Source organism: Podarcis bocagei (assembly GCF_964188305.1).
Source record: "Podarcis bocagei genome assembly, chromosome: W".
Taxonomy (NCBI): Eukaryota; Metazoa; Chordata; class Lepidosauria; order Squamata; family Lacertidae; genus Podarcis; species Podarcis bocagei.
The window spans coordinates 81,147,572-81,276,096 of NC_138131.1; the positions used below are offsets into that span (position 1 = coordinate 81,147,572).

General features: G+C 48.4%; 2 protein-coding genes and 1 pseudogene across 3 annotated transcripts in view; 2 read left to right on the forward strand and 1 right to left on the reverse strand.

The window, feature by feature from the left end:
* Positions 1-53,585: 53,585 nt before the first annotated feature.
* LOC308578152 (PHD finger protein 1-like) lies at positions 53,586-110,206 on the reverse strand (the record flags this gene model as incomplete). The annotated part of the gene is made up of 12 exons (XM_081178413.1): positions 53,586-53,643; positions 54,662-54,726; positions 100,145-100,232; positions 105,815-105,883; positions 105,979-106,074; positions 106,184-106,332; positions 106,421-106,506; positions 106,605-106,700; positions 107,115-107,221; positions 109,015-109,046; positions 109,148-109,257; positions 110,017-110,206. 12 exons carry the CDS (start codon positions 110,204-110,206, stop codon positions 53,586-53,588), a joined length of 1,146 nt encoding a protein of 381 aa, XP_081034539.1.
* A 548-nt stretch (positions 110,207-110,754) lies between these two features.
* LOC308578259 (carboxy-terminal kinesin 2-like) lies at positions 110,755-118,974 on the forward strand. The gene is made up of 17 exons (XM_081178505.1): positions 110,755-110,799; positions 110,921-111,058; positions 111,214-111,328; positions 111,409-111,474; positions 112,609-112,650; positions 112,754-112,970; positions 113,062-113,260; positions 114,079-114,225; positions 114,305-114,436; positions 115,088-115,204; positions 115,654-115,827; positions 116,235-116,402; positions 117,574-117,712; positions 117,891-118,030; positions 118,359-118,432; positions 118,624-118,699; positions 118,879-118,974. The coding sequence occupies exons 1-17, from the start codon at positions 110,782-110,784 to the stop codon at positions 118,918-118,920; spliced, it is 2,004 nt and encodes a 667-aa protein (XP_081034631.1). The 5' UTR covers positions 110,755-110,781; the 3' UTR covers positions 118,921-118,974.
* Positions 118,975-127,263: 8,289 nt separating this feature from the next.
* Positions 127,264-128,525, forward strand: part of LOC308578000 (zinc finger and BTB domain-containing protein 9 pseudogene) — a 1,617-nt pseudogene continuing 355 nt past the window's right edge. Inside the window, exon 1 of the transcript in view lies at positions 127,264-128,525. This exon is cut by the window's right edge and continues 355 nt beyond it. The product of the transcript in view is annotated as a zinc finger and BTB domain-containing protein 9 pseudogene (transcript).

The window sequence follows — 128,525 nt, forward strand, 5'->3', positions numbered from 1 at the left end:
TGAGGGAGGGTGGCACTCTGCGCATGCTCAGGCACTCACTCGTTTATGATGGCTTGAACATGAGAGGTAAGCGGAACAGCCGTGCACAAAGGCAGCATACCTCTAACGTAAGAACATAAAAAGAGCCTGCTGGATCAGGCCAATGGCCCAACTATTCAAGCATCCTGTTCTCACAGAAGCTGAGCAGATGTGTGTGGAAAACCCATAAAAATAAAATATCAGGGAAGGGCAATCTGTGGCCATACAGATGGTCTCTGCCAGCATGGCTAATGGTCAGGGATGGTGGGCATTGCAGTATATGTTTTAATGTACATATTGTCTCATCCCAAGGATAAGATCAAGGGAAGTAATAGTGCCACTGTATTCTGCTCTGGTCAGACCTCACCTGGAGTACTGTGTCCAGTTCTGGGCACCACAATTCAAGAAGGACACTGACAAACTGGAACGTGTCCAGAGGAGGGCAACCAAAATGGTCAAAGGCCTGGAAACGATGCCTTATGAGGAACGGTTAAGGGAGCTGGGCATGTTTAGCCTGGAGAAGAGGAGGTTAAGGGGTGATATGATAGCCATGTTCAAATATATAAAAGGATGTCACATAGAGGAGGGAGAAAGGTTGTTTTCTGCTGCTCCAGAGAAGCGGACACGGAGCAATGGATCCAAACTACAAGAAAGAAGATTCCACCTAAACATTAGGAAGAACTTCCTGACAGTAAGAGCTGTTCGGCAGTGGAATTTGCTGCCAAGGAGTGTGGTGGAGTCTCCTTCTTTGGAGGTCTTTAAGCAGAGGCTTGACAACCATATGTCAGGAGTGCTCTGATGGTGTTTCCTGCTTGGCAGGGGGTTGGACTCGATGGCCCTTGTGGTCTCTTCCAACTCTATGATTCTATGATTCTATGATTCTATGATTCTATAACCATTTTGTAGCCTTTCAAGAGGAAAGGAGAACAAGGATCAACTCTGTCCCAGAAACAATCTGATGGGATGCCCATGTGTTGAAGGCATGCTGTCTCTTATTGTGATATATACAGTGTGGAATTATAGTCCTGTAAGGAATCTGCTAGAATGCTGAGGGTTTTTTTTCATGTGGATTTGGAATTTGATAGTACAGTGGTACATTGGTTCTCGAATGTAATCCGTTCCGGAAGTCCATTCGACTTCCGAAACACATACATTTAATTGACCAGCTGTGCAACCCTGAGCAGTTTTACTCACTGAGTAGCCCCACTGAGTTCAGCAAGATTGACCCTCTTGTAAGTGCCTGTAAAAATGCACCCCACATTTTCTTTAAACAAGTGTCAGGCTTAGAGAGAAAAAGGTAAAGGTAAAGGTAAAGGGACCCCTGACCTTTAGGTCCAGTCGTGGCCGACTCTGGGGTTGCGACGCTCATCTCGCTTTATTGGCCGAGGGAGGCAGCGTACAGCTTCCAGGTCATGTGGCCAGCATGACTAAGCCGCTTCTGGCGAACCAGAGCAGCAGAACTATTACTTTAGCAAATAATAATTGCTGTTGTGCAAGAAACTGATTTCTGCAGTTATTGCTATACCATCCAATTGTAATCGTGACTGATAGCTTTTCAAATAAAGTTTCTCAAGACAAAAGCAAGAATGTCATGTTTAAATGCATATTGTATTTTTTAAACATAGTTATAGTAAGTTGGGAACCCAAATAAAGCAGAAGCACGAGGGCCAACTTGTGTTTTTGGCAATCTAGTAAGGTAAAGTCAGGGAAGTGATTATGGCAGTCCTAAAAAGAGGTTTAAATGACACACATGACAACACTTTTATGCTAGGTAAGTTGCACATTGTGGTGTTATGTTGATCAAAAGAAATACTGCATGTAAAACACATTTCAAGTAGCATCTCATCATATTTCGTAACACTAAGAACTCCAAAGAAGAGAATAAAGTTAAAACATATGGCTTTTTCTTTTCATTTGTTGAGTGTGTGTGTGTGTGTGTGTGTGTGTGTGTGTGTATTTGTGACAAGCATAATATGCTAAACTCTCATGAGTTTATTTTCGTAAGCTCATCTGATTGTGTTCCCCATATTGCTCACATGCAGGGCTCCAAACCCAGAAATAGCCCTAAAACGTCATATAGACGTCACAAAAAGGAGTGAAAAAAGGAGTGAACATGCGGTCCGCCAAGCTGCACAGAGGTCCGGAACTAAACCCTTACGCAAAACGAGGATTGCCTGTACCATACTCTGGACTTCTAAGCCAGTGGTTCCCAAACTTTCTGGGGCTGCTGCCCGCTTGGTTCCATAGACTCATCCCCAGTGCCTCCTACAGTCCCACTCTATAAAAAGCATTACAGGGGAACCTTGGTTGTTGAATACTTCGGAAGCCGAACAATTCAGAACCTGAACGCCGACAACCCGGAAGCGAATGCTTCCATTTTTGAATGCACCTCGGAAGTCGAACGGAACTCCATTTTTAAAAAAGAATTTGCCGATCGGCAATTGATCCTTGGTTGTCAAATGTTTCGGAAGTCGAACGGTCTTCCGGAACGGATTATGTTCGACAACCGAGGTTCCACTGTACAGTCGTATCTTGGAAGTCGAACGGAGTCCGTTCCAGAAGTCCATTTGACTTCTGAAACGTTTGGAAACCAAAGTGCGGCTTCTGATTGACCTCAGGAAGCTCCTGCAGCCAATCAGAAGCCGTGGAAGCCCCACTGGACGTTCGGCTTCCAAAAGAACGTTTGACTCCTGTCAGGGAACTGCCATCAGTTTCCGAGGGAGAGAGCAAGCTCCAAAGGGATCCCAGAGAGCGTCCCGGGAGTGGGAGAGGCAGCCCATCTTCTGGGGAAGGGAATCAGCGTAGCTCCAGTGGAGAAGGGGGGCAGATGGGGGAATCGGCGAGGCGGTCCCATGACTCCTTGCCGGGGACCAGCGGGGAGAGGAAGAGTCCTCCGCTGCCTACGCCCTCCTTGCGCAGAAGGCTTCCGCGCAGGGAGAGTAGGAGGAGACTGGGTGTCAAAGAGTTTCTTTGCTGGAAGAAGTTTAAGAAACGCCCACTGACAGATTCTGCCAGCGATTGAGACAGCCACGGGTGAGTGGCTGCTCGGACAGGAAAGGTTCACTCAGGCAACCCAGCCAGGTGTTGGGACAAGCTTACGCACGAGCAACCCCTAGAACCATTACAGCAATCCGTCAGTCCCTGATGTTGCTTGTGCGCAGCCCCGGAGAGGCAGCAAGATGAGCCAAACAGAGCCGGCCAGAGGGACAGAGCAAGAAGCCCTGGTGCGAGGTCTGGCCGAGAGGAACCGAGACCTGGAGGCGCATGTAGCTACCCTGACGGCGCGGCTGGAGGAGAGACGGGTTCAGGATGCACAGGTCAGAGCCACCCCGATAGGAAGGAAGGTTCAGGGGCTGGTACACAAGTTTGGTGGAAAGCCCCAAGACTACAATGCCTTCCGAACGGAAATTCAGTACGCTTTGGAATTGCAGAAAAATGACTTTGATGTTGGCGGGGAGAGGGTGGCTTACATTGTGGGACATCTGCAGGATGGGGCGCGTGAATGGATCAGGCCCCTAATGGCGACGCAGAATGATGCATTGAAAGATCTTAAGAAATTCTACCAAGGGATGGACGCGATGTTCTCCGGCGAGGTGGACCAAAGCGTGACGAGACGGGAGCTGATGGGGTGCAAGCAGGGAAGCCTGTCCGTCAGAAACTACTGGTCGCGTTTCGCGATGTTAGTCCACAAGCTCGGGTGGGATCTGGACTCTGAACCAATGCAAATGTTGTTTGAAGCGGGTTTGTCCCCCAAAGTGAAAGACGAGTTGTCCCGAGTGCCCCGCCCGTGGTCGATGGATGAACTCACAAAGACTGTGCTTGCGATCGGTGTACGCCAGGAAACGTGGGCTCAAGAGAAGCGGGAGATAAGGGCGGAATGTTTCCATGACAACCGCATTCCAGAGATGCCGAGTGAGCCTTCCCAGGCGGCGGAGCTGATGGAAATTGAGGGAGCGTGCGTGTGTGAAGTTTCAAACGCTGGTGAAGGGCGGAAAAGGGAGGGGAAGGAGTGGAAAACTACCAAGAAGTGTTTCCTCTGTCTGCGACTGGGACATTTTGCAAAGGTCTGCCCTCAATGAAAGGCCTGGCAAGGCATGATGGGGGCTGCAGACCACGACGAGAAGGGGGAGGGGGGCAGGTGCAGGGAAACGACAACGCCTGGCTGCCAACCAGCAGGGGCAGCAGCCAGGCCAGCAACCAATAGAAGTGCCCCAGCCTGACCCCCCCCCCCAAGGCAGCTATAGCCATAGAGGTGGTGCTAGAACTCCCAAACGGGCACCCCGTCAAAGTGAAGGGACTGCTAGATTCTGGCAGCTCGTGTGATTTCTTCAGCAGAGACTTTGCTCTGGAGCACCAACTCCACCTGTTGTCACTAGATTTTCCCTTGCAGGTGACCACCATCGATGGCAGGGAACTCCTGGGAGGGGAAGTGACACACCAGACACCGCCAATGAGAATGAGGGTCTCCAGGCACACGGAAACCATTGCCTTTCACGTGGCCACGCTGGCAGGACCCCCAATAATACTGGGAATGAGCTGGCTGGCAATGCATGACCCAGTGGTGTCATGGCATCAGCGGTTGGTCACCTTTGGGTCAGCTTACTGCTTAGAGCAGTGTCTGGGAGGGAAGGAACCAAGAATGACTGTGGCCAGGGTGGCTGGGTTGGCCCTGGGGCAAAAAGGGGAGGTGCCACCACAATATGCTGATTTGAAGGAGGTCTTCAGCGAGAGGGAGGCAGATAAGCTGCCCCCCCACAGGCCCTTTGACTGCCAAATCAACCTGCTTCCAGGGGCTCAGTTACCAGTGGGTAAACTGTATGCCATGTCCGACTGGGAGATGCAGGAGCTGCGGCAGTTTATTGACAAGAACCTGAAGAGAGGTTTCATAAGGGAATCTAAGGCGATGGGGGGCAATCCAGTGTTCTTTGTGGACAAAAAGGAGACTAATCAGCACAGATTAGTTGTGGATTACCGGGCCCTAAACCTGGTATCAGAACCCGTGACTTTCCCAATGCCCAGGATTGACGATATTTTGACACGTGTGAGGCAGGGGAAGATTTTTATCAAGCTGGACCTCAGGGGAGCCTACAATCTGATTAGGATAAGGGAGGGGGACGAATGGAAAACGACCATGTTCACCCCCCTGGGGGCTTTTGAGTACTTAGTCATGCCATTTGGATTACAATCGGGCTCTGCCTGCTTTCAAGCCTTCATGCATCATGTGTTGGGGCCCCTGCTGTACAAGAATTGCATAGCCTTTTTGGACGACGTCTTAATCTATTCGGACAATGAAAAGCAACACGTCAGAGACATCAGGGAGGTGCTACAGAGATTGAAGAAGCATCAGTTGTGGGTCAAGCTGGAAAAATGCCAATTCCACGCCCGGGAGGTCGAGTTCCTGGGGTACAGGCTGTCAGACAAAGGACTAGCCATGGATCCGGGCAAGGTGAAGGCAGTGCTGGAATGGAAAGCCCCCCAAAACAGAAAGGACGTGCAAAGGTTCCTAGGCTTCAGCAACTTCTACAGGAAGTTCATAAAGAACTTCGCTCACTTGACGGCGCCCATAACGGATTGTCTTAGTAGCAAAAAGAAGTTCGCGTGGACAGAGGGTGCGCAGCAATCCTTTGAAAAACTGAAGAGGGCGTTCGCCTCGGAAGAGCAGCTCCTGCACGTGGATCCGGAGAATCCCATGAGACTGGAGACGGATGTGTCCGACCGCGCCATTGGAGCGGTCCTTTTGCAGCCCGGGGCCAAGCAGAACTGGAGGCCGTGTGCCTTTTTCTCTAGGAAGCTGAGCAAGTCAGAGCAAAACTACACAGTGTATGACTGAGAACTGCTTGCGATCTATGCGGCATTTCGGCAATGGAAACATCTGTTGATAGGGGCGCGGCACAAGTTCCAGGTCCGAACTGACCACAAGAACTTGGAATACTGGTGGACCGCGCGAGTGCTCAATCAGAGACAGATCAGGTGGTCCCAGGAGTTCGCCAAGTTTTCCTTCGAGATCCGATACATGCCGGGAGAGGAAAACGTAAGGGCAGACACTCTCTCCCGGAAACCGGAGTACATGGAAGGAGAGGGGCCACCAGAGACCAGGCACGTATTACCCGAGGACCGGTGGGTGTAGGGGGGGGCGTTGGTTGGCAAACGAGAACTGGCAGGGCTCACCAGAGACGATGAGTTTGCTCAGACAAAAATTAGGGAGCTCAGGGACGGAAAGGAAGTCCATGGAGGGTTTGAGGAAAAGGAAGGGCTACTGTACTATAAGGGGGCGCTGTATGTACCGGGGGAGACTTTGAGGGGGAAGGTACTCAAGCAACTCCATGACAACCCAACAGCTGGGCACTTTGGACAGCACAAGACCATGCTACTTGTCACCAGGCAGTTCTGGTGGCCAAAGGTGAGGGAAGACGTACGAGAATATGTACGAGGGTGCGACCGATGCCAGAGGGCTAAGGGGGAAAGGGCCACCCCCGCGGGGTTACTGCAACCCTTACCCACACCGGGAAGGCCCTGGGAGGTGGTGTCCATTGATTTTATGACAGATCTGCCCAAGTCAAGGGGAAAGACAGCGGTCATGGTAGTAGTCGATCTACTGACTAAAATGTGCCATTTCGTAGCTTGCTCACATGCAGCAACGGCAGAGGAGACCGCCAGGCTGTTTGTGGATCACATTTTCAGACTGCATGGGGCTCCCTTGAGGGTAATCTCGGATTACGGGAAACAATTTACTTCCCGGTTCTTGCGGAAACTCATGAGCTTGCTACAGGTTGAGGTGAGCTTCTCGACGGCGAGGCACCCAGAAACCAACGGACAAGCCGAAAGAGCGAACGGCATACTCCAGCAATACCTACGCTGCTATGTCAGTGAGAGACTGAACAATTGGGTAGTGAAATTAGCTTTGGCTGAATTTGCGTACAATAACGCTGAACACGTGTCCACGGGAATGAGCCCTTTCATGGTGTCACCCCAGGGCATTCCCGGGGGAGGAAGGATGGAGTGTACCTGCGGCTGAGCAATTTGTGGAGGAAATGGAGGCCTTACACCACCAGCAACTAAGGCTGAACTTGGAGCGGGCCAAGGAAGTTTACAAGAGGCAGGCGGACAGGCACCATCAGGAGGGGGAGGCCATACGGGTGGGAGACCGGGTGTGGTTGTCATACCAAGGGTTGCCCCTAAAGGGAGGGTGCAAGAAGTTGCAGCCGAGGCGGCTGGGGCCTTTTGAGGTAATACAGCAGGTGAACCCAGTGGCATTTAAACTCAAGTTGCCTGACAGCATGAAGATACATCCGGTGTTCCATAGGTCCCTACTTTCACCTTACAGGAAGGGGCGGGAATTCCCGGGACGGGAGGGAGGGGTTACCACCCACCCGCGGGTAGAGGAGAGGGAACACTGTAACGAAGCCACGGAAATAATCGATTCAAGGTGGCGAGGTCGCCAGGTAGAGTACTCGGTAGCCTGGGAGGGGGAACCTAGGTCGGAAAACACTTGGGTCCCTGCTGAATCAATCACTGACGGGTATCTGGTGGAAGAATTCCACAGTTTGTTCCCGGATAAGCCCAAACCATTAGTGAGATTCTGGGAGGAGGAATTTGGACCCATGGATGACGAAGGGGATTTTGTGGGTTTTCCTGCCTCCGAAGAGGAGGGAGAGGAGGTGTCCAAGGGAGAAGAATCAGACTGGGAGGTTCAACCAGCGGGAAGAGATCCGAGCGGATGGGAGGCTGGTTTTGAATCCTCAGAAGATGATGCCAGCTCTTTCAGGGGATTCCCCGCATCGTCGGCCGAGGAGAGGGAGGAGGTTGTGCCGGAAAATCGCGCCCGGGGTGGGAGGGGTCCTGAGGAGGAGGTGGATGTCAGGGAACTGCCATCAGGGTCCGAGGGAGAGAGCAAGCTCCAAAGGGATCCCAGAGAGCGTCCCGGGAGTGGGAGAGGCAGCCCATCTTCTGGGGAAGGGAATCAGCGTAGCTCCAGTGGAGAAGGGGGGCAGATGGGGGAATCGGCGAGGCGGTCCCATGACTCCTTGCCGGGGACCAGCAGGGAGAGGAAGAGTCCTCCGCTGCCTACGCCCTCCTTGCGCAGAAGGCTTCCGCGCAGGGAGAGTAGGAGGAGATTGGGCGTCAAAGAGCTTCTTTGCTGGAAGAAGTTTAAGAAACGCCCACTGACAGATTCTGCCAGCGATTGAGACAGCCACGGGTGAGTGGCTGCTCGGACAGGAAAGGTTCACTCAGGCAACCCAGCCAGGTGTTGGGACAAGCTTACGCACGAGCAACCCCTAGAACCATTACAACTCCCAAGGCATTCGGGAGCAGAGGTACAACGGTATCCAGAATAGTGGTTTGCATGACCAACTAAGGAAGATAATAACGCAATAAAATTCAAAACAGCAACGATCAATTGCACATTTATTCCAAATCCAGTTAAAACTATTTAGTTCAATTAAATCAGTAAAATCGATGAGCTTGATCGAGTGATACCAGTTTTTCAAATTCTGATAGTTATACCCCCAATGCCCCTCTTGCCTCCTAGCACCCTCTGGTTAATCCCACAGCCTGTGCCCACTCTGGGAACCCCTGTTCTAAGCAGTGAAAAATTATGGGGCGACAATACAGAAAGAAAGTGCTTTTTTAAAAAGCCAGTCCTTTTAAAAAAAAATAATGTTTAGGGGTACTCTCATTTTCCTAGGCATATTGAAATACTGCCCCGCAATGAGGCCAAACGTAGATTCACAAGATGTTTAGGGGTATGCGTATGCCCCTCGCGTCCCCTCAGGGAAAAAAAGCACTGGGTAGGACAATACGCAGGCCACATCTGGGTGATCTTTCCTCCTGACGGAGTTCAAGCCACCTTAATCCCTCACTCCTCCCCTTTGGGACTTTATTCCTTGATTACACAAATGCAGAGTTCCCCGTTACTCTCCAAATTCACACTGCTATGCCGTTGTGATGGTGACACACCTTGGCTGTATAAATTTCTTTCCCTAAGCAACCTCTATAAATAATATGATTGCTTGCATTTGCATTGTGAGAGAGAGATAAAGTTCAGCCTTTCTCCAGCAAGGAAATGAAACAACTTACCTGTTTCTCCTAGGTGCACTGAGAAGTCTTCTCCAAGGGAGAAGAATCATTACCTGGATGTCCCTGCTGAGCATCTATGCCGAAAAGGTAACCAGAGCATCTTGATTTGTTTGGGCCTCTTACAAAAGCAGGGTTTGTGAAATGAAGCAACTGACTGGTCCATGGAGTGTCTATTTACCAGGAACTGGTAAGCCTGGCAGACCGGAATCCTAGGATAGTTAGGAAGCAGAAGCTCATTCCAGGCACAGCCCCTGGAGGGAACTTTTCAGGTCACAGAATAACAGTTCAGTGAATTCTCCAGAGTGTTTCTCTCCAGTTTTATACAAATGAACGGTGAGGGATGGATGGGAATGGCAAGAAAAGCAGGTAAGGGCAGTGGTGAGTTTATGCTCTCGGGCCCTTTTGGCAGGCCCTATTCATTCACCTTAATAAACCTGACTATGTCTGAAAATACAATGGATTTAAAAGCTGAATTAATATATCACATAGGTTATCTTTTTTCCTATTACAGTACTTTCCGCTTCTACTGAAAGAAATACAGAGATAGAGATAGAGATAGAAAGATAGATAGATAGGAGAGAGAGAGAGAGAGAGAGAGAGAGAGAGAGAGAGAGAGAGAGAGAGAGAGAGAGAGAGAGAGAGAGAGAGATTTTTCTGGGGGGACGCGGGGGGATGCATACCCCTAAACATTTTGTGAATCTAAGTTTGGCCTCATTGAGGGGCCGTGTTTAAATATGAGTAAGAAAATGAGAGTACCCCTAAACATTGAATAGATAGATAGATAGATAGATAGATAGATAGATAGATAGATAGACAGATAGTCTCCAGAACCAGACCTGAACACCCTTCAGAAACTGGGTTTTGCCCCTCAAGCCCTTCTGAGCCTGGGGTTGGGCCAGGCAAAAGCCATGGTCAGGCAAAGAATCTTAGACACCGAGAGACAACAGGACTGCGCAAGGTGCCCCGACTATAAAATTTGAGAAATCGAGAGATATATAGCTGCACCGGCAGCATATCTCTTCTTTCTCGTATCTAAAAATGCAAGAAGAGCCTTTACACTCGCCAGAAGCTCGGCTCTGCCCTCACAGGTCCTGGAAGGAGCCTTTAAGAAGTCCCATATGCTCAGAGTCTTTGCACCTGTCCATTGGGAGAGATAGGAAGCCCAGAGCACTTGTTCTTTAGATGTCTCTTTTATGAAGAGGCACGTAGTAAGACCATTGATCCCCTGCTGGTGAGGCTCGCCAACCTCCCGGAAAAGCAAAAACTTGACCTTTTCCTGTTAGGCAAAGATCAGAAGACGACCTGGATGGTCGCCAGATTCTGTCTACAGATCTGTAGGCACAGACCATCTCCCAACTCAAACTAGTTTGTTATGAAAATCCCCAAACTCGGTTCCATGGGTGACTCTGGGTAGATAGATAGATAGATAGATAGATAGATAGATAGATAGATAGATAGAACATGGACATGGGTACCTAAAGGAAGTCAGTGTGAGCAAGTGAAATGTTGAGGACTAGTAACTTGTGGCAGAGGCAGATCTAGGGCAGTGCAGCCAGTTCTGCCAAACTGGGCATCAAGCCAAGGGGGGCACTGCAGGGTGTCGCAACTATGATGTAGGGAATTGAGCAGAGCAGGTGGTGAGGCAGGGAGCTGCTGGATTTTGACCTTGCGCAGAGCGCCACTGAAATCTGAAAGATCAAAGTTCCCCCCACCTCACTTGTGGGCTGATTTGCAAAGCTACAATAGGCCCCACTGCATTTCCAGGACAGTGGCCTTTTTTTAACCTATAACCACAATAATCAAGAATTATTGTTCCAGTTGCTAGAACTGAGCTGAGGGGGTCTCCTTGTACCTCTTTCCTAAAGCAAAGACATGAAGGATCTCGCTCCATGAGAACCTACCCGGACCCTGAAATAAACATCAGAGGCCCTTCTTTGTGTGTCTCCCCCACGAGAGGGCCAAAGGGTGGCAACACAAGAACGGGCCTTATCTGCAGTGGCTCCCTGTTTGTGGAATGCTTGCCTGGCACCTTCATCATACAGCTTTAGGCACCAGGCCAAAAAGGGAAATAGATTCAGGAGCAGTTGACACGAATAAGGAGTACCCAGTTCCCTTTTTCTCTCTAAGCCTGACATTGTTTAAAGAAAATGTGGGGTGCATTTTACAGGCACTTACAAGAGTGATCTTGCTGAACTCAGTGGGGCTACTCAGTGAGTAAAACTGCTCAGGGTTGCACAGCTGCTCAATTAAATTTATGTGTTTTAGCTGATTGACCACTTAATTTCTTAAATTTGGCAAAAACTTGCCCCTGGGTAAAAAGTATTCTGAAAGATGCTTAAGCTTTCCTTTTTCTTGGGTACACAGGTGTACACCTGTAAACAGGTGCCCTATTGTGTTAGAGCATGTGCAAGACAGGAGCATGGTCTTGTGTGACCCACATTGTTCCCCATTGGGACCTTCAATGTGAACAGAAGAAGTTGCCTCCTATCCGGAGAGGACACTTGAAGGCACAGTGGAACCTTGGGTCTCAAATGGCTCAGTTGACGAACAAATCGGAACCCGAACGCCGCAAACCCAGAAGTTAAATGCTTTGGTTTGCAAACTTTTTTCGAAAGCCGAATGCCCGATGTGGCTGTCGGCTATTGTTTCCAGGGCGCCGGCGCCAATTGGAAGCCGCACCTTGGTTTTAGAACGTTTCGGAAGTCGAATGGACTTCCGGAACGGATTACATTCGAGAACCAATGTACCACTGTACTATCAAATTCCAAATCCACATGGAAAAAAACCCTCAGCATTCTAGCAGATTCCTTACAGGACTATAATTCCACACTGTATATATCACAATAAGAGACAGCATGCCTTCAACACATGGCTACAAAATGGTTATCCTTGGGATGAGACAATATGTACATTAAAACATATACTGCAATGCCCACCATCCCTGACCATTAGCCATGCTGGCTGAGACCATCTGTATGGCCACAGATTGCCCGTCCCTGATATTTTATTTTTATGGGTTTTCCACACACATCTGCTCAGCTTCTGTGAGAACAGGATGCTTGAATAGTTGGGCCATTGGCCTGATCCAGCCGGCTCTTTTTATGTTCTTACGTTAGAGGTATGCTGCCTTTGTGCACGGCTGTTCCGCTTACCTCTCATGTTCAAGCCATCATAAACGAGTGAGTGCCTGAGCATGCGCAGAGTGCCACCCTCCCTCAGTGGTGAAATAAATAATCACTACTTTTACTTGAAGCCCTGATAGCCATCGCACCCAGCAGCTCTGGTATGTTTCGTGCACACAATAGAGCACCCTTGATGGATCAAGACCGATGAGACAATGCCACGTTGTGTTTCTGTTCCGTAGAAGTTGCTTCAACTTTCGTGCATGCAATTTCTGCTTTTGATGGAGACCTTGGCATTATGATAAGAGAAACAGGAAGAGCACTTACGGCGCCCAAACAAAAGTGAAAGCAGAACAAGTTTGGACAAAACAGCACAGCAGTGTGTCAAAGTTCCCTGGAGTCCCAATTGCACATTTCCTCCCCTGCCAGGTAGATTTCGGCAGTTCATAGTCTATGTTTTATGTGGATCTGCCCACATATAATTAATGGAAAGGTCCATCTCCTGTTCCCATTGCCGATTGATATAAGAGGTGTGCTCAGTTTGTTTTTAGGGCGTCCTTCTTTTTGCAGGGAATGGGGTGTAGTATTTTTTGGTATTAATTCCTATACTATTTTCATCATCATCATCATCATCATCATCATCATCATCATTTATAACTTATACCCCGTCCATCTGGCTGGGTTTCCCCAGCCACTCTGGGAGGCTTCCAACAAAATATTAAAAATACAATAAAACATCAAACATTAAAAACTTCCCTAAACAGGGCTGCCTTCAGGTATCTTCTAAAAGTATAAGTTATATATCATTCATAATTCCACTTCATATCATTTTCATATAATTTAATTGTGATATTATGTTTTCAATACAGTGGTACCTTGCTTCTCGAACTTAATCCGTTCCGGAAGTCCATTCGCACTCAAGCGGAAGCCGCGTCGGACGTTTGGCTTCCGAAAAACTGGAACACTCACTTCTGGATTTGCGGCGTTTGGGAGCCAAGTCGTTTGACTACCAAGGTACAACTGTAAGTCTGATTGAATTTGGTGGTGCTTACTCTCAGGCAAGTGGGTTTAGAATTGCAGCCTAAAGCAACTTTGGAGGCTGGCTGTGTCCACACTATGAACTTAGGACTTGCCTGCACCAGAGCAGAATTTGCAGTCTAGAGTAGATTTGCATCACCCTGTCTCCCCATGAATATATGGGCCTTCAGATGAGATACTTAGAATCATAGAATCATAGAATCATAGAGTTGGAAGAGACCACAAGGGCCATCGAGTCCAACCCCCTGCCAAGCAGGAAACACCATCAGAGCACTCCTGACATATGGTTGTCAAGCCTCTGCTTAAAGACCTCCAAAGAAGGAGACTCCACCACACTCCTTGGCAGCAAATTCCACTGTCGAACAGCTCTTACCCTTCCCACCCCATTGTTCTCCTGGGCCTTTTGCCCTTTAAATTCAGGGTTTTTCAGTCCTCAGAAAGTCCAAAATGGGCATGATCGAGAAACCCCATTGCACGTTGTCAGGGGTTCAGGAGCAGAGGCAAGGGCAAGGGAGGAAACAGAGAGCGAGGGGGAGGAGGCAGAAGAAAAGATGAGTGATGACGACGACCCGAGATCTCCGAGTCTTTCCAGTGAATCGGAAGATTCACAGAAAGGAGCACCAGTGGCCAGGGCAAGGGGGGAGACTAGGGGGACACCCCAGGGAGATAGAGCCAGAGGGGACTCAGAGGAGAGCAGTTGGAAATCGGGACCAGCGTCACCGCCAGAGAGCAGGGAAGAGGAAGGGAGCCAGGGATCAAACGCTGGCAGCTCACAACAGGGGGGAGGGCATGAGTCAGGAGTGGCCACACCTCCATCGGGGAGCGAAGAGACGGTTAGACGGAAGGTGGAAGGTTGGGCGCGCGCGCCAAGTTCAAATGCACAGGAAGGTGGCGCAGTAGGCAGCCCGGAGAGGGAGCCAGGTCCTAAAGCCCGGCGCAAGGAGATAGGAGGGTCCGGGGGGTCCGCGTCAGAGGAATCCCGGAAGGAAGAGACCCCGGGGGGCAGAGGGACCCAGAGAAGAACAGTCAGGCGGAAAAGGTGGAGCAGGGATAGGATATTAAATTGGTGCACAAGGGGCGGAGATTCAGACGAAGCTTCGCCGATCTAAGCATAAGACGTAGAGTTGCACGCAGCAGCTTGAGAATGGAAACTGTAACTCAATAAAGACTTTTAATTAATGACCGCTGGCTAGCGTGATCCTCTGTGAGCTAGGATCTGGGAGCAACCCTGACAGTAAGCTTCGTCTCATTAAATTGTGGGCATCCACGGCCTCGCGGAGAGGAGAGAAAGCGGGTGCCTACTAACGAGCTCACGAACAGCAGACAAGATGACGGCCGAACAGCAAATAGCAGAACTCAGAGAAGCAGTATCACGACTGAATGCCGAGGCTCTGGCATCCAGGAAGAGAGAGGAGGACGCAGCTGCCGCCTACAGGGATCTCCAGGTCAGGTTGGAAGTGCTTACGAAGCAAGGACAACAGACACCCAAACCGGAGGGGATTGGGTTGGGGAGACGCACAGGCGGTCTGGTCTCTCACTTTGATGGGAATTTGCAACAGTACCCCAACTTTAGAGCAGATGTAATGTGTGCACTGCAACTGCTGCACAAAGACTTTAGAGATGAAGAAGAGAAGGTGGGGTTCATCATGTCACATTTGCATGGAGATGCTAAAGCATGGCTGCGCAATTTGTGGAGAGATAAGGATCCTGCGCTCCAAAATGCGGATGCCTTTATTAAAGCGATGGATGGGTGTTTTTTATCAAGCATTGACGTGGATCTTGCCCGGAAGGAGGTGCATGGACTAAGGCAAGGGAGAGCCAGCGTAAGGCAGTACCATGCCCGCTTTTTCGCTTTGGTCAGTGCCCTGGAATGGGACAGAGATTCGGCCCCTGTAAGAGACCTGTTTTGGGAGGGATTGCACAGTTTGGTTAAAGATGAAATTGCGAGGGGGGAGAGACCCCGGACCACGCAGGAGATCGTTCAGAGGGCGCTGGCGGTGGGGGTGCGGCTGGAAGAACGTCCGTGGAGCAGGGACGAAGGGCGTGGAGGGCGCGAACCAGCCAGGGGCTCCTCCTTCCTTCCCAGAGAAGCAGCGCGTGCGCAATCCACGCCTCCGCCCGGAGGAGGGGCGGAACCTATGGAGGTGGGAGGTGCAAGGGCTCAGTCAGCAGCCAGAGCCCTAGCACCGGCAGCAGTGAAAGCGAAGCCTCCTAGAGGGAACAGGAAGTGTTACATCTGTGAGGAGCCAGGGCATATGGCGAAAGAGTGTCCCCGGAGGCTCCACAAGCACACTGCAGCCTCAGCAATGGTAACTGCAGCAACGCAGCAAGGAGAACCACAGCAGGGAAACGACGCAGTCTGGCTGGAGGAAGATGCACTGGGGCCCAGCCAGACGTGTCAGTGAAGAAGTCCCCAGAGATTTTACACCCCATGGACCCCCTCCCGCCCAAACCAGTAGTAAGGCTCACCGCATCTCTCCAGCTGCCCAATGGGATCACCCTAGACGTGCCAATCACCATCGACTCGGGAAGCAATGCAGACTTTATAGGGCAAGACTTTGTCGACAGGCACGCTATACAGTTACTGCCTGCCACGCTGCCCCTGCAGGTTGTCACGGTGGATGGCAGGGAGCTGCTGGGGGGGCAAGTGGTGAAGCAAACGCCACCAATGGTGATGCGACTTGGGAATCACAGGGAAGTCATCAGCTTCAACGTCACTCAACTGTCGGACACGCCCATTGTATTGGGCATGAGTTGGCTGGACAAGCACAGCCCGACGCTGGCTTGGTACCAGAGGCAGCTAACCTTCGGCTCTTCCTTTTGCGCTGAACACTGCATCGTGCCCCGGCAGGACGGGGAGGAGGAGGAGTCACAGCTGCAGCTCGGCACGCTGCAAGCGGTTCCCCACAAGTACGCAGAATTTTTGGAGGTGTTCTGCGAGAAGGAGGCAGACAGGCTACCCCCCCACAGACCATATGACTGCAAAATTGACCTGCTGCCGGGGGCGGCGCTGCCCAAAGGGAAGCTGTATTCCATGTCTGAGGACGAACTGCAGGACCTCAATGAGTTCATAGATCATAATTTGGAGCGCGGTTTCATCCGAGAGTCCAAGGCAGCGGGGGGCAGTCCGGTATTCTTTGTTAAGAAGCGGGACACGCCCCAGAAAAGACTCGTAGTGGACTACCGCATTTTGAACAGTGTGACCAAGCCATCGGACTTCCCCATGCCCCGAATCGACGACCTCCTCGCAAAGGTACGCAAGGGCAGCGTGTTCACCAAGTTGGACCTGCGAGGGGCGTACAACCTCATTCGCATGCGGGAAGGAGATGAGTGGAAGACAGCCATGTTCACGCCACTGGGCACCTACGAATATAGAGTTATGCCTTTTGGATTGCAAAATGGCTCCCACGTTTTTCAAGCTTTCATGCATCACGTGTTGGCGGGGCTCCTCTACAAGACGTGCGTCTGTTTCTTGGATGATATCCTGATCTTTTCGGAATCGCAGCAGGAGCATGACGGACACGTCAGGGAAGTGCTGAGCAGGCTACAGCAGCATAGGCTTTATGCCAAGCTAGAGAAGTGCCAATTCGACGTAACGGAGGTGGATTTCCTGGGCTACAAGTTGTCTGACAAGGGACTCGCCATGGACAGCGCCAAGGTTCGAGCGGTGTTGGATTGGAAAAGCCCACGCAACCGGAAGGAGGTCCAACGGTTTGTCGGCTTCGCGAACTTCTATCGCAAGTTTATCAAAGGCTTTGCTATGCAGACAGCGGCCATCACGGACACGCTCAGCTCCAAGAAAAAGAAGTTCATCTGGACAGCGCAGGCAGAGCAGTCATTTCAGGCACTCAAGCGTCTCTTCGCGTCGGAAGAACAGCTGCTTCATGTCAACCCCAGCAGGCCAATGAGGGTTGAAACAGACGCCTCAGACAGAGCCGTCGGAGCAGTCCTGCTGCAGAAGGACCCGCAGGGGGTTTGGAGGCCGGGAGCGTTTTACTCCAGGAAGCTCAGCAAGTCCGAACAGAACTACACCATCTGGGACAGGGAGTTGCTGGCCATTCATGCAGCATTCAAAGCATGGAGGCACTTCCTGATCGGAGCCAAGCACACGGTGCAGGTCTGCACGGACCACAAGAATCTGGAGCACTGGCGCACGGCACAGTTCCTGAACCAGAGGCAAATACGTTGGGCTGAGTTCTTTGCGAACTTCGACTTCCGAATAGAGTATGTCCCGGGGGACACCAACATCATGGCGGATGCTCTCTCCCGTAAGCCACAGTATCTGGAGGAGGCAACGCCAGCGGCCGCCATGCACATCTTCGCACCGACAGTGTGGGCGTGCGCTGCGGCGACAGTTGACCTGGAGGCGGTGCGACGAGCGTTGCAGGATGACTCCTTCGCGCAAGCAAAAATGGCAGAGGTGCACAGGGGCACGGCGGCGACCGACGAGTTCCAACTGCGAGATGGATTGCTCCTCCATAAAGGGGCGTTCTACGTGCCGGGAAACGAACTTCGCGCCAAGGTACTGCAGCAGCTGCACGACGCGCCCACGGCCGGGCACTTTGGCAAGGAGAAGACGGTGGAATTAGTCGCCAGAGACTTCTGGTGGCCCGGAATGAGAGGGGAAGTCGCGGACTACGTGGCGAGGTGTGACACCTGCCAGAGGGCCAAACCAGTACACAGACCGCCGGCCGGACTGCTGGAACCGCTGCAAACTCCGTGCGAACCATGGGAGAGAGTGGCCCTGGACTTTGTTACGGATCTGCCCAGCTCAAGGGGCAAGACGGCTGTGCTGGTGGTGGTCGACTTGTTCTCCAAGATGGCACATTTCATTCCGTGTGCGAAGGTGGCCACGGCGGAACAAACCGCCAAACTGTTCATAGACCACGTGTTCAAGGTTCACGGTCTGCCGCGGTCTTTTCCGTCCGACCGAGGGCGACAGTTCATCTCGAACTTCTGGCAAAAGCTGATGGGCTTCCTGAACGTCAAGATCAACCTGGCGTCGGCGAGACACCCGCAGACCAACGGGCAAGCGGAGCGGGCCAATGCCGTCATGCAGCAGTACCTGAGATGTTATGCGAATCAACAGCCTGCGACATGGGTGGATTACCTGCCTCTCGCCGAGTTCGCCTACAACAACACGAAGCACGTGTCCACGGGGGTCACGCCGTTCTTCGCCAACAACGGGAGGCACCCCAGAACCTTCCCGGGACTAGAAAGAATGGTGGAGGGGGAGCCGCAGACAGCAGATGCGTTCGCGTCGGAGTTGCAGGAGGTCCACGATCAGCTGCGGCGGCACCTGGAGCTGGCCAAACACGCATACAAGGTGCAGGCGGACAAACACAGAAGGGTTGGCGAAGAGATCCATGTCGGGGACTGGGTCTGGTTAGCAGCCCACGCAGTGCCGACCAGGTCGTTGGCCAAGAAGAAACTAGGGCATAAGCAACTGGGGCCCTACCAAGTCGAAGAGCAGGTCAACCCGGTGGCTTTCAGGCTGGCGCTTCCGGAGGGTTCCAGAATGCATCCGGTGTTCCACAGATCGGTGCTCACTCCCTACAAGGCACCGCACAGGTTTCAGGAACCCGGAACGGCGCCGAGTCCGCTCAGACACAGAACCGGGCACGCGGGAGTGGCACAGGAGGAGCGCATCAACGAAGTCACGGAGATTTTGGACTCCAGGTGGGGGGAAGAGGGAGTAGAATACCTTCTCGCCAAGGAGGGCACCCCGGCCAGTGCGAACAGCTGGGTGCCGGGCTACGCCTTGGACGAACCTCTGCTCAAGGACGAGTTTCATGCCCTCTTCCCACATAGACCAATGCCAGCAGACCTTTTCGACGACTGGCTTTTCACTCCCACACTTTCTGCAAGCACGTTCCGGGGGTTCGACTCGGACGAGGACCCGATACGGGATGCCCGTTCCCCGGAGGGGTCACCCTCGGGATCTGCCTCGGAACCCTCGTATTGGTGGGACGATAGACCAGAGGAGCAGTGGCGCAAGAGGTGGCTGGAAGGTCCCGGACGAGCAACGCCGCCAGGAGGCAGTGAGGGAGAGACGGACATGGACGTTTTCGGGGACGACCTTGGTTTCGAGCACGGCGGCACAGAGATGGACGCGGAGGTGACCGTCGTCGACGAGAGCAGGGAGGAAGAACCGGGAGACTTCAAATGGAGGCCCACCACGGGAAGCGAACGGTATCCGACGTTCGTCCCTCTGCCGCAGCAGCACCCAGCTCCCGCACCGGAAGGAGGGGAGGGGGGAACGGGGGGCTTCGAGGGGGGGATGGATGTCAGGGGTTCAGGAGCAGAGGCAAGGGCAAGGGAGGAAACAGAGAGCGAGGGGGAGGAGGCAGAAGAAAAGATGAGTGATGACGACGACCCGAGATCTCCGAGTATTTCCAGTGAATCAGAAGATTCACAGAAAGGAGCACCAGTGGCCAGGGCAAGGGGGGAGACTAGGGGGACACCCCAGGGAGATAGAGCCAGAGGGGACTCAGAGGAGAGCAGTTGGAAATCGGGACCAGCGTCACCGCCAGAGAGCAGGGAAGAGGAAGGGAGCCAGGGATCAATCGCTGGCAGCTCACAACAGGGGGGAGGGCATGAGTCAGGAGTGGCCACACCTCCATCGGGGAGCGAAGAGACGGTTAGACGGAAGGTGGAAGGTTGGGCGCGCGCGCCAAGTTCAAATGCACAGGAAGGTGGCGCAGTAGGCAGCCCGGAGAGGGAGCCAGGTCCTAAAGCCCGGCGCAAGGAGATAGGAGGGTCCGGGGGGTCCGCGTCAGAGGAATCCCGGAAGGAAGAGACCCCGGGGGGCAGAGGGACCCAGAGAAGAACAGTCAGGCGGAAAAGGTGGAGCAGGGATAGGATATTAAATTGGTGCACAAGGGGCGGAGATTCAGACGAAGCTTCGCCGATCTAAGCATAAGACGTAGAGTTGCACGCAGCAGCTTGAGAATGGAAACTGTAACTCAATAAAGACTTTTAATTAATGACCGCTGGCTAGCGTGATCCTCTGTGAGCTAGGATCTGGGAGCAACCCTGACACACGTAGTACAAGAAACATGTATTAGTGCTGAGCCCCAGAATAAATTTCCCCCATCATATTTGGGAGACAGATAAAACTATAACAAAAGATTTTTATTTCTTTTTCTTACAGAGGAACAGCGCAATTCTATGTGTCCTTGCTTTAGGAAAGACCTCTAGGAATTTCTGGTTACAAATCAAAACTTAGCCACCATGCTGAAAATAATGCAGGGCCTACTGTAGCTTTGCAAATAAGCCCACAAGTGACTAGCCCTCAACATTTCACTTGTTCGCCTTGACCTCATTGAGTAGAGAAGTGTACTGTCATTTTGTGACAGAGAAGTTTCCTCCAAGGCAACTGTCCTAGAATGCCAGTCTGCAAAATTTGCCAGTCACCATTAAGTAGATATCTCATTCGCGAAGTCAGTTGTTTCATTTCACAAATGTTGTTTTTGTAAGAGACCCAAACAAATCGGGATGCTCTGCTTACCTTTTGGCGTCGATGCTCAGTGAGGACGTCCAGGTGATGATTGTTCAACTTTGAAGATTGGGTATTGCTGCAGGAGTCTCTGTTTCTCTCGAGGTAAATGATTCCTTAAGCTATTACATTATTTCTAGAGGGTGGAGGAAATGCTTGTGCTTTCGGTTTAGAGAGCGAGGGGGAATTCTGGGGAATTCAAGCAAAGAACGAAGCGTCAAAACAGAGCTTTGTGGCTTGAGTATGACTTGATCTCAGTCCAGACAGATCAACCATATGTGGCCAGTTTACAAGCCCCCCTACCCCTGGTACCCTTTCTCCCTGTATTGCTGCTCCAGAACTTTTCACTGCTTAGAAATGTAGGACACAATATTGGATTGTCGCAGGGGTTGGATTCCTATTGGATCGGTTAGTCTAGGCTTAGCAGAGTGAGCAGGGCAGGCAGCCCCTAGTGCCGTATTTACATGTGAGCTAAACAAGCTATAGTTTAGGGCCCCACTCTCTTGGTCCCGCCTCCCCCCCAATTTAAAGGAAATAAAACCTGGATGTACATTTCCAAAATATAAGGTAATAAAAATAAAAATAAAACCTACAGACAGCAACAGTGTTTTGTGTTGTGTAGGGACGCGGGCGGTGCTGTGGTCTAAACCACTGAGCCTCTTGGGCTTGCCGATCAGAAGGTCAGCGGTTCGAATCCCCGCGACGGGGTGAGTTCCCGTTGCTCGGTCCCTACTCCTGCCAACCTAGCAGTTCGAAAGCACGTCCAAGTGCAAGTAGATAAATAGGTACCGCTCCGTCGGGAAGGTAAACGGCATTTCCGTGCGCTGCTCTGGTTCGCCAGAAGCGGCTTAGTCATGCTGGCCACATGACCCAGAAAAACTGTCTGCGGACAAATGCCGTCTCCCTTGGCCTATAGAGTGAGATGAGCACGCAACCCCTCTTCGTCCGCGACTGGACCTAACGGTCAGGGGTCCCTTTACCTTTTAGCCATCACAAATAATACTGCTTTCTCTCAAAGTTAACACCTTTCACGAAAACTGATAAGTTACCTGTTGTAGGGAATCATTTCTCCTCTTTTCTTAATCCAAACCCACACTTTTAAGCCACTTACTTAAGCAAACTTAGACAAATTCTTTTCGAAGAATAACAAGGGTTGAGAGGAGGACTAGATGTTACCTGGTTTTCAAAATCGTGATAGAGCACCAGCTAAATTTTGAGGCACTAGCTGGCTTCACAGTTTTTCCCGCATGGTGATTTTTGCATAGAGCACACACACATACTTTAAGGCTGGGCAATGTATCAATACATTTGGGGTGAGGAAATAAGTTTGAAGTCCACAGCGTGGTAACAGTGCCATAATATTAATCACAATGTGTGCGCGTGCCGTGTAAAAAACCATTATGTGGGAAAAACCGTGAAGCCAGTCATCGCTTCTCTCATGGTTCCTTCTGTCCCTGTTGCTCTGCACTAGAAAATAACAGTTGTAAGTGTGTTAAAGCTAAATAAAAATGTATCTGTTTTAGACCCCTAAGTAGCAGCAGTTTTCAGGACCTTACCCCCTTCACATAGAGAACCCCTAGATATGCCTCTGCGCGTAAGATGTGATTATGCTGTAGGTACAGTCGTATCTCGGAAGTCGAACGGAATCCGTTCTGGAAGTCCGTTCGTCTTCCAAAATGTTTGGGAACCAAGGCGTGGCTTCCAATCGGAAGCCTCGTAGGCCGCGTTGGACGTTCGGGTTCCAAATAACGTTCGCAAACCGGAACACTCACTTTCGGGCTTGCAGCTTTTGGGAACCAAAATGTTCGACTTGCAAGGCGTTCGGGATCCAAGATACGACTGTAAATTTATTAGATTGCCACATATTAAACAACTGAATCAAGTAAGAGGAACAAACCACAAGGACACATTTGGCGAAGAACAGTGAAACTTTATTGCATTTACAAACACACTGGGAAATCAAAGGCAAGCCCCAAAAGCTTGCACCAATTTATGGATTGTACTCTTTTTATTTACTGTTTGCTATATATAAAAAACATCTGCTGCTACTTTAAGTGAATGGATAGGACCACATTAGGGTGTCTCAAGAATATGGTGGATAAAATGCTAATGATTTGTGTTGCTGTACTGTAAAGGATGGGGGGCGGGATCCAACACATTTTTATATGAACAAGTTTATGCCTAAACATTAATTGTACCCTTTCATTATCTGCTTTTCAAAATCAATCTAGGGTTTCCCACTTTACTCATTTTTTGATACGGCCTTTAAAAAGAAATCCTGGAACACCTCCCCGATTTCTTTGTTATACTGTAAATTTGTAAATAGCTACTGCAATCGATTTTAGCTCATTGAAACAAGTATCATGTTATATATATTATATATGTTTTCCATTTTTAAAAACTTTGTGTCAAGCTAAAAACCCTGTGCATCAAAACCGTGGTCAGTTTAGCAGTGATACCCGAGACAAGTGACTGTCCTTGAAGGATATCAAATTACACAGTAGGCGGGTTCCATTCAAGCTGCAGCAGGTGCAGAAGTCTGCTTCAGAAGCTGCCATTTGGGATCATCTGGGAAGTGCTAATAATCAGAACAGGGTGGTTGAGGAAGTAAATCACATGGTACCTGAAAAAGAGAGGTCAATAGTGCAGTATTTAGCAACACTATCTAAATCAGCAATAGGGGCAAACAAAGGTATCTAAGGTAGAGCATGGAATACTTCCAGACCCAGTTCAGATGTCAAGTGAAACCATGGTTTAGTATGCTGGGAATGAGCCAAAGCAAGCCTTGGGCTCACACATTCCCCCCCTCCTCCCTCTACACAAGCGGTGAAGAGTTTGGAAACTACATCCTCGTTAGGCTTAACCACAGCTTGTTGCCTCACCCAAATCTGATGAACTATGCTTATTGTTAACCCTGGTTGATTGGTTTGATAAGCCATCTTTAAACCACGGCTCATCCAGCTAGCTTGTTTAAACTCTTAATCTCAGGGTCGTGGGTTGGAGCCTCACACGGGGCAAAAATAATAATCCTGCATTGCTGGGGGTCAGGCAAAATGACACTTGTGGTCCCTTCCAACTCTATAATAACTCTATAACTTTATAACGTTAACCACAGCTGAGAGTCTGGGGTGGTGTGCTAAACCAGCCTTCGCCAATCTGATTTCCTCCAGATGTTGCTGAATTCTTATGTCCCATCAACCACATGATAGTCAGGGATGATGGGACATCATCATCATCATCATCATCATCATCATAATTTATTACTTATACCCCGACCGACCGCCCAACCAGGTCTCCCCAGCCACTCTGGACGGCTTCCAACAGGAGCTTAAAAATACATTAAAACATCAGTCATTAAAAAACTTCCCTAAACATCAGATAGTTGTTTATTCCTTTGACATCTGATGGGAAGGCATTCCACAGGACGGGAGCCACTACCGAGAAGGCCCTCTGCCTGGTTCCCTGTAACTTGGCATCTCGCAGTGAGGGAACCGCCAAAAGGTCCTCGGCGCTGGACCTCGGTGTCCGGGCAGAACGATGGGGGTGGAGACTCTCCTTCAGGTCTACTGGACCGAGGCCGTTTAGGTGGCTTTCAAGGTCAGCACCAACACTTTGAATTGTGCTCGGAAATGGACTGGGAGCCAATGTAGGTCTTTCAAGTTCTGTGGTCTGGGCGGCCGCTCCCAGTCACCAGTCTAGCTGCCGCATTCTGGATAAGTTGTAGTGCAGGACCTCTGAAAGGGCCTCTGGTTCTCCATCCCTGTTATATACACTGCAGTAACAGCTTGTACATGAGGCTGATTGTGGATGTAACTGTGATATCAAAGGGAACAAGACAGATGCTTCTAATTGACTTTACCCATTTTCAGTGGTTGATGTTCTTATGACTGCGACGGTCAGTCCTTCTGCATTTAAGTCAGATCATGCTGATGCTCCAGTGTCACCGTCTGTTTCAGAAGCTGCCACTTGGGGTCCTCAGGGAAGTGCTTCTTAATTAACAGAGCGGGGTGAGTAAGGAAGTAAAACTCATCGTACCTGCAAAAGGAGAAGGCGCAATAGTCTAGTATTTCATAATAATGCCTAAATCAGCACCAGGGCCAGACAGGCAAACAGAGTGGTGATCCAGAGCAGCTGGACGGCATCTGGTTGAGGAAGCTGCTGTGTTGCAACAATCCAGCCTCCAGAATCCCCAGATTTTACACATGTAGCCTGGAATAAGCACAACACTCCAGAACTGTTCAAAGAGGATGAATAGATGGTATCTATCCCTGCCATCAGGACACTCCATGCCCATGGCATAATAATAATAATAATAATAATAATAATAATAATAATAATAATAATAATAATAATAATAATAATAATAATAATGAAATATTACTTATACCCCCGCCCATCTGGCCGGGCCTCCACAGCCACTCTGCACGGAATAACACTTCAAACATGAAAAACTTCCCTAAACAGGGCTGCCTTCAGATGTCTTCTAAAAGTCAGATAGTTATTGTATTTCCTTGACATCTGATGGGAGGGCGTTCCACAGGGCGGGCACCACTACTGAGAAGGCCTGGTTCCCTGTAACCTCACTTCTCACAGTGAGGGAACTGCCAGAAGGCCCTCAGAGCTGGACCTCAGGCTGAAGGATGGGGGTGGAGACACTCCTTCAGGTATACTGGGCCGAGGCCATTTAGGGCTTTAGAGGTCAGCACCAACACTTTGAATTGTGCTTGGAAATGTACTGGGAGCCAATGTAGGTCTTTCAGGGCCGGTGTTATAGGGTCTCGGCGGCCACTCCCAGTCACCAACCTAGCTGCAGCATTCTTATTGCACTTGCTTACATTAATCAGCCCTGCGGCCATCAAATTGCAAACTCTGACAAGTGGTCCAAGCAAAACAAAACCGCCTGAAAGCAAATGAAGTTAACTGTGAGAGCCAGTGTGGTGTAGTGGTTAAGAGAACTGGGTTCGCTTCCCTGCTCCTCCACCTGCAGCTGCTGGGTGACCTTGGGCTAGTCACACTTCTCTGAAGTCTCTCAGCCCCACTGTTGTGGGGGAGGAAGGGAAGGGAGATTGTTGGCCGCTTTGAGACTCCTTAGGGTAGTGAGAAAGCGGGATATCAAATCCAAACTCTTCTTCTTCTGCTATCCCCTCAGTGTGTCCCACGCTCTGCCTGGTCTGCCTAACAGCGTACCTGAAAGTGAACTTGCTAAAAGCAGTATTCACAGAGCCACTTCCCCAGGTGCAGTCTAAGAGATGCCACCTTCCATCAATGCGGACAGCATTCCAGGCATGGTCGCTCTTCCCCTTTACGCTGCAGCTGCCTATCAAATACTGGCACTGTATCCCTGCAATACTGAGAGGGGAAGGAAGGTATTCAGGAACAGTGTTGCTACCAAGAGGACAAGTGGTTGCTTTCACCGCTTTGATAGGCTGGATTGGCCGTCCTTCATTTTGCTGGATCAGAGAAAACAGCAACCAGGTTCTCCACAGATTCTCATTTGCTCCAATTTGGCAGGAAAACACAAGTTTTCCTGGGATGAAACAACAACAACAACATTTGGACACGGACCTGGAAAGCCAGGAACTGTGCCTATAAAGCACAGAGCAAAGCTAAGTATGGATGAGGAACTAAGTCACACAGGGAAGAGACCCATTAAATTCAAGTAATTTTTAAGTCTATGGATTCCAGTGGACCTACTCAATTCAATGCAGCCCTATATATGCAAGTTTGCTTCAGGATCATTCACAGTGTGGGCATTCCTCCACTTACATGGTGGGTCATGTTCCGGAACCCCATGCACATAAGCAAAAATTGTGTAAGTAGGGTAAAGGTAAAGGACCCCTGAAAGTTAAGTCCAGTCACAGACAACTCTGGGGTGGCGGCACTCATCTCACTTTACAGGCCGAGGGAGCCGGCGTTTGTCCGCAGACAGTTTTTCCGGGTCATGTGGCCAGCCTGACGCAACAGAACACCGAAACCAGAGCAGCGTGCGGAAACGCCGTTTACCTTCCCGCCCGAGCGGTACCTATTTATCTACTTGCACTTTTTGGCATGTTTTCGAACTGCTAGGTTGGCAGGAGCTGGGACCGAGCAACGGGAGCTCACCCCGTCGTGGGGATTTGAACCGCCGACCTTCTGATCGGCAAGCCCAAGAGGCTCAGTGGTTTAGACCACAGCGCCACCCGTGTCCCTGTGTAAGTAGGGAGCACACACTAAAAAAAGCTCATTTTTTCCTGCTCTCCAGCTCTCTCTCCCCACAACACTCTTTTCAACTAGAGTTGAAGCTCTGGAGCTGGCTGGAGGACCTGTGGAAAAGCAACAGCAGCTGCCATGCTGTGACGTGTGTCAGCTACTAGGTGGGGAGGCTGAGCAGCCTAAACAAAGCCCCACTGTGCCTCCGTTCTCTTTGGGGCTTCCTCCGCTCCCACTGAAGTCCTCTTTGGGTTCTGGGGAGGGTCTCCTCATGAGCCATGAGGACTCTCCAGCTCTCTCCCGCCATTTTCTGCTTAGAATCTATTGATTTACTTATTTCCGAGGGCTGTCACGTGCGAGTTGATCACGCCTAAGCATGGAGATAGCTGCCTAGGGCAAGGGGTGGGGAACCTGTGGCTCTCGAGATCTCCTATCGCTACAGCCAAGTAACAACCACTTGCCATGATGGCTGGAGCCAACAGAAGTTACCTGCCCCTTTCTTGAAAGAGTCGAGCATATCCACCGCAAATAGCCTTTCCTGACTGAAGGACATCAGCTGGTTTAAATGACACCTTGTCCAGGTTATAGCAGCCTTCCACATCATATTCTGTAGAAATAAAGACAATGAGCACCCATTCTGATTTGCTTGTGGGGTGGCAACACTTTGCAACACTTTCCATCGTGTTTCTCGATATCTTTCCTGGTTGCCAAAATCTGATTGGGGGGTGGGGTGGCTTGTCTTGCAAGAGCTCCAAATGAAGTTTTGATTGCACAACATGGATTTGCCCATATGTGATTGAATCGCACCTCAAAAGAGAAAGTCTGGAAGCACTCGTAAATCTGCTTTGTGCAGACCCAGGGTCTTGTTGCCAAATAAAAATGCACACTGGTGCAAGGGTTAGGAGTCGGGAGACACCTCCTCTCCTCCCGTGCTGCGACCTTTACTTTATTTTGACAAGGTAATAAGAATAAATAAATAAGAATAAAAATGTGCACCCCACCAGCGAGACCATTCCATTGTAACTATCCAACCTCCCAAAATTTCAACACCTCTAGTGATGGTTTGACCCCTTTCCGTTGTAACAGTACAAATTCTACAAACACCCTCCATATCTCCTCAAAATCATTCCTCCTGCATATTCCCCGTCTTACCTTAATGGCACATGTTCATTTATCATTAATAGCTATATATCCCACACCTCTTCATACCATTTTTCCATTTTATATTCTGCTTGCCCCTTCCACTTGCTAGCTATCATAATTTGTGCAGCTTTCAATAAATTTGTGAGCGAGTCCTTCATAGCCTGCAAACCTTCCACCCCATCGTAAATTGATAATGATGCTACCGCGGCACTTTCAGTGAGCTTTAACCCAGTGATTTCTGTTATCAGTGAGCACCTCCTGATCCCTTCTGAGATTCATGGCTGAACAGAGATCCCAGTCAAGCTCTGTGTGAGCCAAACACCAAATCACTGATCCACACAGGTTACAATCCAGAATCCTTTGTGCAAATGGAGCTGACATGACTGGCTATGAAATGGTGAAAATGCCCGAGACAGCTGCAAAGAAGCCATGCTCAGAGTAGACCCACTAAATTTAATGTCCATGAGTTACTTACATCCTTTGATTTCAGCTGGTCTACTCTGAATATAACTTGCTTTGATATGACCTTACGTATCCATCTTCCTTGGCTGGCAATCACTGGACTGGGTGTCTGCTAAAGAACTCTGCTACAGAGCTGGATTCTTGGGCGCAGGGCAGTGACAAAGGCTGATCTTTTAATACCAGAAGTTGTCAGAGGCAAGGGGACTCAAGTATGCAGAAAGGTGGTACCCCCACCTACCTATATGGTGGCAGATCCACATCCAAATGGCTCACACTTTCTCCAGGTCACTGTGGGCTTTTTGGAGCAAGACACTCACCAGGTTTTTCACGCTATTCCTGACATTCACCTGTTTCACAGAAGGTAAATAGACTTGGAAGCAGTTAATATGGACGAGGGGGTACCAGTTCCTTTCTTCTACCTAAGTCCACTTGTTCAAAGAAATTTTAGGGTGCAATCCTGCGTGCACTTACAAGAGTGTCTCTTGCTGAATTCACTGGGATTGCACAGTTAGTCGATTAAGTGTATGTGTTTTACTTGATTGATCAAAGAATTTATTATACTTGCCAAAAATGTACCCTTGGGGGGAAGTTGTTCTGAAGGGAGACGCATGATTAACCTTTCCTTTTTCCAGGGTTCACAGGCATGTTATTTCTACAATCTTCACGCCCCCGCAGGCGATGTGCCACGCCCCCGGGACACACGCCTGCCTGCTCTCCGCCCCTGGTGCCAGAGCATGCAGCTTCGCCACTGCCCATTGCACCTTTGGGTGGGTGGAAGTACAACTGGGGGGGCATTCTGGGGGCAGGGAGGGACCAAGGCAACCCTGGATCCTGAGCCGGCCCTACTGTTGTCACTTGACAGCCCTGGGGGAAACCCAGGGCTGATTACTGCACCAGTATATTAATTTTATGCCAGTTTAATTCTGGCGAGGCCCCCCAGAGATTCCTGGGAGTTGTGGTTTGGCAAGGGCACTGAGAATTTTCTGTTAATGACTGCTAGCCTTGTTCACAGAAGTATAGTACTCGGAGTTCCCCGAGGAGAGGAAATAACTACCAAATCAATTTCAGTGTGTAGTATAAATACGATCGAAAGTGAATTGTGAAAGAGAGAGGAGTCGTTCAAACCCTTTCATATTGCCTATGATTGCTAGCTCTCCTCCGAATTGACTTTGGAGCTATCTCCTGAATTTTTAAAGCAAAGCAATGCTGCAAAATAACTAAATATGGGTGTATATACATGCATTTACCGTAAATACCTTTTTCAATTCATTGTATATGATCTCCCAGAAAGCCTTAATCCTTGGGCACGTCCACCGTGGCTGACTCAGTTGCTGGCAGAATCCGTGAGTGGGCGTTTCTTAAACTTCTTCCAGCAAAGAAGCTCTTTGACGCCTAGTCTCCGCCTACCCTCTCTGCACAAGGAGGGTGTGGGCAACGGAGGACCCCTACTCTCCCCGCTGGTCCCAGGCAAGGAGTCATGGGACCGCCTCGCCGCATCCCCCATCTGCCCCCCTTCTCCACTGGTGCTACGCTGATTCTCTTCCCCAGAAGAGAATCTTGCAGTACATGTGAAAAGGATCTAGGAGTCTTGGTTGACCACAAACTTGACATGAGCCAACAGTGTGACGCGGCAGCTAAAAAAACCAATGCAATTCTGGGCTGCATCAATAGGAGTATAGCATCTAGATCAAGGGAAGTAATAGTGCCACTGTATTCTGTTCTGGTCAGACCTCACCTGGAGTACTGTGTCCAGTTCTGGGCACCACAGTTCAAGAAGGACACTGACAAACTGGAACGTGTCCAGAGGAGGACAACCAAAATGGTCAAAGGCCTGGAAACGATGCCTTATGAGGAACGGCTAAGGGAGCTGGGCATGTTTAGCCTGGAGAAGAGGAGGTTAAGGGGTGATATGATAGCCATGTTCAAATACAGTGGTGCCCCGCAAGACAAATGCCTCGCAAGACGGAAAACTCGCTAGACGAAAGAGTTTTCCGTTTTGGAGGTGCTTCGCAAAACGAATTTCCTATGGGCTTGCTTCGCAAGACGACAATGCCTTGTGAGTTCCTGCGGGGTTTTTTTCCTCCCCCCTTTTTCTAAGCCGCTAAGCCGCTTATCAGCTGATCCGATCAGCAGATAAGCCGTTAAAAGCCGCTAAAAGCCGCTAATAGCGCTAATAGCGCTATTCCGCTAATGGGCTTGCTTCGCAAGACGAAAAAACCGCTAGACGAAGAGAATCACAGAACGGATTCTTTTCGTCTTGCGAGGCACCACTGTATATAAAAGGATGTCACATAGAGGAGGGAGAAAGGTTGTTTTCTGCTGCTCCAGAGAAGCGGCCACGGAGCAATGGATCCAAACTACAAGAAAGAAGATTCCACCTAAACATTAGGAAGAACTTCCTGACAGTAAGAGCTGTTCGACAGTGGAATTTGCTGCCAAGGAGTGTGGTGGAGTCTCCTTCTTTGGAGGTCTTTAAGCAGAGGCTTGACAACCATATGTCAGGAGTGCTCTGATGGTGTTTCCTGCTTGGCAGGGGGTTGGACTCGATGGCCCTTGTGGTCTCTTCCAACTCTAGGATTCTATGATTCTAAGATGGGCTTTTTCTCCCGATCCCTGGACGCTCTCTGGAATCCCTCTGGCTTTTGCTCTCTCCCTCCGGCACTGATGGCAGTTCCCTGACACGTGTGTCATGACCTTCTAGAACTAAAATATCCCAATTTTTTAATAAACACCAATCTTTCAACCAGAGAAGACATGAGGCTTTGTAATATAGCTTCAAATCCGGTAACCCGAAGCCACCTCTTTCTACAGTATCTATTAATATCTTATTCTTGGTCTTTTACCCTTCCACAAAAAATTAGAAATTTCTTTTTGCCACTTGTCAATACTGCTGGTCTTTCCTATAATTGGAATCGTTTGGAATAAAAAGAGTAGCTTCGGTAAGACTGTCATTTTAATTACCGAAATACAGCCCAGGAATGATATGTTTAGGCTTGTCCATGTCTCCAACTGTCTTTTGATATCTTTCCAACAATTAATATAATTATCTTCATACAAGTTAATATTCTTTGGTGTTATCCATAATCCTAAATGCTTGATTTTGGGGTAGATTTTAATTTGTATTATTTTTTCTAATTCTGCTTTTTCATCTGGCGACAAATTTGTAATAGTTTTGTCTTGTTTAAATTCAGTTTGAACCCCGCAAATTTACCATAGGCATATATTATTTCCAACGCCTTTGTTAGACTCTGTTTTGGTTGCTCCGTAGTTATAATTAGATCATCAGCAAATGCCCTCATTTTGTAACTTCTATTTCCCAGCATAATCCCTTTTATTTCTTTTTCCTCCCTAATTCGTTTACATAAGACTTCCAATGTTAGTATGAAAATTAAGGGGGATAGTGGGCAACCTTGTCTGACCCCTTTACTGATTTCACACTCCTGTGATAAATTTCCATTTATTATGATTTTAGCTTTTTGTTTTGAATATATTGCTTCAATCCCTTTTATATACTGTATACCAAAATCCATATGGTGTAATAGACCTTTCATAAATTTCCAGGAGACCCTATCAAAAGCTTTTTCAGCATCTATGGCCATTAAGACTGCCTTCTTTTCTATTCTTAAGTCTAAATACTCTAATAAGTTTATAATGTTTCTGGTGTTGTTATAAATGTGCCTCCCGGGCAAAAAGCCAGCTTGGTCATTGTGTATAATCATCTGGAAGACTTTTTTTATCTTTCGGCTAAAATATTTGCATATAATTAATAATCGCTATTTAGGAGTGCGATAGGCCTGGGGACTTCCAGGTTAGCGCCTCCAGCAATGGCGGATTTCCTCTGATCGGGAGGAATCCGCTCCGTGAAAATCAGGGTCTTGACCGCCATGGCGAGGCGGAGACGCATTAAAAACCACAGGCGGGAGAAGCCTGTGGACGTGGGATTCGGCTGGCACCTTTTGCGCCTCCCCTACTCGTGGGGAAACCCAGTTTCGGGGTTCCGGAGCGACGTGGGGTGAGTGGCGCGGTGCTTTGAATCGACTGCTTTTATCACGGAGTGAAGCCGCATTGCTGTTGCCGGAGAGCGCTGACTTTTTGCTGTGGACAATTGGATTTTAAACAACTACCCGTGAGTAGAACGGAAAATTGGATCTTTGGCATTGAAACGGGAAGGTTTCAAACAGGAAGTACGCCTTCCCCTTTTGTAAATAGACTGAAGCAAAGACGTTGCAAAGTAAAGTCTGGAAAGCCTTTTGTAAAGGATTAAATCTCCATCGGTTAAAACTACCGATGTAGCGTCTCAGGGGCCTCATCTTTTGATGTTGTTTCAAGGGCAATTGCTGATCGGCAATTGATCCTTGGTTGTCAAATGTTTCGGAAGTCGAACGGTCTCCCGGAACGGATTATGTTCGACAACCGAGGTTCCACTGTACAGCCGTACCTTGGAAGTCGAACGGAGTCCGTTCCAGAAGTCCATTTGACTTCTGAAACGTTTGGAAACCAAAGTGCGGCTTCTGATTGACCTCAGGAAGCTCCTGCAGCCAATCAGAAGCCGTGGAAGCCCCACTGGACGTTCGGCTTCCAAAAGAACGTTTGACTCCCAAGGCATTCGGGAGCAGAGGTACAACGGTATCCAGAATAGTGGTTTGCATGACCAACTAAGGAAGATAATAACGCAATAAAATTCAAAACAGCAACGATCAATTGCACATTTATTCCAAATCCAGTTAAAACTATTTAGTTCAATTAAATCAGTAAAATCAATGAGCTTGATCGAGTGATACCAGTTTTTCAAATTCTGATAGTTATACCCCCAATGCCCCTCTTGCCTCCTAGCACCCTCTGGTTAATCCCACAGCCTGTGCCCACTCTGGGAACCCCTGTTCTAAGCAGTGAAAAACTATGGGGCGACAATACAGAAAGAAAGTGCTTTTTTAAAAAGCCAGTCCTTTTTTAAAAAAAAAAATGTTTAGGGGTACTCTCATTTTCCTAGGCATATTGAAATACTGCCCCTCAATGAGGCCAAACGTAGATTCACAAGATGTTTAGGGGTATGCGTATGCCCCTCGCGTCCCCTCAGGAAAAAAAGCACTGGGTAGGACAATACGCAGGCCACATCTGGGTGATCTTTCCTCCTGGGACTTTATTCCTTGATTACACAAATGCAGAGTTCCCTGTTACTCACCAAATTCACACTGCTATGTCGTTGTGATGGTGACGGAAAATTGGATCTTTGGCATTGAAACGGGAAGGTTTCAAACAGGAGGTCCGCCTTCCCCTTTTGTAAATAGACTGAAGCAAAGACGTTGCAAACTAAAGTCTGGAAAGCCTTTTGTAAAGGATTAAATCTCCATCGGTTAAAACTACTAAACCCCCCTTGGTAGCAGGAGAAGAGGGGGGAATTTTAGACTGCCTAAGCCTGCAGGAGAGAGAGTGAAGGAAGATAAATTACCAGCGTCTTGAACCTGGGAACGGGCTTTTAGTAAGATCGACTTTTTGGGAAAGTTCATTGACTGTGAATAATGTCTGCTGACAGATAGCTAAATAAGAGAAATATATTGTTTCAAAGTTTCCTTTTGCACTTGAAAAGGAGCAAATGTAACTGAAAACTGAACTAACTTTGTTGCTGGATATTTGTTTAAAAGGATGGTTACGCGGTTCTTTCTCTGAGCGGACTCGGTGCCGTTCCGGGTTCCTGAAACCTGTGCGGTGCCTTGTAGGGAGTGAGCACCGATCTGTGGAACACCGGATGCATTCTGGAACCCTCCGGAAGCGCCAGCCTGAAAGCCACCGGGTTGACCTGCCCTTCGACTTGGTAGGGCCCCAGTTGCTTATGCCCTAGTTTCTTCTTGGCCAACGACCTGGCCGGCACTGCGTGGGCTGCTAACCAGACCCAGTCTCCCACCTGGATCTCTTCGCCAACCCTTCTGTGTTCTTTCCAGATCCTAGCTCACAGAGGATCACGCTAGCCAGCGATCATTAAGTAAAAGTCTTTATTGAATTACAGTTTCCATTCTCAAGCTGCTGCGTGCAACTCTACGTCTAGTGGCTAGATCGGCGAAGCTCCGTCTGAGTCTCCGCCCCTTGTGCACCAACTTAATATCCTAGCCCTGCTCCACCTTTTCCGCCTGACTGTTCTCCTCTGGGTCCCTCTGCCCCCCGGGGTCTCTTCCTTCCTGGATTCTTCTGACGCCGACCCCCCGGACCCTCCTGTCTCCTTGCGCCGGGCTTTAGGACCTGGCTCTCTTTCAGGGCGGCCTACTGCGTCACTTTCCTGTGCATTTGAACTTGGCGCGCGCGCCCAACCTTCCACTTTCCGTCTGACCGTTTCTTCGCTCCCCGATGGAGGTGTGGCCACTCCTGACTCATGCCCTCCCCCCTGTTGTGAGCTGCCAGCGCTTGATCCCTGGCTCCCTTCCTCTTCCCTGCTCTCCGGCGGTGACGCTGGTCCCGATTTCCAACTGCTCTCCTCTGAGTCCCCTCTGGCTCTATCTTCCTGGGGTTTCCCCCTAGGCTCCCCCCTTGCCCTGGCCACTGGTGCTCCTTTCTGTGAATCTTCTGATTCACTGGAAAGACTCGGAGATCTCGGGTCGTCGTCATCACTCATCTTTTCTTCTGCCTCCTCCCCCTCGCTCTCTGTTTCCTCCCTTGCCCTTGCCTCTGCTCCTGAACCCCTGACAACACCTCTAATGCACACTGTCCCATCAATGATGATAATAACATAATAATAATAACATTTAACAAGGAAAAGGAGAATAAATAAATAAATAAATTTTTACTCAGTTACCAGTTTTGTCCACTAGTTGTCCGAAATCCCCTTGTCCATTTCCCTACACATTTAACCAGCCTTTATATAACTTTCCTGTTACTTGCAGAGTAATTTCCTCTTGCCACCAATAGAGGGGAGCCCAGTAACCCCCCCCCCACCCTGTCGGGAGGGGCTTATTTTCTTAACAGTTCTTTAAAATCTTCTCTTGGCTTCCCCAGGCTCTTCTCACCACAAAAACTTTTTCCCCTGCACCCCCTTCAACAGTCAAGAATAGTGTGAAGTAAATCAGCAAAACTGGTGCAACTTCTGCAAATTTTAACACAAAGAAGTCAGGCCTCCATACTACACAAAAACCGGAGCTTGAATGTCTATTGTCTCTCTCATTCATCTAAGAAAGAGCTGGCTCAATAAGAATCTCAAGTCCAGAAGTCCAAAGCACCTTTTGCTCTTTCCTTCACCAAGAATCTTTACTTGCTCTGTGGGGTGCAGCACTAGGATTTGGGATGATCTATAGGACCTCAGATCTGTTCATCTCTTTCCATCATTTCGACCATCAATTCAAATAACTGTCAGGAATTTTTTAACGAAAGGGAGAAAGGCTTTCTGCTATGTAAAAGCCGGAGCCTGTATATCGAATGTCTCTCACACATAAACTCTCAGCAAAACATTTTTAATCACTCCATTAATTTAGCACTGGGGTTTGGGTAGGTCTTTAAGTCTTCAGGCCCATTCATTCCTTTCCTCCATATCGTCCATAATTGCTTCAGACGTTCTCCAATATTTTTTTTAAAAAAGATATTTATTAAAGTTTTTAAAATATAACAATGAAAAAAAATAAAAAGAAACAAAATACAAAATACAACATAAAAACAGTTAAAAAAACAAATAATTTCCCACAACATATCTTCCTTACAGACCTCCTCATACCTCCCTTCTTTGTATTCCACTTCAATTTGTTAGTTCAGCAAATCCTTACCATTAAGCTTTTACCCATTTATAAACCTTTTTTTTCGTATCTCCTAAAGCATTACAGCTGGAAACCCCTTAATTTCTATCCAACATCATTCTAACATTCATTAATTTTACAATATTTCTGTAGATAGTCTTTAAATTTCTTCCAGTCTTCTTTCACCGACTCTTCTTCCTGGTCTCAGATTCTGCCAGTCATTTCTGCCAATTCCACGTAGTCGATCACCTTCATCTGCCATTCTTCCAGAGTGGGTAAATCTTGTGTCTTCCAATACTTTGCAATGAGTATTCTTGCTGCTGTTGTAGCATACATAAAAAAAGTTCTGTCCTTCTTTGGCGCCAATTGGCCGACAATGCCCAGGAGAAAGGCCTCTGGTTTCTTCAGGAAGGTATATTTAAATACCTTTTTCAGTTCATTATATATCATTTCCCAGAAAGCCTTAATCTTTGGGCACGTCCACCAAAGGTGAAAGAATGTACCTTCCACTTCTTTACATTTCCAACATTCGTTATCGGGCAAGCTTGACTGGGGTCATGTACCACCTGTATATCATTTTCATAATATTCTGTCTTAAGGCATTGCATGCCGTAAACTTCATACCTGTGGTCCATAACTGTTCCCAGTCAGCAAACATAATATTATGTCCAACATCTTGTGCCCATTTAATCATAGCAGATTTCACCGTTTCATCCTGAGTATTCCATTTCAACAGCAAGTTATACATTCTTGACAGATTCTTAGTTTTGGGTTCTAACAGTTCTGTTTCTAATTTTGACTTTTCCACCTGGAAGCCGATTTTCTTGTCCAAATTATATGCCTCCATTATCTGATAATAATGAAGCCAATCTCTCACTTTGTTTTTTAATTTTTCGAAACTCTGCAGTTTCAATTTGCCTCCTTCTTGTTCCAAAATTTCCCAATATATCTGCCATTTGGCCTCCATATTGAGCCTTTTCTGAGCTTTTGCTTCCATTGGTGACAACCACCTTGGGGTTTTATTTTCCAATAAGTCTTTATATCTTACCCAGACATTAAACAATGCTTTACTGACAATATGGTTTTTGAATGCTTTATGTGCTTTGACCTTATCATACCATAAATATGCATGCCATCCAAATACATTGTTAAAACCTTCTAAGTCTAAAGTGTCTGTGTTTTCAAGAAGTAGCCATTCTTTCAGCCAGCAAAAGGCTGCTGATTCATAGTAAAGTTTAAGGTCTGGCAGGGCAAATCCACCCCTTTCCTTTGCATCTGTTAATATCTTACATTTTATTCTGGGCTTCTTGCCCTGCCAGACAAATCTAGAGATATCTCTCTGCCACTTCTTGAAGCAATCCATTTTGTCCACAATTTGCAATGTTTGAAACAGAAACAACATTCTTGGCAATACATTCATCTTTATCACAGCAATACGACCCAGCAATGAAAGCTTCAAGTTTGACCAGATTTCTAAATCTTTTTTCACTTCGACCCAGCATTTTTCATAGTTGTCTTTAAATAAGTTCCCATTTTTGGCTGTCATGTTAATCCCCAAATATTTCACTTTCTTTACCACAGTCAATCCTGTCTCATTCTGAAACCTATCTCTTTCAATCGGTGTTAAATTTTTCTCAGTTTTTAACTTGTTCAATTTAAAACCTGCCACTTGACCAAATTCTTGAATCAGTTCTTTTTCATTTCATTATAGATCATTTCCCAGAAGGCCTTTATCTTCGGGCATGTCCACCAAAGGTGGTAAAAAGTACCTTCAGTCTCTTTACATTTCCAACATTTATTATCGGGCAAATGATAGATTTTTGCCAGCTTGACTGGGGTCATGTACCACCTGTATACCATTTTCATAATGTTTTCCTTTAAGGCATTACATGCCGTAAATTTGATACCGGTGTTCCATAACCATTCCCAGTCATCTGACATAATGTTGTGTCCAACATCCTGCGCCCACTTAATCATAGCAGAGGTACTTAAATGTACATTTTCCAAAAAACCAGAGGCCTTTCTCTTGGGCATTGTCGGCCAATTGGTGACAAAGAAAGATAGAAATTTCTTTATGTATGCCACAACAGCAGCAAGAATACTCATCGCAAAGTATTGGAAGACACAAGATTTACCTACTCTGGAAGAATGGCAGATGAAAGTGATGGACTATATGACACTGGCTGAGATGACAGGCAGAATCCGTGACCAACGTAAAGAGATGGTGGAAGAAGAATGGAAAAAATTTAAGAGCTATCTTAAGGACTACTACAAACTCAACGAATGTTAAAATGTTGTGGTTGCTAGAAGTAACAGGGTACAGGGATACAAGGTTAGATAATAAAGGAGGACTAAGATGACAGAGATTAGAAAGTAACAACTGGGAGTTGCTAGTTCAAATATGGACACTGGGATGCAGAGAGGGGGGGTATGGGGAAGTCCAAGAAAAAAGGTTTATGAAAATATCTTTGAAAGTATTTTGTATTTTTGTTTTGTTTTGTGTTTGTTTGTTCTTTTTAAAAAATGCTGTAAAACCAATAAAAATTTATTAAAAAAAAAAAAAAAAATTCTTGAATCAGTTCTAAAACTCTTTTAGTACTAGATTCTGGCTCCTGTAGCGTCAATACTAAGTCATCTGCAAATGCTCTCAGTTTGTACTGTTTGGCTCCGACCTGTATACCTTTAACCAACCGATCCCTTCTGATCATATTTAGCAGAACCTCCAGGACCGATATAAAAAGCAATGGGGAGATTGGGCATCCCTGTCGTGTCCCTTTTTCTATCTTAAATTCTGCCGTCACCACATTATTTACAATTAATTTAGCTTTTTGTTCAGAATATATTGCACCTATACCATTTTCAAAACCTTGGCATACCCCCATCCCATGTAGATTTTTCTTCATAAAACTCCAAGAGATGTTGTCCAATATATTAAAGGGATAGTTCACCTTTTAGTCTTTTCCCCCTTATTTCTTTCTTGATTTGATATTACAGCAGTCCATGCAAGCTGTTGTAAAACAATATAATTGTAATTCTCTTCTCCACCTTGTTTTTTCCTGGATTGTATTTCAAAATGCAATGGGTTTGACCTCCTCTTTCTCTTGCATTAATTAAGCGTCTGGTTAATCTCAGCTATCTTTCCATTCACTTCGGTTGAACTCCCAGTCCTTTGTACAGCTTCCAGTTCAAAGAAGCCTCTAGCTGCCGTAAGATTTATGCTTAATTACCTATGTTTTGATAGCTTTTTCCGGGGGACCAACCGTGCTTGCGGATACCAGACGCCTCTTTTCTTTGGAGCTTATGCTGCAGGATCACTCCCGAAGTCAGGCTTTCTCTCCGTGGGGAGGGAACGCTGTTGTGGGCGTCTGTGGTCTCCTTCAACTCTGAAGACCCCTCCAACGCCTCAGCGTGTCCTTTTAGATGCAGGAAGCCCTCCTGGATCTTTTGGGAGTTGTGAAGCCTAGCAACCCCCCTCTTTCACCCCTTCGGTGAGTGCTCACCCCTTGGAACTCCCGAGATGAGCGTCCGGAAGCAATCAGCAGCAAAGCGGAAGTCCCCACAAAAACATTTGAAAGGCCATAGAATGTTTGATCAGCCAAAGTCTTAGTTATAGAGAAACATTTTCACCTGGCACCTAAAGATATACAACAAAGGCATCAGGTGAGCCTCCCTGGAGAGAGCATCCCACAAGCAGGGAGCCACTGCAGAAAAGGCCCGTTCTGGTGTTCCACCCTTTGGGGCTCTTGTGGAGAAGGCACACAAAGAAAGGGCTCACATGATGATCCAAGTCCAAGTTAGGTCTTATAGGAAGAGGTGGTCCTTGAGGTATTGCAATCATGAGCTGTTTAAGGCTTTATAAGTTGAAACTAGCACCAATGTCAGGATTGTATTATATGCTCAAACTGTCTTGCCCCAGTGAGCAACTTGGCCGCTGAATTCTGCACCAGCTGAAGTATCCGAACCATCTTCAGAAGCAGCCCTACATATAACATATTACAGTAATCTAACCTAGAGGTTGCCAGAGATTAGACAACAGACGTTAGGCTATCCCTTGTTGTTTTTGCAGAGTCCTGTACACAGCGGAAGTATGAGCAGTACGTGCCACATGCTTAACTTTGCTTTATTTTCACTTCAATGTTGAGAGATTACAAACATGCATCTTGCCTCTGCGAAAGCAGAGAAGCAACCGTCCTTCTCCTCGGAACAAAGAACACCAAGAGAGGAGTGAAAAACAGGAAACCAGTGTGCGTCACATCCAGTCTCCCATTCCCGTGGGAAACCCAACAGTACTCTGACTGTGGAATGCAAAACATTGTCCCGTGACAAGCACTTCGCTGCACAGTGAAGAAAGCAGAAACCAACATCCTCCCCCTTTCTGTGAACATCACTGGGCAGCGTGTTCGTACAATATCAGTACAAACCCAATTTCTGTACATAGGTACAGTGTTGATCCCTTGACACAATCTTGGACAATACATCAGCAGGAATTTCATTACCTGGCATATAGGACACCGTTATGAGTCCCTTCTGAATATGTTCCTTAGCATGTTGCAACTTCAATTGCAAGTGCTTCGTGCTTTGCTTACAACCTTCCGAATTCAGCAAAGCCAAACATGCTTTGTTTTCCTGGTAAACCTGGATTGGACATTTGACAGGAATTTTCATGTCTTTGCACAATTGTAACAACCATTCACAATCCTTAAGTGAATAAGACAGTGCATTCAGTTCAGCTTCACAAGTACTTAAGCTAATTGTTGTTTGCTTCTTGCATGACCAATCAAATAGACCCTGACTGTACATGTAGCAAACTCCAGACGTACTTTTCCTGTCTGTAGTGTCACTTCCAAAACTTGCATCTGCAAATATCTCAAGACCACCAGACTTCTGATTGTTAAATCTCAGTCTGTAATGCATAGTGCCTTTCAAATAGCGTGCTATGCGTTTTAGAGCTTTCCAATCCTTAACAGTGGGATTGTTAACTTGTCTGCTTAGCAAATTACAGCTAACAGCAATGTCAGGTCTTGAACATCTGGCAATGAAGTTTAGCTTGCCTAGCACACTTCTGTACAGTGTAGTGTCAGAAAATGCTTCTTCAGTGTCTTCTACCTGATAACCTGTTGTCATCGGTGTGTCTACAGGGTTAGCATCCATCAGGTTCAGTTTGCTTAACACATCAGCAATTTTCCGTGACTGGTGTACTAGAATGTTACCACTTTGATCTCTCTCTATTTCCAGAGATAAGTAGTTGTTTACCTCACCAAGATCTTTCATGTCAAAGTGCTCTTTCAGTTGAGCTAGGGTGTTATTGTACATTGTGACATCTTTCCAAAAGAATAAAATATCATCAACATAAAACAAACAATACAGCTTTTGCCCCTCCTCTTTGACAAATACACATGGATCAGCTTTCCCTTGCTGAAAACCTAGAGAAAACAATGTCTCAGTGAGTTTTGTGTGCCAACACCGTGCACTTTGTTTGAGACCATAAAGGGACTTCTTTAGAGCACAAACAAATCCCTGTTTTACCTGTACGCCATCAGGTGGAAGCATGTAAAGTGATTCACCTAGAGATCCGTACAAAAATGCTGTATTTACATCGTGGTGACTAACGTGTAGATTCTCCTCTGCAGCTAGCTTGAGCATACATAAGCCTAATGCTCTCATATCTCACTGTGGGTGAGTAGGTCTCGTGATAGTCTTCACCTGGTACCTGTGCAAAACCTCTGGCTACCAATCTGGCTTTGTGTCTGACTATCTTGCCATTTTGATCTGTCTTCGCTTTGAAGACCCATTTGCTTCCAAGCAGTTTCATTCCTGGAACTACTGGAACTAGCTCCCATGTTTTGTTCCTTTCCAAGGAATCAAGCTCAGCCTTCATGGCATTTAACCATGGCTCAGCTTCCTTAGAATCCAAATCCTGGATTTCTTGGAAACTTGAAGGTTCAAATACCTTCTTGGAGCTTTTAACAGCTGCTACTGCTGTCTTAGCAAATTCATCAGCAAATCTCTTTGGATGTCTGCCTTTTGTGGCTCTTTGTGACCTGCGAATTATCCTTAAGTCCTCAACACTTTCCTCTTCCTTCTTAGGAGAAAAGTGGCCTATTGTAAACAATGGTTCTTCCAATTCTTGATCAGAGCTTTCAGAGGGTCGCATAGAGGCTTTCGCACTCTTGAAATCCTCTGAATCATCCGATTCAGTTTCAGACTCAGAATCAGAACCTTCATCAGTGGGTGTGGGTTGTTGCGGCTGCTTTTGCTGTTGCTTATCCTCAGTCTCATCACTGTCATCAGGATAACATTGAAAAATTCCCACATTCTCCCCCCACTTGGCATTGTACTCAACACTTCTTGTGAGCTTAATTGTCTTAGTGTCAGTCATCATTATTCTGTAAGAACCTTTCTGATAACCTAGAAAGATACCATGCAATCCACGCTTGCCTAACTTGGAGCTTTGTGGTGTGTGAACCCACATGTCAGAACCAAAAATTTTCATGTGTTTGATGTACGGTTTCTTGCCAAACATCTTCTCATAGGGGGTGCAACCAATCGCTGAAGATAACCTGCGATTGTAACTGTAAACAAAACACGAGAGAGATTCGGCCCAATAACTCTCTGGAAGATTGGCATCATGCAGCAAGGTTTTTAACCCTTGAAGCAATGTCTGATTTGCCCTTTCGCAAAGTCCATTCTGCCATGGCGAGCGAGGACTGGACAAATCATGCTGAATTCCTTTCTCAGTCAGAAAAGCTTCAAACTGCTGAGAAGTGAATTCTCCCCCGCGATCAGTGAAAAGAGTCTTTATCTTCAACCAAGCACAGAATTCCTTGAACCTTGGAAAAGCCTCTGATTTCTGCTTGAGATTGTACACGTAAATATACCTGGAAAATGCATCAATGAGAACCATGAAGTACCTATTTCCACCCAAAGAGAGTGATAGTGGACCAACTAAATCAGCATGAACAACCTGGTATGGTTCTGTGGCTTGCCTACTAGACACCTTACCTTTCGCAGACATTTTCACTTTGTTTGCTGCGCATGCCTTGCACTTCATGTGGTACCTGCAGGGTTTAATAGTCATACCTTCAACCAAGGCAGGCATTTTAGATACTGCCTCAAAATGCAAATGACCAAATTTCCTGTGAAAATCGTGAATACATCCTGCATGCAAACTTTTGTTAGAACCTGCAATGCAACAAGTATCATTCTGCACAACATCATCATAATACAGAACAAACAAATGATCAACACATTCAGCATGCAATACATAATCGTCTTTCTTTGTGATGGTGCATTTCTTGTTCTTGAAGGAAACGTCAATGTTCCGTTCATTCAGTTGCATAACGCTGAGTAGATTGTGTGTGGCATCTGGTACGTAAAGCACATCTTGTATCGATAAGTCCAAACTGTGAAGAACAACAGTTCCGTAGCCTTGACTGGGGATCGTGTGGTCATCCGCCTGGTGAATCGCACCTTCCTGCGGTGTAAAAGACACGAACAGTTGCTTATCGTTGCACATGTGGTGGGTAGCTGCTGAATCAACAACGAAGAAAGATCTAGACGTCTTCTGGACCTTTGCGACGTTTGGAGTGAAGCGTGAGACCATTGCCTTGTGCTGCGTTGTCCTGGACACTGGACCTTTGCCTTTGCTTTGGCCTTTTCCACGCGCTGAACTTCCGCTGCGCTGCTCTGTCTTGGCCTTGGGATATCTGCATTCCCTCTTCATATGGCCTAGACGTCCACACGAGTAGCATTTCACTGCCTTCAAAGCTTTGGCGCCATCTGGTGGTTCCACTGCACTCTGGGATGACGTCTGTGAAGACTCCCCCTTACCCATGCAGCTAGCACCCCGGCGGTCTGCTTCATTCAGTATCACGGCAGTAACATAGGCTACTGTGAGCTGAGCAGTTGGCTGAACAGCAATCTGAGTGGCAACGGACTCCCAACTTGGACCCAAAGAATGTAGTATCATGAAGGAATACACAGCCTCTGGAAAGGTGAGTCCTCTCTGTTGCAGCTCATGTCTCAGATTCTGCATCTCCATCAGATGTTTTCGCACATCTCCACCTTCAGCAAGAGCCATACCTTGCAGCTTGGCATAGTAGTACATTGAGGAACCAGCTTCTGTCCTTAAGTGAGCCTCTCTTAAAGTGTCCCAAATTTCTCTGGCTGTGGTCTTATCACGCAACAGACAGAGCTCTTCTGGGGATACTATCAATGTAAGAGTTCCCATCACTTTGGAATCCTTAGCTTTCCATTCGTCTGTAACTGGAGCTGGGGGGTTGTCTGTAATAACTTTGTACAGACATTCTTTCCGCAGAATAGCCTCTGCATAGAGAACCCAGTCCGCGTAGTTTTTCTTATTGAGCTTAGGAATCCCAAAAGCATCAGCCAGCTTTGCATCTGCCATCTTCGCGGCGTTTAATCAAGCTGCGTCACTGCTGCTTTCAAACCTCATTCCAAAAGCACTTTCAAAGGTACTTTCGGTTTTCAAGCCTCCCAAGCCTGTGAGCTTGTGCCTTAGAGCCTTTGCCTGTATCGCGGCAAAACGGCTTTAAAAGTTCAAAGTCCAGCCATAAAGCCATAAACTAGAAGCTGGCAGGCTGCCCGGAGCATGAGCACATACCTCTCATCAATCAACTTGACGCGCAGAGCAGATAACGCCGACCCGTTTCTCTGTCCCTCTGCCGGCATTCCGACTCGGCTTCTTGGAGTCCATCCTTCAGTTTGACTGCGTTTTTCTGGGCCCATAACCAAAAATGTTGTTTTTGCAGAGTCCTGTACACAGCGGAAGGATGAGCAGTACGTGCCACATGCTTAACTTTGCTTTATTTTCACTTCAATGTTGAGAGATTACAAACATGCATCTTGCCTCTGCGAAAGCAGAGAAGCAACCGTCCTTCTCCTCGGAACAAAGAACACCAAGAGAGGAGTGAAAAACAGGAAACCAGTGTACGTCACATCCAGTCTCCCATTCCCGTGGGAAACCCAACAGTACTCTGACTGTGGAATGCAAAACATTGTCCCGTGACAAGCACTTCGCTGCACAGTGAAGAAAGCAGAAACCAACATCCCTGTCCAGATAGGGGCACCGCTGGGCCACCAGAGCCTCAAGCAACAGAAATGGAGCCAGAAGTACCTGTAAGCTACACATCTGCTCCTTCAGAAGGGGGTGTAACCTCATCAAGAGCAGGCTACCTCTCATCCATCTGGTCTAGGGAACCACCCACTAACAGTGCCTCAGCCTTATTTGGATTGAGCTTTAGTTTACTGACTCTCGTCCAGTCCATTGTGGAGGCAAGACCAGCACATCCACTGCCATACTCGCAAGTGCAAAGAAGTAGAGCTGTGTGTCATCAACATACAGCTGGCAATGTACCTCAAAGCTCCAGATGACCCCATTTACTGTTCCTTGTTCACTATTCCAGAATTCTGTAAATTTTTGACAGTTTTGTTCACATTTTAAAAAAATTGTTGCCCATATTTAACTCATGGAAACCAGGTAAGGGGATTCCTAAAGTGGCCATTTCTATGGTGCTGGAGGAGACTCTTGAGAGTCCCATGGACTGCAAGAAGATCAAACGCATCCATTCTTAAGGAAATCAGCCCTGAGTGCTCACTGGAAGGACAGATCGTGAAGCTGAGGCTCCAAGACTTTAGCACCTCATGAGAAGAGAAGACTCCCTGGAAAAGACCCTGATGCTGGGAAAGATGGAGGGCACAAAGAGAAGGGGACGACAGAAGCCGAGCATGAGTTTGACCAAACTGCGGGAGGCAGTGGAAGACAGGAGTGCCTGGCGTGCTCTGGTCCATGGGGTCATGGAAGAGTTGGACACGACTAAACGACTAAACAACAAGATCCACCTTTGGTTCCCACCCTGTACTCAGTTCTTCCCTTTGGCTCCTAGAAGCTGTTGGCGTGTGGCAGCAGCCACACCCCGGGAATGGCTTCGACTGGTTGGTTAAACCAGGTGAGAGTAGTTGATGGGTCTCAAACCCTCAATGAGTTAAGGACTTCCTTGCGTGCAAAGACAGGCTCTACCAAATTAAGCAGACAAGACCAATAGGGGGCCCATTGGTCAAAATGGTGGTTTCTGCACATTCTGTACATGAGGGGCAGGTGAGGCTTGTCAACCTGGGAAGGTTGCTTATCTAGGAGAAGGAAAACCCTGATCCTAAACCTTGTGGGATTTCTTGAGGAGAAGAAAAGACTAAGGAGTAAACTCTACACAAATCCGGAATGGAGTTTGTTGGATGGCATCCTGTATGCTAATTTTGTTTTGTTTTGTTTTTTAAAAATAATATTTATTGATAATTTCAGAATTACAAAAAAAATAAAAAATAAAAAACAACACTACAATACAAAAAAAGAAAACAATAAAAAGAGAGAAAAACACAAAATACAACAATACAGCAAAAGACAGTAAAAAGGAAAAAGGAAAAAGGAAAAAAAACACAAATCCCAAATTGCATATCCATAATTTCCATTTGCTTGTTTCATTGACCTCCTCACACCTCCGTTTTTGTGTTCTAGTTTAGTAATTATTTCAGCACATTCTTTCCATCTTTCTCAATTTTTGTTATAAAATTTATCTTAACAATTTAACCTAATATTTAACTCAACAGATCCTTACCATCTTTCCCCATATTCTGTTATTGAGATTACCTTAATTCATTTAACCTTACTTTACCCCTAAGTACCTTAGAACTTAAATCTTAGTTTTCAAATATACATAGCTCTTGATATCATTTCTACTAGAGTCGTATAGTTTCATTCCCACATTTTCCCTAATATTCATTAGCTAATTCTAAAATAAAAAAATTCCATTATAAATTCTCTTCTAATCATCATCCAGCGTCTCTTCTTCCTGGTCTCGGGTCATGTCAGTCCTTATTGTCCATTCCATCTAGTCCATCAACCTGGAAGCCTTATATCCGAGGCCCTTAAATCTCTTCCATGTCCCTTCTGCAGTTCTTCTTCATCTTGTTTGTGCTTGCCTCTTTCCTTGTCTTTTGTTGGTCTCTGTCTTAATTTCTTTCCTTTCTAATTGGGGGGTAGGTCTCTGGGGAATTCCAGTCCAAAATTATCTCCATCACCCTTCATCCAGCTCGCCCATTCCCCACAGTCCCACTCCCCACAGTCCTCGATATAATCCAAAATGTATTTAAAATCAAATTTCATGGTCTCTCCAAAGCTAAGAACCTCCTCATCTCCAGATTCCCCTTGGCCCACTCCAACTTCAATCTTCAATAACAGCGGTTTATGCTCCTGTAGGGCCTCGGGTCTCTCCATTTGTACTATTTGAGGTGCAGCCGCATCCTCCTCCATTGTCATCTGCACCTGCCCAGTCAGTACAGATTGATAGATTGGTTCTTGTATGATTTCTATATCAATAGAACAACAGTCAAATCCATTTTCTCATTCATCAAGTCCATTTTCTCATGCATCTGTTCCAGCAAAGCATTTGTCTTGCATAAAGCAAGCACCCAGTCTTTCTCCCAGCTCATCTTTGTTCAAGGTCAGAAAAGACTGTTCCCACAGTCTTAATCTCACAGATGTTGGGTCTCAAATATGCTGCAACAACAATTTAGCAAGCTCCCTCTAGAGGAGACAATCTACTTGTATCCATTTTTTTTTTTTTTAAGACAATGGAAAGTTACTTTCATTTTTCAGATGTTTCAGATGTTTTTCAAGTATTTTGTTTCTTTAAAATGTAAAAGGCAACATTAGAATCAACTTGTTTCTCTTCATTAGCTGTCTGTCATAGTGTTACGTTCACAGTCAATGAACCTCTCCAACAGTTTCTGTCTCTGACACCCCGTTCCCAGGTTAGAGACGGTGGAAACTTATCCTTCTTCACTCCCTCTCCTGCTGGGGTTAAACAGAGTTCCCCCCCTTTTCTCCTCCTTCCAAGGGGGGTTTCAGTGGTTCTAAATGTAGGCAATTTAGTCTTTTTTAACAGCTTCCCGGCTTTAGCTTGCAAAATTTTTGCTTTAGTCTATATACAAAAAAGCGGAAGGCGGACTTCCTGTTTGCACCTTCCCGCTTCGATACCAAATTAATGTTCAGTTTCTGTTAATTGGTTCTCGTGGGAAACTTGCAGATTCTAGCTTCACCAATTAACTCAAGCTGGTGTCAATTTACTCTTGGCAGAAAGCCCAGGTCTGCTTGACCTAGAAACTACTCACTCTGATTGGTTAACGACCAGCACTCAACTCTGTTATCTAGGGATTGCTAGCACAGTTTGGGGTGAGGTGTGTTAGGAGTTAGAAGTGCTGTGTATGGTTTTGAGAGAGAGAAAGAGAGGATTTATTTTGCTTTTATTTGTATGCAGAAACTCTGCTGGTTTTATTTTTTCTTTTTTTAATAAATCCTGTAAATAGTTATTCTGAGTCTAGCTGACTAGTCATTACCGCCGCAACTAGCTTCCTCGCTGTGCAGGAAAACTCTGCTACGTTTGGGCTAAAGCCAGTAGGGCTATGCCTGACACTTCAAAGTTCCATGAGGTTATGGGCATTGTGCTGCCAGCCTGAGTTGCGGTGGTGTCAGCATCAACGGCGTTGGTTCCAGTAGTTCCAGAAGTTGTTGTTCTCTGGCTGGTTCCTGACCGTGGTGAGCTGGTGACGCAGCGGACACAAGGACAACAGCTGCAGCGTGTGAGTGCTGGGTGCTGTGGTTCCTGTTTTCTCTCTCGGTGGTCGTGAGTAGCTGGTTCCGGGTTCCAGGGACATCGCTCTCAAGATGGCCTCACAACCAGTTCAGATGGCTTTTGAGCGTCTGAATGACTCCAATTACTTGCTGTGGTCGGAACGCATGCAGGCAGTGCTGCAGAGGGATCGTCTCTGGCAAGTGGTGAGTAAGTTTCCTACGAAGCCTGATGATGAAGACCTCGATAAAGACCAAAGAGCAAGGGCCACAATTGTCTTGGGGCTGGAAGATTCCCAGTTGCCGTATGTGAGGGGAATCAAGACAGCTAGAGGTGTGTGGCAAGCACTTAAAGAACTCCATGTGCGTGAGACAGCGGTTTCCAAGCTGTTCATTCGCAAGGCATTGTACAAGGCAATGTTACAGCCTGGGGTTACAATGCAGGAACACCTACACAGTTTACAGTTAAAGTTTGTTGCGCTACAGGAAAGAGACTGTGCACTAGACCAGCAGGAGAAGGTGGCTATTATTTTGAGTTCTCTCCCGGAAAGCTGGGATAATTTAGTTTTGTCTCTAGAAGGCATACAGGAGCCTGATTTATCAGTCAGTTACGTTACTGGGCGTTTGATTGAAGAATGGCAGAAGAGGCAAGAAAGGTTGTTGGCTGCAGAGGCTTCTACAGGTGGACGGTTTGGAAGGAGTTCTCATGCCGTGCCAGAGGTGAAGCAAAAGCAGCGTACCGGTGAGGAGTCAGCGTTTGCTGTTAGGCGTTGTTTCCGATGTGGGTCTTCAGCGCATCTAAAACGACAATGTCCGGAGTTGGTCAAGTCTCAGTTGCCGGTGCAGGAGCAGAGACGAGATCAGCAGCAGCAGCAGCGTAAAAGGAAATTCTTCAAATGAAAACAGTCGGCTCAGCTGGTGACCGCCGTGGTCAAGATTGCTGATGAGAAACAAGCGGTCTGGGTGGTCGATTCGGGAGCGTCTCGCCACATCGTGAATTCAGATGAATTGTTTGTTTCCAAGAACTCAGCACAGCGCAGCCAGGTGGCTCTAGCAGACGGAAGTACTTCCGAAGTGATTTCGGGGGGTGCAGTTTTTGTTCCTTGTCTTCGTGAATGCCTGCAAAATGTACTTTGTGTGCCGTCATTAAGGAGCAATCTGATGTCTGTAGATTGTTTGCTAAAAGCTGGGTTTAAAGTGTATTTTGAAGGAGACAGTTGCATTATTAAGAAGGCTGGTGAGATTTTAGGCACTGCTAAGTCAGAGGGAGGCTTGTTTTGGCTTAAAGCAGGATCTCAAGTTGCAGCAGTAGTCAGTAAATCTCAGCCTGCAGTGAATAACAAAGCTATACATGACAACTGTGTGCACTTATTGCATAGGAAAATGGGGCATGCTTGCTGGAAAAGTGTACTAAAAATGTCTGAATTGGCTGATGGGGGTAATTTAAAGAGTTGTAACAAGTACCTAGATTGTAATGTTTGTAAAAAGGTTAAAACCCACAGAGTCTCTTACCCCAGAAGTGACAGAGTTAGTGAGTCACCGCTACAGCTGGTTCACATGGACGTAATTGGTCCATTTGCTGTAAGCAGGGGTGGATCGCGCTTTTCACTAACAATTGTGGATGATGCCACACGTTACTCTTGGGTTTTTCCCATGAAGAATAAGGGTGACGTGTTCACTAAGTTTAAAGGCTGGGTGGCATCTGTGGAAAGATTTCTGTCCATTAAACTCAAAAGGATTCAGACGGACAGAGGTGGCGAATTTATGTCAAATGCCTTTAGAGATTGGTTACAAAAGCGTGGCATTGGGCATAGAAAAACGAACGTTTTTTCCCCAGAGGAGAATGGCGTTGCAGAGCGAAAAAACAGATCTTTACAAGATATGATGTTTGCCATGCTTGATGATGCTGATTTGCCCATGTCTTATTGGGGGGAGAGCATGCTCACCGCGTGTTATCTCCAAAATAGGCTCTTTCATCAAACAATAGGTACAACCCCGTACTTTAAATTGTTTCAGAAAAAACCTAAAATTGACCATTTGCATGTGTTTGGATCAAAAGCCTGGGTATTAATTCCGAAACAAATGAGAAAGAAGGGAGATCCTAAGACCAAACAGTTAGTGTTTGTGGGTTACCAGGAGCTGGGAAAAGGTTTTCGCTTTGCTGAAGGGACAAATGGCATTGTGATCTCCAGGAATGCCAGTTTTTGTGAACATAGTGGCTGGGAGAGACTACATGCCAATACTGAGGTTTGGTTTGAACCTTCCCAGGAGCTTCATGACTCTGAAGGTAAACACAGAGAATCAGAGTCTGAGGGGGAGGAAAGTTCAGATAAGAGCTCTCAAGAAAGTGGAAGACCAGTTGCTAAGCAACAAAAGAGAGGTCGCAGTTCTGAGGAGGAAAGTGGGTCAGAAGAAAAATTTTCTCCCAGAAGATCTAAAAGACAAAACAAAGGAGTGCCTCCGGTGCGTTTTTCCCCAGATACTGCAAATGTGTTTAGTGTAAGTGCAGAACCCAAGAGTTTTCAGGAGGTGTTAAAGTTACCAAAAGAGGAGGCAGAGCGCTGGAAACAGGCAATGGAGGAAGAGATGTCCTCTCTGAATGAGCACAAGGTTTTTACACCAGTAGCAGCGCCTGAGGGGGCAAAGATTGTAGGCTTCAGGTGGGTGTACAAAAGACTTAGGCCCGGTTAGGACATATCTAGGGTTGGAAGTGTGCTGGGCCCAAGATGGCAGCTGCCTAATTAGTCAGCAGAACAAAGTTAAACAACTACTGACTACATACAGGATGCAGGATTGCAAAGGGGCAGCGGTGCCTATGGATCCAGGTTTCATAAAAACACTTCATACAGATGAGAGTCCTGAATTTGAACATCCTGATGTATATCACTCTGTAATTGGAAGTTTACTGTATATAGCACAGTGGTCCAGACCTGATATTAGCTATGCAGTAGGCATATTAAGTAGATTGGTCTCAAGGCCCACACTAAATGCCTGGAAAGGGGTAAAACAAGTTCTGAGGTATCTCAAACAGACAATTGGCTATATGTTACAATTAAATTCTTCCGAGGACGAAATGTTGAGTTGCTACTGTGATAGTGACTGGGGAAATTTGCCAGATAGAAAATCTGTCACAGGACTAGTCATAATGGTCGGTGGAGCTTTAATCAGCTGGCGGTCACGCAAGCAAGACGTTGTAAGTGTGTCATCAACGGAATCTGAGTACGCCGCATTGAGTGAATTGTGCAACGAGGTGATTTATTTCAAGCATTTGTTAGCAGATTTAAATGTAAATTGTGGAGAACCAGTACAAGTTTACATTGATAATCAAGCTTGTATAACCTTAAGTAAAACAGAGGGTTTCAAATCGCGTTCCAAACATATCTCTGTAAAATACCAAAATGTACGTTGCTGTGTACAAGATAATGTAATCACCTGTACTTATGTATCAAGTGAAGAAAATGTAGCAGATGTATTAACTAAACCATTGGCAAAGATAAAGAACAAGCGAATGTGCAAGGGTTTAGGTTTGCTGGAAAAATAATCTCGTACATAGGTGTATTTGGTGTTAATTGTTCAGCAGAATCTGTGAGGGGGTGTTCAGTTTCTGTTAATTGGTTCTCGTGGGAAACTTGCAGATTCTAGCTTCACCAATTAACTCAAGCTGGTGTCAATTTACTCTTGGCAGAAAGCCCAGGTCTGCTTGACCTAGAAACTACTCACTCTGATTGGTTAACGACCAGCACTCAACTCTGTTATCTAGGGATTGCTAGCACAGTTTGGGGTGAGGTGTGTTAGGAGTTAGAAGTGCTGTGTATGGTTTTGAGAGAGAGAAAGAGAGGATTTATTTTGCTTTTATTTGTATGCAGAAACTCTGCTGGTTTTATTTTTTCTTTTTTTAATAAATCCTGTAAATAGTTATTCTGAGTCTAGCTGACTAGTCATTACCGCCGCAACTAGCTTCCTCGCTGTGCAGGAAAACTCTGCTACGTTTGGGCTAAAGCCAGTAGGGCTATGCCTGACACTTCAAAGTTCCATGAATTAAAACAATTTCTTGATCCAATTTTCCGTTTCTACTCACGGGTACTTGTTTTAAGTCCAATTGTCCACAGGAAAAAGTCAGCGCTCTCTGGTAATGGCTGTGCGGCTCCTGTATGCTAATTTTGAGCAGCTCCTGCAGCCAAGCTGGTGCAAAACATATTGCTCTGCTTTCCTTTGGACCACACCAGCGAGGCTGAGCGGGGGATCTTGTCATCTGGGCATCTCAGGACCACCATACACACTGCCCAGGCTTGCACCTCAGGAAGGTCTCTTCGTTGTTGCCAATGCAGCAGTTTGACCTCACCTCTGGAGGCACACCCCATTGTCTCTCAAGACAGAAGGAAGTTAGCCAGAGGCCTCTGCACTATCCCTCAACTACCAGGAAATAGCTTTACAGCCTTGATTCAGGACCTGTTTGCAGAAAGTTCTTGTGGGGAAATGGGAAAATATCATAGTGTGCTTTCTAATAGGAATGGTAATTGCCAGATGCTTAAAAATCTTGGCGTTTGAGTCATTTCCAACTACTGTCTCCACTAAAGAGTATCTGGAACTTAGAAAGCTGTCTTCGTTCCAGCTAGCTCAGTCTTGCTGACACTGACTAGCTGTGACTCTCCAAGACCCCCCAATAAACCTCTGGAGGGTGTCTAGAGGTCTAGGTTCCCGGCGGTGTCAAAGCCGCTCATCCGGTTCGCCAGGTAACCCCTGAAAGGAGGCGAAGAGAGCGACGGAACGAGCAGCGGACAATCGGGCAGCCATTGCGGCGGCTAACTAGCGAAGCCCCGAGCCTGCAGAGAATAGCGCTCCGCTCTCGACACGAAGAAAGCCGGATTTGCTACCAAGAACTTTGAGAGTTAGTGACAAATAATAAGAAAGCTCCCGGCTAAAAAAGAGAAGAATCCGAGTTCAGCGGCTCGTCTGACATCATCGAAAAAGACGCAGCACTGTCTGCAGAGCCAAAAGAGAAAGTAAGTTGCCGCTAGCGGTTACTGTTTCTGTTTCCCCCGAGACTTTTTGGACTTGAGTTTAACTAAGTTAAAAAGTAACTTTCGGTAAAGAAAGAGGAGAAAAGAAGAAATTAAAGGGGGAACAGAGAAGCTTCGTGAGTAAGAGAGACCCAGTAATAACTGTAATTGAGGCTATAGGAGAATAGAGAGGACTATTGGTCACACCTCAGTGAAGAAGCTATTAAGCTAGAAAGAAACTCCGACGCCATATTAACTGGAGGATTAGAAGGACTTCCGACGCCATTCCAGACCACTCTAAAACATCTTTAAATAAAAAGGAAACTATTTGGAGGCCCCCCGGACTCCCCCCTTGCTTAAAACTCTGCTAAGGAACGTTCAATCAGTGTGAACTGAATTTAAAAAACAAACTAAAATGAACAGCTGGAAATAGGCAGTGTGGAAGTTTATTTAAAGACTCTCTTTCCCTAAGGTGGAAGAACCACTCTCTTTGTGATTTAGGTTGGAAGAATTACCCTCTCAGTTTGGTTTGGTTCAAGCCAAACACAAATTTGAAAATTAGGTGGCGGTGACTTAGGTTTGGCGAAATACTTAGGTGACAACTACGCAAGTGAGACACCCCCTCCACTACTGAACTACACTTTTGGGACTAGTATTAATATCAACTTAAAAACTACATTGGAAGATTTAAGCTGACCTACTCCTCAAATCTAGACATCGCCTTTTGGACTACTCAGAAATATAAAGTACAGTTCTACCTGTCTAACGCTTTGGTGGGATTTAGCCCGAATAGTGGCAAGAAGAGTATCTTGACCAGCTTGAACTGGATTAGCCCAGATAGGGGCAAGAAGAACGCGGATTAATAACTACCCCCCCCATATGGGTAGGGGAAGCGACAATATTTAGGACACTGAGAGGAAAGCTTAAGGAAATTGTGTTTTTGTAATTTGTTCTTTTTCTTGCTATACCTTTCCCCCCCCCCCTCTTATATAGGAGATATCTTCTGTTTTTGGGTGGTTAACCTAATAGCGTTTGAGAGTACTTAATAGTGACGCAAATACAAAACTACATAGTGTATACACAGTATATATTGGATATTGAGATACAGAGGAACATGTCGCATACACAGAAAAAAGGGACAGAAGGGGGGACACCAACAGACAGGAGAGCCTCAAAGCAGGAAACAGAATTTAGAATAGAAATATTGAAGATGTTTGCAGAAATAAAACAAAGTGAAAAGAATCTGGAGACAAAGTTAGAACAGGTAGACAATAAAATAGGGAAAATGGATAAAAAGATCGAGGAGACAGTCAGTGAACTGAAAGGACAGATTAAGGAGGTTTCTAGGAGAGTGGATGAGGGATTTAAGAAGACAAAGCAGGAAATGAAAGAGATGAAGCGAGAAGAGGAGAAGATGAGAAATGAGATTGCAGATTTAAATAAAATACAAGAGGAAATAAAAGACTCTATCGCAATGAACGAACTGAAACAGAGAGAAGTTAATTTAAGGTTGAGGCAAGTACCGGAAATGCAAAACGAGAATATAAGAGAAAGACTAATAAAGGAAATTGCGCAGTGGATGGAGATATCGGAAGAAGAATTGGCAAAGACAATACATAATGCATACAGAATCAAAATCAGATCAAGTAGGGTAAAGAAATTCCCAGGTGATTGTCTAATTACCTTTAAAGATAGAGAGATGAGAAACTTGATTTTGCAAAGGAACAGAGAGAAGAGACTTTACATTGATGGGAATTACATAATTATATTTAAAGATATTCCAATAAGGTTGTTGAAACGAAGAGAAGCCTACAAGCCACTGGTACAATTACTCAAGAAAAACAAGATTGATTTCAGATGGGAATTTCCGGAAGGTGTCTCATTCTTCTACAAAGGAGTAAAAAGAAGATTGCTAAGTCCTGAGGAAATTGGAAAATTCACAAGAAGATATAAAGAATTACAACAAGGGGAGGAAGAGAGCAAAGGAGCAGAAGGAGGAACAAGAAGGAGGGAAGAATTTGAATTAGGTGAAGAAGAAGAGCAGACTGAAAGAGAGTCGGAAGAGGAGGGAGAAGAAGAAGAAGGAGAAGAGACAGAAAGGTTTTAAGTCTAAATCTTTAAATCTAGATAGTGGTAAGGAGAATGACGCTAAAATTATGGAACTGGAACATCAATGGAATGAACGATAAGAAGAAACGGAACGGAATTGAACATATTCTAAAGAAGAAGAATCTGGACATCATATGCCTTCAAGAAACGCACGTGGCCAAAAAACATAGGAAAATCCTTATTAATAAAAGGTTAGGGAATGAATTTATATCTTCGGACAAAAAGAAAAAAAGAGGCGTTGTCCTATATATTAAAAACAAAATTGAGTCCCGTCAATTATTTAAAGATGAAGAAGGAAGAATAATAGCGGCCCAAATTAAATGGCAAGGCGAAGAATTGATAATTATCAGAATTTATGCTCCAAATGGGAATAAGACAGAATTTTTTAGACTACTGGAAGAAAAACTATTTGAATACTTGGATAAAAAAATTATAATAATGGGAGACATGAACGGTGTGGTATCAACAGAAATGGATAGATTAAGGAAAGCAAAGAGTAGGCATGCATATTTGTGGTATGACAAGGCGAAAGTTCATAAATTGTTTAAAAACCATATTGTCAGAAAATCAATTTTTGCCGTCTGGATGAAGTACAAGGATTTATTAGAAGGTAAGACCCCGAGGTGGCTATCACCGATGGAGGCCAAGGTTCTCAAAAAAAGGCCCAATATGGAGGCCTACTGGCCAAAATATTGGGAATTAATTGAAAGAACTGGAGACAACTGGAAGCTACAGAGCCAGGATAAACTAAAAAGTAAGGTGCGAGATTGGTTACATTATGCTCAAATTCAAGAGGTTTTTAAAATGGATAAAAAAGTTGGTTTCCAGGTGGAAAAATCGAAACTGGAGACGGAACTATTAGAACCAAAAACTAAGGTACTTTCGAGAATGTATAACTTGCTGCTTAAATGGAATACACAGGACGAGACAGTTAAATCTGCTATGATAAAATGGGCACAGGATGTTGGACATAACATTATGTCTGAGGACTGGGAAAGGTTGTGGAACACCGGTATGAAGTTTACGGCATGTAGTGCCTTGAAAGAGAACATTATGAAAATGGTATACCGGTGGTACATGACCCCAGTCAAGCTAGCTAAGATATACCACCTGTCTGATAACAAATGTTGGAAATGTAAGGAGGCAGAAGGGACATTCTTTCACCTCTGGTGGACCTGCCCGAAAGTGAAGGCCTTCTGGGAAATGATATATAATGAATTGAAAAAGGTATTTAAATATACCTTCCCCAAGAAACCGGAGGCCTTCCTTCTGGGCATGGTGGACCGGAAGGTGTTAAAGAAAGACAGAACTTTGTTTATGTATGCAACCACAGCAGCAAGAATTCTTATCGCAAAGTACTGGAAGACACAAGATTTACCCACACTGGAGGACTGGCAGACGCAGATGATGGACTACATGGAATTGGCAGAAATGACTGGCAGAATTCGAGATCTGAGCGAAGAAACAATTGAGGAGGACTGGAAAAAATTCAAGGACTATTTGCAAAAATATTATAAGTTGTTTGAATGTTAAGATGGTGCACGACTAAGAAACGTTATGCTTCCGCAACTTGATTAGGTAAATGACAAAGTAAGTTATGAAAAAAAAAAGGAGACAAACTTGAAACAAATATATTATGTTTATTTTAAAGGTATCAAATTGAATTACAAGTTTTTGAAATTGGCAACATAATAAATTGAAAGGTACAGTAAGCGGTGAAATAAGATGATAAATTGCTGATATTGTTAGTTTAAAGAACGCAATGTTGGGAGGATGTGAGGAGGTCCAGTGGAAAGTAACTTATAGAAGGATGATCTGAAACATAATTAACTTGTTTTTTTCTTTTTTCTTTTTCTTTATTTTTTTTTTAAAAAACTGTTTCTTGTTTCTTGCTTTGTAACTGAATCTGTGAACCTATGAAAAGAAATGCAATAAAAAATTTTATATATAAAAAAAAGGAAAGCAAAGAGTAAAGAAGGGAAGCTGCCTAAGACTTTTTTTACGATGATCAAGAACTGTAACCTAATTGATATCTGGAGATTCAGGCACCCTCTAGAAAAACAATTTACGTATCACTCGGAACCAAACCAATCAATGTCAAGAATAGACCAAATATGGGTCTCGAGTGAACTCATACCAAGAATCCAAAAAATTGAAATACAGGCTAAAGTTATCTCAGACCACAACCCGATCAAGATGGAGTTAAAAGGATTTGAAGAGCGAACTTTCAGATGGAGATTGAACGATAACTTATGGGCCGACCAAAAATTTGCTGAAAAAATACAGAAAAAACTGGTAGAATACTTTCAGGATAACTTAGATAAAGGGACAAAACTGAGTACTGTATGGGATGCAAGTAAGGCAGTGGTGAGGGGCCTATGTATCCAACAAAACGCATGGAAAAGAAAGAATAAAGAAAAAAAGACAAGAGAGATTTTGAGACAGATTACGGATAACGAACAAAAGCTGATTAAAAAACCCAATAATGAGAAGATAAAGCAGGAAATAAAGGCTCTACAAACCCAATTTGCTATGTTAATAAATAAAGAGGTCGAATGGAATATAAAAATGTTAAGACAAAAAAATTTCGAGTTTGCAAATAAATCTGGAAAATGGCTTGCCTGGCAGGTAAAAAGAAGAAAAGAACAAAAACTGATTAACAAAATTGAATTAAATGGAGAAGAAATTACCGACCCGAAAGAAATCAGGAAAGGGTTTGTGGACTACTATAAACAACTATACAGGAAAAGTGAAAGGAACAACAAAGAAAAAATAGAAAGATATCTGGAAGGAAAGATGTTGAGGAAGATTCCGATAGATCAAAAAGAACAGTTAAATGCCTTAATATGTAGAGAAGAGGTAGAAGAAGTGATAAAAGAATTAAAAAGAGGGAAGGCACCGGGCCCTGATGGGTTTACATCAAGTTATTACAAAGAAATGAAAGATACGTTGATAGCCCCGCTGATTGAAGTAATGAATAACATATTAAAAGAGAGGGATATTCCAGATACATGGAAAGAGGCATTTATTACAATAATCCCAAAACAAGACTCGGACCCAACTCAAATTAAGAACTACAGACCCATTTCTTTATTAAATACGGATTATAAGATCTTTGCTGGTGTTTTAGCTAAAAGAATAAAAAAGATACTATCAAAAATCATACATAAAGACCAAGCTGGTTTTCTGCCGGGAAGACAAATAAGTGATAACACAAGAAATATAGTTAATATCATCGAATTCCTATCCAGTAGGTGCGACAAACCAGCATGTCTAATTTTTGTAGACGCGGAAAAAGCGTTCGATAATGTGGTCTGGGATTTTATGATGAAAAACTTAGAGGTTATGGAGGTGGGCCAGGAATTTTTGAATGGCATAAGGGCAATCTACACAGAACAAAAAGCAAGACTGATAGTCAATAATGTTATATCTGAAGATATCAAAATAGCTAAGGGAACAAGACAGGGGTGCCCGCTTTCGCCACTGTTATTTATAGTGATTCTGGAAACCCTATTAAATGCAATAAGACAAAACAAACAAATTAAAGGGGTGACATTAGGTGCCAATGAATATAAAGTCAAAGCTTATGCAGATGATGTGGTCCTGACGGTGGAAGAGCCGATAGAAAGTACAAAGGAGATTTTGGACGAGATGGGGAAATTTGGTAATATAGCAGGATTTAAATTGAACAAAGGGAAAACAAAAATGATTGTTAAAAATTTGGATCAGGATAAGATTGAATTATTGCAGCAAAGAACAGGGATTGAGGTAGTTAGAAAGGTTAAGTACTTGGGAATATGGCTTTCTGTAAAGAATATTGATTTATATCAAAACAACTACACCCCAGTTTGGAATAGAATAAAAAAAGATTTGGAGACCTGGGCCAAAATGAAATTATCATTCTGGGGACGAATATCAATGGTTAAGATGATGGTGCTTCCTAAGTTGTTATTTTTGTTTCAAACTATACCCATAATAAAAGGTACAAAAGATTTTAGAGACTGGCAAAAGGTGATCTCAAGATATGTCTGGGAAGGGAAGAAGCCCAGAATTAAATTAAAATTATTGACAGAAATAAAAGAAAGAGGTGGCTTCTCCCTACCAGACATGAGACTGTATTACGAGGCAGCATGTTTGTGCTGGTTAAAAGAGTGGGTAAAGCTGGAAAACAAAGAACTTCTAGATTTGGAAGGATATAATAACAGATTTGGGTGGCACGCGTACCTATGGTGCGACAAAAAGAGGGTCCACAAGGGGTTTGGTGACCATGTTTTCAGAGGCGCGTTAATAGAGGTCTGGGATAGATATAAAAACATACTAGAACCAAAAACCCCCCACTGGCTATCCCCGTTAGAGATAATGGGGGTAAAGAAAATCAATATGAGAGGAAAGTGGGGAAAATACGAAGAAATGGTGACCAACGAAGGAGGAAAGTGGAAAATAAAATCATATGACCAAGTCAAAGTTTTTACATACGATTGGCTGCACTATTTTCAGATTAATGAAATGTTTAAAAAAGAGGTGAAGGAAAGGGGTTATGAGGAAAAAGAATCTAGATACCAAAAAGAGATAATAAACAATGAACATAAAAATCTGTCAAAAATGTATAAAATACTGCTGGAATGGAATACGAAGGACGAAGAAGTGAAATCAGTGATGGTTCAGTGGGCGAGGGACTTTGGATGCAGTATCCAATTGGAAGACTGGGATAGGTTATGGAAGGTGAATATAAAATTTACGGCGTGTACCCTATTGAAAGAAAACATGATGAAGATGCTTTACAGGTGGTATATGACACCAGTGAAGCTGGCAAAGATGTATAAGGTAGACAATAAATGTTGGAAGTGTAGACAGAAAGAAGGGACATTCTACCATCAATGGTGGGAATGTAAAAAAAATAAAAGGTTTTGGGAGGAGATTTACAACGAAATGAAAAAGATGCTGAGATACACCTTCGCTAAAAAACCAGAAATCTTCCTATTGGGTATTGTAAGAAAGGATATTGAAAGAAAAGATCACAAGCTTTTCCAGTATGCGGTAACGGCTGCTAGAATTGTGTTAGCTCAGAGATGGAAGCAGGAGGAAATCCCAACCGTGGAAGAGTGGAGAGAAAAATTGACAGAATATGTAGAACTTGACAGGTTAACAGGGAAAATTAGATATACTAAAGACCAAAAGTTTATTCAAGACTGGGGGAAATTTGTGGGTTATCTGGAAAATAACTGTGATGTAAATACAACGCTAATGGGTTTTAAAGAGGCACTGTAAAGATTCAATAAGTATTGTCTATTAGAAATAATGAAAGAAGGGAGGAAAAATGGCAATATGTAAGAATGGAATGTGTAAGAAAGGATAACTACGAATGATTGTCAGTAACGTTGAAGGAAGTCAAAAATGGACAAGAACGTTGTAACATGGATAAAATGTATAATTGGTTGGAAACCAATAAAATTTTAAAATGCAAAAAAAAAAAAAAAAAAATCTTGGTGTTTGAGTCATTTCCAACTACTGTCTCCACTAAAGAGTATCTGGAACTTAGAAAGCTGTCTTCGTTCCAGCTAGCTCAGTCTTGCTGACACTGACTAGCTGTGACTCTCCAAGATTTCAGGCAGGGACTCTCTCCCAGCCCTTCCTAGAGATACCAAGGATTGAACCTGGGAACTTCTGCATGTGGAGCCTGTGCTCTACCACATGACACAACTATGATGTACAATCTACTCTAACCAAAGCCCTTTAGTTCCCTTACATACACCCAGAACAAAATCATGGAACAAATGTTCCATGAGGCCTCACCGGGGATGTAACGTTGAGTGGCAGCAGAGCAGTTAACATCTGGTCCTGGATATGCTTTTCTTGAAGAGTGTAGCACTGGAAACTCCCCATCCATACCCTGAAGGCATTTCTGGCACTCCACAGAGCATTGATAATTTTGGGCTTTATTGGATTCTGGAGTATCATGGATCCAACTGATGCAGTGACAAAAGTTGGGCATCCTTCATATCCTGCTGCTAACTGAATTGATTTGTAGGTTTTTAAGATGCTTACCTCTTTATTTGTTGTTGTTGTTGTTTAGTCGTTTAGTCGTGTCCGACTCTTCGTGACCCCATGGACCAGAGCACGCCAGGCACTCCTGTCTTCCACTGCCTCCTGCAGTTTGGTCAGACTCATGTTTGTAGCTTCGAGAACAGTGTCCAACCATCTCGTCCTCTGTCGTCCCCTTCTCCTTGTGCCCTCCATCTTTCCCAACATCAGGGTCTTTTCCAGGGAGTCTTCTCTTCTCATGAGGTGGCCAAAGTCTTGGAGCCTCAGCTTCACGATCTGTCCTTCCAGTGAGCACTCAGGGCTGATTTCCTTAAGAATGGATACGTTTGATCTTCTTGCAGTCCATGGGACTCTCAAGAGTCTCCTCCAGCACCTCTTTATTACACTGAGGTAATTACATCATAAATGCAATTGACGGTAGCAAAACAGTCCCCTTTTCATTTTGGCACAGTTGTTTGCTATTACACTTCCTTATTAAGAAGCTGCCATTTGTTATCCGGGGGTGGAGGGATTTTCAGAGGAGAGGAATTCACCAGCTCATCTTTAATATTGGGGGAATCGTTCACAGCCCCTAATTTATGTTGACTTTTTAGCATATGGTATTGCAATTAAGTCAGATTAATGAAGGGTAAATTCCAGCTTCTCTATTAAAAAAAATAAGCCTTGTAAAGAACGTAATTAGCATGTTTGTTTGTTTAGCTGCTAATGGCTTAATTGCATCCTATCTTGCTATTCACAAATAGGGATCATGAAATGAGCATGAAAAGCAAAGTGTAGCATTCATACTAGCAGAAGAAGAAGGACGTGGAGGGTCAGCCATGGAGGGGAACTGTTGTTAAAACTTTTGAAAGCCATCTGAACTTTTTTTATGATGTTTATTGAGAATTTTAAAATTACAAAAAAAAACAAAGAAAAAAAGAGGGGGAAGAACAAGAAAAAAAAACAAATAACAATTAAACAATACAAATCGATAAAAGTCAAAAGCAAAAAGCAAAAACAAAACACATAGCACATCAAAATCAGAAAGCAAAAATAATGAAAGATTTTTTAGCGAAATTCCAGATCATGGGCATACAAGAGACCTGGTGCTTAGACTCTTCATCCCCCCCATCCCTACTGGGCTATGACGCCTTTGTGATTCCTGCGACCAAAACACATTTGTATGGGCGCCCTAGGGGAGGCCTGGTAACATTTGTTTCGCAGGAGCTACATCTTAATACCTCTCCTCTCTTTTGGTTAGAGAGTAATTGCATTCAAACTCTTCACATCACTAATAGCTCGGCTGGGGACTTCATATGTGTAAACTTGTACAATCCATCTGTCTATCCCTCTTCTCATTCAAATCAGTTTTGGGAGGATTTAAGATTTATCCTTGATAAATCTGTGGCTGAATTTCCAAAGTCAGAGATTCTTATAATGGGGGACTTTAATGCCAGAATCGGAGCAGATATAAGCTCATTTACCGATAAGTCGCAATTATTCATAGAAGAGGAGTGGTTTCCTACGTGGAATTCACATGACAAAATCATTAATAGGGCTGGCATCATACTGCTGGAGCTTACCATAAACTGCGGGCTGCATAGCTTGCATGGCACACCCAAAGACTGGTCCGGGGGATACTTTACTTTTCTAGGATCTAGAGGGGCAAGCGTTATAGATTACATCTGGTCCTCCTCGGCATTTAATGATAAGGTATATTGTTTCAATGTGTTCAACAGAACCGAAAGCGACCACCTTCCAATCGCCATCTCCTTCCACCACTCACTGCTGGGGCTTCCCAGCTCACCCCACCTCCAGGATTCACTGATCTTAGCCCCCGGACGTAAGAAGTGGGATATCTATTTGGAGCAAGAAATAAAAGTCCTTCTAAATTCCCCAGAGATCCTAGCCCTGAAAGCTCAGCTGTTAACAATGAATGTGAATCATTTCTCAAGTTTCCAGCAAATTCTGGCCTACTTGCTCCCTTCACTTACAAAACCTTCCCGTGCGATTCTAACCTGGAAGAATCAAACTTGGTTCGACCAAGAATGCAAACAGTGCAGAAGTAGGCTTAGATTTCTTCAGTCTGATATGAAATCAGACAGCACCCAGAGCAAAACCAGGGAGTTAGCTCAATTCCGTTCATACTACAAGAAGCTGCTCCAACATAAGAAATTGCTCTTTGTGAAAGATCGCTGGACGGCACTGTCAGTGGCCATTAAAACCCGTGACGACAAAAAATTCTGGAATTTAATTAATGCAGGTTTAAGACCCCCCCCTCATTCATCGTTAATAACATCTCAGCAGCCAGTTGGCACTCTCACTTTGCTCAGTTGTATTCCGCCCCAGATTCCGACGTAAACGTAGTCCCCACTCTCCCAGCATCTGCCTTGCCCACCTGGGAGCCAGTCTCCCCAGAGAGATGTATACAACTAATTAGCATGCTATCAGGGGATAAATCCCCGGGGGAGGATATGATTCCTCCTGAGGTATTCTTATCGAACCAGACGTGGTGGGCCCCTATTTTAGCATCTCTCTTTACCACTATTAATGCCACCCTTAAGATTCCACCTAACTGGAAACAGAGCATAGTCATCCCAATACATAAAAAGGGGGATCCACAAGTTCCGCGTAACTATCGACCTATCAGCCTGCTGGACATACCATACAAGGTTTACTCTAGATTCTTGCTAGAGAAATTATTCGAGTGGGCAGAAGAAACAAAGCTATTCCACCCGGAACAGGCTGGCTTCCGTAAAGGTCACAGCACATCCAGCCAATGTCTCGTTCTATCTACCCTGATTGATAAATACCTAAACAGGTTCAACTGCAAGCTACACGCGACTTTTGTGGACCTGACCTCCGCTTTTGACTCCATTCCCAGAGATAGGCTATGGCAGAAGCTTAGTTACACCAACATAGATAAGAGACTCCTCCTCCTTCTTATGGAAATTCATAATGACATATCGGCCAGAGTAAAATTCGGCCCTCTGGGAGCTCTTTCTGATTCTTTCCCTCTGAATAAAGGGGTCAAACAGGGCTGCCTCTTGGCCCCTTTTCTATTCAATTTCTATATCAACGACATCGTTACAACTATGAAGGCCCTAAATCAATCTGCCCCCTCTTTACAACAGCTTAAGATCCCCATATTACTCTATGCGGACGACATGGTGATATTGTCATTAACCAAGCAGGGCTTAAACAACATGCTCAGAGGGCTCATGACATATTGTGATACCAACTCCCTCAAAATCAATTTCGCCAAAACCAAAATTCTTACTTTTGGTACGAAAACTTGAATTGAATATTGTTCAGCATTCAAGTATTTGGGAATCACTTTTCAGCATGGGCTTAGCTGGTCAGCTCACCTAAATACGACCATCCTGGCTGCCCGTAGAACCATCAAAGCCTTGGAGAAATTCTTCTATGCAAAAGGCGGCCAGTTGGTTCCACCAGTCAGAAAAGCATTTATCAGTAAAGTCCTCCCGATGTTACTGTATGGGGTTGAAATCTGGGGGTGGAATTTAAAAACACTACAACGGCTGGAGATTCTGCAAAACTCTTTTGCACGAAAGATGCTGGGTCTCCCCAAGGGCTCGGTTGCTGCACAGTTAAGAACAGAACTGGGCCTCCCCTCCATTGTTGCGAGAGCCCACATTAGAATTATTAGTTTTTATTGTAAATTAATCAATGCCCCAGGTTCCCTACTAGCCAGGCAAGCCTTTTTAACTTGTTCTCATAGCAACAAATGGTCCAAGGCCATGGAGACTATTACTGCACGCTACTCCCTCCCAGATCTAGACACGCTGTCATCTTGGCACCAACATAAAATCCGGGCCTGGATTCTTACAAGAGACGAGGCCATGGACCGGGCACAGTCCTCCACAGCCCGTCTCTCCATGTGGCTCCCTAAAGTGAAAGTGGTAAGATCACTTGCCAACTACTTGATAGAACTAACGGAGCCCAATTTGAGAAGAGCGTTTACTATGGCCCGTTTCCATTCTATACCCACGGCCTTCCTTCAGGGGATTTACTCTAAGACCCCTATTACTCAGCGTCTATGTTCATGCACAATGAATGAAGTAGAGGACTTTATACATTTCTTTTTCTACTGCCCTATTTATGAGCCAATAAGATCTAAGCTCCTCCTCTTGATCCCGTCCACTATTACGTCTAAGGAAGACTGTTTGAAATCGCTTCTTGTGGACGCAAATCCCCAAATTTCACGTGGGGTGGCAATCTTCATAGTGCAGGCTCTGAAACTCAGGGCTACTCTGACAGGGTAGTGTGTCCTAGGCCTGGACCTGTTTTAATTCTTTATATATATCCGCACATTACATTTCTGGCGCTGGCAACTAAATCTTTGCATTATGGTCTTAGGGTAAGTTAAATGTCATTACGCCAGCAATATCGCCTTGAATTTTGCTTGGTTGCTTGTCTCTAGCATTTTTGTACTGTCCTATTTTGCTATGGCTGTATGCTAATGCAATAAAAGTTTTGATTTGATTTGAAAAATAAACCACAAAGATTTAAAAACAGATCCAATATTCCCAAATCCTTAACTGTCATTACCTTATTTCATCTACCTCCTCACACCTCCCTTTTTTGTATTCTAGTTGTTGATTGTCACAGCAAATCCTTTCCATTTTTCATAATATTCTGTCATTAAATAGCCTTAATCTATTTTAACCTTATCTTACCATAAAAAACCCTAAAACTTAAATCTTATTTATACCAATTTCTCATAACCATAGCATATTCTTACATAGTTCTTTTTAACATTTCTGCTAAAGCCAAATAATTTCGTTCCAACATTTTTCTAATACTCATTAATTTTAGAAAACATTCCTAAATAGAATTTTTTAAAACTTTCTTCCAATCTTCATCCAACGTCTCTTCCTCCTGGTCTCGGGTTTTGTCAGTCCTTTCTATCCCATCCATCTAGTTCATTAACCTGGTAACCTTATGTCCGAGGCCCTTAAGTCTCTTCCATGTCCCTTCCACAGATCTTCTTCATATTCTTCTTCATATTCTTGTAGTTTATCATATACAGCAGTAAACATACAAGCTATCTACAAGTTACTATTTACAACATGACTTCTTCACTCTCAGCAACGCCTCAGCACTAACCAAACCACTTACTCCTCAACACTAGTGTCATAGGTCATGCTGCCTATATGAGGGACCTCAGCCAATCACTGAGCTGTTGCTGGGTCTTCTTATCTCTAGGCAGATTCCTTTCATGCTCTGTCTTCCCAGGCTGTGGAGACACTAATTGCTAACTTGCAAAGCTGCAAGCAAACCATGAATTCCAGCACCCCCTCACAGCTTGCATAGTGCAATTAGTTTCTGAGCACATACAAAGTATTTTCACCAACTTTGTTTTGCAAACCCATGCATTCACACAGCATTTTGTTTTTCACAAATGACAATGGCTTTGTCATTATATCTGACATTCTTGGCACTTTCAACATATTCACATGCAATGACAGTCCTGTGTACATTAGTTCTGACATTCTAGTATTTTACTTCCACGTGTTTTGATTTCCCCTTGAACTGCTCAGTTTTACTTAGTGTTATACAGGCTTGGTTGTCCACAAAATCTTTTCCTGGAAAATCTCATTCAGTGCCAAAATCCAACAGTAACTGCTTAAAAAATATTAGCTCATTGCAGAGCTCGCTCAAAGCAGCGTATTCCGCTTCCGTGGAAGACACACTAACTATGCTTTGTTTCCTGGATTTCCATCCAATCAGTGATCCACCGAACATGATCACCAGCCCAGTTACAGACTTTCTGTCTGGCAGATTTTCCCAGTCGCTATCTGAGTAGCACTCAAGCATTTCTTCTCCTGCTGAGCTCAATTTCAGAGCAGTTTGCTTTAAGTACCTCAGTATCCTTTTTACTCACAGTGGGTTTGGATACCTGTCTGCTTAAAATCCTCACTGCATAGCAGATATCGGGTCTACTCCACTGTGATATGTACATTAGGCTCCCAATGGCTGATTGGTAGAGATCTGGATGCTCAAACTCAGAGCTTTTATCTGATTGCATTCCTTTAACAAAACCTACTTCCATGGGTGTACTTGCCCCATTACAATCTTGCATGTTAAAACGTTGCCAGCAGTTGCTTAATTTTGTTTTTCTGACTGAGCAGAAAACTACCATCACTGGCCTGGGACACTTCCACACCCAAATAGTTTTGTACGTAGCCCAGATCTTTTACTTTGAACTTTTTGGGCAATTGCGTGGAAAACTCCTTGATTTGCCTAGCCTCTTTGGCCACATATAGCAAATCATCCACAAATACCAAATAAAATTCTTGCTTGTTACCAGTGCCACGCATGTACCAACAGTTATCAGCAACACTGCGTTCGAAACCTAGAGAAACAAGAGTCTCATCTAAGCATGTGTTCCACTTGTGTGCTGATTGACGCAAACCATATAGGGCTTTGTGTAATCTGTACACTTTTCCTTATCCTGTTTCAAAACCTGGTGGCTCTGATAAATAAAGTTCTTCATAAGGACTGGCATTCAGATAAGCCATCTGGATGTCAAAATGATTAACTTTAAGATTGCGCTTTGCTGCAATTGCAAGCAACAAACGCATGCTCTCACTTCTAGCTGTGGGTGCAAACACTTCATCAAAATCCAGTCCTGGTCTCTGGGAAAAACTTTGTGCCACTAAATGCACCTTATATTTATAACCACCAGTAGCCAGAGGCTTTATTTTTTAAATCCATCTACATCCCACCACCATGGCACTCTTTGGCGGTGACGTAGATGTAAACACTCCATGCTCACGGAGAGAGTTCATCTCCTCTTCCATGGCACCCTTCCAGAGCAAAAATTTGCTCCTTAGGTAAATCCATTACTGGTTTGTAGCTTTGAGGCTCTATAGCTACATGGAACATGTGAGCTGTACCAGGCATAAAACGATCTGGCGGAATTCCTATGTTCTTCCTCTCTGATCTTCTTGGAGTAAAACTGGCCTCATCTTCACTATCATCCCCCTCAGATTTTCGCCCCCTTAGAGGAGAGTAAGACTCATCCTTTGATGTTGGTGAAAAATGACTGGCATTCTGTTCACTAGCCTCAGGAGATGCAGATTTTACAGCCCTGTCACCTTTTTCTTCAGTGTTTACATTGCCTGGTTCCCTTTTAACACTCAAATGTGAGGAACCACCCTTTGATGCCTGGAACCAAACCTCTGAATTAGCATGTAGCCCACTATTTCCAACCACAAAGCTCCACCCTTTGCCCAAATCCTGGTAACCAACAAACATAAGCTGCTGTGCTTTGGGGTCACCCTTTCTGCACTGTGATCGTGGCACATGAACCCATGCCTTCACACTGAATGTGCGCAAATGATCAGCTTTGGGCTTTTTTCTGAACAGCATAAAATAGGGTGTTGTTCCAATCGTGCTGTGGACCAAGCAGTTCTGAACATAATTGGCTGTCAAGATCGCCTCCCATCAATAGCGTTTGGACAAGCCAGAATCCTCTAGCATTGAGTCCATCATTTCTTGCAGAGACCTTTTCTTTCTCTCTGCCTCTCCATTCTTCTCTGGACTATGAGGGTTTGTCTTTCTGTGCCCAATTCCATTCCTTTGTAACCATGATTGGAATGCACCTGACAGAAATTCGCCTCCACGGTCAGATTGAAACTTTTAAACTTTGTGTGGGAATTGCCTCTCAACATATGCCACCCAGTCTTTAAACTTAGAGGAAAACCTCTGCCTTGTGCTTCATGGGATAAACCCAACTAAACCTTGTGGCATCATCAATTATAGTTAGCACATACTGGGAATTACCCCTGCTGAGTTTAAAAGGACCACACACATCAGCATGAACAAGCTGAAAAGGTTTCTCACTCACCTTCTCACTTCAAGGATAAGACCCTTGGTGGCTCTTGACCTAGAATCATAGAATCATAGAATCATAGAGTTGGAAGAGACCACAAGGGCCATCGAGTCCAACCCCCTGCCAAGCAGGAAACACCATCAGAGCACTCCTGACATATGGTTGTCAAGCCTCTGCTTAAAGACCTCCAAAGAAGGAGACTCCACCACACTCCTTGGCAGCAAATTCCACTGTCAAACAGCTCTTACTGTCAGGAAGTTCTTCCTAATGTTTAGGTGGAATCTTCTTTCTTGTAGTTTGGATCCATTGCTCCGTGTCCGCTTCTCTGGAGCAGCAGAAAACAACCTTTCTCCCTCCTCTATGTGACATCCTTTTATATATTTGAACATGGCTATCATATCACCCCTTAACCTCCTCTTCTCCAGGCTAAACATGCCCAGCTCCCTTAGCCGTTCCTCATAAGGCATCGTTTCCAGGCCTTTGACCATTTTGGTTGCCCTCCTCTGGACACGTTCCAGTTTGTCAGTGTCCTTCTTGAACTGTGGTGCCCAGAACTGGACACAGTACTCCAGGTGAGGTCTGACCAGAGCAGAATACAGTGGCACTATTACTTCCCTTGATCTAGATGCTATACTCCTATTGATGCAGCCCAGAATTGCATTGGCTTTTTTAGCTGCCGCGTCACACTGTTAGCTCATGTCAAGTTTGTGGTCAACCAAGACTCCTAGATCCTTTTCACATGTACTGCTCTCAAGCCAGGTGTCACCCATCTTGTATTTGTGCCTCTCATTTTTTTTGCCCAAGTGCAATACTTTACATTTCTCCCTGTTAAAATTCATCTTGTTTGTTTTGGCCCAGTTCTCTAATCTGTCAAGGTCGTTTTGAAGTGTGATCCTGTCCTCTGGGGTGTTAGCCACCCCTCCCAGTTTGGTGTCATCTGCAAATTTGATCAGGATGCCCTTGAGTCCATCATCCAAGTCGTTGATAAAGATGTTGAATAAGACCGGGCCCAAGACAGAACCCTGTGGCACCCCACTAGTCACTCTTCTCCAGGATGAAGAGGAACTATTGATGAGCACCCTTTGGGTTCGGTCAGTCAGCCAGTTACAAATCCACTGAGTGGTAGCATAGTCAAGACTGCATTTTACCAGCTTCTTTACAAGAATGTCATGGGTCACCTTGTCAAATGCCTTGCTGAAATCAAGGTAGGCTACATCCACTGCGTTCCCTTCATCTACCAGGCTTGTAATTCTGTCAAAAAACGAGATCAGGTTAGTCTGACATGACTTATTTTTCAGAAATCCATGCTGACTATTGGTGATCACAGCATTCCTTTCTAGGTGCTCACAGACTGTTTGCTTGATGATCTGCTCCAGAATCTTCCCTGGTATTGATGTCAGACTGACTGGGCGGTAATTATTTGGGTCCTCTCTTTCCCCCTTTTTGAAAATAGGGACAACATTTGCCCTCCTCCAGTCTGCCGGGACTTCGCCTGTTCTCCAGGAATTCTCAAAGATGACTGCCAGTGGTTCTGAGATCACATCTGCCAGTTCTTTTAATACTCTTGGATGCAGTTCATCTGGCCCTGGAGACTTGAATACATCTAAACTAGCCAAGTATTCTTGTACTATCTCCTTAGTTATTCTGGGCTGTGTTTCCTTTGCTGAATCATTTGCTCCAAATTCTTCAGGTCGGGCATTGTTTTCTTTATCGGAGAAGACTGAGGCAAAGAAGGCATTGAGGAGTTCAGCCCTTTCTGTGTCCCCTGTTTGCATTTCCCCATCTTCTCCTCTGAGTGACCCCACTGTTTCTTTGTTCTTCCTTTTGCTACGAACATACCCATAAAAGCCTTTTTTGTTGCTTTTAACCTCTCTAGCAAGCCTGAGTTCATTCTGTGCTTTAGCTTTTCTGACTTTGTGTCTACATGTGCTGGCTATTTGTTTGAATTCCTCTTTGGTGGTTTCCCCCCTTTTCCATTTTTTGTACACATCCTTTTTTAATCTTAACTCAGTTAAAAGTTCTTTAGATAGCCACCCTGGCTTCTTTAGGCACCTTCCATGTTTCCGTCTCATTGGTATTGCCTGACGTTGTGCTTTTACTATCTCCCTCTTCACAAACTCCCAGCCATCATGAACTCCCTTTCCTTTTAGTATTACTGTCCATGGGATCTCACCCAGCACTTCCCTAAGTTTTATGAAGTCGGCTTTCTTAAAGTCAAGAAATTGAGCCCTAGTATGCTTGGCTGCTCCTTTCCGCTGTATAGTAAACTTCAGAAGAGCATAATCACTCGCGCCTATTGATCCTTCCACTTCTACCCCACTAACCAGGTCATCAACATTGGTTAGGACCAGATCTAAAATGGCTGTTCCTCTTGTTGCTTCTCCCACTTTCTGGACAATGAAGTTGTCTGCAAGGCCAGTGAGGAATCTGTTTGACCTTATGCTCTTGGCTGAGTTTGACATCCAACAAATATCCGGGTAATTGAAGTCCCCCATTACTACTATCTCCCTTCCTTTTGCATGCTTGGCCATCTGTTCCAGGAAGGCATCATCTATGTCCTCCGTTTGGCTTGGGGAGCTATAGTAAACTCCCACAATGAGGTGACTGTTATTCTTCTCTCCCTTAATTTTGACCCAAATGCTCTCACTTTCGCTTTGAGGTTCTAAATCTTGGATCTCTTCACAGGTATACACATCCCTGACATATAACGCCACTCCTCCTCCTTTCTTGTCTGGTCTGTTTCTCTGAAATAGATTGTATCCCCCCCCCCATTATTACATTCCAATCGTGGGACTTATCCCACCAGGTTTCAGTGATGCCTATTATGTCATATTTAGTTTGCTGTACCAAGAGCTCAAGCTCATCTTGTTTAATTCCCATGCTTTGGGCATTAGTGTACAGACATTGAAGTCCATTAATCATTCCCCCGTGTCTCTTATTTGAGGATTTTTTCCTCCCACCAATAGGTCTGCGTGCTGTTTGCTCCATTTGGTCTATGACATTTGGATGATCATCTTCATCAACTGATAGACTCCTACCTTCAGGAGCACTGTCTCCCTCCCCCACATTAGTCAGTTTAAAGCCCTCCTGATGAGGTTTCTGAAATTTTTGACAAAAACATTTCTCCCAACCGTTGTGAGGTGCAGCCCATCGCTTGCCAGAAGTCCATCTTCAAGAAACTGCAGTCCGTGATCTAAGAATCCAAACCGTTCCTGTTTACACCATTTGCGAAGCCAGCTGTTCACTTCCACTCTTTTCCCCTCTCTCCCTGGGCCACGTCGTTCAACTGGGAGGACAGATGAGATGACAATTTGTGCATTTAGTTGCTTCAATTTCCTGCCCAGAGCCTCCTAGTCTCTTTTGATCTTCTGGAGGCTATTGCTTGCAGTGTCATTGGTTCCCACATGAGCCAAGATGTAGGGGTATTTGTCAGTGGGTTTTATGATTTCTTGCAGTCGTTCAGTTACATCTTGGATCTTAGCCCCGGGGAGACAGCACACTTCCCGAGACCTCTTGTCAGGCCCACAGATCACTGCTTCTGTTCCCCTCAGTAGGGAATCCCCTACCACCACTATACGCCTCCTCTTAGGTTTGGTCGGGGTTCTTCCGTGAGCTGTCCGTTCCAAGGTTGCCTGAACATTCCCTGAGGACTGACTTTGCTGCTCGTCTTCATATACCTGATCAACTGTAATGAGGGAGAGATCCTCAAATGGAGTCTGTTCTTCGTCTTCCATGCTAGGGGAAAGGACTTCAAAGCGATTGTGTATTTCTAAACAATCAGAGCGAACCCTGGGCCTCCTACTTCTTTGAGTCACGTTTCTCCATATATCTGGCACCTGTGTTGGTGAACTAGCCTCCTTCTCAGGGGTGCCCCCTGTCTCCTCCTTGGTGGAGACGGTGTGCTCTGTTGCTTCCAAGAAGAGCTCCAGCTCTCTAATTCTTTGGAGCGTAGCTACACGTTCCTCCAGTTGCTGGACTTTGTCTTCTAAGAGGGCAATCAACATACTATTGCTGCAGGTAAAGCTGCCTGCAACCTTTGGCAAGATGGCAAACATTGCGCAGGAACCGCAGGCGACTGCAGCTGTTCCTTCACCCTCCATCTTGAAAACGTGTCATTGGGGGTGGCTACAGTGGTCCTCCATCTTAAAAAGCGTGAAGACAGGACAAATAACCCCCCCAAAAAACCTAGGTCTCCCCCAAGAAACGTTTGAGACTAGTTCCCCTAAATCTAAAATATGGATCAAGCTGCCCTGCAAGCTCTGATAAGCTCCTCCCACAGCTAATCACCTGACTCAACAGAAACCCTGCCCCCTCTGACCTTTGTACAGGGAGAGCAGCTAATCAGCCACAAAGAAACACACACACAAGAAAACTCTTTTGCTCCTTCTTCAGCTGCTGCCCTGCAAGCTCTGTCATTTTAAAAAAAATTAGTTTATTATTTTTAATTGGATTATGATCCGGATATGTTGATTGGCTGTTTTTATTGGAAAACCAATAAAAATGATTTTTTGAAAAACCAAAACCTGCCACATCAAGTGATACAAGGTTTTATGCTGTCCGAAGCGAGCTGTCGTGGCACTGACGTAGAACTTGGCCATCTTTCTCTGAAAAAAGCTCCATCCTGGTGCTTCACTCCCTCGGCGCAGCCAAATTGTCTTTGGCGAAGGCGTTGGCCACCGTCTGTTGCTGGAAATCAGAGGACCCCCCTCCCCAAAACTCTCCAGCTCTGATGCTTCCTTGCTAGTTCCCTCCGTGGGTTGCTCTTCCATGTCCCACCAGTCTGAACCAGGCTCAAAATCCTCTTCTTCCCCAGTGTCACTCCCTGGTCCCTCCTGGTTAACTGGCTGCCAGCACTACTTATCTAGCCAGTTCCTGACATTGGCTCAGTGTGGGCACAGACTCTGACAGGGCTACGTCTCCTGCTCTGCAAGACAGTTCTGTTCCAGCCCCTTTCCCTTTCCCCTTCAGAGCTTGAGAGGGTAGAGCAGAGAAAAGGGCAAAGCAATTTAGAGCTGAGTCACAGAAGGCTGCCGGGAGGGAGGCTTAAAAGAGGGAAGGAGAAGTCGGAAACTCAATCCTGCAACTTACTAATGTGGAGTGTGCCTGGCTATCTCTGTGTGTGAAGCAATAAAAAGTTCATTGCTGGTCAAGTCTTTGTCAGCTTCTGAATTCCAGCAACAGATAATGTTCTGAAGAAGTGTGCATGCACACGAAAGCTCATACCAGTAACTAACTTAGTTAGTCTCTAAGGTGCTACTGGAAGGAATGTTTTTATTAAGTTTCTTGTAGGCAGAGAATATTAAAATTTATGTAGTATTCTTTAAAATTCATATCTTTTAACTTGGGGGATCATCCTGCCACATTCCATGATAAGACCTTGCATGTATTGTTGAGGACAGGTTGATTGTGCGGCTGGCCTGCTGAATTCCTTATTGGAGTTATAACTTCATAGTCAGACAAGGCTTGAACTTCATGTGCCCCCCCCCCTAGGTTTGTGTGGCACTGGGTGCTGAAAACTCTATTGAACTGTTCATTACAAGAATCATTATATCAATCCAGTTCTACAATTTGATTTGATTCCCCAACTTTGTCCACAAACACAGACCCGCCTCCTATCAAAGGGTTAGAGAACTCCTTTTTAGTAGTTAGAATTTGGGTTGTTGATTTCAGGTCAGGGAGAGCTAATTCTTCCAGATTAAGAAATCTTCTTTGGAGCCATTCAACAGAGGTTATAGAATAACTTGAAGGGACAGCATAGTTATACTCTCTGATAGGAGGGTGTTCCTTATCAATTTGATTATCTTTGTTTATTGGGGGGGGGGTTCTCCACCTCTTCCCTTTGTTTACCTCTGTGTTGGTTAGACATTATTTCCATAATTTGATCCGTGATTGTATTAGCTTTCTCTGGAGGCCGAAAGTGAATAAGGGTGTATTGTAAGGAAGTCATTCTGCTAATGATTTCTTCCTGTGACTGGTAAGGGAGGGCTAAAAAGTGTCTCTTTTCATCAAAGGCAAGGGAATCGTCAAACTCATTTTTGGAATGGTGTTCTTCTTGGCTTTTAGCAGGTGCTGAAAAGAGTAGAGTATTGTTAGTAGGCAGGGAGCCCCAAAGTGTAGGTGCTGCCATGCTAAAAGATTGATTTCCTTCAACGGCAGAACGAGTATTATGTGACACCTGTATCGGTGTCAGTTCTGCAGACTGAAGCAGTCAAATGGGCATACATGGGGTAAGGCCATCTCTCAAGTAAACTGGTTGCAAGTTGTTCAGTGTTTTATATATCAAATGGGCAACCAGTGCAGGTATGTGAGCATAGGTGTTATATGCTGACACGGTCTCATTCCTGTCAGCAACCATGATGCACCATTCTGCACTAACTGCAGCTTCTGGATCAAGCGCAAGGAATGTCACACATAGAGTGCATTGTAGTAATGCAATCTTGAAGCAACCATCCTTTTGCAGGAAGCGTGTTCTAACAGGCCCATCTATCTACTCCAGTATGGAGGACTTGACCTGGCATGTGTAACCTGACTTGGTTGGATGAAGCAGATGGGCCTGTCCTTGCCGCTGCTTGTCCACCAGGTTTCTCTTACCCACAGCCACCCAGGTCATATGGGGGGGGGGGGTTGCAGTGATTTTTAGGAAGTCATTAGCGTACACCGGGCGTCCTATTGGGAAGACCCAGTTTACTGAGTGCATGTTCTGGAAGTTGGGCAATAGGGGCAGTACAGGATTTCTTTTGGTGTACCAACTTCCCCGCTGCACCAAGGATTCCCTGCCCAAGCTGCTTCAAGTCGTAGCAGATGTTCTCCTGGAGACACCTAGTTTGGTTATCCTAGGGCAGGCATGTCTATCTTCAAGTAGGCTGTGAGCTACGATCCAATATAAAAAACTGGCAGTAATCTACCACCCTGGGATGGGTTCAGGGTGGGCGGGCAGGCGCTGGCTGCTTCCCCCAAAGGCGCAGGGCAAACTTTGATACCATCAACCAAGACATCCTTCTGGGCCGTCTAGAGGGGCTGGGAGCTGGGGGCACTGTTATACAGTGGTTCTGCTCCTTCCTCCTGGCCCGTGTTCAGAAAGTGGTGTTGGGGGATAAGTGTTCAGAAACCTGGGCTCTCACTTGTGGGGTGCCTCAGGGCTCTGTCCTCCCCCCCATGTTTTTTAACATCTATATGACGCCTCTGGGAGAAATCATCAGGGGGTTTGGGCTATGTGTTCATCAGTATGCAAATGTTACCTAGCTCTACCTCTCTTCCAAATCAGAACCAGTGAAGGCAGTGAAGGTCCTGTGTGAGTGTCTGGAGGCGGTTGCAGGATGGGTGGCGGCTAACAGATTGAGGTTGAATCCTGACAAGACAGAAGTACTGTTTTGGGGGGACAGGAGGCAGGCAGGTGTGGAAGATTCCCTGGTCCTGAATGGGGCAACTGGGCCCCTGCAGGACCAGGGGCACAGCCTGGGAGTCATTTTGGACTCACAGCTGTCCATGGAGGCGCAGGTCATTTCTGTGTCCAGGGCAGCTGCCTACCAGCTCCATCTGGTATGCAGGCTGAGACCCTCCCTGCCCGTGGACTCTCTTGCAAGAGTGATGCATGCTCTAGTTATCTCCTGCTTGGACTACTGCAATATGCTCTATGTGGGGCTACCTTTGATGGTGACCCGGAAACTACAACAAATCCAGAATGCAGCAGCTAGACTGGTGACTGGGAGTGGCCGCCGAGACCAAATAACACTGGTCCTGAAAGACCTACATTGGCTCCCAGAATGTTCCGGAGCACAATTCGAAGAGTTGGTGCTGACCTTTAAAGCCCTAAACGGCCTTGGTCCAGTATACCTGAAGGAGCGTCTTCACCCCCATCTTTCAGCCCGGACACTGAGGTCCAGCTCCGAGGGCCTTCTGGCGGTTCCCTCCTTGCGAGAAGTGAGGTTACAGGGAACCAGGCAGAGGGCCTTCTCAGTGGTGGTGCCCACCCTGTGGAATGCCCTCCCATCAAATGTCAAGGAAATAAACAACTATCTGACTTTTAGAAGACATCTGAAGGCACCCCTGTTTAGGGAAGTTTTTAATGTTTGATGTTTTATCGTGTTTTCAATATTCTGTTGGGACCCGTCCCGAGTGGCTGGGGAAACCCAGCCAGATGGGCGGGGTAATAAATAATAATAATAATAATAATAATAATAATAATAATAATAATAATAATAATAATAAATTTGTTGTTGTTGTTATAACCTCTTCTCAGAGTGTCCAGCCAGATGCCCCAGTGGGAAACCCACAAGCAGGACCCAAGCAAAAGAGCATCTACGTTCCTGTGGTTTCCAGCAACTGGCAATCAGAAGCATTATTGCTTCAGACTATGAAGGCACACATGTTGAAAACCTCTGATTTAGGGGACTAGCCTAGTCCCCCATGTCCATTGACCACATGCCACTGTGTGGGAGCAAGTTCCATAGTTTAACTGTGCACTGTGTCAAGGAGGATCTATTTCATCTGTCATCTGTTTAGGACAGCTTAATCCTACGTAGCAAAACTGAAAAGGAAGAAAAGAATAACCGGAAAAAGGAAATTAAAGCAGCTCACCACTTCATTAGGATGTACCATGAGCAGATAGATCCCAGGGTGTTTCCCAGCCACCTGGTAGGAGCAGTTGATTTCCTCCATTTTACAAAGAGCCTCCACACACAGCTCACCTAACAATTTAAAAAAGAGAACGCCAAATGTTAGGGCTGTTGGAACCACCATAATATGAAGGCAAATGATCCCTGCATAAGATGAAAGTCATCCTCAAAGAATCATAGAACAGGAACAGTCACTATGCAGATGGTTTTATCCTATAAAGCGTCTTAAGGGAGATACCTGACTCGCCTTTTCATGAAGTTCAGAAAGGAGTGTGTTTAGCTTCGCTTTGTTTTGTTTGCAAAATGAATCACATGGTCAGGCATTTGGGGAAGGGGGCTTTCTTTGTTTTGATCCACTACCTTTTTATTATTAGTGTTTTGTCCCAAAAGCAGCAGCTCTGGTCTGTGTAAATACAAGTGATCACTGATGTCTTCTGTTAATCCTGGTGTCCTCTATTAATCCTGCCAATTAATTGTTTTTGAAAGATGCTTCCCCCCGCCCTTCTCACACACAGAACTAAATGCATATTTTATGAGGGCACATGTCGCCTACAATTGTTAGAACTGGTTGTGGGATTTTTAAAAAGTCATCTGCATCGTGAGTGCTGGAGAAGGCCTCTCCCCCCTCAGGCTCACCTTCCATCTGGCCTAGGGGGCGGGGCCCAGACTCACCTTCGCCACAGCTTTAAGAGGCCTCATTGGGGTCTGGGACATCGCTGCTGCTGCATCGTGAGTGTCGGAGAAGGCCTCTCCCCCCTCAGGCTCACCTTCCATCTGGCCTAGGGGGCGGGGCCCAGGCTCACCCCCGTAATAGCTTTAAGGACACTGGTGCTGCTGCAGCATATGTTAAACATGTTTATATATATTTTAAGGTGTTTTAAAGGTGTTTTTATTGTTTATTTTGTTGTACCACCGTGAACGGTGGTTTTTATCCATGTATTTTGTTTTGTTTTGTTTTGTTTTGGGGTCGGTCATTGAGTGGGGTGGGGATTGGTTTTGTTTGGGCACAATTGTTTTTGGTAGTTTTGTTTTCTATTTTATAAATGGAGGCTTGTATGAGGCCTGGGATTGCTACCGTGGAGGGGCGAGGGAGGTATGGCGGTGGGGGCAGATATTATAGGCGAAGGGGATCGAGATACGGATATGCTCGTACCCCTTCCAATCTGCGCCCCATCCCGAGGGACGAGGGTAGGGTGAGCAAGGATTACTCACCTCCTTCACTGGTGTTGTGCAATGCCAGGTCTATAGGCAACAAAACCGCTACCCTGCGAGATTTCTTTACCTCGCAGGGGGTCGACCTGGCTTGTGTGACGGAGACCTGGGTGCGCGAAGGGGTAACTGTTACCTTACGAGAGATGGCGCCCCCGGGTTTCTCCGTCCTCCACCAGTCACGGACTGTGGGCCGGGGTGGCAGTATTAATCCGGGAAGATTGTTCTTTCAGGGCTCTACCATCGCCATTGATCCCCGGCATTGAATGTGTTGGCCTAGTGTGGGGCTCCGAGGAGAGCTTGGCTGTCTGGCTGGTGTACCGGCCACCTAGCACACCAGCAGCCACCCTGTCAGGCCTGCTGGAGGCGGTGGCCGGCTGGGCCTTGGAGTTCCCTAACCTATTGGTATTGGGAGACTTCAACTTCCACGCTGATGCCACTCCCTCCTCACAGGCTCTGGACCTGGTGTCTTCCATGGCGACACTAGGGCTCTCCCAGTTTGTTTCGGGCCCCACACATCAAGCAGGCCACACGCTGGATTTGATCTTTGGCGCCGGTATAGATGTGATCATGTCTCCTTCGATGAAGGTGCCATGGTCTGATCACTACGCTCTGAAAGCCAGGATTGACTTTCCACCCCCACCCTGCTTAGGTGGCGAGCCGATTTGGGCTCGCCCGCAGAGGCTGATGGACCCTGATAGATTCCGTCAAGCATTGCGGGACCTTGCTCCCCCTGGCGACTCATTGACTGAGCTTGTTGAGGGCTGGAATACCCAGCTCCTGGCAGCCATCGATGAGATCGCACCTAAGCGCCCTCTGCGACCCCGCAGAAATCGGGCTCCCTGGTTTACCGAGGAGCTTCGGAAAATGAAGCGGGACCTCAGATGGCTAGAGCGAGTATGGCGGGGTGCCCGTGACGGAGCCTCAAGAACATCTTATAGGGTTTTTATGAAAACCTATGAGATGGCAGTGAAGGCCGCTAAGAAGTCTTACTTCTCGGCCTCCATTGCATCCGCTAGCTCTCGCCCGGCGCAATTATTTAGTATAATTCGGTCTTTAACGTCCCTTGAAGGACAGCCAAATTTAAATAACAATCTGACACACAGCTGTGAGGCATTTGCGAGCTTTTTTGCGGAGAAGGTCCTGTTGCTCCGCCATGACCTCCCTGCCAATTTGGATACAATAAAGGAACTGGAGGCCCCTCAACTGTCCTCAGGTCCAGTATTGGACCACTTTGACCGGATATCTCCAGCCGATGTGGACAGATTCCTCCAAGCTGGAAAGCCCACCACCTGTCCTCTTGACCCGTGCCCGTCATGGCTGATTAGAGCGTGTCCAGACGAGGTGCGGGCCCCTCTGGGGGATATCATCAATTTGTCCCTTGGCACCGGGATATTCCCAGGGGAACTGAAGGAGGCGGTGGTGCATCCGCTCTTAAAGAAAACATCGTTAGATCCCTTAGATCTATCCAATTACCGCCCGGTCTCGAATCTTCCATTCCTGGGTAAGGTGATTGAGAGAGCGGTTGCTGAACAGCTTGGTAGGTTTCTGGATGAAACATCTGCTTTGGATCCATTCCAGTCCGGCTTCCGTGCTGGTCATGGGACCGAGACGGCTCTGGTCGCCCTAACAGATGATCTCCGCAGGCAGCTGGATCGAGGCGGGTCAGGGCTGCTGATTCTTCTAGATCTGTCAGCAGCCTTTGACATGGTCGATCACGAACTCCTGGACCACCGCCTTGCCGACGTGGGGATCCAGGGCACAGTCCTTCAATGGCTGCGCTCGTTTCTCTCTGATCGGGGACAGAGGGTGGCGCTTGGGGGGGAATTGTCATCGCGCCACTCCTTGGTGTGTGGAGTGCCTCAGGGTGCGATTCTCTCCCCGATGCTTTTTAACATCTTTATGCGCCCCCTCGCCCAGCTTGTCCGGAGTTTTGGGCTGGGTTGCCATCAGTATGCTGATGACACCCAACTCTATCTGTTGATGGATGGCCATCCTAACTCAGCCCCAGACACACTGACCAGATGTCTGGAAGCTGTGGCTGGATGGTTACGTGGGAGCCGGTTGAAGTTAAATCCTTCGAAGACAGAGGTCCTCTGGCTGGGGCGGGACGATATGGGATCGAGGGGGCAACTCCCATCTCTTGCGGGGGTGCAATTAGTGCCAGCACCGTCCGTTAAGAGTTTGGGTGTAATCTTCGATACCTCCCTCTCTATGGAGGCGCAGATTACAGCTATAACAAAGGCGGCATTTTTCCATCTCCGCCAAGCTAAGCAGTTGGCCCCTTATCTCTCTCGCCCTGACCTAGCCACTGTGATCCATGCGACGGTCACCTCCAGACTGGATTATTGTAACTCGCTCTACGTGGGGCTGCCCTTGAGACTGACCCAGAAACTCCAGCGGGTGCAGAATGCCGCAGCGAGACTCCTTACGGGGTCTTCGCTGCGGGATCACATTCATCCGGTGCTATACCAGCTGCACTGGCTCCCGGTGGAGTACAGGATCAGGTTTAAGGTGCTGGTTTTAACCTTTAAAGCCCTATACGGCCTAGGACCCTCGTACCTACGGGACCGCCTCTCCTGGTATGCCCCACAGAGAAACCTACGGTCTACAAATAATAACACCCTCAAGGTCCCAGGCCTCAGAGAGGTTAGGCTGGCCTCAACTAGAGCCAGGGCCTTCTCGGCTGCAGCTCCAACCTGGTGGAATGCTCTGTCACAAGAGACTAGGGCCCTGCGGGACTTGACATCTTTCCGCAGGGCCTGCAAGACAGAGTTGTTCCGCCAGGCCTTTGGTCAGGGCGCAGCCTGACTCCCTCCTCTGGCAACCTGCACAGAATTTTGTTTAATCGGTTGCCATCAATTTGATTTTAACTAATTTTTATATTGAAATATTTTTAGAATGTGTTATTATTTGATTGTTTATTTGATTGTTGTTAGCCGCCCTGAGCCCGGCTCAGCTGGGGAGGGCGGGATATAAATAAAATTTTTTATTATTATTATTATCATTTTTTCCAGCACTTCTTATACCCCTGTATTGCAGACCAACCTTGCTACCCCTTAGATTACAAATGGAGGAAGAGGAAGCAGAGACTGGCAGAACCGCTATAACTGAGTTACTTTCCTCTAGACAAATGGTGAAACTCCAAATGGTGACCTGCTTAGGGAAGCTATTCCTGTCTGTTTAAATAGGCAGGACTTGGTTTGCCCAATACAGTGGTACCTCGGGTTACAGAAGCTTCAGGTTACAGACTCCGCTAACCCAGAAATAGTACCCAGCTCTACTGATACTGAGCTCTACCTCTCTTCCAAATCAGAACCAGTGAAGGCGGTGAAGGTCCTGTGTGAGTGCCTGGAGGCGGTTGGAGGATGGATGGCGGCTAACGGATTGAGGTTGAATCCTGACAAGAAAGAAGCACGGTCTTTGGGGGGGCGGGCGGGTGTGGGGGACTCCCTGGTCCTGAATGGGGTAACTGTGCCCCTGAAGGACCAGGGGCGCAGCCTGGGAGTCATTTTGGACTCACAGCTGTCCATGGAGGCGCAGGTTAATTCTGTGTCCACCTGGTACGCAGGCTGAGACCCTACCTGCCCGCGAACTGTCTCGCCAGAGTGGTGCATGCTCTAGTTATCTCACGCTTGGACTACTGCAACGCGCTCTACGTGGGGCTACCTTTGAAGGTGACCCAGAAACTGCAATTAATCCAGAATGCGGCAGCTAGACTGGTGACTGGGAGCGGCCGCCCAGACCACAGAACTTGAAAGACCTACATTGGCTCCCAGTCCATTTCCGAGCACGATTCAAAGTGTTGGTGCTGACCTTTAAAGCCCTAAACGGCCTCGGTCCTGTATACCTGAAGGAGCGTCTCCACCCCCATTGTTCAGCCCGGACACTGAGATCCAGCGCCGAGGGCCTTCTGGCGGTTCCCTCATTGTGAGAAGTGAGGCTACAGGGAACCAGACAGAGGACCTTCTCGGTACTGGCGCCCGCCCTGTGGAACGGCATCCCATCAGATATCAAAGAGATAAATAATTACCTGACATTCAGAAGACATCTTAAGGCAGCCCTGTTCAGGGAAGTTTTTAATATGTAACGCTGTACTGTTTTTAACACTGATTGGGAGCTGCCCAGAGTGGCTGGGGAAACTCAGCCAGATGGGCGGGGTATAAATAATAAATTATTATATTATTATTATTATTATTCTTTGGCACTGCCCTTCTTTGGGATTCAGATGTAGACTGATCTTCTCCAATCCTCTGGTCACTTATGAGTTTTCCAAACTTGCTGGCATATTGAGTGTAGCACCGTAACAGCATCATCATTTAACATTTTAAATAGTTCAGCTGGAATACCATCACTTCCACTGGCCTTGTTATTTGCAGTGCTTTCTAAGGCCCACTTGACCTCACTCTACTCAGAGTAGACACATTTAAATTAATGTACACCAGTCATGTTCATAAAGTTCAATTGGTTTACTCTGAGTGGGACTAACATTGGCTACAGCCCAATGAAATTTAGGGGTAAGAAAAATTAAGGAACAGCATCTTCACAGAAAAGAAGAGTACAATAATTAGCCTGTGAATTAAATGTGAAATAAAACTGTATTAAAGCATATGGTGACATGCATTGATTAGAGCAGGCAAAATTAGTTATTGCTGAGACAATTCTGCTCCTGGCCTTCCTCCTCCACCCCACCCCCCCTAAAAGTATATTAGGTTTCCAAAGGGAGAAAAAGAAAAACAGCTAACTATTCAAAGCAGAAGTTTAAATCAATCCAGCAAAGGAAGCCCAGGGAAAATTAATCCAGTTAATACATTAGAGTAAAAAATAGCTTTAAAAGTGAAAATAGTTTTGTCTGAGCATCACCAGAGAACAAAGGAAACAAAATGAAATCAAAAAACCAAAATTAACCTGACTTCTGTAATGAGAAAAGAGAGACTGAAAAAAAATGAAATACAACTGTTCCTAAGCCAATCCCCAACACAGGATGGCAGCTCAAAAGTTAGACTGAGCAACAAAATAATGAAGGGATGGGTGTTTGAAATCATTAAATTCTATCTTCTCTCAAAGAGAAGGCAAAAGCTGGGACTAGAAGGAGGAAATAATGCAGCAGTATACCAGAAAAACCAGAACTAAATACTGGGCCAAAAGTTAAATCAAGTAACAATGCAGAAGTGCAGCAACCAAAAACCTTTTCCTACTCTAACCTCAAATCCCTGACTGTCTAAAGACTGTCTCTCTGTTTGGGTATTTTGAGGAGGAGACTGGTGATGCTTATCAGGAACACTCTGGGCCCGTGAAGCTGTTGGGAGAAAGGAAGCATCTCAGCCTTGTATAGTGGTACCTCGGGTTAAGTACTTAATCCGTTCCAGAGGTCTGTTCTTAACCTGAAACTGGTCTTAACCTGAAGCACCACTTTAGCTAATGGGGCCTCCTGCTGCCGCCGCACTGCCGAAGCACAATTTCTGTTCTCATCCTGAAGCAAAGTTCTTAACCTGAAGCACTATTTCTGGGTTAGCGGAGTCAGTGACCTGAAGCGTATGTAACCTGATATCTGAGGTTGTTGAGGGCAGCAGTTGAGCTTGCAGGGCAGCAGTTGAAGAAGGAGCAAAAAGGGGTGTGGGTTTTTTTTTTGTGTGTGTGTGTGTGTGTGTGTGTGTGTGTGTGTGTTTCTTTGTGGCTGATTAGCTGTTCTCCCTGTGCAAAGGTCAGAGGGGGCAGGATTTCTGTTGAGGCAGGTGATTAGCTGTTGGAGGAGCTTATCAGAGCTTGCAGGGTAGTTTGATCCATCTTTTAGATTTAGGGGAGCTAGTCTCAAACGTTTGTTGGAGGAGACCTAGGTTTTTTTGTGGGGGGAGTTATTTGTCCTGTCTTCACGCTTTTTATGATGGAGGACCGCTGTAGCCACCCCCAAAGACACGTTCTCAAGATGGAGGGGGAGGGAACAGCTGCAGTCGCCTGCGGTTTCTGCGCAATGTTTGCCATCTTGCCAAAGGTTGCAGGCAGCTTTACCTGCAGCAATTGCATGTTGATTGCCCTCTTAAAAGACAAAGTCCAGCAACTGGAGGAACATGTAGCTACGCTCCAAAGAATTAGAGAGCTGGAGCTCTTCTTGGAAGCAACAGAGCACACCGTCTCCACCAAGGAGGAGACATGGGACTCCCCTGAGAAGGAGGCTAGTTCACCAACACAGGAGCCAGATATATGGAGAAACGTGACTCAAAGAAGTAGGAGGACCAGGGTTCGCTCTGATTGTTTAGAAATACACAATCGCTTTGAGGTCCTCTCCCCTAGCATGGAAGACAAAGAGCAGACTCCATTTGAGGATCTCTCCCTCATTACAGTCAATCAGGTATATGAAGACGAGCAGCAAAGTCAGTCCTCAGGGAATGTGCAGGCGACCTTGGAACGGACAGCTCACGGAAGAACCCCGACCAAACCTAAGAGGAGGCGTGTAGTGGTGATAGGGGATTCCCTACTGAGGGGAACAGAAGCAGTGATCTGTGGGCCTGACAAGATGTCTCGGGAAGCGTGCTGGAAAAATAGTGGAAGTGAACAGCTGGCTTCGCAAATGGTGTAAACAGGAACGGTTTGGATTCTTAGATCACGGACTGCAGTTTCTTGAAGATGGACTTCTGGCAAGCGATGGGCTACACCTCACAACGGTTGGGAGAAATGTTTTTGCCAAAAATCTCAGAAACCTCATCAGGAGGGCTTTAAACTGACTAATGTGGGGGAGGGAGACAGTGCTCCTGAAGGTAGGAGTCTATCAATTGATGAAGATGATCATCCAAATGTCATAGACCAAATGGAGCAAACAGCACGCAGACCTAGTGGTGGGAGGAAAAAATCCTTAAATAAGAGACACGGGGGAATGATTAATGGACTTCAATGTCTGTACACTAATGCGCAAAGCATGGGAAATAAACAAGATGAGCTTGAGCTCTTGGTACAGCAAACTAAATATGACATAATAGGCATCACTGAAACCTGGTGGGATAAGTCCCACGATTGGAATGTAATAATGGAGGGATACAATCTATTTCAGAGAAACAGAGCAGACAAGAAAGGAGGAGGAGTAGCGTTATATGTCAGGGATGTGTATACCTGTGAAGAGATCCAAGATTTAGAACCTCAAAGCCAAAGTGAGAGCATTTGGGTCAAAATTAAGGGAGAGAAGAATAACAGTGACCTCATTGTGGGAGTTTACTATAGATCCCCAAGCCAAATGGAGGACATAGATGATGCCTTCCTGGAACAGATGGCCAAGCATGCAAAAGGAAGGGAGATAGTAGTAATGGGGGACTTCAATTGCTGTGATCACCAATAGTCAGCATGGATTTCTGAAAAATAAGTCATGTCAGACTAACCTGATCTCGTTTTTTGACAGAATTACAAGCCTGGTAGATGAAGGGAATGCAGTGGATGTAGCCTACCTTGATTTCAGCAAGGCATTTGACAAGGTGCCCATGATATTCTTGTAAAGAAGCTGGTAAAATGTGGTCTTGACTATGCTACCACTCAGTGGATTTGTAACTGGCTGACTGACCGAACCCAAAGGGTGCTCATCAATAGTTCCTCTTCATCCTGGAGAAGAGTGACTAGTGGGGTGCCACAGGGTTCTGTCTTGGGCCCGGTCTTATTCAACATCTTTATCAACGACTTGGATGATGGACTCAAGGGCATCCTGATCAAATTTGCAGATGACACCAAACTGGGAGGGGTGGCTAACACCCCAGAGGACAGGATCACACTTCAAAACAACCTTGACAGATTAGAGAACTGGGCAAAAACAAACAAGATGAATTTTAACAGGGAGAAATGTAAAGTATTGCACTTGGGCAAAAAAAATGAGAGGCACAAATACAAGATGGGTGACACCTGGCTTGAGAGCAGTACATGTGAAAAGGATCTAGGAGTCTTGGTGGACCACAAACTTGACATGAGCTAACAGTGTGACGCGGCAGCTAAAAAAGCCAATGCAATTCTGGGCTGCATCAATAGGAGTATAGCATCTAGATCAAGGGAAGTAATAGTGCCACTGTATTCTGCTCTGGTCAGACCTCACCTGGAGTACTGTGTCCAGTTCTGGGACCACAGTTCAAGAAGGACACTGACAAACTGGAACGTGTCCAGAGGAGGGCAACCAAAATGGTCAAAGGCCTGGAAACGATGCCTTATGAGGAACGGCTAAGGGAGCTGGGCATGTTTAGCCTGGAGAAGAGGAGGTTAAGGGGTGATATGATAGCCATGTTCAAATATATAAAAGGATGTCACATAGAGGAGGGAGAAAGGTTGTTTTCTGCTGCTCCAGAGAAGCGGACACGGAGCAATGGATCCAAACTACAAGAAAGAAGATTCCACCTAAACATTAGGAAGAACTTCCTGACAGTAAGAGCTGTTTGACAGTGGAATTTGCTGCCAAGGAGTGTGGTGGAGTCTCCTACTTTGGAGGTCTTTAAGCAGAGGCTTGACAACCATATGTCAGGAGTGCTCTGATGGTGTTTCCTGCTTGGCAGGGGGTTGGACTCGATGGCCCTTGTGGTCTCTTCCAACTCTATGATTCTATGATTCTATATTTCTTCTGGCAATCTCATCCAGCCCAGCCTTTCGCATGATGAATTATGGATATAAGTTAAATAAGCAGGGAGACCATGTATAGCCTTGTCGTACTCCTTTCCCAATTTTGAACCAATCAGTTGTTCCATATCCAGTTCTAACTGTAGCTTCTTGTCCCACATAGAGATTTCTCAGGAGACAGATGAGGCACTCCCAGTTCTTTAAGAACTTGCCATAGGCTGTCTGGCTCAAGGTCAGCAACCACACTACCTGGGGTGTACAAGACATCCATATCTTTCTGGTATAATTCCTCTGTGTATTCTTGCCACCTCTTCTTGATGTCTTCTGCTTCTGTTAGGTCCTTTCCACTTTTGTCTTTTATTATGGTAATCTTTGTACAAAATGTTCCTTTCATATCTCCAGTTTTCTTGAACAGATCTCTGGTTCTTCCCATTCTGTCGTTTTCCTATACAGTGGTGCCTCGCAAGATGAAAAGAATCCGTTCTGTGATTCTCTTCGTCTAGCAGTTTTTTTCGTCTTGCGAAACAAGCCCATTGAAGGATTAGCGGATTAGCGCTATTAGCGCTATTAGAGGCTTTTAGAGGCTTTTAGCGGCTTATCTGGTGATCGGATCAGCTGATAAGCGGCTTAGCGGCTTAGAAAAAGGGGGGGGGAGAAAAAAACCAGCAGGAACTCGCAAGACATTGTCGTCTTGCGAAGCAAGCCCATAAGAGATTCGTTTTGCGAAGCACCTCCAAAACGGAAAACTCTTTCGTCTAGCGAGTTTTCCGTCTTGCGAGGCATTCGTCTTGTGGGGCACCACTGTATTTCTTTGCATTGCTCGTTTAAGAAGGCCTTCTTGTCTCTCCTTGCTATTTTTTTTTGAAATCTGCATTCAATTTCCTGTATCTTTCACTATCTCCCTCACATTTTGCTTGCCTTCTCTCCCCCGCTATTTGTAAGGCCTTGTTGGACAGCCACTTTGCTTTCTTGCATTTCCTTTTCATTGGGATGGTTTTCGTTGCTGCCTCCTGTATAATGTTACGAGCCTCCATCCATAGTTCTTCAGGCACTCTGTCCACCAAATCTAAATCCTTAAACCTGTTCCTCACTTCCACTGTGTATTCATAAGGGATTTGATTTAGATTGCATCTTACCGGCCCAGTGGTTTTTCCTACTTTCTTCAGTTTAAGCTTGAATTTTGCTATAAGAAGCTGATGATCTGAGCCACAGTCAGCTCCAGGTCTTGTTTTTGCTGACTGTATAGAGCTTCTCCATCTTTGGCTGCAGAGAATATAATCAATCTGATTTCGATGCTGCCCATCTGGTGATGTCCATGTGTAGAGTCGTCTCTTGTGTGTTGGGAAAGAGTGTTTGTGGTGACCAGCTTGTTCTCTTGGCAGAACTCTATTAGCCTTTGCCCTGCTTTGTTTTGAACTCCAAGGCCAAACTTGCCAGTTGTTCCTTTTATCTCTTGACTCCCTACTTTAGCATTCCAATCCCCTATAATGAGAAGAACATCCTTCTTTGGTGTCATTTCTATAAGGTGTTGTAAGTCTTCATAGAATTGGTCAATTTCAGTTCAGTGGTTGGTGCATAAACTTGGATTACTGTGATGTTAAAAGGTCTGCCTTGGATTCGTATCGAGATCATTCTATCATTTTTGAGATTGCATCCCAGTACAGCTTTCGCCACTCTTTTTTTGACTATGAGGGCCACTCCATTTCTTTTATGGGTTTCTTGCCCACAGTAGTCATCTCATCTGTCCTCCCAGTTGAACGACGTGGCCCAGGGAGAGAGGGAAAAATAGTGGAAGTGAACAGCTGGCTTCGCAAATGGTGTAAACAGGAACGGTTTGGATTCTTAGATCACGGACTGCAGTTTCTTGAAGATGGACTTCTGGCAAGCGATGGGCTGCACCTCACAATGGTTGGGAGAAATGTTTTTGCCAAAAATCTCAGAAACCTCATCAGGAGGGCTTTAAACTGACTAATGTGGGGGAGGGAGACAGTGCTCCTGAAGGTAGGAGTCTATCAATTAATGAAGATGATCATCCAAATGTCATAGACCAAATGGAGCAAACAGCACGCAGACCTAGTGGTGGGAGGAAAAAATCCTTAAATAAGAGACACGGGGGAATGATTAATGGACTTCAATGTCTGTACACTAATGTGCAAAGCATGGGAAATAAACAAGATGAGCTTGAGCTCTTGGTACAGCAAACTAAATATGACATAATAGGCATCACTGAAACCTGGTGGGATAAGTCCCACGATTGGAATGTAATAATGGGGGGATACAATCTATTTCAGAGAAACAGACCAGACAAGAAAGGAGGAGGAGTGGCGTTATATGTCAGGGATCTGTATACCTGTGAAGAGATCCAGGATTTAGAACCTCAAAGCCAAAGTGAGAGCATTTGGGTCAAAATTAAGGGAGAGAAGAATAACAGAGACCTCATTGTGGGAGTTTACTATAGATCCCCAAGCCAAACGGAGGACATAGATGATGCCTTCCTGGGACAGATGGCCAAGCATGCAAAAGGAAGGGAGATAGTAGTAATGGGGGACTTCAATTACCCGGATATTTGTTGGATGTCAAACTCAGCCAAGAGCATAAGGTCAAACAGATTCCTCACTGGCCTTGCAGACAACTTCATTGTCCAGAAAGTGGGAGGAACAACAAGAGGAACAGCCATTTTAGATCTGGTCCTAACCAATGTTGATGACCTGGTTAGTGGGGTAGAAGTGGAAGGATCATTAGGCGCGAGTGATCATGCTCTTCTGAAGTTTACTATACAGCGGAAAGGAGCAGCCAAGCATACTAGGACTATGGGTATGTTTGTAGGGTATGTTCGTAGCAAAAGGAAGAACAAAGAAACAGTGGGGTCACTCAGAGGAGAAGATGGTGAAATGCAAACAGGGGACACAGAAAGGGCTGAACTCCTCAATGCCTTCTTTGCCTCAGTCTTCTCCGATAAAGAAAAGAATGCCCAACCTGAAGAATTTGGAGCAAATGATTCAGCAAAGGAAACACAGCCCAGAATAACTAAGGAGATAGTACAAGAATACTTGGCTAGTTTAGATAATAATAATAATAATAATAATAATAATAATAATAATAATAATAATAATAATAATAAATTTTATTTATATCCTGCCCTCCCCAGCCAAGCCGGGCTCAGGGCGGCTAACAACAATCAAATAAACAATCAAATAATAACACATTCTAAAAATATTTCATTATAAAAATTAGTTAAAATCAAATTGATGGCAACCGATTAAACAAAATTCTGTGCAGGTTGCCAGAGGAGGGAGTCAGGCTGCGCCCTGACCAAAGGCCTGGCGGAACAACTCTGTCTTGCAGGCCCTGCGGAAAGATGTCAGGTCCCGCAGGGCCCTGGTCTCATGAGGCAGAGCATTCCACCAGATTGGAGCCGCAGCCGAGAAGGCCCTGGCTCTAGTTGAGCCAGCCTAACCTCTCTGAGGCCTGGGACCTTGAGGATGTTATTATTTGCAGACCGTAGGTTCCTCTGTGGGGCATACCGGGAGAGGCGGTCCCGTAGGTACGAGGGTCCTAGGCCGTGTAGGGCTTTGAAGGTTAAAACCAGCACCTTAAACCTGATCCTGTACTCCACCGGGAGCCAGTGCAGCTGGTATAGTACCGGATGAATGTGATCTCGCAGCGAAGACCCCATAAGGAGTCTCGCCGCGGCATTCTGCACCCGCTGGAGTTTCTGGGTCAGTCTCAAGGGCAGCCCCACGTAGAGCGAGTTACAATAATCCAGTCTGGAGGTGACCGTCGCATGGATCACAGTGGCTAGGTCAGGGCGAGAGAGATAAGGGGCCAACTGCTTAGCTTGGCGGAGATGGAAAAATGCCGCCTTTGTTATAGCTGTAATCTGCGCCTCCATAGAGAGGGAGGTATCGAAGATTACACCCAAACTCTTAACGGACGGTGCTGGCACTAATTGCACCCTCGCAAGAGATGGGAGTTGCCCCCTCGATCCCATATCGTCCCGCCCCAGCCAGAGGACCTCTGTCTTCGAAGGATTTAACTTCAACCGGCTCCCACGTAGCCATCCAGCCACAGCTTCCAGACATCTGGTCAGTGTGTCTGGGGCCGAGTCAGGATGGCCATCCATCAACAGATAGTGTCAGGGGTTCAGGAGCAGAGACGCAGAGAAGGGAGGAGACAGAGAGCGAGGGGGAGGAATACGAAGGAAAGATGAGTGGGGATGACGACCCGAGATCACCGAGCCTGTCCAGTGAGTCCGAGGATTCCCAGAAGGGAGCGCCAGCGGACAGAGCAAGGGGGGAAAGCAGGGGGACACCCCAGGAAGAAGGGTCCAGAGAGGGATCAGAGAGCAGCAGTTGGAGATCGGGACCCACGTGCCCAGCCGGGAGCAGCGGGGAGAAAGGGGACCAGATATCGGGTTCCGGAGGCTTTCAGAAGGAGGGAGGGCATGAGTCAGGAGTAGTCACGCCCACCTCGGGGAGCGACGAAACGATCAAGAGGAAGGTAGAGAGTTGGGCGCGCGCGCCAAGTTCAAATGTAGCGGAAGCTGGCGCAGTAAGCAGCCCAGAGAGTGAGCCAGGTCCCAAAGCCCGCCGCAAGGAGGCGGAAGGGTCAGGGGGATCCGCGTCAGAAGAGAGTAGGAAAGAAGAGACCCCGGGGGGCAGAAGGACCCAGAGACGGAAGGAAAGGCGCAGGAGGTGGAGCAAGGCTAGGGTATTAAGCTGGTGTGCTAGAGGCGGAGACTCAGACGGGTCTTCGCCGGTCTGACCTAGAAGAAGTAGGGCTGCACATTGCAGTTTGGAAATGGAACCTGTAATCCAATAAAGACTCTTTTAACCGGAACGCTGGCTAACGTGGTCCTATGTGAGCTGGGACTGAGTGGCAGCCCTGACAGTAAGACCCGTCTCCATTAGCTTCGGACACCTGATACCTCGCAGCGGAGGCAGAAGCAGCGAGAGGAGGAAATTGGTGTTTGGGAGCAAGCTCACAACGGTTGGCAGAGATGACGGAAGCAGAGAAAATTTCAGCGCTGCAACAGGCAGTGACCCAATTGAACGCGGAGGTACAGGCATCCAAGAAAAGGGAGGAGGATGCGGCAGCCGCCTACAGAGATCTCCACGCCAGGTTTGAAGCATTGGTTAAGCATGGGCAGCCAGGACCCAGACCGGAGGGGGTTGGGTTGGCACGGAGAGCAGGAGGGCTTGTGGCTCACTTCGATGGGAATTTACAACAGTACCCCAATTTTCGAGCAGACGTAATGTGCGCACTGCAACTGCTGGCAAAAGACTTTAGAGATGAGGAAGAGAAAGTGGGGTTTATACTATCCCATTTGCATGGGGATGCTAAAGCGTGGCTACGCAATTTGTGGAGGGATAAAGATCCGGCGCTTCAGAGTGCAGATGCCTTTATCAAAGCGATGGATGCGTGCTTTTTATCTACCATTGACGTGGATCTTGCCCGACGGGAGATTCATGGACTGGAACAAGGGAGGGCGAGCGTACGGCAGTACCACGCCCGCTTTTTTGCGCTGGTCAGTGCCTTGGAATGGGACCGGGATTCGCCCCCAGTCAGAGACCTATTCTGGGAGGGTCTGAGCAGTGCTGTTAAAGACGAAATTGCGAGGGGGGAGAGGCCCCGGAGCACGCAGGAGGTGGTCCAAAGGGCGCTGACTGTGGGGGTGAGGCTGGAAGAACGTCCATGGTGCAGAGACGAAGGACGTGGAGGGCGCGAAGCAGCGAGAAGTTTCTCTTTCGTTCCCAGGGAAGCTGCGCGTGCGCAATCCACACCTCCGCCAGGAGGGGGAGTGGAACCTATGGAGGTGGGAGGCGCCAGGGCTCAGTCAGCTACCAGAGCCCCTGCACCGGCGGCAGTCAAGACTAAACCTCCTAGAGGGACCCGGAAGTGTTACATATGCGACAGCTCTCAACACTTGGCGAAAGAGTGTCCCCAGAGGAGCTCCAAGCACACTGCAGCCTCCGCAACGGTGAAAGCGGCCACGCAACACAGCGAACCCCAGCAGGGAAACGACGATGTCTGGCTGGAGACAGAGGCACTGGGGCCCAGCCAGACGCATCACTGAAGCAGTCCCCAGCGATCTTGCAACCCACGGACCCCCTCCCACCCAAACCAGTAGTGCAGCTCACAGCATCTCTCCAGCTACCCGATGGCGTCACTATCGAAGTGCCGCTTTCTGTGGATTCTGGAAGCAACGCAGACTTTATAGCGCAGGATTTTGTGGAGCAGCACGCTATACAGCTATTACCTGCCACTCTGCCCCTGCAAGTCGTCACAGTGGATGGCAGAGAGTTGCTGGGGGGGCAGGTGGTGAAGCAGACGCCGCCAATGGTGATGCGCCTTGGTAACCACATGGAAGTCATCAGTTTTAATGTCACCCGACTGTCGGACACACCCATTGTGTTGGGCATGAGTTGGCTGGACAGGCACAGTCCGACACTGGCTTGGTACCAGCGATAGCTGATCTTCGGCTCCTCTTACTGCGCAGAACACTGCATCCTGCCCAGACAGGAGGGAGAGGAGGAGGAATCACAACTGCAGTTGGGAACGTTGCAAGCAGTCCCCCACAAATACGCAGACTTTCTGGAGGTCTTCTGCGAGAAGGAGGCAGACAAGCTACCACCACACAGGCAATATGACTGCAAGATTGACCTCCTACCAGGGGCGACGCTACCGAAAGGGAAGCTGTATTCCATGTCTGAGGACGAACTACAGGAACTCAAACAGTTCATAGATCACAATTTGGAGCGCGGTTTCATCCGGGAGTCCAGGGCAGTAGGGGGCAGTCCTGTTTTCTTCGTGAAGAAGAAGGACACGCCCCAAAAAAGACTGGTGGTGGATTTTCGCCTCTTGAACAAGATGACCAAGCCCTCTGATTTCCCCATGCCCAGGATTGACGACCTACTGGCGACGGTGCGCAAGGGACGCGTGTTCACCAAGTTGGACCTGCGAGGGGCGTACAATCTCATCCGCATGAGGGAGGGCGATGAGTGGAAGACAGCCATGTTCACGCCTCTGGGCACCTACGAATACAGAGTGATGCCGTTTGGATTGCAAAACGGTTCTCACTGTTTTCAAGCTTTCATGCATCATGTGTTGGCGGGACTCCTCTACAAGAAGTGCGTCTGCTTTCTGGATGACATCCTGATATTCTCCGAATCGCAGCAAGCGCATGACCAAGACGTTCGGGAGGTGCTGGAGAGGTTGCAGCAGCATAGACTGTACGCCAAACTGGAGAAGTGCCAGTTCGACACGAAGGAGGTGGATTTCTTGGGTTACAAGTTGTCGGACAAGGGGCTAGCCATGGACAGCGCCAAGGTTCGCGCGGTGTTGGATTGGAAGAGCCCGCGCAACCGGAAGGAGGTCCAGCGGTTTGTCGGCTTCGCCAACTTCTATCGCAAGTTTATCAAGGGGTTCGCGATGCAGACGGCAGCTATTACGGACACGCTAAGCTCCAAGAAAAAGAAATTCATCTGGACGGAGCAGGCGGAGCAGTCCTTTCAGGCACTCAAGCGTCTCTTCGCGTCGGAAGAGCAACTGCTGCATATCGACCCCAGCAGACCGATGCGGGTAGAGACAGACGCGTCCGATAGAGCAGTGGGAGCTGTCCTGCTGCAGAGGGACCCACAGGGGGTCTGGAGGCCGGGAGCGTTCTACTCCAGAAAGCTCAGCAAGTCGGAGCAGAACTACACCATCTGGGACAGGGAGTTGCTTGCCATTCATGCAGCTTTCAAGGCGTGGAGACACTTCCTGATCGGCGCCAAGCACACGGTGCAGGTCTGCACGGACCACAAGAATCTGGAGCACTGGCGCACGGCGAAGTTCCTGAACCAGAGGCAGATACGTTGGGCGGAGTTCTTTGCTGACTTCGATTTCCGAATAGAGTACGTCCCAGGCGACACCAACATCATGGCGGATGCACTGTCCCGAAAACCGCAATACCTCGAAGAGGCGACGCCAGCGGCAGCCATGCACATCTTCGCGCCAACAGCGTGGGCGTGCGCTTCAGCCACAGTAGACCTGGATGCGGTGCGGCGGGCGTTGCAGGACGACTCATTCGCGCAGGCGAAGATGGCCGAGGTGCACAAGGGCACGGCGAAGAGCGACGAGTTCCAGATACGAGACGGCTTGCTCTTACGTAAAGGGGCCATCTACGTGCCGGGAGACGAACTTCGCGCCAAGGTACTGCAGCAGTTGCACGACGCACCCACGGCCGGGCACTTTGGCACAGAAAAAACGGTGGAATTAGTCGCAAGGGACTTTTGGTGGCCCAGACTGAGAGGGGAAGTCGCGGACTACGTCGCGAGGTGCGACACCTGCCAGAGGGCCAAACCGGTGCACAAACCACCGGCGGGACTGCTGGAACCGCTGCAAACGCCGTTTTAACCGTGGGAGAGGGTGGCCCTGGACTTTGTCACGGATCTACCCAGCTCGAGAGGCAAGACAGCTGTACTAGTGGTGGTGGACTTGTTCACCAAGATGGCACATTTCATACCGTGTGCGAAGGTGGCCACAGCAGAACAAACAGCCAAACTGTTCATAGATCACGTGTTCAAAGTGCACGGGCTGCCGCGGTCTATACTGTCCGACCGCGGCCGCCAGTTCATCTCGAATTTCTGGCAGAAGCTGATGGGCTTCCTGAACGTCAAGATCAACCTGACATCAGCGAGACACCCGCAGACCAACGGGCAAGCGGAGAGGGTCAATGCCATCATGCAGCAGTACCTGAGATGCTATGCCAATCAACAGCCTGCGACGTGGGTGGATTACCTGCCGCTCGCCGAGTTCGCCTACAACAACACGAAGCACGTGTCCACAGGGGTGACGCCGTTCTTCGCCAACAATGGGAGGAATCCCAGAACCTTCCCGGGACTGGACAGAGTGGGGGAAGGGGAACCGCAGACGGCGGACGCTTTCGCGTCTGAGTTGCAGGAGGTCCACGATCAACTCCGACGGCAGCTGGAGCTAGCGAAGCACGCATACAAGGTGCAAGCTGACAAGCACAGGCGGGTTGGCGAAGAGATACGAGTGGGAGACTGGGTCTGGTTGGCAGCCCACGCAGTGCCGACCAGATCGTTAGCCAAGAAGAAGTTGGGGCACAAGCAACTCGGTCCATACCAAGTCGAAGCGCAGATCAACCCAGTAGCTTTCAGGCTGGTGCTACCGGAGGGTTCCAGGATGCATCCGGTGTTCCACAGGTCGGTGCTCACTCCCTACAGGACACCTCACAGGTTCCAGGAACCAGGAACGGCACCGAGTCCGTCTCAGGAGCGGACGGAGGCGGGGAGATTGCCACAGCAGGACCCCATCAACGAAGTCACGGAGATTTTGGACTCCAGATGGGGGGAAGACGGAGTAGAATACCTCCTAGCCAGAGAGGGCACCCGGGCCAGTGCTAATAGCTGGGTGCCAGACTACGCTTTGGAGGAACCCCTGCTCAAGGACGAGTTTCATGCCCTTTTCCCACACAGACCCATGCCAGCAGGCTTCTTCGACGACTGGTTGTTCACGCCCACACTTTCCTCCAGCACGTTCCATGGCTTCGACTCGGACGGGGAGCCCGCACAGGGCACACGTTCCCCAGAGGGGTCACCGGAGGGTTCGGCGTCCGACACCTCGTATTGGTGGGACGATCGGCCAGAGGAGCAGTGGCGCCGGAGGTGGCTGGAGATGCCAGGTCAAGCGACCGACGCAGAGACTGACATGGACGTGTGCGGGGAGGATCTCGGTTTCGAGCACGGCGGCACTGAAATGGAGGCGGAGCAGCTCACCGTTGACGAACGCGAGGAGGAAGACTCGGAGGTCTTCAGTTGGCGGCCAGCGACGAGGAGCGAACTGTATCCGGCATTCACTCCTGTGATGATGGAGCACCCAGCAACCACCCTTGAAAGCGGGGAGGGGGGGAAGGGGGGCTTCGAGGGGGGATGGATGTCAGGGGTTCAGGAGCAGAGACGCAGAGAAGGGAGGAGACAGAGAGCGAGGGGGAGGAATACGAAGGAAAGATGAGTGGGGATGACGACCCGAGATCACCGAGCCTGTCCAGTGAGTCCGAGGATTCCCAGAAGGGAGCGCCAGCGGTCAGAGCAAGGGGGGAAAGCAGGGGGACACCCCAGGAAGAAGGGTCCAGAGAGGGATCAGAGAGCAGCAGTTGGAGATCGGGACCCACGTGCCCAGCCGGGAGCAGCGGGGAGAAAGGGGACCAGATATCGGGTTCCGGAGGCTTTCAGAAGGAGGGAGGGCATGAGTCAGGAGTAGTCACGCCCACCTCGGGGAGCGACGAAACGATCAAGAGGAAGGTAGAGAGTTGGGCGCGCGCGCCAAGTTCAAATGTAGCGGAAGCTGGCGCAGTAAGCAGCCCAGAGAGTGAGCCAGGTCCCAAAGCCCGCCGCAAGGAGGCGGAAGGGTCAGGGGGATCCGCGTCAGAAGAGAGTAGGAAAGAAGAGACCCCGGGGGGCAGAAGGACCCAGAGACGGAAGGAAAGGCGCAGGAGGTGGAGCAAGGCTAGGGTATTAAGCTGGTGTGCTAGAGGCGGAGACTCAGACGGGTCTTCGCCGGTCTGACCTAGAAGAAGTAGGGCTGCACATTGCAGTTTGGAAATGGAACCTGTAATCCAATAAAGACTCTTTTAACCGGAACGCTGGCTAACGTGGTCCTATGTGAGCTGGGACTGAGTGGCAGCCCTGACAGATAGAGTTGGGTGTCATCAGCATACTGATGGCAGCCCAGCCCAAAACTCCGGACAAGCTGGGCGAGGGGGCGCATAAAGATGTTAAAAAGCATCGGGGAGAGAATCGCACCCTGAGGCACTCCACACACCAAGGAGTGACGCGATGACAATTCCCCCCCAAGCGCCACCCTCTGTCCCCGATCAGAGAGAAACGAGATGTATTCAAGTCTCCAGGGTCAGATGAACTGCATCCAAGAGTATTAAAAGAACTGGCAGATGTGATCTCAGAACCACTGGCAGTCATCTTTGAGAATTCCTGGAGAACAGGCGAAGTCCCGGCAGACTGGAGGAGGGCAAATGTTGTCCCTATTTTCAAAAAGGGGAAAAGAGAGGACCCAAATAATTATCGCCCAGTCAGTCTGACATCAATACCAGGGAAGATTCTGGAGCAGATCATTAAGCAAACAGTCTGTGCGCACCTAGAAAGGAATGCTGTGATCACCAATAGTCAGCATGGATTTCTGAAAAATAAGTCATGTTAGACTAACCTGATCTCGTTTTTTGACAGAATTACAAGCCTGGTAGATGAAGGGAATGCAGTGGATGTAGCCTACCTTGATTTCAGCAAGGCATTTGACAAGGTGCCCCATGATCTTGTAAAGAAGCTGGTAAAATGCGGTCTTGACTATGCTACCACTCAGTGGATTTGTAACTGGCTGACTGACCGAACCCAAAGGGTGCTCATCAATGGTTCCTCTTCATCCTGGAGAAGAGTGACTAGTGGGGTGCCACAGGGTTCTGTCTTGGGCCCGGTCTTATTCAACATCTTTATCGACGACTTGGATGATGGACTCAAGGGCATCCTGATCAAATTTGCAGATGACCCCAAACTGGGAGGGGTGGCTAACACCCCAGAGGACAGGATCACACTTCAAAACGACCTTGACAGATTAGAGAACTGGGCAAAAACAAACAAGATGAATTTTAAAACACACGGCCAATCCCCAACACTAAAGGGATCCTAGACTTTTATCGGGTCCCATCCCCTGCAATTCAAGAATGTTTTGCCCCGCCTGGGACTCGAACCCACAACCCTGAGATTCGGAGTCTCGCCCCCCCCCTCTTCTCCTCCTGCCCCCAGGATCCCTCCCCCCACCCACCGGCCTCTCACCTCGCCCAGCAGGAGGCTGTCCCAGTTCTCGCTGGCGAAGGGCAGGATCTCGCGCTCAAAGTCAAAGTACTTCTTCTTGCAGCAGATGCTGAGGTGGTAGAGGACCAGGTGGGCTACGTCCTGTCAGTGTTTGTAGAAAGCAAAAAAAAGAAGGAAAGGGTTCTGACCTCCCTTTATCTTCTCAGACTCCTTGTCGGCACAAAAAGAGTCCACGGGAATATCCTTGCAGAGTTTTATTCTTAAAAGTCTTTGTGCAAAACATGACTGAATAACTATACACACCAGCACCAACCAACCCAAACACCAGCCACAGCCCAAACTAACATTTCTCACTTATATATACAACTTGGTTCAGACCGCTGAGTCATGCTGACCCAGCTTTATTCGCATTAAAGAAACAGCGGCCGTTTTAGCCGTGACACCCCTTCTGTTTCTTAAATGCGAAAAACCCCAACAGAAACAATACATTATATACATAAACCCAGTTTTGTCATCAATTCATTATGGCATGTTGCTGGCAAAGGCTTGGTAAACAAATCAGCAATATTATCTTGTGATTGACAGTACTCCAGTTTGATTACCCCATTCTGTACACAATCTCTCACATTCGCATGACGGATAGCAATATGTTTTGATGCGGATTTCATTATTTCCGAGCCCGCTAATGCAATGCACGATTGGCTATCTTCATACACTTGGATAGGCAAATCTACTTTACAATCTAGATCTTTTAGTATCTGTATAAACCACATGATTTCTTTGCATGCTAGCGACAGGCTCCCATATTCTGCCTCACAGGATGAGGTCGCAACAAATCCTTGTTTCTTTGACCTCCATCCAATTATGGAATTGGCAAACATCATAACCATTCCACTTGTAGATTTTCTAGTAGCTACACAGCTTCCCCAGTCCGCATCAACAAATACTTCTAGTTTTTCATCTTGTGTACTAGATATCTTTAAACATGCATTTAATGTCCCCTTTAGATATCTGATAAGCCTTTTCAAAGCACACCAATCGGCAGTACTGGGTTTAGATACACGTTGGCTCAGAACATTTGTAGCACATGCAATGTCTGGCCTTGACCACTGGCTTAAATACAACAGTGATCCTATTTTTGAGTGATACAATTCAGGCTGATCAAATTCATCATCACACAGTGTCTTTGGGAAATCTGGTGTCATGGGAGTCTGAACTGGCTTACAGTTTTCCATGCCAAACTGCTCTATTAAATGAAGAATTTTCTCTTTCTGACTCAATAGGAAGCTTCCATCAGCTTCCTGCCTTACTTCTACTCCCAAGTAATTGCTTACAGGCCCCAAGGCTTTAAGCTTAAACCTCTTTTCTAGTTGACTTGTGAGCTTCTGGATCTCATCTGTGGAACTCCCTGCCACAAGCAAATCATCAACAAAGACTAAGAGCATTAGATATTTGTTGCCTGTCCCCTTGGTGTACAGGCATGGATCAGCCACACTCCTTTTAAAACCAAGTTTTACAAGGGCTTCATTTAAACACTGGTTCCAACACCTTCCACTTTGTTTGAGACCATAAACAGCCTTTCTCAAACGCCAGACTGCACCATTCTCCTCTTCAAACCCAGGGGGTTGTCTCATTAACACTTCATGGTCTAAATTTGCATGCAGATATGCAGCATCAACATCAAAATGGTGCACTGCTAGTTGTCTTACAGCAGCAATGGAAAGCATTAAACGAAAAGTTTCACTCTTTACCGTGGGAGAAAACACTTCATCATAACTCTCCCCTTTAATCTGAGTGAACCCTCTGGCTACTAATCTGGCTCGAAAACGTGGTTCCCCAGATGCAAGGGTTTTCCTTTTGTAAACCCACTTGCATGTGACCACTCTGCCACCAGGTGGCGGCATTATGACCTCAAACACTTTGTTACGTTTAAAAGAGTCCATTTCTTCTTTCATAGCTTGTTCCCACAAAGCACGTTCCCCAGGGGGTAAGTCTAAGACTTCATTATAACTTTGTGGTTCCACACAACTCACATTGCATACTCTCACTCCTCCTAGGGTCAAACGCTGAGGAGGTACACCCTTGTTTGAACGCTGGGAGCGCTTAGGTACAACTACTTCTTCTTCCCCCCTTATCTCTGGCTCTTCTTCCTCTTCCTCTAGAGAAGTATTATCTATTGCCACATCTTTTGGGGAAATCTGTGCCTCCTCCTCATTCTGCTCCTGTGTTGCCAATGGCTGAGAAGAAGCCTCTTCTCTTACTTGCAGGGGCAGTAGGCAGTCAGGGTTGGCATGGATCGCAGTCCATCTGTCCTGGTCAGCGAAGTCTGCGCTTCGTGACAGAACCACGCGTCCTGGGCGTAAATTGAAACGCCACCCTTTGCCATAGGACTGATATCCCACAAACCGCAGTTTCTGTGCTCTAGCGCCCCCTTTCTGGCGCTGAGCTTTGGGGATATTTACATGTGCCCAAGAACCCCAATTATGGAGCATTGTCCACTCTGGTTCTTTCCCAAACAACACACAATATGGAATATCTTTTATAGAGCTAGACCAGGTTCTATTAATCAAAAAGTTCGCGGTCAGAAAAGCCTCGCCCCACAGCCTATGGTTGTGGCCCAATCCTGCATCCACTAGCAGGCAGTCCTTTACTGACTGTATCACAGCCCCACATCTTTCACACAGACCATTTTCAGCAGGGCTATAAGGGTTAGTCAAACGGTGAGTGATCCCCTTACGTCGCAACCATGTCCCAAATTGTTTGTTCAGAAATTCTCCGCCCCTATCTGTTTGCAGCTGCACAACAGGCCGAGCGAAGAGCTTTTCAGCTTGGGCAACCCATTCTCTGAATGTGGGGAAACACTCAGATTTCTGCTTTAACAAAAACAGCCAACTAAAACGTGATTTGTCATCTATTACCAGAAAAACATATCTGGCGCCCCCTTCAGTCTTCTGTGGAAAAGGGCCTATCACGTCACAATGGACAAGTTCTAAAACCTCTTTAGATACTCTGTCGCTTTTAGAAGCCACAGGCTTCCTCTTAGATTTGGCCATTTTACATACATTGCAATCTAGAAAACAGTTACAGCTATTTACTTTTAGGTTCTTGCACACCTTTTGCATCTCTGAAAGCACACGGAAATTGGCGTGACCCAGTTTTCTGTGCAGTTGATGTACACACCCCTTATGAACTGGCGAATTATCCTGAACCACCTGGGCTGCTTTAACAGGCTTGTCCTGCATTACATATAACCCATTTTCCAACTTTGCATGGCCACATACCTGAGTTCCATTCTTTATCAGACAGCCATCCTGCGTGAACTTAACACTATACCCTGCATTAATCAAACAGCTTACAGACAGTAAACAATAGTCCAAACTGCTGATAAACAGAGTCTCTGGTAGAGTAGTGTTCAAGCACTGCAGGAAACATGTTCCCTGGCCATCAATCTTGCTTCTACGACCATCAGCAAGATAAATTGAGTCTTTTCCATCAGCTGGCTTCTCCAGGGTCTTAAAGTCCTCCTGACTATTGCAGATAATCCTGCTGCTGCCAGAGTCCAGCAACCATGTTCCTCGAGGTATCTTTCTCTCCTCCCTAGAAAATGCAGACACAAACTGAGTAGAACGCGTGTTCTTCTTCCCTGAAGAGAACCCCTTCTGCTTACGTTTCTGCGTCGATTGCTGTCTCTGCTCCATGTCGTCTCCTGGAAGTCTTGCCCTGCATTGACGTTGGAGATGCCCGGGTTGGTTGCATCTATAGCATCTCCTCACCGCCATGGCCAAGTCCAAACCTTGGCGTTGCTCCATTGGCAGATTCTGCTGCTGGCCCCCTCGGCTGTAACTCCTCCGCTCTTGGAGTTCAGCCTGCCTATCTGACCTTCTTTCTGCTTCTTCGGTCAATCTGCCAACCACATACTCAAGGGTCAGATCTCGGGGACGCATACTCTCCATGCTGTTAATCACAGGCAACCAGCTTTCAGGCAAACTTGAAAGGATAATGTAGGTTTGGTCAGTCTCATCATAACGCTTACCTCTCTGCTGTAGTTGAAGAAACAGAGATTTCAGCATTTGAAGATGAGTTGCCAAACTCTCACCTTCCTTCATAACAGTCCTGAACAGCCTTCTGGTCAGAGAAATGATAGTTCCGGCAGTTTCTCTGACATGCATTGCCCTTAATAAATTCCAGCACTCAAATGCTGTGCTGGCATTTGCTACATGCAATAACTGAGAGTTTCTCAAACACAGCATAATTTGGGCACGGGCCCTTTCATCCAGCCGTTTTTTCTCAGCAGAGTCAGTTCTCAAAACCTCAGTTTCAACACAGTCCCATAGTCCATCTCTCCTTAACAACTGCTGCATTTTAATTGACCAACTCAGCCAGTTGCTTTCTGAGAGAAGTTCAAAAGGGATGCCTCCCCCAATATTTACAACTTGGGAAGACTGGAAATCTGCCATCTCTGCTGGTGCTTGCTGAGCCCCTTCTGTGGGGCCTCCAGCAATCTCTCCTGACTCTCTCTTTAGAGTCCAACTGGATGGTCCTGGCTGGCACTCACCGGCTTCTAGCTGCTGCCTCTGTTGACCCTCAAGTCCCGCCTGGCTCTGCAACTGGTGTAGCCGCTCTGTGAGTCGCCTGCTGTGGTCCTCTAGCAGTTCAAACTGTTCCAGTAGCTGACGCTGAGTGCTTTCCTGATCCTCAGATCCTAGCCGCTCCAGCGTCGCTGCAGACAGTTACAGCTTGCCACCAACTGCTCCAACGCACAGCCACTGTCTCCGTACACCACCAGGACTCACCAGCTCTTTGCTGAAATGCTGTTAGTCGTTTTGCACTCTGCACATGCTCAGAAACACTGGGCCCATAACCTGTCAGTGTTTGTAGAAAGCAAAAAAAAGAAGGAAAGGGTTCTGACCTCCCTTTATCTTCTCAGACTCCTTGTCGTCACAAAAAGAGTCCACGGGAATATCCTTGCAGAGTTTTATTCTTAAAAGTCTTTGTGCAAAACATGACTGAATAACTATACACACCAGCACCAACCAACCCAAACACCAGCCACAGCCCAAACTAACATTTCTCACTTATATATACAACTTGGTTCAGACCGCTGAGTCATGCTGACCCAGCTTTATTCGCATTAAAGAAACAGCGGCCGTTTTAGCCGTGACACGTCCACCCTGCGGGGGGGGGCAGGCGGGAATCCCTCAGCGCAGCCAGCGCAGCCCCCCACCCTCCCGGCCCCCCACTCCCGCCCGGTGCCTCCTGGCCCTTGAGGTGGCGGCTTCCTTCGCTCTGGCGCCAAAACCTCCTTCCCCCTTCTGCTCTCTCTTCGCTTTCCAGATCAGCTGCTGAATTCTGACCGACTTATTCTAAGTGTCCCAATTATCCCAAGCGGAGTATTAGGAAATCAAGTGAGAAGCAGGAAGCTGTTAATTAAAGGGCCCAAGTGGATCCGGATACACTCCAGATGTGGGGTTGTTGTTTTTTTAAGGACCCACCTTCCTTTGGCTCTCTTTAAGCTGCTTTTATATGGAATCACAGTTGGCAGGTACCCCGAGGGTCATCCAGTCCAGCCCCCCAAGATGCAGGGACGTCCTGCCCAACGGGGGCCCCGATCCCGTGACCGAGTCTGGGGCCAGGCCGCTGCATTGCTTTCTTGTGCTCATGCCCCCCTGCCGCCCCAAAGCGCCCCCTCACCATCTCAGGGGGAGACGCCGGACGCTCTCTGGGCCTCCCGTGCAGACGCAGCACTCAAAGACGTAGAACCTGCCGGGTGGAGCCGGGTGTGTGGGGGGTCAGTCACAAGATGCCCTCGCCCTCTGACCCCCACCCTCCCCCCCCCACCCAGGGCTGCCCCTCACCTGTCCCCGTAGAGCAGCGGCTTGCTGAGGCACTGGGTGCAGGCCTCGTGGAACCACTGGGCGCAGCCGCGGCACTGCAGCATCTTCAGGTTCCACCTGAGGCAGAGGGAGAGAGGGGGCCGGTCAGCTGAGCGCCCCCCTCCGGTTCCAGAGGCGCCCTCCCTCCTCCCCACAAGCCCCCCTCTTCCGGGGGGGGCAGACTCACTCTCCGGGGCCCCCGCAGTAGCAGTAGCACTGCTGGCGGTTGGCGAGGTGCTCAGCGTCCCACTCCAGGGTCTTCAGCTGGTAGGGCAGGACCAGTTTCATGCCCAGCATGGCCTTGGCGTAGGGCCCCTTCTTGAGGGCGCCGCCCCGCTGCAGAAGGAGGAAAGCCGTGGGGCAGAGTCAGTGCGCGGGGCTGGGACAGAGGACCTCGGGGGGGGGCAGAGGAGACCACACTTACCTTGGTGGCCACAGCAAAGACACACTGCCGGCACGTCCAGGCCCCATCGCTCTGCACCCGGGGCAGGTGGCATTCCTGGTGGTAGGCTGCGGGGGGGGGGAGAGGAAGGAGGGTCATCAGTGGGGCAGTGGGGGGGAGAACGGGGAACCAGGGGCAGCTTGTGGGGCTCCTTTGGCGGACTCACCGTGGCTGCATTTCTCACACCGCACCAGCCGGTTGTCTGGGCTCACGGCCTCCGAGTGGCACACGCAGCAGGACTGCTCCTCCCCAGGCACAGCCGCTAGGAGAAAAGGCAGGGGGGGGCGTGAGGGGCCAGTCCCCCCCCCAGGGCAGCTGGGTTCCTGCCCCAAGAGCCTCAGGAGCAAGATAGACTGCCTCTGGAGGTGGAGGCTCCATCGGGAGATAAGAAGTGTCTTCTGGATGGGATCCTCTGATCCAGCCCCCCCGCCTCACCCTGGGGAGCCAGGGAATGCCCCCCCCAAAAAAAGCGGCTTCCAGGAACCGGCCCTTCAGAACCACTGATATCTCGGCAGTGGGAGGGAGTTCCACAGGTGAACTCTGCACTGGGGTCATCCCTACAGAACAAGGCGGGGGGTGGGGGGGTGGGGAGCAGCCAGGCCTGCAGGGGGCGGAGACTGGGGGGGGGACCCCAAAGTGGGGGTGGTGGGGGTGGGGGGCTTCACTGCCCACTGACCTGGGTTGATGTCCTTCCAGAGCACGAGGAACTGGGAGTCGTCCTCAAACTGCACCAGGCACAACTTCCGGGTTGGCGCGATCGGGAAATGGCGGATTCCCTCCGAGCTCCGGAGGGAATCGGCTCAGCGGTGGATGGGTCTTTGCCGTGCCGGCGACACGGGGACCCTTAAAAACCGCAGGCGCGGAAGCCTGCGGACTGAAGACTCGGCGGGTGCCTTAAGCGCCCCCCCTGATTCGCAATGAGCCTTTTTAAAGGCTACGGAGGGGATACAGGGGACGGCGTGGCACTGAGAGTCGACCGCTACCGCCGCTGAGCGAAGCCGCGAGCCATAACTGGAGAGCGCTGACTTCCTTCCTTGAAATTCGGACTGAAAAAAGAACCCGTGAGTAATTTGGAACTGAACTTTAAAACTTTTACCTTTTGAATTTGAGACGACCGGGGGGTGTGCTAAAAGGAAGTCCCCACCCCCCCCCTTGCAGACGATCCAGAGCAACGAAATAAGAACTAAGCTGGAGTGCCTACCCTGTAAAGGGTGAGTTTTAAAAAGACAGTAACTTCCAAGATTTAGAAAGGTAAATTTGAGCAGGAGAGTGGAGTGTTGGAAGAGTCTTTGTTTTGTGGTAAACAACCCTCCCTCCCGGGCCCGGGAGCGACCTGCTTTGGAGCCTGTATAGAGGAGCAGAATTTGACAGCTGTCAAAAGCTGTCAAATGGACTATTAATAGTGAAAAAAATTGCTGTTTAAGACCTCTCCGGATTAAAAGGAGTTACAATTGAACTAAAATTTTGAGAAACAAAGAAACAATAATAGGACAGAGGATTGTTGGAGAAAAGGTTACTCAGTAACCAGATTCCCTCTAGGGGGAATTCTGTGGAATTACAATGGCTGTGGGTGGAAAGATACTGAGAGAAATCGAAAGAATGTTCTCACTGGTGGGAACCCTACAGGAGCAGACTACAGCTATGAGTAAACAATTGACGACCTTGGATTTGGAAACAAGTAGTTCTGCTGAAAGTAATGAGGGCCTGAGTGAGAAAGAACCCACAGCTGAATTTGAAACAATAAACAAAGAAGAGGAGAAGACAAAACAAGAAAGAGAACAAGTCATCTGGGAAAGTACTAACCAGAAGCTGACATCTGGAGAACACAAGCAAGGAGACTATCGGATTAAATCCACTCTAAGCCTACGAAAGATACAGAAGATGAAAGTGGAGGCCCTGGGACTTTATGGAATTCAGGAGCTCGAAATAAAGAAGTACAATTGGGGCCTCCACATAGACTTTGATTTTGACTATCAGCAAGACTTAGGCCTTGTGGAAATTCCTCAGCAGTTGTCTTTAAATATGGGAAGAGACTATGGACTGATTGGATTGATTGTTAAGGAAATCTTTCGAGACTCGATGACAGACAAAAAGGACTACCAACAAAACCGGCGGAGAGGGACTAAAAGAGAATTGAGAGCCTCGGATATCCGGAATCCAGGCTAAAAACTGTTAATTTGGACATGTCTCGGGAAAGGACGCAAAGCGGGGAGGGGAGGGAGGGAAGTATCAAATTTAAACAACACTCAAGACCAGGGGGTTTAGTATTAAGAAAATTATGTAAGAAAAAATGAGAAATCGAGGGAAGAGAATTGGGGTCCAACTTAGGGAAAATTTATTTTTGTTTTTTATAAAAGGACTAATATTAAGATGGAAGAAATGCCAACTTGCTGACATAAGTTTGGGAATAGGGATGCAGGGGAGGGGGCGGGGGGAAGTCAAGGACTAGGGTTAGAAAATAAGATTTTCGGGAACTATTCTTGTTCGTTGTTTTTTATGTTTGTTTTGGTGTGTTGTTTGTGTTTATATAAAATGTGAAAACCCAATAAAAATATTTAAAAAAAAAAAAAACAAACTGCACCAGGCACACCTGCCGGAGGGGGTCCACCTGCGGGGGGGGGCGGAGGGGGTGAGCAGAGACCCCCAGCCGGGGGGGGACGGGGGCGGACCCCCCTGCCCCCCCCCCCGAGGGGAGGGGCAGCCACTGACCTTCTTGATGGTGCCCAGGTAGAGGTCCAGCGCGCCAGGACATCCTGGCCCTCCCAGAAGCGGGGCCAGCCGGGCGAGGGGGGCGCCCCTCCGCTGCCGGCCGCCGGCCGCTTCCAGGGCCCCGAGGTCAGGCGGGCGCTGGTCCGGGTCAGGCGGGCCGAGGCGGGGGAGGGGCGGGGGGCGCCCCCTTGCCGGCTCCGCTCTGGGGGTCCCTCTCGCCGCGGGGGGGCGGGGGGTCTCAGGGGCGGCGGAGCGGGACCCTCGGCGGCTCCAGCCTCCCGCCGAGCGCCAGTGACGCAGCAGCCGGAGCGGGGGGCCGCCAGGGGGGATGCCGAGGGCCGGGCGGCCCAGCCCCCCCCCAGCGCCCCCACCCGGGCCCGCCACGCCCCCGCCGGGCTGGGGGGGGCAGCGGGGGAAAGACCGTGGCAGCGCCCGGGGGTCCCCCCAATGCCAGGACCCCCCGGCCCCCCTCCAAGGGGATCGCCCCGCTGCAGCGTCCCTGTGTGCCCCCCCCTGCCTCAGGCCCCCCCCCGATCCCCCTTCATGGGGGGGAGGGGAAAGGGGCCAGGGTCACTCGGGGTCCCCCCCTCCAGGCCCCGCCCCACCTGCGCAGAGGGGCAGGCGGGTGTTCAACGGGGGAAGCTGCTGCCCCGGTGGCCAAGGCGCGCTCCGCCGGCCTCCCCCGGGGGGCCCCTCCCGTTTGTTTATTGATCTCCCTAGACATTGATCTCTCTCCCCCTAGATCTCCCTGGCCCCGCCCCTCCGGCGCAGGCCCCGCCCCCGCCCGCCCCCCCGCCCGCTCCCTGCGCGCCGCGGCCGTTGCCAGGGAGGGGCGGGGCCGCCTGCGGCACGCGCGCGCGCGCACTCACGCTCGCCCTCCCGCCGACGCTCCTTCCGGCGGAGGCGGGCTCGCGGCGCGCGTGCGCAGTGCGTCCTCCGCTCGGGCCGTGCGCCAAGGAGGGACTTGGGGGCGGAGCCGTGGGCGTAAGACGAAGAGGGCGGGTCCGGCCCGCGCGACGGGCAGCGCGGATTGGTCTCCTCCTCTCGCCGCCTGGCCATTGGCTGCCGGGCGGCGCCGCGGAGGAGGACGGGAGCTGTCTGTTTAAATCGACGGCGTTTGGGTCGGAGAGGGAGACGGAGGGCGAGGCGGAGGAGCCGGAGGGGCGCCGGTGAGGCCTCGGGGCGCGGGCAGAGGGCAGAGGGGCCCCTTCCTCGGGCGGGAGGGAGGGGGGACCAGCCAAGCCCCAGCAGATCGGGGGGAGGCGGCCTGAGGCCCGCGGGCGGATCCGGCCCCCGTCGCCTTCTCCCTCCGGCCCGCGGAGGGCCCGGCAATCAGCGCCCTTGGACATGCGCAGAAGGTGTCCTTTCCTTGAAAAGGCATCTCTGGCTTCTTTGCGGGGCAGAGGAATTCGCTCTCTTCCCCCCCCTCCCCGTGTAGTCCGGCCCCCCCAGGGCCTGCGGGACAGCGGACCGGCCCCCTGCGGGAAAGGGTTGCTGCCTCCCGGCCCAGAGGCAGCCTATCTCGGTGCTGGGGGCCATTTGGACTAGCCGGGCCTCCTTTGACCTTGCAGGCTGGGCTTCATTTCCTTACTGGCCTCCCACTGGCTTCTCCCCGAAGGCCTTGCCTGGAGCTGATGGATGGTCCACCTCCCGTGAGTCCCTTTCGGGGGCCGGGGGGGCGCCTCTCTCTTGCCTGCCTCGGCCTTCGACTCCCCCCCCCCTCCACCCTGCTTCTGAGATGCTTCATTAAATGAACTCAGCGGCCTTCCTCAGTTGCCACTCCGGGAGCAGAAGATGAACTCTGAGGGGAAAAGTTTCCTGCTGCCGAAAGGCCCCTCCCGGCTCCCTGTGTCTGCGCTGCACCTCAAGCGCCCGGCCAGCGATGAGAATGAGCCCCCCAAGGTGGACCGGGTGAGTTCCCAAGCCCCTCCCTTCTGCAGCATGGGGGGGGGGTGCGAATGGGGCGTTGCCATTTCCAGCAGAGAGGGACGTGGAATAGGACCGGTGAGGGGGCATCCAGCCTGGCCCTGGAGAATAACAAGCGGCTGCCCTTTCCTTCCTTCCAGAAACGGGCTCGGGCTCCCCTGGAGCCTACCAAGCAGGGAGGACCTGTGACAGCAGCCCCCTCCGTTCCGAAGCCTCCGCCAGCGGCCCCTGCGCTCCGAGGCCACCGCCAGGCCGGTAAGCTCAGGTCGGGGGGGGGGCGGGGCAGAACCTGGGGAGCCCTTCTGGACTTTGCTGTAACACCGCTTTCTTGGCAGGGGGGCGCCGCCGCTCGAGCACTCGGACCCGGGGGACTGCGGGTGTGGCAGGGCCGTCCACCACAGGTAGGCAGCGGGCTGCAGAAGCGTCCCTGTTAAGGGTGCCATATCGTACCTGTAAGGAATTGATCATTTAGAGGAGCAGCACCCATCGTGTTATTTTTCAAAAATATTATAAATATTGTTGTATTGATTTCCATTACAGTGGTACCTTGCTTCTCAAACGGCTTAGTTGTTGAACAAATTGGCTCCTGAACGCTGGAAACTTGGAAGTAAGCTTTCCAGTTTGCGAACGTTTTTTAGAAGCTGAACATCCGACACAGCTTCCGAATGAGTGCAGGATGCTCCTGCAGCCAGTCGGAAGCCGTCCCTTGGTTTGCGAATGGTTTCTGGAGTCTTGGACTCCAGGAACGGATGAAGTTTGAGAACCAAGCCACCTCTGTATAAAAAACAATGGCATTGCATAGCTAACCTATGGAACTTCCTCCCACAGGAGGTAGTGATAGCTACTAACTTGGATGGCTTTACAAGAGGATTAAACAGATGCACATCCGAGAGGGCAATCAGTGGCTACTAGCCGTGATGTCTGTGCTCTGCTTCTATGGCTGGAGGCAGAAATTCTTCTGGATACCTGTTGCTGGAAGCCACAAAGGGGGAGAGGGCTCTTGGACTTGAATCCTGCTCTCTGGTTTCCCACAGGAAACTGTTTGGCCACTGAGAACAGGATGCTGGGCTAGACAGGCCCCCTTGGGCCTGATCCAGTTATGTTCTTACAACACCAGGCAGCTATCTTTGCTGGACTCTTTTTGGCACCTGCTGAAGCCATTTTAGTTTTTTCAAGCTGATTCAGATGTGTAGAATGTGGGTTCCCCGTAATCCTGCATCTGGTGCCCCTTTAACTTGTGTGCATTCAGTGTAGGAAACAATATAAAAAGTTTGGAGAGGGGCTGGGGAAAATGCTCTGGCAATCCTGCCCACCATTAAATCCAGCATATTTCAGCTATACGTGATTTTGACTTTAGGCGCAATCCGTGGAAGGGAACCCCCACATATGTTGCTTTAATCTGTCTTGAGTTCCTTGCTGATTTTATGTTTTGAAGTATTACTATTGTTTGGAGATGTTTCATGAAGCAACGGAGGGGAGACAGGGTCCCCTTGGGAATCCTTTCACTGCTTCATGTCTCGTTCCTTGTTTCCCAGCAGGATCCCGTCGGACGGTGGCTGCGGCAGCCCCTAAGCCAGGTAAGGCCTAGAGAAGGGAGGGAGGTGCCCCCCCCCCGTGCCATCCTTGAGCCGCCACCGGGACCCTCACACTGTCCTCTCTCTCTCCCTCTCCCCTTGGCAGCCGCTGCTCCTGCCGCTGCTGGCGGGGGTGAGAAGAAGCGGGCCCCCTGGGACTTGAAGGGGCAAGTGAGCGACTTGCGGGCCAAAGGGGGGACCTACAAGGAGAAGGCCCAGGGGCTGGCCGGGGAGAATGAGGCCCTGAGGCATCAGCTGAGCCAGCTGGAGGGGGAGCTGAAGCAGGCGACGGCCCGCAACCAGCAGCTGGAGGGGCAGAACAGGTGAGCGAGCAGCAGCCTGAGAAGGGCATGGCGGGCTCCGTCTGCTCCTCCTGCAGCAGGACCTGACCTCTGCCCTACCCTCTCTTGGCAGTGCCCTGGCCTTGGAGCTGCAGACCTGCCAAGCGCAGGCCACAGAGAGCCGGCAGAGGGTGGAGCAGCTGGTGAAGCAGGAGCAGCAGCTGGAGGAGACCGTCAAGAGCCAGAGCCAGACGATCCAGGAGCTGGAAACCGCTGGCCGCAAAGCCAGGGAGGCCAAGGAGGATTTGGCTGCCCAGCTGGAGGCCAGAGAGGTGAGGGGGGGGGGCTGGGGACCCTTCCACCCGCCCTTGAATGGTGATTGGAATCCCAAGGTGAGGCGAGGAATCCTTGGGACTAGCCAACATCCGCTTGTGACGCCTGCATTCCAGCGGGTTGGACTAGATGTCCCGTAGGTACCCTTCTGATTCCACAATGCCAGACTCAAGATCACAGTTAAGGGTCCTCAGCCCCAGAAAAGAGAGCTAGATACCTTAAAAAATGTTTTTTTAAAAAAATTATTAAATATTTTCAACATATAATACAAACCAAACTAGTTTTAAAAAAGATAATAAGATGAGAGAAAGATGTTGCAAACACTCTTGGAAAACAAGAATTTTTTAATAAAAGATAATAAGAAATACAGAAAAAAGCAATAAAAGGTGGGAAGATAAGGAGAAAAAGCAAGAAAATAAATAAAAATCACAACAGTAATAGTAATAATCGCAATAAAACACAAAATTTTATGTGTCTAGCCCTCTATCATAATTATATCTTAATCTTCAATCCCCCCCATACAGAGAAGTGTATCCCTCTCGGCTCTCGCTGGAAGCGCTTCCCTTCTCCTCAGCCTCACACCCTGTTTCTCACACAAGTCCCTTTTCTATCCATCGCAAGAGGGCCCTAGATATCTGTCTGGGGGAAGTGCTAACCTCTGCTGTGTCTGTTCCTGCTGGTGCTTTTCCTTTCCCAGCTGAGGAAGCCTGCATTTGCCGCCTCCTCCCTGAATTGTTGCCTGGCTGAGAGGGCGGGTGGGCGGCTCTGGGTTTGAGGTGGCCCGTCCCTCACTGGCCCTGGGGTTTCTCTGACGCAGGCGGAACTGCGCCTGGCGCAGGAGAGCCTGGCCCGGCGGGCGCAGGAGAATGAGGCGCTGGCAGCACACAAGGCCCAGCTGGAGCAGAAGCAGCACGAGTCGGAGATGGAGCGGCGCTCCCTGCACAACGCCGTCCAGGAGCTGAAGGTGGGCCGGTGGTGGTGGGGGGCTGGCACTGGGGGACCCTTTGTGGGGCTGGGTGCTGACGACTCCCCGCTCCCTCCAGGGCAACATCCGTGTCTTCTGCCGCGTGCGCCCCCTGCTGAGCAGCGAGAAGGAGGCCCAGAAACAGGGGGTGAGCCACCTCCGCTTCCCGCCAGACAACAGCAAGAGCCTGGTCTTATCCAAGGCGGAGGAGGTCAGTCTGGGGGTGGGGGGACAAGGCGGTTGTCGAAGTCTTGGTGGCATCTTGGGCTGTCACAGTTGCCAGGGGACGTCAGGAAGTCTCCACCTGCTGCAAAGCCTGCCGAGAGCCAGTGTGGGGTAGTGCTTAAGAGCGGTGGCCTCGTAATCTGGGGAACCGGGTTCGCATCTCCGCTCCTCCACATGCAGCTGCTGGGTGACCTTGGGCCAGTCGCACTTCTTGAAGTCTCTCAGCCCCACTCACCTCATAGAGTGTTTGTTGTGGGGGAGGAAGGGAAAGGAGAACGTTAGCCACTTTGAGACTCCTTTGGGTAATGATAAAGCGGGATATCAAATCCAAACTCTTCTTCTTCTTCAAATAAGCCAGTGTTGTTCCTGCAATGACCTTTGCAGGAGCAGGAGAAACCCAAATGTTGATGGCCGGCCCAAGGCCAACAGACCCAATGCCAGCTGGAGGATATGTGTGTGTGTGCGAGAGAGAGCATTGTGGCCCCGGGAGAGCTGGCCAAGGGGGAACGCGGCCCCTGTCACCACTTAGTCGGTAGAGGCTCATAATCTCAGAGTTGTGGGTTCAAGTCTTGCTTGGGGGTGGACTAGATGAGCCTCGTGGGTCTTCCAACTCTGCAATTCTTTGATTCTCTGCCAGTCCCACGTTGGTCGGGAGCGAAAAGAGGACATTGTCTATGAGTTCAACTTTGACCAGGTCTTCCCTCCGTCCAGCTCCCAGGAGGAGGTCTTTGAGGAGATCTCTCTGCTTGTGCAGGTAAGGAAAAGCATATTATTCTGTCAACCACCCTGAAGAGCACATAAATCAATCAAATAAATATATAGAATAAATACATTAAGGGGGGAAGCGGCCCAGTTCTTCTAGTTTGTTATTATGTTGAGCATGGTACAGTCGTATCTTGGCCCTCAAACACCTTGGTACTCGTACACTTTGGCCCCTGAACGCTGAAAACCTGGAAGTAAGTGTTCCAACTCCCCAACATTCTTTGGCAGCCTTAGTTTTTGAACGGACTCGGTTCGACAACCAAGGTGCCACTGTATGATGATGATGATCGTGAGGATGATTCCCTGGCTGATTTGGCTGGTTTGTCCTGTGAGTCGTGGCTGAAGGATGGTCTGGAAATTCCACATAGGGCGGCTCTCCCCCTCCGGGGGCAGGTGGGGTCTGGTGGACGCCAGCCTGACGGCTTCCCTTCCTCCCCGCAGTCGGCCTTGGACGGCTACCACGTCTGCATCTTTGCCTACGGGCAGACGGGGAGCGGCAAGACGTACACCATGGAGGGCCCCGACTGCCAGGACCCTTCCACGGCCGGCATGATCCCCCGCGCAGTGCAGCAGATCTTCAGGAAAGCCCGGGAGATGGAGGCCAAAGGCTGGAAGGTGGGGGCAGAGAGGGAAAGCGGATGCAGGTGTCCAAAGGGGGTGGAGACCCCCGCTGCATTCACTCGCCATGCTGCAATTGCCAGGGGGGTTTCGCACTGGGCTTGGGAGCTCCCAGAGAGGGCGCTGGTGAGAGAGGGCTGCCTCCTTCACCCTCACCCACCCCACAGGATGGTGAGACCGCCAGTGTTTTTCTGCAGGGCCTTCCGTTCAGCCTCACAAGATCCCCTGAACACCCGAGGGCTGGCCTGTCTGAACTCCTGGGCCTCACCTTTGGAAGCCTCCTCTTGGAATAGCCATGCCAGTTGGTCCCCGAGTCTGAGCTGGGAGCGATGTGCTGGCTGGGCACGCGCCACCCCAGCCGCCTTCCCTGGTCTGATCCTGCCCCTCTGCCTGTCTCCTCCCAGTACCATTTCACTGCCAACTTCCTGGAGATCTACAATGAGTCTCTGCGGGACCTGCTGGTGTTGCGCCCTGAGCAGGGCTCTGAGCTGGAGATCCGGCGAGTGAGCCAATGCACGGAGGAGCTGCACGTTCCCAACCTCTGCTACGTCCCCGTTGCTTCGGAGCAAGAGGTACCGCGGTGGGGGGGGGGCAGCTGTCTGTCTGGGATTTTCCTGGGGGGTTCCAGCGGTGCAGGGGGTCGGGTAGATGACCCTTGGGGGTCCCCTTCCAACACTACTCTTCTCCCGCTCTCTGCACTGTGTCCGGCCACCAGCCTGCTTGCAAGGGGTGGAGGAGAGGCAGAAGCCAGAGAACCAGCCCCATTGTGACCCGTTTTAGGGCCTTGGTCTGGGGACAAGGCAGCCAGAGTGTGTCTGCATCCAAAGCCTCTGAGGGGAGGAGCAGAGGGAGGAATCTGGGGTTGGGCTAGATGACCCTGGGGGCTCCCCTCCGACTGTGCCGTTCTCTGAGAGGCTTCTGCATGAAGGCCTGAGCCATCCTGCCTGTCTGGAGAGCTCAGATCACCTGGGTCTTGGCCCCTCGGCTCCTTATGGGGCTTCTGCCTGCCCTAGAGTTCCCAGAGGAAGAACTCCCCCCCCCCCATGCTTCCCTTTCTATTTGCAGGCAATGGTAGAAACTCCAGTGTAGAGGCTAGGCACCAAGCGGCTCCTTAAACCAAGCTTAAACTCACCCAAATGGGATGTCTCGTTGCCATTTTGGGGCCAGGCGTTCTAAAGTCTTATTTTTCAAATGATGGCCTGACTGACTGACTGATTCTCAGTTAAACATCTGGCCAGTTCAGATGACCACCTTGAGCTGGGATTGGGGCAGTCCACATATCTTGGCCTATTCCAACTTCTCTTTCTTAACTGTACATTCAGAATATAAGAATATTCTTTGCAGCTGAGCGTGGGGCAGTGGGGGCAGCGGGGGAGTGAAGTCAGGTGAGAACAAGGAGCTGCCATTGTTCACTGCTCCTGCTCAGGCTGCTGAGAGAAACCGTTTTGGTTCCTGATACTCATTCTGATTGTGTAACGGATAGAATTCTATAGGACGAGGTCCTCGTGTGTGGAAAGAGTCTTGCTCCGAGGATTCCCAGGCTTCCCCTCCAGGCGGTGATGTCCAACGCCATCGGGCGCCCGGGCATCTCAGTCTGGTCGCAAGTAGCCAATAGCCGGGGGGGGGGAATGTGCCCGGCTAGCCTCTTCACGCTGTTTGCCTGGGGCTGGCTAGGGCCAGAGGATCTCTGGGGTCCCTTCCGACCGCCATTCTCCGCCTCCTGCCCCCCGCTTGCCCCTTCAGGTCCTGAAGCTGCTCCAGAGAGCCAAAGCCAACCGCTCAGTGGCCAAGACGAATCTCAACGAGCGCTCTTCCCGCAGCCACAGCCTCTTCCAGCTGCGCATCGAGGGCCACAACCCCAACCGGGAGCTGCACACCTCCTGTGAGTGTGGCCGGCCCCACGACCCCCTTCGCCGGAGGCCTCTGTCCCTGCCCTGGCCCAGAGGCGCTCCCTTGCTCTCCCTCCTCTTCTAGGCCAGGCCCTCTGTGGGTCCCTGGTCCCCAGCACCCCCCCCTTCTCCCTCCACCCTCACCCCTCCTTTGTCCCCCCCCCCCCGCAGCCGTGCTGAGCTTGGTGGACCTGGCTGGCAGTGAGCGCCTGGACAGGTCCCTCTCCACCGGCGACCGCCTCAAGGAGACCCAGGCCATCAACAGCAGCCTCTCCAACCTGGGCCTGGTCATCACCGCCCTCAGCAACAAGGTAGGCGGGAGAGGGGGGTCGCGTGTGCCTCCGGGGGGGGGAGTCCTGGCCAGCCATGGGGCAGCCCTTTGCAGCCCCACAGCCCGCCTCCCGCAGTGCGCTGGTCTTCTGCGAGGGTGAGGATGTGGCGTCCAGCACTGTCTCACGTGTGGGGTGCCCACCTATCGGGGGCTCTAGAGCTGTGATTCCTTCCAACTCTACAATTCAATCGGGAATGGGACAGCCTCATGATGCTGGCGGAACCGGCCTGCCCTAAGTGGGGAGGAGGGTCCCCACACATTTCCCCCTCCTGCACCCATCCTTGTCCGCTTCCTTTGCCCCCTTGCAGGAGGCCCATGTGCCCTACCGGAACAGCAAGCTGACCTACCTCCTCCAGAACTCCTTAGGCGGCAATTCCAAGATGTGAGTCGGCAAGGAGGGAGTTGATGGCTCCCCCTCCCCTTTGAGGCCTGGTCTGCGCTGTCCTGCCAGGAACGCAGGGGGTTGGGCTAGATGACCCCTTTCAACCCAGAGGTCTCTGACAGGGGGGCCATGCACCCCCCTTGAGGCAGCCTCTGTTTCTCCTCACCCTCTCCTCTGGCCTTTCCCCCCAGGCTGATGTTTGTTAACATCTCGCCCTCGGAGGAGAACTTTGCCGAGTCCCTCAATTCCCTTCGCTTTGCCAGAAAGGTAAGTGGCTGCAGCATCCGGCTGGGGGGGGGGCGGGGGTGTCCCTTTCTCTGGGCTGCTTGCAGAATCTCCTCTGCGGAAGGGGCATCCTGACCGCAGCTGGATGGAGGAGGTGGCGGCAGCAGCAGCTGTGGGGACCAGTTTCTGGCCCCCCAAATCTGCCCGGTCTTGCCTTGCAGGTCAATGACTGTGTCATTGGCACAGCATCAAAGCGGAAGTGAGGGCGGCGGAGGCGGCTGGTCTTTCTGCGTCTCGGATAGCGACTCCCATTCTTACTCTTTTGTCTTCTAAAGTCATGATACTTTTTTTGTAATAAATGTTTATATGTCTGCATTTATATTCTGAAATTTTCTTCTTCCACTGCTGAATTTGGCTTTTTCTGCTGTCTTCCTCCGGTGAGCTGCGTGCCCAGGCTCCACTTCAGGGCGTCTCCTCCCTCTCAAGCCTCCCTGCCCTTTCGTTGGCAGCAGTGCAGTGGCCTGTGTGGTGTAGTGGTTAAGAGCAGTGGACTCGTAATCTGGGGAACCGGGTTCATGTCTCCGCTCCTCCACATGCAGCTGCTGGGTGACCTTGGGCCAGTCACCCTTCTCTGAAGTCTCTCAGCCCCACTCACCTCACAGAGGGTTTCTGGTGGGGGAGGAAGGGAAAGGAGATTGTTAGCCACTTTGAGACTCCTTCTGGTAGTGATAAAGCAGGATATCAAATCCAAACTCCTCCTCTTCCTCCCCCTCTTCTTCTTCTTCTTCTTCTTCTTCTTCTTCTTCTTCTTCTTCTTCTTCTTCTTCAGGGGTAAGGGAAATAGGTGGCTTGAGCTTGAGTTTGGCCCTTCTGGAAAGGAGCCTGTGGCAACGGGAGGACTTTAACTGTGGCTGAGGCAGGAAAGCCTTGTAGGTAACCGTAAGACCCTTGTGGTCAGAGGAGGCTTCAAGGGCTCTCAGCAACCAACTCTTGCATGATGTGGCTTTGCTAGCAAGGCCAAAACATGCAGAAATGGCCCGCCAGGAAAGATGGGCTACTCCTGTTGAACTCCTTCCTGCAAAAAGCTGCCACAGCACCTCGCCAGAGACTCCTGAACAGGCTATTATGTTCTTATGTACGAAGAGATAAAAGTTTAGCTGTGTTTCAGAGGAGAAAAACATGCTGGTTGTGTCAGGGCTTGTTTGTGAGTTGGGGGGTTCATCCAAGCAAAAATACACACCATAGTAACAAACAACATACTGTTACGGAAGAATCTAGGTGGGAGGCTGCTCAGTCCCCCAACCGGTCGGGCAGAGCCAGAATAAAGGAGGAGTCCAGCCACCAACCGGAGCAAATAGCTGTAGACCAAAGTTTATTGCGCAACAGGGTCAAAGAGGAATTTGGAACCCCGAGGATGGGGTGGCGACTTTTTAAAACTTTCCCACCATATCCCAGAATACAGTTCAAAGGGGAGGGGTTAACCTTGGCAAACATGTCCAGACAAGTCCTTGGTACAACATCAGCATAAGCAGACATGTCAGGGCAAGACCCAGGTGTTAGATTAGCATAGGCAAACACTTCTGAAGTCCCACCACCCAAAGTAAAACAGAACTTCCTTTGCATGTCTGGCCCCTTGGCAAGTTTGGGGATGGGATTAGGCTCTCCTTGGTATGTAGCCTTTTTAATCCATGGGTAGGAAAAATTGTTGCACCCGAGCAGAGACAAAAGGAGCCAAACGACACCAAGGGGTTAATCCAGAGAAAGAGTGTTTTATTCTGCCATGGGGGGGGGGGCAGAGGCACCTGTGTGATTCAGTTCACAAAAGACAGGCCGCAGCAAAAAGTATTTTACATCAGGTTTTTATCCTGTTCTCCAAAGCCCCTCCTTCCCTCTCCCCCTTCACAGATTCTTACATAGAAATGTTGCTTTTCGTTCTCTGACTCTGTTCCCGGAAGTATGTTGCAAGTCAATGTACCAGGACAAGGTTATCTTGGATCTGGGAAGCGAAAGGCTTTACTGTTCTCAGCTGTAGGTTTGTTACAGCGTTTTTGTTACAGAGAGGACTGCTTAGCTCATGCTTTTTGTCTTAGAGGAAAATGCAGTTTTAAAATGCGTACGCCGAGGCCTGGCTGGGGGGGGGGGGAATTCACAAACAGTTTTTAGGGCTTTCTGGGGTAACCCTAACTACCCCTTCATTCCACACCTCTCAATTTTGGGCAGCCTCCAAGGCTCGTCCCAGGAAGGCACAGGCTGATATACTCGGGTCAGAGCTATAATCTGGGGGCGAAGCATGCGTGAAATCATATTGCGTGTCATTGTATGCAAGCATTGCAGCAGGCAAGGTACAGAAAAGCAAAAAATTAGCAAGATGAACAGTGGGCCAAGCAGCAGCAAAAACAGGCCTTTTACCCATCCTAGGTTTGGCAACCAGTCAAGCCATGACATGTCCCATCCCTCCCAGGTTTCGGTAGGAATATGGGCCACTGTTTCAAGTCCTGCTGCCAAATTGCGAATGGCTTCACCATGATCAGAGATGTTAAAGCAACAGGCCCCACCCGTGAGATTTAACGCTGCACAAAAGCCGCCATATTGCGCCAGGAGAAAGTCCAACGCTAAGCGGACTGAGAGAAACGCGTGTCTCATCCAATTGCGTGGCAATTAACCTAAGGGCCGTGGCTGTTGTGTTAGCAACAATCTCTACCACTGCCTGGAGTCTGATTACGCGGTTCAAGTTCTAGATCAGCCCCCTTGCCCCAGAGATTTTCTCTCCCCGATTCCATGAGGCTGGAGAATAATGGGCCAGTATCCTTTCTGGAGGCCACTGATTTTTGCCCCAATTCTGGGAACTCCCACCTGCAATTGTTGCCAGGTCAGTCGAAACGCCTCCTTCTAGGGAGTGCAGAGGCAATCTGGTCAGGAATCCACATGGGGGGGTATTAAGTAGGCTGGAAAACAGACCCCGTACCATCCTCTTGGGAGGGCATAGAATCATAGAAGAGTTGGAAGAGACCACAAGGGCCATCGAGTCCAACCCCCTGCCAAGCAGGAAACACCATCAGAGCACTCCTGACATATGGTTGTCAAGCCTCTGCTTAAAGACCTCCAAAGAAGGAGACTCCACCACACTCCTTGGCAGCAAATTCCACTGTCAAACAGCTCTTACTGTCAGGAAGTTCTTCCTAATGTTGAGGTGGAATCTTCTTTCTTGTAGTTTGGATCCATTGCTCCGTGTCCGCTTCTCTGGAGCAGCAGAAAACAACCTTTCTCCCTCCTCTATGTGACATCCTTTTATATATTTGAACATGGCTATCATATCACCCCTTAACCTCCTCTTCTTCAGGCTAAACACGCCCAGCTCCCTTAGCCGTTCCTCATAAGGCATCGTTTCCAGGCCTTTGACCATTTTGGTTGCCCTCCTCTGGACACGTTCCAGTTTGTCAGTGTCCTTCTTGAATTGTGGTGCCCAGAACTGGACACAGTACTCCAGGTGTGGTCTGACCAGAGCAGAATACAGTGGCACTATTACTTCCCTTGATCTAGATGCTATACTCCTATTGATGCAGCCCAGAATTGCATTGGCTTTTTTAGCTGCCGCGTCACACTGTTGGCTCATGTCAAGTTTGTGGTCAACCAAGACTCCTAGATCCTTTTCACATGTACTGCTCTCAAGCCAGGTGTCACCCATCTTGTATTTGTGCTTCTCATTTCTTTTGCCCAAGTGCAATACTTTACATTTCTCCCTGTTAAAATTCATTTTGTTTGTTTTGGCCCAGTTCTCTAATTTGTCAAGGTCGTTTTGAAGTGTGATCCTGTCCTCTGGGGTGTTAGCCACCCCTCCCAGTTTGGTGTCATCTGCAAATTTGATCAGGATGCCCTTGATAGGCCTTCCTGCCACACACCCAGTAAACGTCCTGACCATGGGCAGATATGGTGCCTGTTAGCAAGCGGGCCAGGCATGCAGTCAAATTGGAACCAGAAAAAGTTCCTGTCTCGGACTCAGGCATGTTTGTTGGGGCTGGGAAGGTACGATCACAGTGGGAAGTGCCCACATAGGTCTGAGCGTCACTGGCGTCATTCGATTTGTTGACACAAAGGCAGCCAGTGATCCGGTGAACCAGGAAAGGGACAGAATGATTCCATAAAGAAGAATGGTTGCCCAGAGGCTGGAAGGCAACAAGTGGAGTTGTGACCAAGGACTCATTCCAAGGCACAGGGAGGAGTGGCATTCCTCCCAGAGCATCTACAGGGGCCAGGGTGCAGACGGCACAATTGGTCCAATTCGCAGAGAACGCAACCATCTCGGCAACCTGAACCCACTTATTATTTGTGTGGTGGGCCCCCCACGATTGAAGCAGTTGTCTGGTCAGTGTGAGTGGTATTGGCATTTCTAAGGTCAAAGGCAACAAAAATACCAGCACGGGTACCAACAGTCGTATCTGAGCCATTTTATGCACGGGGAGGGGCTTAGGTAAGTGCCAGAGAGCGGGCTGGGGTGTAATTACGCTGAAAGAAAAGACCCACTAGACACCCCCCTCTGCAGGGGTGGCGTAAAGCAAACCAGGCCCAGGTACCTTCAATAAAGTTCAGTTATGCAAAAGGAAAGGAAAGAAAATGTCCCCTTTCAATCCACGCTGGTTGCAGGAGCTGGAGTGCAGTCTGGAGCACGTCTGGAAATGGTGAGTCGAAGCGGCTCTTGTTGATGCGGTGTAACAGTCCAATCCGAGAAGGCCTTCTTTACACGGGTATGATGTATCCAAGGAGCTATGCCGGAGACTTTAACAGCCGTGGGAGTAGAAAGTAAGACGATGTGTGGTCCTTTCCAACAGGGCTGGAGCGGCGTCTGGGCCCAATCACGTATCCAGACCTCATCACCCGGTAAAAACGAATGGAGGGGCTCAACCAAGGAGCAAGGCGTCCTGGCAAATTGCCACCTGTTGAGAGAAGAAAACACACGCGAGAGAGACTGCAAATAGTTTTCAATATGCATATCATGAGTTGAATGTGGAGATATCATTTGCACATAAGGCAGGGGCCTAGCAAACATTAATTCAAAAGGACTCAGATGAATATGCTTAGCGGGAATACTTCGAACGCGAAGCAATGCGAGAGGCAACATGCTAACCCAATTTTAGTTCGTTTCTTGGGTTAGTTTTGACAGCTGGTTTTTCAAAGTCCTATTCATACGTTCAACTTTCCCAGAGCTTTGAGGCCTGTAGGCTGTGTGAAGTTTCCAGCTTCCACCCTTCCTGTGTAAGTGCAGACAGCCACTAAGAGATCATGGTATAAGCCACACCTGGGCAGTTCAGTGAAATCAATAATTAAGTCCTCCATGGGAGCTGTCCCTTGATGTTGAATTCCGGAAGGAGGTAAGGGTCCTGTTCTGGGATTCTTTTTCTGGCAGAGAACACAACGCCTCCAGGCCTCAGACGCTAACCTTGGATCTATAGTAACTGCTCCCAAGATCTTTGGCCAGAGCATCGGGCCCCACGTGACAGGAGTCGTGGTACCGACGCACAACTTGGGGGGCTAGGGACTCTGCCACCCATAGGCAGTTGTCAGGTGTAAGATACCATCCCTCATCAGTAGTTGCCAACTTCTCAGCTTCTGCCACTTGTCGCTCCTGTGTGGTGTATGGTGGTCTAAGGCTAGTATCCACAATCTTCTCTGGTATCAGGGATCCCAGGAAGAGAGCAGGTGCCTCTTGTCTAGCTGCTTGTTTAGCTGTTTTGTCGGCTAGGCGATTGCCCCTGGCCGCATCACTTAGTCCAGTTTGATGTCCATAACAATGTATCACAGCCACTTGGCTGGGAGCCCATACTGCAGTTAAAAGATCCATAAGGGCTTGGGGGTGCTGCACCTGGCTCCCCTTTGACGTGAGCATGCCACGCTCCTTCCAAAGTGCTCTGTGGGCATGCAGGGTAAGAAAAGCATATTTTGAGTCAGTATATATATTAATGTCTATGCCTTCAGCCAACTGTAGTGCAAGCTGAGCGGATGAAGAAGGGGGAAGTGGGGAGGCTTCAATGATTTCCCCTTCCAGGGCTACTACAGCGTACCCCGCTTTTCGTTGGCCTCCCTCCAGAAAGCTGCTACCATCCACAAACCAGGAAGGCCAGGCAGGATTTGGCATGTCCTTCAAATCAGGTGTACTAGAATAAACTTCATCCATCACCTGTAAACAATCAGCTCAGCAATTGTCACCTCTGGGCACTTCCTGGAGTCCCTTTTCCAAGGGCAAAATAGCGTTGGAATAGAGGAAAATGGCAAAGGAGTTGATTTTATGATTTTTTAAAGCTAGGTAACTTACCTAAGCTGTCAAGTTGAAAGAATACATTCAGGCATAATATTTGTAACATTTAACAACTTTAAAGATGTGCCCCCCCATAATTTTCATAAGAATATGTCCAGCCAATATGTCCATCCTATGTCAATAACAAATTGTCGCTGTTTTTTGGTTGAATATATGGTATATGGACCTAAGAGGTATCTAAAGCCATTTGCACATAACATTTGCCGCAACCCTGTAATAGGAATTTTATGCTCTTAAATATATGATAATGTTCATAAGTGTACCAACCAAGCACATATATAGATCAGCACAGGAAGACACGCCTGGAACCTTTTTGGTTCCTAAACTGAGCAAATGTTTTGTCTGCAAGGTCAAACCGGAAAAGCCTCCCCATTGTCTTTTCCTTCACAAATCCTGTCTTAAGGGTATGTCTGTGTTTGAATAGGGTGTCAGCCTGTGACCTGGCCCAGGAACTAAGTATTTATCATTACAAAAGACTGGCCAGGCTCCCCAGGCAATCCAATCAAGGAACCTGCCAGACAGGAGATAAACAAAAAAGGGAGAAAAACAATATTAAAAATTCTATTTTGGACTGCCTTGTCTGTGATGTAGGTGTGATGTATCTGAGGGGTGGTCTTAGGTTACACCCCTTCTGTGATGTATGTATGATGTTCCAGGGGGTGGTCTTGGTCTACAGGGTGGCAATTTCAAAAGTCTTTATAAGGCCTTGCGCACCATTGTTCTGGGTCCTTCCTCTCTCCTGCAAGTGAGGGGAGCACCCTGTTGCAACAGTTCAATCAAGGCCAAGCCTACAGGCTGCTGTTTTGCTCCAAGTAATCCTAGTTGGTGTCTTTGTTTTCGTCCAAGGGAGCCCTCGGATTTTTCCGCTAACACCCCAGAGTCAAAATAAAAAAATTCCTTCCAGTAGCACCTTAAAGACCAACTAAGTTAGTTCTTGGTATGAGCTTTCGTGTGCATGCACACTTCTTCAGATACACTGTATGTATGTGTGTGTGTGTGTGTGTGTGTGTGTGTGTATGTATGTACAGTATGTGTGTATCTGAAGAAGTGTGCATGCACACGAAAGCTCATACCAAGAACTAACTTAGTTGGTCTTTAAGGTGCTACTGGAAGTAAATAGTGGAAATCTCAGGAAAGAAAGGGGGGGAGCATATAGGCACATGAAGTGGCAGAGATTCCCCTTGAAAGATGGGGCGAGAAGAGAGAAGCCAAGAGAGCCCCAAAGGCGCCTCCGTCTCTGATAGGCAGGGTGCTTTTATTATTCATATTATTACAGTGGAACCTCGGTTGTGGAACGCCTCCATTGTCGGGCGTACACTCCTGAATTAAAAAAAACACATTCAGATCTCAGGGTGTTTCACACCATAATATACAAGAGGAAAACAAGTCAATAAGTAAACAGCAAAAGAAGACCCCTCCCCTTATTCTATTCTGGACTCTCCTCCTGCCCCGTCCTGCTCCAGTGGCTGGAGAGATCCTGGAGCTTCACCGGAGGCCAGGCAGCAGCAGCAGCAGCAGCTGAGGAGCGTAGAAATGTCGGGTCAGAAGGGACCCTGAAGGTTATCTAGGGGGCTGGACAAGATTTTATTACTTATGTGCCTCCCATCTGACAGGGTTGCCCCAGCCACTCTGGGCGGCTTGCAGTAAAATATTTTAAAAGATGACCCTCGAGGTCCCTACCAATTCCTCTCTCTGTGTAAATTATTGAATGTGCCTACATGCCATTTTTTGTTTACTGAAAGCTCAAAGCAGCTTACTTTAACAGAAATAAACAAATCACATTGTTCCAAATCACAGAACACAATTAGGAGCACTGTGAAATATCAGCAACAGTGCTGTAAAACAGACAAATGAACCCACAAATCAGCACTAGAAAATGAACAGACTCAAGGAGGCTCCAAAATTTGTCCAGCCAGAAGCCTCCGAAAGAGAAATATGATTTCTGTCAAACAGGGAACTCCTGGCCAAACTTGTGGCTTCCCGTGGCCACCTACAGAAGGCAGCGTTCCCAAAGGGGGGCATCACAATGTTGTTTTATGGTTTTTTATCCCAACACCTTGTATCATCAGGAATCCCTGGTGGGCGGCTGCCCAGGCTTCTGAGACAAGGCAGCAGCAGAGGAGAGAGAAAGGTTTGGAAAGGAGCCCAGCCCCCTGCAATACAGTTGATAAAGCAAGCCTCTTGTGGGGGTTGGGCTAGATGACCCTTGGGCTCCCTCCCGCCTGGCCTGCGGAGCCCCCTGTGCCCTCTCCTCCCCCCTTGGCCCCTCACCCTCTCCCTCCTCCTTGCAGCGGCCATGGAGCCCGAGACGCGCAGCGTGCAGATTGAGTTCCCTCACTACGCCGCCGTCCTGCTGGAGTCGCTCAACAAGCACCGGCTGGAGGGCAAGTTCTGCAACATCGCCATCCACGTCCAGGGCCGCGTCTTCCAGGCGCACAAGAGCGTCCTGGCCGCCTCCTCGCCCTACTTCCACGACAAGCTGCTCCTGCACGACACCAACTGCATCGTGCTGCCCGGCGTCATCGAGCCGGACGCCTTCGAGAACCTCCTGCAGCTCATCTACTCGGGGCGCCTCAGGCTGCTCCTGGAGGCCCTGCCCAGCCACCTCCTGGTGGCCAGCGGGCTCCAGATGTGGCAGGTGGTGGACCAGTGCTCAGGCATCCTCAAGGAGCTGGAGGGCGGCGCCTGCCGGCCTTGGTCCAGCCGCGCCAGCGAGAGCCAGTCGCCCAGCAGCAGCAACTACTTTGGCTCCAGGGACGAGGCTGAAGCCGAGGCTCCTGGGCGGCGGCGGCGCACCTGCCCCGACGGCGAGGTCCTGAAGATCCGCGTGCCGCCTGACGAGGAGGAGGACGAGGAGGAGGAGGATGAGGAGCACCAGGCGCAGATCTGCAGCGGCTCCACCGACGGGCCGGCCAAGGCCGAGGAGAGCCGAGTCAAGGAGCCGCCCTTTGCCTCGGCCCACGAGGCCCCCAAGGTCTTCTACATCAAGCAGGAGCGCTTTGACGCTGAGGAGGCGGCCGCCTCGGCCTCGGTGCTGGGCGGATCCGGCAGCAGCTCGTGCCTGTCGGAGGCTGGCTTCTTCAAGTCTCTGGGCAGGCCGCTGGCCGTGTCGGGGCTGTGCCCGGCCGAGATCCAGGAGAGCGGCGAGGTCAGCTACCTGCTCCCTGGCGCCCCGGCGGCATCCTCGTCCAGCGGCCCTGGCGGCGGCTTCTCGACAAAGGCGGACTCGGTGGCCTTCCCCGAGAGTTCGTGGAAGCCCGTGGACCTCCATGGCAACGAGATCCTGGCGCACGCCGTGCACGGGCAGGTGGTTCACGCGCCCGTCAAGCTGATGTCTGCGCCCGACGGCAAGAAGTTTGGCTGCCTGTGCGGGAAGCGCTTTGCGGTCAAGCCCAAGCGGGACCGCCACATCATGCTGACCTTCAGCCTGCGCCCCTTTGGCTGCTCCGTCTGCAACAAGAAGTTCAAGCTGAAGCACCACCTGACCGAGCACATGAAGACGCACGGCGGCAACCTGTACGCCTGCGAGGACTGCGGGCGCAAGTTCCGCGTCCAGAG

Excerpts from the sequence above, each read along its gene's own strand:
- LOC308578259 (XM_081178505.1), top strand. Across the intron at positions 111,329-111,408 it reads CCGAGGCCACCGCCAGGCCG|GGGGGCGCCGCCGCTCGAGC; the intron begins GTAAGCTCAGGT and ends CTTTCTTGGCAG. Across the intron at positions 116,403-117,573 it reads CCGTTGCTTCGGAGCAAGAG|GTCCTGAAGCTGCTCCAGAG; the intron begins GTACCGCGGTGG and ends TTGCCCCTTCAG.